The sequence below is a fragment of the Panthera uncia genome, chromosome D1 (genome assembly GCF_023721935.1).
Source record: "Panthera uncia isolate 11264 chromosome D1, Puncia_PCG_1.0, whole genome shotgun sequence".
NCBI lineage: Eukaryota > Metazoa > Chordata > Mammalia > Carnivora > Felidae > Panthera > Panthera uncia.
In genome coordinates, this window is record NC_064808.1 from 26,498,066 (window position 1) to 26,606,085 (window position 108,020).

General features: G+C 38.0%; 1 protein-coding gene across 3 annotated transcripts; it reads right to left on the minus strand.

Moving 5' to 3' along the window:
• Positions 1-11,630: 11,630 nt before the first annotated feature.
• QSER1 (glutamine and serine rich 1) lies at positions 11,631-92,696 on the minus strand. Of its 3 annotated transcripts, none has more exons than XM_049648540.1 (13): positions 92,465-92,696; positions 56,855-56,967; positions 55,394-55,555; positions 48,762-52,442; positions 35,981-36,303; positions 34,913-35,029; positions 33,685-33,818; positions 31,739-31,956; positions 23,332-23,469; positions 20,851-20,948; positions 15,332-15,484; positions 14,000-14,095; positions 11,631-13,023 (listed from the first exon to the last, which is right to left on the minus strand). In XM_049648540.1, the coding sequence occupies exons 1-13, from the start codon at positions 92,653-92,655 to the stop codon at positions 12,883-12,885; spliced, it is 5,565 nt and encodes a 1,854-aa protein (XP_049504497.1). In that variant the 5' UTR covers positions 92,656-92,696; the 3' UTR covers positions 11,631-12,882. The 3 variants fall into 3 exon arrangements, with proteins under 3 accessions (XP_049504497.1, XP_049504512.1, XP_049504505.1); XM_049648555.1 differs by lacking the exon at positions 92,465-92,696 and adding an exon at positions 90,622-92,409; XM_049648548.1 differs by lacking the exons at positions 11,631-13,023; positions 14,000-14,095 and adding an exon at positions 16,613-16,738 and having other exon boundaries at positions 15,397-15,484; positions 92,465-92,695.
• Between the last annotated feature and the right edge of the window lie 15,324 nt (positions 92,697-108,020).

Consider the following 108,020-nt stretch of genomic DNA (forward strand, 5'->3'; position numbering starts at 1 on the left):
CACACACACTCTCTCTCTCTCTTTCTCTCTCTCTCAGAAATAAATAAACATTAAACATTAAAAAAAATTTCTATTAGGGCACCTGGGTGGCTGAGTTGGTTAAGTGTCTGACTTTGGCTCAGGTCATGATCCCACGTTCGTGGGTTCAGGCCGCACGTCAGGCTCTGTGCTGACAGCTCAGAGCCTTGGAGCCTGCTTTGGATTCTGTGTTTCCCTCTCTGTCTGTCCCTCCCCCACTTGCGCTCTGTCTCTCTCAAAAATAAATAAATAAACATTAAAAAATTTTAAATTAACATTTAAAAAAATTTAAATGATCTTTGTTTATCTTTTATTTATATTTACCCTTTTTGTGGCATTTAGATACGTGTACTTTTAGCTTACATTTCTCTGGGACATTGACTGAAATATTTGATTAAGGCTCTTAGAAGTTATGGGCCAAGGGCGCCTGGCTGGCTCAGTTGGAAGATCATGTGACTCTTGATCTCAGGGTCATGAATTCAAGCCCCATGTTGGTGTAGAGTTTACTTAAAAAACAAAAGAGAGAGAGAGAGAGAGAGACAGAGAGACAGAGAGAGAGAGAGAGAGAGAGAGACAGAGAGAGAAACTGACCCTAAGGACACAAAGTGTTTTCAATTTATGAGACAAAAACTTAAAATCAGCTATTATAAATATATTTACAAAACTGAAATAAAACATGTTTAGAGACTTGAATTCTGAGAGCAATATCTCATCAAATACAGAATATGAATAAAGAGAAGTTATAAAATAAAATAAAGTTGAAAAGTATAATAACTGAAGTGAAAAATTCAGTAGAGGAGTTCAATAGCATATTGAGCTGGCAGAAGAGAGAATCAGCACAGTTCAGGATAGATTAATTGAAATTATTGGGTCTCACAAAGAGAAAGAAAAGACTGAAAGAAAATGAGCACCTCAGAGACATGTGCTACACCATCAAGTGTGTGAACATACCCATAATGAGACTGCCATGAAAAGAGTAGAGATAGAAAGGGCTAGAAAGAATATTTCAAGAACTAATGACCAAAAAAACTTCCTAAATTTGATAAAATCTGAATCAACACATTGAAAAGTTTAACAACTTCTAAGTAGGATAAAGTCAAAGAAATCCAAACATAAGCTGTCAAAAGACAAGGAGACTCTTAAAAATAGCAAGAGAAAAATGTCTCATTGCATACATGGGATGCTCAATTTGATTAACTTCTCATCAAAAATCATGAAGTGCAGAAAGAAGACATATTCTAAAGTGCTGAAAGAAAAAGACTCAACCAAGACTTCTCTATCTAGCAAAACTGTTCTTCAAAAAATAAAGGAGAAATTGAGATATTCCCAGACATTATTAAAGTGTTATGTTTATTAAGCTAATTGTTTAACACATAGTATATGCTTAAGAAATCTTTCTTCTTCCTGTTGTATTATGTATCCCCAATTTTTATTTTTTAATTAATTAATTAATTAATTAAGTAGGCTCCATATCCAGTGTGGAGCCCAATGAGGGGGCTTGAACTCATGAACCTGAGACAAGACCTAAGGTGAGGGGCACCTGGGTGGTTCAGTTGGTTGAGCATCCCACTCTTGATTTTGGCTCAAGTCACAATCTCAGGGGTTGGGATTCAGTCCTGCATCAGACTCCACACTGAGGTGGAGACTGCTTAAGATTCTCTCTCTTTCTCTCTACCCCCTTCCCTGATCACTCTCTCTCTCTAAAAATTAAAAAAAAAAAAAAAAATATATATATATATATATATATATTTAAAAAAGAACCCTGAGCTGAGATCAAGATTTGGATGCTTAACTGACTGAGCTACTCGGGTGCCCCCACTCCTAATTTTTCAAAGTGCCCAAGGGGCTCCTGGGTGGCTCAGTCGGTTAAGGGTCCAACTTTGGCTCAGGTCATGATCTTATGGTTTGTGAGTTTGAGCCTTAAGATGGGCTCTCTGCTGTCAGCATGGAGCCTGCTTCAGATCCTCAGTCCCCCTCTCTTGCTGCCCCTTCCCTGCTCATGTGCTCTCTCTCCCTCAAAAATAAATAAACATTAAACAAATATAAAAATAAATAAAAGGGCCCAGGACTGGGGTGCCTGGCTGGTTCAGTTGGTAGAGCTCACAACTCTTGAAATCAGTGTCAGTGTTGTGAGCTCCAGCCCCATGTTGGGTGTAGAGATTAAAGAAGAAAAATCCTCAAAAATAAAAAATAAAAAATAAAAGGACCCAGGATGACTGGCCCAAGTATCAAGAAGAAATAATTTGTTTTCACTACTAGTTAATAAATCTTAGCTTATCTTCATCCTAATTTTTATTGTGGTGTAAATCTCAAAAGCAGAGCACCTTGTACGGAATGCGTACTTTATAAACTAGGTAATGAATTATAAATATTGTTTTCCAGTTAGCCAAAAAATAATATTGTTTACAAAGAATGGGGCTTGGGAGCTAATGTCTTTATAGACAGTGAATTAATAGTAAATTACACCCACTAAGCTAATCATCTACTTTCTTTAACAAAATACATACACACAGAGCACTTAGGGCATGGACCATAATGGCATACTTACCAAGATAAACATTGAGGGGATGTCAGATTGTGACTTCAAAGTTCAGAACAAGCAGTCCTAAATCCAATGACAAAACTTTCTTTTATTTAAAGAACTGGATACAATGTAGTAAGTAAATCACTTTCCTATAATCTCAATATATAATAAAAACCTAATCATGCCAACATGCGTATTTGGAGTAATGTTTAATTCCCAATTGAAGGAAGTTTTGCTGCTCTCTGATGTAGAAAAAACCAGACCTTGCTCCTATTAAGGTTAATATTTATAAATGTTACATATAATAAGAAAAAGAAAAAAATGGAACATGAAAAAAAGGACTAAGGGACAACAAAAGGTAAAAGAGAAATGTATTCCCTAATATTTCATACCTATAATAATACCTTTAAAAAAACTAATCTGGGGCGCCTGTGTGGCTCAGTCAGTTAAGCATCCAACTTCGGGCTCAGGTCATGATCTCATGATTCATGAGTTCAAGCCCCGTGTCGGGCTCTGTGCTGACAGCTCAGAGCCTGGAGCCTGCTTGGAATTGTCTCCCTCTCTCTCTCTGCCCTTCCCCTGCTCACGCTCTATCTCTGTCTCACAAATAAAGAAAATAAACATTAAAAAATTTTTTTTCAAAAATTAAAAGTTTACCAAAAAACCCCTGAATTTTAAAAATTATTTTTATTGCTTAAGCTATATATATATATATATATAAATTATATATAAAATTATGTGTATATATATATATTTATAAAATTTTTAAAATATTTTATTTTTAGCAATCTCTGCACCCAACGTAGTGCTGAAACCCACAAAACTGAAATCAAGAGTTGCATGCTCAATGGATTGACACAGCTAGATGCTCCCTATTATTTTAATTACATTTAATTATTATTTTTATCACATGCAAACATGGTATAAAACTCATGGTATAGACCATTGAATTTTTTGCATAAAATCATACAGTTAAAGTTTTTAACAGCTGGAGATTGACATCTGGCATGATAGTGTGAGGAGTTCCATTGATCCATTAACCAGTAAACTGGTAAAAGTTATTTTCAAAAAACAACCAATTTGAGGTGCCTGGCTGGCTCAGTCAGTGGAGCATGCAACTCTTGATCTCGGGGTTGTAGATTTAAGCCCCATGTTGAGATTACTTAAAAATAAATTCTTAAAAAAAACATTTGGGGCGCCTGGGTGGCTCAGTTTAGCATCAGACTCTTGATTTTGGCTCAGGTCATGATCCCAGGGTTGTGGGACTGAGCCCTGAGTCTGGCTCTGCACTGAGCGTGGAGCCTTCTTGAGATTCTCTCTCTCCCTCTGCGACTCCTCCACTCATGCTCTCTCTCTCTCAAAAAAAAATAGGGTTAAAAAAAAACATTAAAAGGTCCTAGGTATAAATAAAAGGTGAAGAAACGTTTATTCAAGAAAAGGTGTGAAAATTGGGGAAGAGAGAAATTGGGAAAGGGGGGTTTATTTAGGAAGGAACTGATAGTCTGTTTTTGCCTACGTGAAGTTCAAAGTGGCAAGGCTTTGACCTCTATGCTAAGAGAGTTTCACTGTGGTCACTTCTCTATGGTAGAAGAGTTATATATGAACTATGTTCTTGCTTCTGGATAGACCAGAGATATTTTTTTTAATATAATTTTTTTAAGTTTGTTTACTTTGAGAGAGACAGAGAGTGAGCAGGGGAGGGGCAGAGAGATAGGGAGAGAGAGAATCCCAAGCAGGCTCCGCACTGTCACAGCAGAACCCAATGTGGGGCTTGAACTCACAAACTGTGAGATCATGGTTAAGTCTGATGCTTAACCAACTGAGCCACCCAGGCACCCCAGACCAGAGATAATTTTAAGCCAGTCAGTGCTGACTATTTGCAGGGCAGGCTTCAGCTTTTCTGTCATAACTGACACCTCAGTTATTGTCATGGACTGAACGTTTTTGTTCCTTGCCCCCAATTCATATGTTGAAGCCCTGACCCTCAATGTGGTGGTACTTGGAAGTGAAGCCTTTGAAAGGCAATTAGAGTTATATGAGGTCGTAAATTTGGGGTGCTCATGTTGGGGTTAGTGCCCTTAGAAGACACCAGAGAGTCTCTCTGTCATATGAGGACACAGCAAGAAAGTAGTTATCTACAAGCTAGGAAGAGAGCCCTCACCATCAACTCAACTGCTGGACCTTTATCTGGACTGACAGCATCTGGGATTGTAAGAATGTAAGTCTCTGTTGTTTAAACTACCTAAGTCTGTGGTATTTTGTGATAGCAGCCCAAGAAAGCTAATATAGTGGTGCTCAGCTACCAGTCAGTGATGACTTCTCGTGTTTCTCATTTGGATCGCACAGTATTTGCTCATGAGTGTGGGCATTCTTTAAAACGACAAATTTTTGCTTTGCAATGCTTTGTGAATGGTGCTTTAATACATAATCTTTTTGATAGTGAGTTGTTTGCAAACTCCTGTGATAACATTAATGCATTTGTAAAAAACCTTAACTTCCTGACTTCTATTTAAATCAAATAACGTTATCTTCTAATAAACTCAAAGTAGGACTGGCATTGAAAAGACTTTTACTGATTGGCCCATTAACAGTTTTTAAGTCATTGATGAAAAGAGTATGTAAACAAGGTTAATTTAAAAAATACATTAGAAAGCCAAGTTCTTTCCGCTAAGTTGCTGCTAGTGTTTTTAATTCTCTTGCTTCACTGCTTAAAGACAGCTGCTCTCTGATGATAGCTCATTCACTTCCATAGATTAAATGGAAATTAAATAGAAAAATTAAGAGAATGGACTTTGGTCTGTTGAGAAGCACAGTGATGAGAGGTTTTCTTTTAAAGATAGAGAAAGCAGGTAATGGACCACTGACATTAATGGCATTTTTAAAAAGATTTTATTATTTAAAAAATTTTTACTGTTTTATTTTTGAGACAGAGTGAGTGGGGGAGGGGCAGAGAGAGTGAGAGGGAGACAGAGGATCTGAAGCAGGCTCTGTGTTGAGAGCGGAGAGCCCAATGAGAGGCTCGAACTCATGAATCGTGAGATCATGACCTGAGCTGAAGTCGGACACTTAACCGACTGAGCCACCCAGGCTCCCCTAAGATTTTATTTTTAGGAAATCTCTACACCCAACGTGAGGCTTGAACTTACAACCCTGTGACTAAGAGTCACATGCTCCCCTGACTGAGCCAGTCAGGCACCATACTAATGGCATTCTGAGCTCCTTACAGGCCAGCTTGAAAACACTGTCCAAATGAACACTCATGTATAAATCACACATCTATTCAACACATACCTATTAAGAGCCTATTGTGTAAAATACTTCGTGCTGTTGGAGCTAGAAAGGTGAAGATGATGTAGATATGACCTTAAGTACTTCACAAGTGACTGGTGAGAGCAGATGTTTCTAATCTTATACTGTCACAAGGTAAACTAAGCGCTGCCAGGGGGGTGTGTGTATAAAATACCTGCTTAATGATTTTAATCTAAGTCTTGCAAGTTAGTGAAAGCTTGGAAATAATGTGGTAAAGTCATTCTTCCTGTTCTGCTCTCTTTGGTGCTACTGTTGAACAACTCTGCATTTCTCCCAACGTTCCAGTCTCTATAGAATCAAAGAACATTAGGGGCGCCTGGGTGGCGCAGTCGGTTAAGCATCCGACTTCAGCCAGGTCACGATCTCGCGGTCCGTGAGTTCGAGCCCCGCGTCAGGCTCTGGGCTGATGGCTCGGAGCCTGGAGCCTGTTTCCGATTCTGTGTCTCCCTCTCTCTCTGCCCCTCCCCCGTTCATGCTCTGTCTCTCTCTGTCCCAAAAAAAAAAAAAAAAAAAAAAAAAAAAAAAAAGTTGAGAATCAAAGAACATTAATAGTTTTAGAAGACTTTGTTTCTTACCTCACTTTCAGGATGAGAAAATAGACACAGACTAGGCTTCACATAACATGTCTGAGGACAGAGCTAGTTTAGTGGCAAGTAGAAACCATTTTCCTGAAAACAAAGTATTAGGCATTTTTCTTCATCCAGCTTTGTGTAAAATTTCTCCCAACCTTTGAGACTTGGCTTAATCATTACTACTTCCACGAAGCTTTGCAGGATGCTCCCCAAGTAGATAAACACTCCCTCTCGAGTATTTTGCTCACAATGAGTACTTCTAACAGAAACATTCATTCACTTTTACTGGAACTTTGTTCTCTAATTATTCCAGCTGGAGTCTCAAGCCCAAAAGAGAGGAATGTGAAATCAGGGTCCCTGGGCTGTCTCTGCAGATGAGGACACAATGTAAAAAATAATGGCCACTACATTGCACTTTTTCATAAAATACCAATATTCTATCGTACAAACTCTCGGTATTGTCGCTTTCTTCTGACGCTGCAGTTGCACATTGCTCACTAAAGTCATTAATGCCTTTATTGCAAAATGCAGTGAGTACTTTCCTGTTTTTACCTTTTAATGTTCCATGTAACTTTTCTTTCATATATCCAGTTATTCATTAAATACTTAATGAGATCAGATATTGCACCAGATGCTGGGAGTGCAATGGTGAGCAAAACACACGTAGGTCCTATCATATCACAGTAAAGAGCACCAGTCAAGTAACCATAACAAAGTGTGGTAAATGCTACATTACAGGAATCACAGGGCACATAATCTGGGCCAGAGGGTTAAAACCTAATCTGATCCAAAAGAAGTGATATTAAAGTGAAACCTGAAGAATTAAAAGATGAAGGAAGACTAGTTCAGCAGAGGGAACAAGAACTACTAGAGGCAAGAAAAAACACACATTTGAGGAATTTAAAGATGTTCCTTAAGCCTAGGCCACAAATGGGGAAAAAAAGGAGGAAACATTTCATTTCATAAAGTGCTTTTAACTTTATGAGAGTCTGGGTTAAAAGCAATGAAAAGACACAGAAACATTGTGAAGAGAGGAAGGACAAGGAAGAAAAAGATCCTTCTTGCTACAATTTAAGAAAAATTTCTACCATGTCCATTATTTTTTATTCTAGGTCTTAAATGATTTTCATTGCTGCCTTATTCTAAATATTGTAAGGAGCTAAATTAAAAGAAAATCTGTATTTGCTACAGGTGAAAACATCTCAGTGTATTACAGGTAAATTATATGTAAAACAGAAGTGATTCTTGCAAAGCAATTTCTGGACTCCTGATTAACATCACAAAATAGGTAAGGTTTAACAACAGACTACTAGGTAATTCTATCTTCCTTTTATTTGAAACCGGTCAGCTCTAAATTATTCATGCTAACTGAACAGATTATATATATATATATATATATATATATATATATATATAACCTAAAATGAACAATAATCCAGATAGTTTCTATTTCCCTTTGGAATGTGCCTTTTCATTTTCATTTAAACACAAGTATCTCTGAAATCTAAGAATTTACTTAAAGTCACACCACAGAAAAGGGCTAATCGCTAATACCTAATTTTGTGACCCATCCCAAATTGGGAATTGAAAGCATGTTCTGGGCTGATGTTAAGACTTAATATTGAGAGTGCTTTATACCTTTTTCTTTACATTTTCATGTTTTGTGACTTTTTTCCATGCAATAAGTATGTAACTTTATTATTTTTCTGGTAATAAAAACATTTCCATATGGAAAACAAGTCTCCTATTACACGTATTTCTTGAGAAAGTCAGGTTAAATAATTGATTTTAGAGAGCTCCTCTGAGATACAAAATTCATTTTAAAAAACACTAATGGGGCACCTGGATGGCTCAGTTGGTTAGTTGGTTAAGTGTCTGACTTTGGCTCAGATCGTATCTCAAAGTTCCTGAGTTCGAGTCCCACGTCAGGCTCTGTGCTGACAGCTCAGAGGCTGGAGCTTGCTTTGGATTCTGTGTCTCCCTCTCTCCCTGCCCCTCCCCTGCTCATGCTCTCTCTCTCTAAAATAAACATTAGAAAAGAAAACCTTAGGGGCGCCTAGGTGGCTCAGTCTGACTCTTGGTTTCAGCTCAGGTCATAATCTCACGGTTTTGTGGGTTAAGCCCCACATTGGGCTCTGCACTGGCAGCTGGGAGCCTGCTTGAGATTCTCTCTCTCCCTCTCTTTCTGCCCTTCCCCCATTCGCACTCTTTGTCTCTCTTAAAATAAACTTAAAAAAATTAAAAGAACATTAAAAAAATAAATAAAAAATAAAACACTAATAAAAAGAACCAGAAAGTAACAAGACATTAATAAAGCAGTGTAGAAGTGTTATCATTTAGGTTTGCAATACAATTTTAATGACTATTTTCTACGATATTTGAATAATGACTATTTCTGAAAATTAACACAATTTTAGCAACCAATGGAGAATAAAACAGGGACGTTACAAAATTTTAAAACAATTTTTGATAGAGATCATTGATTGAAGATTTGGTTTTGAACAATGTAAAATAAGTCAAGGATTGAAAAGTGCTTTTACAATCAAAATTAATTGGGGTGTCTGGCTGGCTCAGTTGGTAGAGCATGCAACTCTCGATATCAGGTCATGAGTTTGAGCCCCACGTTGGGTGTAAAGATTCTTGGAAAAAACTATTTTAAAACACAGCAAATATGCTGAGCATGTATTTACTTAAATACTTAATGTTTTAAAATAGCATATGAAGGTAAAGGCAGGATATTATTACTCTGAAAATTAATGAATCAGGATAAACTCGTTTTTACATATTCAATAGTTAATATAGATTTGTACCTAATAACTTTACAATAGGACTTTACAAAATAGGTGTTGTGTGAAGAATCTATAACATGATGATGCTTTTGGATAATAGAATACCTCAGTTTTCAATTCTTAAAAAAAACAAACAAACCCTCAAAACATTCTGATTTTGTTGTTTAAAAAATTGTTTTCATTTTAATGATCTGAGTTAGTAACAAACAAATATACAAAATTGTCTTTCACATTTCCATACATTGTGTTATGGACCACTTAAAACTCTGGGCTACAAATGCAGGTTTCTTTGTATCCTTAACTTCAATCATTGTCACTTATAAATAAAGGTGATTTTTGAAAACATGCATTTGTGAACATAGATGCCAAAAGTTGTACATGTAAGTTAATGCACAACCAATAGTGTACATTGTTCATTTGTGCAGTTACGTGTCAAATGCAATTGACATGGGTAGAAGCAATTATCCCGGGACAGTTCACTCTGTTTGAAAATCATTTTTGAGAAGCAGATGAAACTGTAGTTCAAAACAAAAACTGTATTCTACAAATACAATAAAATTCACAACTTGCACATCTGAAGCAACTTTTGGGACCCAAAGCTGATTTAATAACCCTGCTGCTACATTGGGTTTTTATCGGTGTATCTTCAAAATCATAGATTGGAAAACAGCTGTTTCAACAAAAATAAATATATATATTAAAAGGAAAGTGAGACTTTAAAAAATGTGAGGAAAGCTTTGAAACCAGTAATAATGTATGAGTCACCTATCATTTTCAAGTTTTAGAAACTTAAAGAAATTTAGAAACTTAAAGATAACCTGAACGTCTCCTGTTTTAAATTAAGATTTTTGCACCTCACCAATGTTTTCTATTTGATAGTGTAAAAGAAGAGTGGACAGTTTGTATTGTTGACTTACTATGATAAATTCACATCATCATAAGTTTGTGACTTCATTAGAGATCAAATAAGTGGAAACTGGATTATTATGAAAATGGGAACAAGGAAGCTCCTTCTACAACCACCAGTCTGAACTACAAATAAACACCAACACAAACTGATTTTTTATATTATTTCCAGATATATCTGCAGGAAGGAAAATCCAATCTTTCTTAAAAATGTTTTTCATGGGTTGTGGCAATGTGTGCTTTACCTCTTTAATTCTATCTACAACCTAAAATTATTTCTATACTACAAATTTCAAACTCCGTGGCAAGGAATGTGAATGCTAATCAGCTAGGTATTTATTCAACTTCATACAAAGAAAGGACTCATGAATGGTTATCATAATAATAGTCCCACTTTTTGCGAAGGCCCGAGTTTGAGGCCCTTGCCTATATTAATGATCAAATGAGAGAAGACAGTGCCAAACAACTGGGTCTCCTTCAGGCAGTTATCACAGACTTGGCCTCTGACATTATGAAAACACTTGTTTTACTAAAATAAATACAACTGCAAACATTTTGAGGACAACTTCAGTTGAAGAGGAAATGGGTTATTTTCTATAGGAAACATAAGATTAACTTTAAGGAAATGTACCTGTTTTCCATGGGCCTTAACAAGGAAATGTGGCGAGTGATTTCAAACATGTACTTCAAGTGTTACCTAAATGCATGATGGCATTTCAACGATCAATGATTCAGGAAAGTTAAACTGCGGGAGGAAAGACATGTACTTATGTACTTAGAACACTACATTAGGAGATGTAGTTATCTACTCTGCACTTTGGAAACGAAAGAAACCAATTCTGTCCAGAGTCAATATCAGAAAGAAATATGGCTGCTTCCTACTCTTCTCCACCTGGTGAAATTAATTTTATGATGCTCTCACTGGTAAGTCTCTCATTTGAGTTAGGCAAAATGAATCTAATAGGTTACTTTTGTTTTCAAAATCAACTGTTTAAACAGGTCTTTTTAGAAACTTTCAGAAGTGGAACATTTAACCCTTGAGAGAAACTTCTATTATTATCTCATCTAATGGCAGGTACAAGGATTGTTGGATTAAGAATTATTGCTTTTAATAAGATAACCATCAAAAATAAATATGTAAGCTTAACTCACTCATTTTCTACCCAATGCTACAATGTTTTACTCTCAAATCAAGTCACATGTTATCTTTAATTCTTTGCCAATTTAGCAAGGTTTTAAGTATAAGAAGTTGGCCTGTTAACTCAAAATCAAGACAACAGCAATGTCCACATAAGCATGTCTTATTTGGGCATTGAGCAGTAACACTGCTTTCTTGATAGGGCTTAAGGCACTAAACGGTGGTAAAACAAACAAAAAGTATGATGATTAACAACTCTTTAGAATCCTAAAAAAGGAGATCATTTAGAAGGACACTAGTAAATCTTTTTCTCAAACAAATAAGGCATCCTGTTGGCAAACACAAATAAAACAAAAGGTCATGTTGAACCTAATACATTCACTGTCTCAGCTATACTACTTGAAACACTAGCTATCAAACTAAAGAAAGCTACAACAGCATGTATAAAGGTTGGAAAGGCACCAAAGGAGAGTTCTACCACTTGCAGTTCTAAGAGTTAGGTAAGCTGTGTTTAACACTGCATGTAGCCTAATCATAAATTTCATTCTTCCAAACGTATAACGTGGTGAATTTTGATTTGACAAATCAGTTTATCAAGTACTAGTTTAGTAAGAAATTTACTTTCATGAATTAGAAAATTACTGCAGTGTCTAACACAACTCCATTTATAAAGCTAAACTAATTCTAGTACTGAATGCATATTGTGGATAACACTGAAGCAAATCTGTATAAACAAAAATGGTTACCTCAAGATAGAATTCACAATAGAAATTCCATATATAACTAAATAAGATTTACTGAAAATAATGGAAAGTGTAGTACAGATACATCAAACTTAATTATAACCACAACATTTTCCTTGTGAAAAATACAACTATTAGTGAAATAAAATGTACAATTGAAAATTTTTCCAAAGGAAAAACAGTATAAACGAAAATATTCTTCGAGATAGGGAAAATAGTATGTCATTGTTTTTCTCATTACAATATAATTTGACACAAAAAGCAGTCCTAGAATTGCACCAATTCCACATCCAGTTTCCTGAACATGTTAAGAGTAAAAGGAGTTCGTAAAGCAGAATGCAGTTTCTGAATTTCATATTTTAAATTGAGGATATTCTCATACAAAATGTCACATCACACCAGATCTGTTTACATAATGTACAATACTTTCCATTTTGTGGCCAGACATGAATATAAACATATGCTTTCTGTGCCACCTCTCTTTCATTCTGGTATTTAGTCAGAGTCAGGAAAAAATAATCAAGTTACGTAAGTGTTATTTCTCTAGCCATAAAGAAAAATTATATTTAGTGCATGCTTCATCATTTGTCAAAAAACATTTCTGAAAATAAAACTCAGTTACCCAATGGTTTACAAAATAGAAAAGTCATTCATTAGGATAAAAACGTGGTAGGGTTTTAGGTCCATTTCCAAAGGACTGACTTCCTGGGCAGCACCGCTGTCCTTCAGCAGAGGTCATGATGCAAGTTCTATGGTCAAAGCAGGTGTGCCCGCAGGAGACCACTGCCTGACATTCAATTATCTGAGGCTCTGCACCCCCTTCGACCACCCGCCTCTGCCAGTTCATTAGTGCTATAAAATAGACGGAATTTTTGTGGAAATGTTAGGAACATTTCTGCTGTACATGATTTAGAAGTTCTCCAAATTTTTCAAATAGGTCTTCTACCCATTTTACATTTTTCATACAAAGTTGAACAATTTCTTCCTGTCCTAAGTCTTCATTTCTTTTCTGCACAGAAGAAATCTAAAATAAAGAGAATTGCCACATTAGCTTATACTTATCCCTTTATTAGCTCTTAATAAGAGCTCACTGTTTCTAGATCTCGAATGAAAAGGATTTATGAATCCACCTACAAATACTGCTTTAAAAAACAAATTCCATCCATGGAGAATGATTATGTCACATAAATTCAGGTGAAGTCTAATCCTATCATTTTTAGTTCCAGGAGGGCAAGGAGGAAGCTAGAAAAAAATGGCTCAAACTTTCTCAATTGCTTCCAGTTGTGTTAAATTTAAGTGACCAATTTTGGGGTCAATTCTACATTTCAGAGCATTGTAAAAATAGTCAACATATATTGCACGACCATCTTTCCAGCACATTATCATCAAACACATCAAGTATAGCCTTGGGCCAACTTAACTCTTTATTAAAAAACTGGTAGTGCTAGTCAAAAAAGATACTACTGTCTAGAACCATTAAACCTTTGAGGAAATTGAACTTTATTATCCCACCTACAAAGTGGTAATATGGTCATATATAATTTCTGAGCAACCTCAATTATGATACTTAAAAGTTACAATTAAATTTTAACTATCATTTCTTCCTGCCAAGGCACAAAAACCCCTTTCTCTGCAATTAAGTGGGATAAGGCCATTCTAGTGATAAGGAAGACAGCCGGATGTCAAAGCAGTGACTGAAGTGAATTAAAGCAGGATCATTCTGTATTATGGGAGAAGAAAATGAAATAAAGTACCATTTATTATGGCAAGGTAAGTAAGCATAATAGCTTAAAAACATTACCACTTACAGCTTCCTTAAGAGCCTCAGATTAATATGAGCACAACACATAACAGAGATACTCAGAATAACATTATTTACAGGACAATAGAGAGACATATTTTTCAACAGTTTTCTTTAAAACATTAAAAAACCACGATAGGTATGGAATCCTTAAAAGTTCAGAAAAAATTTTCATTTTTAAATAAGTGAAAAAAATTACCTCATCTTTACATATCAGATAAACATGATATTTGTAATGATGGAGTGAATGATACAAAGAATACAGCTGTATTTTCTCTGGATCAACAGCAAACTCCTATAAAAAGAAAAGAGTTTATAGGTATATTTATTTCATGGAATGTTTGAGCTGCGAATACTTTTTCCAAGAACACTAGACCAAAAGTCTCAACGGAAATCTTAAAAATAAACCATATCTAATATGGTTAGATATACACTTAAATATGGACAAGAGGCTTATTCGATTAAGAATTTAAATTGTATTTTAAAACCTTCACTCTTTTTCCTGAATATAAACACACACTATTTCAAAAAGTTTAAACATAGAAAAAATTTAAACAGTAAACATGTAAGATGGCTTATAAAGTAAAAGAATCTATAATCTCTTGCTTTAGAGATAAACAAGGTTAACAGCATGGTATATATTCTTTCATATTTTCCCTCGATGTATACTACGTATTAATAACTCTCATTCTGTAACGGGAAGGAAATCCTACTATACATATTGTTCTGCAACTCTATTTTTTAGAACTTATTTTTTCCTAACTAAAACTTGAATATCTATTTATTACATATATCCCCCCTGCCACTATAAATGATATGAGGGCAGGGATTTTTGACCATTTTTCACTGTTATATTCCTAGTACTTAGAACTGTATTTGCAAACTGTAGGCACTCAAAATATTTTACTGAAAGAATGAATGAGTCTCTTTTTAAAAAGTACATAGTATTACATTATCTGGATGGCTCTTTGTCCAATCTCCTACTGGCAAAGCATAACTGGATTGCTCTTACAAACAACTGCACAATGAGCAAGGGCATACGTTTTTATGCATTTGTGAATGTGTTTCTACAGAATTAATTTTTGATGTGGAATTGATTGGTAAAACTGTTTTCTGAAAAGGCAATAATTTAGACTATGTTTGAAAATGAGTGAATTCCAATTTCAATAATTTTACAGATATGGAATATTGCATCTCATGGAAATGTGTATGCTCACTTATCTATATGCATTTGTATCCAATGGTAAAAAGTATATATAAAATATAAATACAGGCATCAGGTGATTCCTTGCCTATTAATCTAGTTTAAAAATCTGCGAGCACTAACTACATGCAGATACCCTGCTGAACGACGGAGAAACACAAAGAATAAGACCAAATCCCTGTTCCTTGATCTGGAGCTGCTCATGCGTATCTGAAAAGATTTCATATTTACAACAAAATTTAGTAAAATATTTGCTTGTTTCAATGTTTTAAATAGGAATTATATTAAGTGGAAAAGGTATAATTTTATCTATCAATATCTACTTACTTGTGCAGATTTGGTGGTTGTTTTAGAAGTCCTTAGAGTTTTCTTATTATAAGCTTTGCCATTCATTTTGATTTTAGAAATAGCAGAACCCCCACTTTTTGCTTTAGAGTCACGGGTAATTATTGTTAGTTCAGGAAAACTTTCCAAAGCATTCTTTAAAATAAAGCAAAAATAACTGACATCAGAAGAAAACTAAACTACTTTCAGCTATTCAAATTTTATTTTAAAAAATACAGAAAAAAATACATACATACATTTATGCTTAGTACACACATGAATATGCAGAGGGTACAGATGGCATGTGGTAAATCTATACAATACAGATATATACACGGGTATTAAACATAGCTACAAATTCTTTGTAGCTCTTCCATCAAGATGTGGAATCTATTCCCTCATCCCTTAAATTTGAGTGAGCCTTATGACCTGCTTTATGCCAACAGCACATGGCACTGTAGGGACTCCTTAATGAGGCAGGGAGTTCTAGTAATGCCTCTCTGTGGGTTTGAAGTAGGGGAAAGAGGGACATATGTTTCTCCAAAGCTCTACCAATTCAACTTGGCCAACCCCTGCTATAAAGAATTCATTGGATCACAGGTGAGGATGAGAACAGTGAAAATGAGCAGCATCATAATACTTCTCTGGCTTCACTACTCCTCTGCCTTTTTTGACTACAGTTGTGTTAAGAGAGTCTACAACAGGTCTTGATGAATTTTTTGGCCACAATGACACAGTAGTTACTCACTGACAAGTTAGTGGTCATATAGCCAAACCAATTCTAGTCCATACTTTTTTTTTTTTAATTGTTATTTATTTTTAAAGAAGAGAGAGAATCCCAAGCAGGCTCTGCGCATTCAGTGCTGAGCCTGACATGGGGCTCAATCTCAGGAACTGTGAGACGATGACCTGAGCTGAAATCAAAAGTCTGACACTTAACTGACTGAGCCACCCAAGTGTTCCTCTAATCCATTCTTTAAAAGTCACTGGCACATTTATGCCCTTACCTACTTGGTAAATCATGAAAAGCCACAAACAATAACGAATGATCTTTATAGCTAAATTTAACTAGTTTAAGTATTGTTTTAAGGTGGTGGAGTGTGTGACTCTTGATCTCAGGGTTGTGAGTTTGAGCCTATGTTGGGCATAGAGTTTACTTAAAAAAAAAAAAAAAAAAGAAAGAAAAAGTTGTTTTAAAAGATTAAATTGAGTAACCACTATCATTTACTATTTTGAATTCTGACAATATACAGGTTCAAGTGCCTCTATTCAGAATGTAATTACCATTTGACAGGCTATACTGTTTTATAAACAGTTACAACCTTTAGGGCCACCTCTTCCAAACTCTGTATGGGTTCCCAAGTACTTTCTGTGACAAGATGCTAAAGATGATTGGAAGCACATGGATTTCTGAGGAAAACAGAACATGATTTACTTCAAAAAGCTTTAGGGTTCCTAAAATTACTAAGATCATCATGAGTAATGGTGTTAATTATTTCTAAAGGACTGACAATCTTTTACAATCTACTGTTTGTATTTTGGTTTTAAAATGCAAAATGCTGTAAATGAAAATAATAAAAATTAATAACTAATTTCAAAATTAGAAATTGTTTTTTTTCTGTGAAAATAATATGAAAACTAATTTTTCAGTTGTTCATTATAAACTATCGCATACGCTTTAAATATCTACAGAGTCTATTAAATTTCAAGTGGTGGCTTTATTTTAATACAAGTTATTAGAGAACTGGTTTAACATCCCCCCCCCCCTTTTTTCCACACAAAAGCCTTCACACAAATGTTTTGAGAGAGAGACAGTGAGTGAGGAGGGGAAGACAGAGAGGAAGACACAGAATCTGAAGCAAGCTCCAGGCTCTGAGCTGCCAGCACAGAGCCCAACATAGGGCTTGAACCCACAAACTGCAAGATCATGACCTAAGGTGAAGTCAGACGCTTAGCTGATTGAGCCACCCAGGCGCCCCTCCTTTTTTTTTTTAACGTTTATTTATTTTTGAGAGAGAGAGAGAGAGAGAGAGAGAAGAAATGCAGGGGAGGGGCAGAGAAAGAGGGACACATAGAATCCAAAGCAGGGTCCAGGCTCTGAGCTGTCAGTGCAGAGCCTGACACAGGGCTCGAACCCATGATTTTGAGATCATGACCTGAGCTGAAGTTGGCCGCTTAATTGACTGAGCCACCCAGGTGCCCCAGAACGGGTTTAACATTTCTAAATGGCTAGCCAAGGGGAGCCTAGCTGGTTCAGTTTGTAAAGCGGGAGACTTGATCTCTAGGGAGGAAGTTTGAGCCCCATATTGGGTATAGAGATTACTTGAAAAAAAAAAGGGGGGGGTACCTCAAACTGCTCATTTTTAAGATTTGGTAAACTTTTAGAAAACACACATCTAAAAGCATTCCCTTCTCTGCAGAAAGCAAGGTATTTTCTAAATTTCAATTGATAATAGCAGTTAAGCAGAAAATACTGGACTGTAGTCTGCAGACCAAATTCTTAGTACTGGGCTTCTTACTACCTTTTAACTTTTTTCTCTGTAAGTGCACGTCTGTGAATGATACAGGACTATTAGTAGTTTAGTGTCATTTAACTTTTGATTTTTTTAAGTAAACTCTGCAACCAACGTAGGGCTAGATCTCATGACCCCGAGGATCACATGCTCTGTTGACTGAGCCAGCCAGGCAACTCTGGTGTCATTTAACTTTGAACTCAATCTCAGAGCCTTAATTTTTACCTAGTAAAATGAAGTCAATTTTCACTTTTATGTGGAGTCTGGATAAAATAGGAATGTGAAAAAGCTATACAAATTACCCAAATGAGCTGAAAACTTACATCCACACAAAAACCTTCACACATATGTTTATATACTAGCTTTATTGATAACTGCCAAGATTAGGAATCAATCAAATATGTCCTTCAGTAGATGAACAGATAAACTGTGGTACATTCAGACAATGGAATATTATTTAGTGGTAAAAGAAATGAGCTGCCAAGCCATAAAAAGACATGGCAGAAAAAATTCTTTTTTTTAAAACAAGTTATTTTACAGATCTTTATTTTTTTATATTTTTTCATGTTTATTTATTTTGAGAGAGAGTGTGTGTGCATATGTGTGCAAGCAGAGAAGGGGCAGAGAGAGAGAGAGAGACAGAGAGAGAGAGAGAGGAAAGAGAGAATCCCAAGCAGGCTCCACGCTGTCAGTGCAGAGCCTGTTATGGGACGGGGGCTCAATCCCACTAACTGTGAGACCATGGCCTGAGCTGAAATCAAGAATTGGATGCTTAACTGACTAAGCCACTCTGGCACCCTTTTATTTTTTAAGTAGGCTCTATACCCAATGTGGGGCTTGATCTCATGACCCCTAGATAAGAGTTGCATGCTCTACTAACTGAGTCAGCCAGGTGCCCCCAAATCTTAAATTCTTATTAGTAAGTGAAAGAAGCCAAACTGAAAAGACCACATACGGTATAGTTTTCAACTATAGGACATTCTGGAAAAGGTACAACTATAGAGAGAGTAAAAAGATCAGTGGTTGCAAGAGGTTAAGTGGGTAGGGAGGGATGAATACAGCAAAGAGGATTTTCAGGGCAGTGAAAGTACTCTGTATAACACTTTAATAGTAGATAACATGTCATTATACCTTCTCCAAACTGATAGAATGTACAACACCAAGAGAGTCCATGCAAACTGTGGACTTCAGGTTATAAAGATACGTCAATGTAGGTTCATCAATTGTGACAAATATACCACTTTGGTGGGAGATGTTGATAATGGGGCAGGTTGTTCATGTGGGGTAGATGGGAACTCTTTGTACTTCGTTCAGTTTTGCTGTGAACCTAAAACTGCTATAAAAATAAAGTCCAGGGGTGCCTGGGTAGCTCAGTCAGTTGAGCATCCAGCTTTGGCTCAGGCCATGATCTCACAGTTTGTGGGTTCAAGCCCCGTATCAGATTCTGTACTGATAGCACTGATATCAGATAGTTGATAGTCCAGAGTCTGCTTCAGATTCTCTGTCTCCCTCTTTCTCTGCCCCTCCTTCCCTCTCTCTCAAAAATAAACATTAAAGAAAAATAAAAAATAAATTCTATTTATAAAAATTAAAAGATATACAAATGTATAAAAAAACTTTTCCCAAGGTAGATATGATCAAAAGATTCTAAACGTTATATGTTATACTTAAAAAAAAATTTTTTTAATGTTTATTTTTGACAGAGAGAGACAGAGCATGAGTGGGGGAGGGGCAGAGAGAGAGGGAGACACAGAATCCGAAGCAGGCTCCAGGCTCTGAGCTGTCAGCACAGAGCCCGACGCGGGGCTCAAATTCACGAGCCGTGAGATCATGACCTGAGCCGAAGTCGGATGCTTAGCCGACTGAACCACCCAGAAGCCCCTCAGGTTTTCTTATTAAAAGTATAACATATAACATTTCGGGGCACCTGGGTGGCTCAGTTGGTTGAGCGTCCGACTTCGGCTCAGGTCATGATCTCACGGCTCGTGAATTTGAGCCCCGCGTCGGGCTCTGTGCTGACAGCTCAGAGCCTGGAGCCTGCTTCGGATTCTGTGTCTCCCTCTCTCTCTCTCTCTGTCCCTCCCCCGCTTGTGTGAGCACGCATGTGCTCTCTCTCAAAAATAAACAATAAAAAAATTAAAGAAAAAAAGGAAAAGCTGGAAAAATTTGACTAAGTAGCTTCTGTGATAAATTTTCTGTGTTTAGATTAGCTTCTTATTGTTCTATATTTCTGATGACACCAAGACCAATTTAAACTATATATATCTACCATTATGTTAAGATAACTTTTCCTCAGATATTGAGTAAATCAGACAAATAAAGGAAATTTTTATAACTATGCTAAGAAAAGGCCAATTCTAACTATAGATGAAATGTGAAAATTTTGAAAAGGTTTAAAAGAAAAATAAGACTGGAATTTGGTAGTTTAAAGGAAGTACTTTTTTTTTTTTTAATTTTTTTTTTTTAATGTTTATTTATTTCTGAGGCAGAGAGAGACAGAGCATGAGTGGGGGAGTGTCAGAGAGAGAGAGAGACACAGAATCAGAAGCAGGCTCCAGGCTCCGAGCTGGCAGCACAGAGCCCGACGTGGGGCTCGAACCCACAAACCGTGAGATCATGACCTGAGCCGAAGTTGGTTGCTCAACCAACTGAGCCACCCAGGCACCCCAAGGAAGTACTTTTGAAAATATTTGGAAATTATTATGTAGCAGGAATTCTAGATAAATATAAAAGCCTAAAAAATGAACTTAAGCAAAAAAAAAAAAAAAAAAAAAAAAAAAAAAAAAAAAAAAAAAAAAAAAAAAAAAAAAAAAAGCAGATGATTAACACTAAGAATCTGCTTAATAAAATGAAAAGACAAGCTAAACAGACTCCTAATGAATAAAAACTAAATTTTCGTTTGGCGAAAAATTTTATAAAACTGAGAGTGACTTTCATAAATTTCTTGCCTATTATTCTTAAGACTATGATAGCCAGTGAGTTTGCTAATAAATCATCTGAAGGAAATACCTTGAATGGCTGATCCAAATGAAGATTCAAAAGAAGTCTCTTTCGGTTATCATTCAGCATGCTATCTATTTTTTTCATATGAGGCAAAAGGAGCTCATCTAAAACAAGATAAAAATTTATTGTAACAGGATAAACTATCAACATAAAAACTTGTTAAAAATCCAAGTTTTCCTCAAAGTTAAGATATTAAATTCATTGGTGTATGTAAATATTACTTTAAAAATACTGGACATGTAGCTTTCTGAACAAAAGGTAACTTGAAAAAATAGGTTTGCAATAGCCAACCTGAGAAAGAAACAGCATAGTATGAGGACAGGATCAGAAGTCCTGGGTTTTAGCCCTGTCTCTGCTACCAGAATTCATTGATGACAGCTAACATGACCAGTGAGCAGACTGCCTAGTTTCTCCAGACCTCATTTATCATCTGAACAATAATCATATTACAAAATATAGATTTATCTGACATTATAAAAATCTATAAAATACCAAATATGATAGTCTTAATTTAACTGTAGTTTGGGACAAAGAAAAAGTAGGGGAAGAAAAATGATCAAAATCCAGTTTCAAAAACACAAGAGAAGAGTCAAAATAGTTATTTCAGAAAAGGAGAGAGTAAAAGTATGATAAAGATTTCTAACCAAAACTTTTTACTTTTCTTTTTCACCCCTCTAAAACTTTAAGATCTTTTTTTAAAAAAAGCACTTTCATTGGAGAATTAATTACTTTTGGTGCTGTATTAAATATTTTAGGTTAGTAGATTATTTCTCAAATTATCAGCATAATAATATATTTTATAACACTACCTTTAATGACCATTCTGAAAATGTATATGTAATCCTCAGAATCTGGCCGCTAGTTTCATAGATGAATAAAAGTATTCTTTATATTTGGAATACAAACACAAGCAGTGACCAGCAGAAGAACACTTCCTCTAATTGAAGAAAAAGTCCTTAGTGAGGAATGCATTCTGAGGTCACTCACCTTAGATACACACTGTGATAGTTTTCTTTTATCTTTCTAGTAGTGATTAAATCTGTTCAAAAACTGTAAGAATTTACATTTCACAAAACAAGGTTTAAACAGCTGTGGATATTTTAAAAATGTTACCATTAAAAAAAATAAAATATAACCATTAAAGTCTTTCCCCCTTATATCAAATAGAGAAAAATCAGAAAACAATGATAAGCAACAGAAAAAAAAAAAACAATTAAAATACAACTACCCAGGAATTGCCATTACTAAGAAATGTATGTTGTATGATGCAAGGAGTTTTGATTGAGAGAAAACATTTAATGGTGAAAACACTGATGTGGGGAATTAACTATGGGTTTTAATTGTGGTTATTCAATGATTAAGTTGTTCTATAACTATGAAATACATTTAATCTTTTTGAACCTTAGTCTACAAAATAAATGTTTTAGACTAGATAATCTCTAATGTCTCTTCCAGGTCTACATGACTCTAAAATTTTAGACTGATGAATGGATTACTGTCTCTGATACGGTCAAAAAACAATGGACCAAAAATTAGAAGACTTGAGATTGTAATCCTTTTTCTGCTACATGCAAATTGTGGGCTCTTAAGCAAGACACTTAACCTCTAGGTGCCTCACTGTCTTCATCCACAAAATGGCTGTCTGAATTGTTTTGGGAGTAAAACAGAATAATGTATATCAAAGTATGTGGAAATAACATATGTATTATTAGGCATTACTGTTGAAGTATATTGTTAGTGATTTTTGTTACTATCTTTTGATCATACATGCATACAATCATTTTGATAGGAGGGTGATGGGAACTGACTCATTAACAACCCTTTCATTCCCTCTTTTAGCTTCCTTGGTGAATGCTACAGTAGATGAGTAGTAAATATTAGCAAGCAACATTAAATATATGAGTCACCAGTTATTTCAGATATCAATCTCATCTCTATTTTACTGTAAGGAAAAGTTACTAAAGGAAGAATATAAAGGAATAATATTAATGAATATAACCTAATGCATACATTGTTTTATTATTAATTGATTAGAATATAATTATTTGGTGATGTATCTTTTATGAGACACAAATAATGTGATTTTAATCTTTATACCATTATTATCCACTTCACCTTTCCAATCATTAGAAAGCAGAATGTGTTGACCTCTGGACCTTGCGTGTAACATAGACACTTAGTGAAATGTTATAAGGATGACAAAGATTTAGAATTGAAAGAAACTAGTGGGTAGTTACATAATTTTCCCATGAGTAGGAATCAATAAAAATACATTCAATCTAAAAAAATCCCTCAATATAAATTTGTTCAAATATTGACAATTCATGAAAAGACAGGAATACTTTATAGAATCAGTATCATGAACATGTGAACTGACAATATACAGATATCTATTAGAAAACCTACATACTAAACACATAACTAACAGATAAGAATAAAGAAGATCCATGAAGCACTACCAAGAAAGTACTACTTAGCAGACTGTACCATTGCTCTTCTCTAAGGCTTGCATTGTGTCAGGGTCCAAAGCGATGCTAACAAGCAATTCCATGTAGCTCTTAAAGGTTTCCTTCATCGCTCTTGTGTTCAAAAAACGAGTGACAAAGGGAGCTGGAGGATCAAATTCTGAGAGAGTGAAAAGACGAAATATTAAATATTCTTCCTGATAAATTAAAAAAAACACTTTTATTTATAAAAAGAGCCTACAAGCAGATAAAAGGTTGTAGATAAAATTTCCTCAAATTCAAGCTTCTCACATTTGGCTTTTAAAAACACCCCAGGTTACAGATTCTCAAAGCTGGTTTGCACATCACAATCACTAGAGAGCTCGTAAAACAAAACAAAACAAAACAAATCAGCTTGCTGGACTATTAAAACAGAATCTTTTGGTGGGGGTGGGTGGGTAGGTGGTGGTAGCAGTAATGATGAGGTTTAAATATTATACTTCTAAAGGTTCCCAGGTGACTCTGAAGCCCAATACTAGCCCAGCATTGGTAAACATCAGCCCCACAGGAACCTGTTTGTTCTCCCCTTGCTGTGCTACTCCAGAACTGATGGTTTCTCTAGATTGAAGAAATTACATAAGACATCTAATGCATGAGTTAATATACAGCCATCTCTTCTTTTTTTAATTCTACACTTAAATTACTGTAAAATTCTGGTCTAGAGCCAAGGCATATACACATTTTTAAAAAATATATAAAATAGCCCATACACAAGGAAAACTTCACTCAAGTTCAATGGCAAGAACTTCAAGATTAGAAATGTCTCAATTTTTACTTTTTTGATTAAAATACATAACTTGTAAAAAAAAAAAGTTTGTTTGTTTGTTTGTTTGTTTGTTTTATACACACACAGGCCCAAAATGGTGTCACTTAGGGTAAGGCCTCAAGTCATTACCAGGACTTAATAACAGGACCAGGACATAAGCCAGGACATAATAATACCTAACCTAACTGCAGTTTCAAACCCCAGAAATGTAACCTTTACCCAGTTAACATGGGAATTTCCTGGTCAGCACTAGGAAATTTACTGATAGATCCTTTTTGTTCCACTTAGGAGGGTGACCTTGCCTAAAACAGTAGATTTTTGCTAATAATTTCCTTTTTACCACTCCCTCTCTACTTTTAAAACCTTTGCTTTTCTTTTTTTTTTTTTTTAATTTTTTTTATGTTTATTTATTTTTGAGACAGAGACAGAGCATGAACGGGGGAGGGGCAGAGAGAGAAGGAGACACAGAATCGGAAGCAGGCTCCAGGCTCTGAGCCATCAGCCCAGAGCCCGACGCGGGGCTCGAACTCACGGACCGTGAGATCGTGACCTGAGCTGAAGTCGGACGCTCAACCGACTGAGCCACCCAGGCGCCCCTAAAACCTTTGCTTTTCTATAGCCCTTTGGAGCTCCCCTCTACTTGCCAGATGGGATGCTGCCTGATCCATTAATTGAATAAAAAAGCCAATATGTTTAAAACTTACTTGGTTGAATATTTGTTATTTAACAAACTATTATCACAGCCTTTAAAGCAGTTCTTAAAGTATGGTCCAAGGATCTTTTGAGGTTTCCTCCAAGATCCTTTTCATGATGTCAAAATTGTTTTCATAAAAATATTAAATGCTATATACCTTTTTTACTCTGTTGACATTTGTAAAAATAATGATGGGTAAAAATGCTGGTGCCTTACTTAGTATGAATCAAAGCAGTGGCACCAAATTGCACTAGTAGCCATATACTTTGCCATCTCCCTGACATGCATTTAAAGGGAAAAAAAGCCAGTTTCAAATAAGAATAGTCCTTGAGGAGGAGCACCTGGGTGGCTCAGTCCGTTGAATGTCTGACTTTGGCTCAGGTCATGATCTTGTGGTTTGTGGCTTTGAGCCCCGCATCGGGTTCTGTGCTGACAGCTCAGAGCCTGAAACCTGCTTCGGATTCTGTGTCTCCCTCTCTCTCTGCCCCTCCCCTGTTCACACTCTGTCTCTCTTAAAAATAAATAAACATTAAAAAAAGTTGTTTTTTTTTTAAAGAATAGTCCTTGGGGAGCCTGGCTGGCTCTGTCGGTGCAGTGTGTGACTCTTGATGTTGGGTCCTGAGTTCAAGCCCCATTGGGTAGACATTACTTAAAAAAATGAAAAAAATAGTTTTTCATGAAGCAGTAAAAATGATTAATTGCATTACATTTTTTACTCTTGAGTAAATGTTTCAATATTCTGTGTGATAAATTAGAGGTACAAATAAAGCACTTCTGTTTTAAAGTATGATGGTTATCTCCAGGAAGAGCATCCATGCAATTGTTTGAGTTACAAGATGAACTAGACCCTTTTCTCCCCTTGGGACAACCATTTTCACTTGAAAGAGTGATTGCCAGACACACCATGCCTATTCAGACTCAGGTATCTGGCAGACATTCTCTCAAAAATTAATGAAATGAACCTGTCATTCAAAGAAAACAAATGACAGCATTTACTAACAATGACAAAATTTGAGGTTTCATTTTTTTATTTTTTTAAAAGATTTTATTTTTAAGTAATCTCTACACCCCATGTGGAGCTCAAATTCACGACTCAGATTGAGTCGCATACTCCATGACTGAGCCAGCCAGGCACTCCCAAAATTTCAGGTTTCAAATGAAAATGAGAATTCTGGAAAACACGTATCTACAACTGTGAGCTTGACAACATCCCCGTACTTAAGGAATTCACTGATGAGATCAGTGGTAATATGAGTGTTACACTGTAAAAATGTATGACCTAAATGTAAGAGCTAAAATCATGAAACTCTTAAAGGCGCCTGGGTGGCTCAGTTGGTTGAATGTCTGATTTCAGCTCAGGTCATGATTTCATGGAGCCCTGCATTGGGTTCTCTGATGTCAGCACAGAGCCCGCTTTGGATCCTCTGTCTCCCTTTCTCTGCCCCTCCCCCACTTACATGCACTCTTTTTTCTCTCAAAAATAAACCTTAGGGGCACCTGGGTGGCTCAGTTAGTTAAGCTTCTGACTTTGGCTCAGGTCATGATTTCGTGGCTTGTAAGTTGGCTTGTGAGTTCCAGCACCGTGTTGGGCTTCATGCTGACAGCTCAGAGCCTGGAGCCTGCTTCAGATTCTATGTCTCCCTCTCTCTGACCCTCCCTTGCTCACGCTTTGTCTCTCTCAGAAGTAAACAAACTTTAAAAAAATTAAAAAAAAAAAACAAACCAACATTAAAAAAAATAAAGTCATGAAACTCTTAGGAAATATAGGGGTAAATCTTCATGACCTTGTATTTGGCAATGGATTCTTAATATGAAACCAGAAGTCTAAGCAATGAAAGAAAAAATAAAGAAATTTGGCTTCGTTAGAACTTCAAACTTTTTTTTGAGAGAGAGAGCATGCAGTGAAGGGGCAGAGGGAGAAAGAATTTTGAGCAGGCTCCAAGCTCAGCGTGGAGCCTGATGCAGGGCCCAATCCCACAAACCTGGGATCATGACCTGAGCTGAAATCAAGAGTTGGATGCTCAACTGACTGGGCCACCCAGGTGCCCCAGAATTTCAAACTTTTGTGCATCAATGGACATTATCAAAAGAATAAGATAAAATATTTTAAATCCTACATCTGGTAAGGGTTTATTATCTAGAATATATAAAGAACTCCTACAACTTCAGAACAAAAGAAGAAATGACCTAATTAAAACTAGGCAACATATCAGAATAGACATTTCTTCAAAGAAGATAAGGAAATGGACAGTAAGCACTTGAAAAGATACTCAACATTAGTTGTTAAGGAACTACAAATCAAAACTTCAGTCATATACCACTTTATACCTACTAGGATGGCTACAATAAAAGATAAAACAAAACAACCCACCAGAAACAAAAAATAACAAGTGTTGGTGAGGATGTGAAAAAACTGGAACCTTACGCATTGCTGGCAGTAAAGTAAAATGGTGCAATCATTGGGGTATTTCAAAGGTTTGGTGGTTCCTCAAAAAGCTAAACATACACTTATCATATGGCCCAGCCAACTCCGCTCCTAGGTATACACCCAAAACAATCAAAAAAAGACACAAACATATTTGTATGCCAATGTTCATTGCATGCACCTTTTACAATAGCCAAAAGGTGGAAATAATCTATGTGTCCATCAAAAGATGAAAAGATAAATGAACATACAATGCATAAACTTACAATGGAATAGCTGGCCGTAAAAAGCAATTAAGTTCATATACATGCTGTAACATGGATGAACCTTGAAAACGTTATAAGTGAAATAAGACAGATACACTTATATGAGATATTTAGAGTAGGCAAATTCATGGAAACAGAAACTAGATTAGAGATTACCAACAACTGGGGGAAAGAGAGAATCGGTAGTTATTGCTTAATGGTTACAAAGTTTCTGTTTGGTGTGATGAAAATGTCTTGAAAATAGTTGTGATAGTTGCACAACAGTGTGAATATAATCAATGCTACTGAAATGTACACTTAAAAAAATGGCTATAATGGCAAATATTATGTTATATATATTTTAGCCCAAGTTTATAAAATGTGGAAAAAAAATGAAATAGAATATGTACCTCAATGAGCTAACAGATATTTTCACACGCAGAATGGATAAAATCATTCATAGATTAAAGATACATTCAAGGGGTAAGAGAAACCAATAAATTTTAATGTAATAAGCATGAGAAGTTGAAGAAGCTACTACTGATCAAGTTTATAAAATAAAAAACTTTTGAGTATCAAATAATAAAAATATCCATAATTGTCTGAAAAGGTCATTAAAAATCTATATAGGGGTGCCTGGGTGGCTTGGTCGGTTAAGCATCCGACTTCGGCTTAGGTCATGATCTCACGGTCCGTGAGTTCGAGCCCCGCGTCGGGCTCTGTGCTGACAGCTCAGAGCCTGGAGCCTGTTTCAGATTCTGTGTTTCCCTCTCTCTCTCTGCCCCTCCCCTGTTCATGCTCTGTCTCTCTCTGTCTCAAAAATAAATAAACGTTAAAAAAAAATTAAAAAAAAATCTATATAAGTCTGGGTTTTCTTTTTATACATTAGCTGAAATAATATATGTAGAAGCAAACATGAAAATGCTACTCTTCTGTTAGTTTAGGAAAATATAGTAGTTAAAAATGTTAATAAGTAATGGGTTTATTTTATTTTATTATTTTTTTACATTTAAAAAAAGTTTTTATTTTTATTTTTTTGAGAGAGAGGGAGAGGGAGACAGAGTGCGAGTGGGGGAGAGGCAGAGAGACAGGGAGACACAGAATCCGAAGCAGGCTCCAGGCTCTGAGCTGTCAGCACAGAGTCTGACGCGGGGTTTGAACTCACAACCATGAGATCAAGACCTGAGCTGAGATCAAGAGTCGGGGGCTTAACAGAATGAACCACCGAGGCACCCCTGTAATCTGTTTATTTTATATTTGAGAGAGTGGGAAAGACAGAGCTTGACCGAGGCAGGGACAGAGAGACAGAAACAGGATCTGAAGCAGGCTCTAGGCTCCAAGCTATGAGCTGTCAGTACAGAGCCCGAGGCGGAGCTTGAACTCAAGACACCGCGAGATCATGACCTCAGCCAAAGTCAGATGCTTAACCAACTGAGCCAACCTGAGTGGCCCTTGGTTTACTTTAAATAAATATTTTAAAAATTTGTTTTAGGGGCGCCTGGGTGGCTCAGTCGGTTAAGCGTCCGACTTTGGCTCAGGTCACGATCTCCCAGTTCATGAGTTCGAGCCCCGCGTCAGGCTCTGTGCTGACAGCTCAGAGCTTGGAGCCTGCTTCACATTCTGTGTCTCCCTCTCTCTCTGCCCCTTCCCTGCTCATGCTCTGTCTCTCTCTGTCTCAAAAATAAATAAACATTAAAAAAAATGAAAGAAAATAAAATTCTAAAAAAAAAATAAAAAAATAAAAAAATAAAATAAAATAAAATAAAATAAAAATTTGTTTTAGGGGCACCCTGGTGGTTCAGTTGGTTAAGCGTCTGACTTTAAGCTCAGGTCATGATCTCGTGGTGTCATGAGTCTGAGCCCCGCCTCAGGCTCTGGTGCTGACAGCTCAGAGCCTGCAGCCTGCTTCAGGTTCTCTATGTGTGTGTGGGTCTCTCTGCCCCTCCCCTGCTCATACTCTGTCTCTCAAAAATAAATAAACATTAAAAAAATTTTTTAAAATTATCTTAATAGACATTTGGTAAATATCAATACATATAGCCCACAAAAGCACAAGTATTTTGGAATCCTCAATAAATCTGAAGATTATAAAAAACTCTTAAATAATTTTAAAAACCACCAATGTATAAATCTATGTTTATTATCAATATTTGCCTTTTAAGAAATAATCAAAAACAATAAAAACGCTTACCTATTAGTGACACCTAGTGGCAACTCAAGTCACCATTAAAGAAAAACATCTTGAATGTCATTTAAGGAAGCGGTATAATTGTGTGCAAATTCAGAACCTAAACCATTCCATTCTAAACCATAGAAAGGAAAGCAAACTACAAAAATTACAAGTATTGCCTTCCATACACACTCAAAGCACTGAATATCTTTTTTTTAATCTTTAAAAGAATTAAAAATTTTTTTTCCATTTTAATTTTTGGGTGTGGGGAGGTGGGGGGTAGAGAGAGAGGGAGACAGAAAATCCCAAGCAGGCTCTGTGCTGTTAGTGCACAGCCTGACACGGGGCTCAAACCCACAAACCATGAGATCATGACCTGAGCCAAAATCAAGACTAAACACCCAGGTGGCCCAAAGCACTGCATTTCTTTATAAATTCTGATGTGCAAACTTCATGAGTAGCTTTTATTTTTTTATTTTTATTTAATTTGAGAGAGAGAGAGAGAGAGAGAGAGAACGAGAACATGACCTGGGGAAAGGGGCAGGGGGAGAGAGAATCTTTAATAGGCTCCCAAAATGGGGCTCGACCCTGAGATCATGATGTGAGGCAAAATCAAGAGTCAGACGCTCAACTACTAACCAACCGAGCCACCCAGATGCCCCACCATTCTCTTTCTGTTCAAATAAGCTTTAAGATAAGCTCCCAAGCAATGAGCTTGTAATGTCAGAATCCAACCTGGTCATCAACCTCAACAGCACCCCAACACATAATTCACCATTTACATTCAACCTGAATTTCTCATGTGTCCCCCTCTTCCATCCCTACTGCCCCAACTTCAGACTTTCAATTTATACCTGAACTATGAGGTCTTGTAATACAAATTCCAATTTTAACATGTTGCTCCCTACTCAAATCCTTCCAGGGACTCTCCTTTGCTTACAGGATCCCAGGCTTTTTAGCTTTAGCTTGGCATATCTGGCCTTCTATCATCCTTTCAACTTTTTCTGCCTACCTCCAACTTTATGCTCTAGAAGGGTCACCAACTTTTTTCTGTAAAGGGCCAAGTGGTAAATATTTGAGGCTGTAATGGTCACATATTCTTTGTAGCAATGACTCAAATCTGCCACTGTGGTAGAAAACCAACTATATGAAAATATGTAAATTAATCCGCATTCCAATTAAAACTTTATTTACAAGAATAGGCTGAAGGTCAGATTTGACCCACTGGCCAGTTTGCCAACTTTTGCTCTAGAATGAACTGCTTGGTATTTCTTACTTATATTCACAACAATTTGATGGCTAATGGAATGTGCACTAGTATATTCTTGTGTTTTACAACTATTTCAGGTTTAGTTTCTAATAAATCAATGTACTTGTATCTGTATCTAGCCAATGAAAATGCTCTTTGGTGTCTTTTAACAAGTTTAAGAGTATAAAAGGGTTTGAAGGTCAAAAAGTCTGATCTATTTCAACCTTTTCATTTTATAAAAGAGAAAAAATTAAGGCACAGAGAGGTCACCTAGATACTGGTTGGCTAGTGGCAGATATACGGCAGTATACATTATATTATATAATTAACAAATATATTCCACATATTCCATATACTTATATTCCATATAAGTATACATTATTATATACATTATTATACCCTATTAACTATAGTTTCAGAGTTGCTGCCTCCTAGGCTCATTTTACTCTTTTCTTCCAGCATAAACATAGACTCTGAAGATTAGAACTACAGAGATTACAGGATTCAGCATAAATGATCTGATCTAATCCCCATCCTACCCAAAGAGGCGAGATAACTGGCATGACTATGGCAGCAGTCTTCTTTCAGTTCACTGTTCTTTTCTACTTTATAAGGCTGCATGTATGGGCAAAGTGTACTTCAATTAGTGTTCAAGGAATGAGAATTTATGTATGTATATATGTGTTTATTTTTTAATGTATTTTTATAAAAGCCTAGGCAGAACTTAGGTAGGTAAATCCCCTGAGAAATAAAACAATTTTGAATTGTGAATATCATTGGTTCTCTCTGTTCATGTAGATAATCTAAAGTTACCAAGGTATTCACTTCATAGAGAACTTACCCTCATCATCACTACTAGTAGAATGGATCTCAGGACTGGAGTCAGATTGGGATGATGAAAACTCTTCTTTCCATTTCTTCCGCTTCTTTGGTGGTGGCTCAGCCTTTACTTTCAGCTGTTTAACTTTGGGTTTCACTGAAGGGGCTTTTGTAGTTGTAGTTTTTGGTGTCGGAGGATCAGAAGTTTTACTGCTACTACTTGGTTTAGCCTGAACAGTTCTGCAATGTTACAAACAAACTTCATTAACACACTGCAATCTTGTCAGATTAAAATAAATTAGACCAAAAATGAATAACACTAGTGAAAAAAAGTATAATTACCTCACCAACATCTCCAAAATAAAGCCCAAGTCCCATACATCTCCAATGATGATTCCCACCCTCCTCCCGACAAATTCTCTTGAAATACCCTCTAACCACTGACATTCAGTATTCAGTTATTAAGGGACTATTAATTTAATCCCTATTTCTCTCTCTTCACTCCTTCTCTCCCTTTATGAACTAATTTTCCTGAGGATGAAGCTGAACAACAGGTGATCAAAGGGCTTTGGGAAGTAATGCATGATAAACCACCAATAGCCATATGTAGTAACTCTGACCATCTGAAACTCTCAGATTCTTGTGGTAGCAAGTTTTGGTGTGGAGACCAACTACATCTGTCCTAGAGCCCTTCAAGATTTGCTGTGTTAGTTCTGGAGATTTGAGTGGATAAAATTCCATCATAAAAATAAGGTGTACTGCTTTTAATAAGTTGGAATCTTAATCAAACTAGACCTTACCAGCACTAGATTGAGAATATCTAGGGTCATACCCCCTTTTCCCATACAGATCACAGGAATGTGGCTAGGTCAGTTGTCTTCCAGATCCATGTTCCAGACAACCAAGATCACATTAATATATGATAATTCTATTGTACACTTGCCTGGTAATGTATAGGTTTTAGAGTTTTTTCTCAAAATTTATTTCATTTTAAATTTGACACTCCATTTTAATTTTCATTTTATGGATAAAAAAGAGGGCTTCAAAAAGGTTGTGTTACTCTAGGTCATAAAAAGCTGGATTCAAACCTCCTGACTCTAAATCTATTTTCCCTCCATTACATTAGGGTGACACCAAAAGGTTTCTGGGAAAGAAGAGTACCTATCCCACCACAGATGGTCATGAGCTTTACGGCTCCGGTCTCATTACTTCAAAAAGAATCACTTATTGGGGCGCCTGGGTTGCTCAGTTGGTTAAGCGTCCGACTTCAGCTCAGGTCATGATCTCACAGTCTTCAGTTCGAGCCCCACGTCGGGCTCTGTGCTGACAGCTCAGAGCCTGGAACCTGCCTTGGATTCTGTGTCTCCCTCTCTCTCTGCCCCTCCCCTGCTTATGCTCTTTTTCTGTCTCAACAATAAATTAAAATATTTTTTAAAAAAAAGAATCACTTATTATAGCAGACACTGAATTTTTAGACTTGTATATAATGAAAAAATGTTAGGCTCTTTAACTGATGTGATTCTTTGTATAAGACATTGTGGGTGTGGGCAGATGACTGGATGGCTCAGTTGGTTCAATGTCTGACTTTTGATTTTGGCTTGGGTTGTGATCCCAGGGTCATGGGATCCCACTGAGTTCGGAGCCTACCAAAGATTCTCTCTCTCTCTCTCTCTCTCTCTCTGTCTCTCTCTGTTTCTCTCTCTCCCTCTGCTTCTCTCCCCCACTTGTGCTCTCTCTCTCTCAAAAGTTAAAAACAAATTAAAAATTAAAAACAAAAATTAAAAAAAACCATTGCTGGAGCACCTGACTGGTTTGGTCAAAAGAGCATGTGACTTGGGGTCACATACTTGGGGTTCTGGGTTCAAGCCCACGCTGGGTGTAGAGACTACTAAAATAAAATTAACTTAAAATAAGAGACATTGCCAAAAATAAGCCTTTCATATATATATTACATATGAAAATAAATACCTGATAGTTTGTGAAGGCTTACTTCTTGGCTTTTTGGAACACACTCTGACATATTCCTTTTTGTTTGTGTTTTCAATGAACTTCACGTATATCTTTTTGTATTTACTCTTTGCATCTCCAAAATATCCAAGGTACTAAGGAAAGAAACACTATGAATTACATACTTATACATTCTGTACATAAAATATTTGTTGGCTTGACTATTACATTAGCATCCTTTAAGTTTTTCAAAATGCATCTCTGGCCAAGCTACTTTTCACCCTCAATAAAAATGATCTCAGTCTCATTCTTGACTGTAAGCCCTTACATAGAAGCTTACATTTGGCTAATCATTTGGCTAATCATCAGATGCTTACTTACTCAATGCTGTTAAATAACTACATAAGTATAAAAGAATCACTTTTGTAAGTCTTCTGATAAATTGGGATGTTTGATTGGCAGAATAATCAATATAGTAGCAGCCCGATTCTGTATGAACTTTTTATAGACTAATAACTAATTCATTTTTTTAAAAAAGGTTTATATATATATATATATATATATATATATTAGCATAAAGTGATTTAATTTTTAAAAACTGGTATTTACATACTGATTCTGTTTTATAATCAGACTATCAGAGTATTATATTATCAAATTTTATATCAGAAATGCTTAATATAAAATACATTTAATTTAGGGGTGCCTAGGGACGCCTGGGTGGCTCAACTGGTTAAGTGTTTGACTTTAGCTCAGGTCATCATCTCATGGTTCGTGGGTTTGAGCCCCGTGTCGCACTCTGTGCTGATGGTGCAGAGCCTGGAGCCTACTTCAGATTCTGTGCCTCTCGCTCTCTCTGTCCCTACCCCACTTGTACTCTGTCTCCCTCTCTCTCTTTCTCTCTCAAAAATAAATAAACATTAAAAAAAAATTAGGGGCATCTTGATGGCTCAGTTGGTTAAGCATCTGACTTTGGCTCAGGTCATGATCTCACAGCTCCTGAGTTGGAGCCCCGTGTCGGGCTTTGCGCTGACAGCTCAGAGGCTGGAGCCTGCTTGGATCCTGTGTCTCTGACTCTCCCTGCCCCTCCCCTGCTCTTGATCTCTCTTTATCTCTCTCTCTCTCTCAAAAATAAATATTTAAAAAAATAATAAAAATACATTTAAATTTAAGTCATCCTTTATTTTTCCCAGGATAACTGTTTTGTCAAAAAAACAGGAAGGCTAATATAACCAAGCATTTTACTTACACTATTTGTAGCAGCAAATTCTCTTTGTCCATCTCGAATTTCAGGAACAAACTTCTGTAATAAAGCTTTTTGTACTTTCCAAATAGCTGGGGGTTCTTTTCCTGTTTTTAAAGCCTCCTGTAATATGTGGAATCAGTTACATTTTTAAAAACTGGCAACATATTCTAGATTTATAGAATCTTAGAACTAAAAGAAAAATGAATGACCTATATAGCTATTATTTTTAACCTAGCTGAATTTTTGCAATAATTTTTATAAGGTGGCTATTCAATCTCTGCTAAAATTCTTCCAGAAACAGGGAGGACACCAACATGTACAGTAGCTCATTACCCTTTTGTGTAACTACTGGAAAGTTTTCCCCTAATGATATTTTGATACATTATTTGTGCAGTTTTACAAGAGTATGTACATATTCAAAAAGACCAGAAACAAATATGCTAAAATATTAACAGTAGTTAATTGTGAATGGAAGGCATATAGACAATTCGAATGTTATATTATATTCCTCATTATACTTTTTAATGCCATTCCTCTCCACCCCAATTCAAAAATAAAATCAAAAGCAAGGAAACAAAAACCCAAAAAATATATTATTTTAAGCACAGCTAAAATTGCCTGGTATGAAATTTACCATTCTACCTATGGTTCTATAATTTGAAATTATGAAAATAAGTGAATTCTGTGTTTATTTTATATTCCTATTACTTTCTTAAATAAAAAAAAATAACCATTTTCTCCAACCCCTTAACAATACAATTGAGTTGGGAGCCTTCAAAAACATTAACATTTCAAAACTGCTCTCATTACTAGCACCTAAATGCAGCATACTGACTAGTCAGAAATATGCAAAACTCAGAAATTTCTAAGTCAAAATAATTTTAAACTGCTTTTTCAAAATATCTGACATCTGCTAGTTTGATTTTATTATCTAGCAATTACAACAGAATAACTATAAAAATATAACTTTTTGCAGTTCAAGCCAGAGACATACTATTAGTCATTATGAAGGCTTAGTATAGGACATGCCCACTAAACTATGACCTTTACACCTGTGAACATTTAAATCACCTTAAAAGTCTCTATGTCTTCTATCTTTACCACAAATTCATCACGCTCTCTGTATTGGCCTTCTCCTCCACTTTCTGTGTTCTCCTCATCTGTAAAACCTTCTATGGCAACAGTGTCCTGTCCTTTTGCAAACTGGTCTGAAGGAAGCCCATCAAGTTCGCAGGGCTTTGGGGGTTCTGTAGAGTTTATATTTTCCAGGATATTTATTGCAGATGAAGTAGAGCAGGGAGGTTCTTGTTTAACTGCACCCACAGTGGTAGAGGTAGCAGTACCAGTAGTATTGGCAGTTGGGCTAGTAGTTGCCACCTGTAGGGCTTCTGAAACTAGATCAAGCAAATGCAAATCAGTAATACAAACAAATATTTACTTGTTTGGAGTAAAATCTGAACAGTGTAAAAAGAAAGGCTTGATTATTTTTACCATCAATTGTTTGAAACAATGAACACTATAGTAAGAAATTAAAATATGGCTGTAAATTTCCAAGAAACAAAGTGATAGAATTACATCTGGATGACAATCAGACTGAGGGCCTCCATCAACCTACTCTTACCCCTGAGTCCGTTAAGTAGCACAAAGCTATTTTAAGAACAGAAGGGTGCCTGGGTGGCTCAGTCGGTTAAGGGTCCGACTTTGGCTCAGGTCATGATCTTGTAGTTTGTGGGTTCAAGCCCTGCACTGGGCTCTGCGCTGACAGCTCAGAGCCTGGAGCATGCCTTGGATTCTGTGTTGCCCGCTATCTGCCCCTCCCCTGTTCATTCTCTGTCTTTCTCTCTCTAAAATAAATAAACATTAAAAATTTTTTTAGAAGAACAGAGACACAAAAGGGATGCAAGATAAGAAGGATCAGCTGACCAAAGCTGCGAAGAATTCCTAGAAGAAGAAAAGCAAATTGGATGTGGGAAGGGAAAACAACACCCCAAAATACTTTGAAAAAGCTCTAAGAACTACAGAAATAAAAAGGATTATAAAATAATAACATGAAAAATTGTATGCTAACAAGACGAAATTCCTAGAAAAATGAAAACTAAAAAGGACTCGAGAAGAAATACAATATATGAACAGACCAACAAGTAGGGAGAATAAAAAAATGTTTAAAAGCATCCCACAAAGATAAGCACAGGCCCAAATGGGTTCACAAATAGATTCTACCAATTTTAAGTTAAGTAAGAATTAATATCAATTCATCATAAGCCAAAAAAATAGAAGGAAACACTTCCCGCTTCATTCTATAGAGCCAGTATTATTCCAATACCTAAACCAGACAAAACATCACACACAAAAAACCATAGGATCAGCATCCCTCATGAATATATACACAAAAATCTTCAACATATGAGGAAATCAACCAACATATAAAAAGAATTATACATCATGACCAAATGGGTTTTAACATCTAAAGATCAATCAGTCATCATATTAACATAACAAAGGACAAAACCAAAGGATCATCTCATTAGATGCAGAAAAAGCATTTGACAAAATTCAGCACCATGAATTTAAACACTTTTGTGATAAAAATACTCAACAAGCTGAACATAGGAGGGAACTTCAACCTGATAAAGGGCATCTACAAAAACCCAAAAGCTGACATCAGACTTAATGGTAAAAAACTAGATAGATGCTTTCCCCCAAGAAAGATGTCTGAAGAAATAAATAATCTCTATTTGCAGATGACATGATCTTGTATATAGAAAATCCAAAGGAGGGGCGCCTGGGTGGCGCAGTCGGTTAAGTGTCCGACTTCAGCCAGGTCACGATCTCGCGGTCCGTGAGTTTGAGCCCCGCGTCAGGCTCTGGGCTGATGGCTCGGAGCCTGGAGCCTGTTTCCGATTCTGTGTCTCCCTCTCTCTGTGACCCTCCCCCGTTCATGCTCTGTCTCTCTCTGTCTCAAAAATAAATAAACGTTTAAAAAAAAAAAATTAAAAAAAAAAAAAAATCCAAAGGAATCTCCTAAAAAAACTATTTGAGTTAATAAGTTCAGCAAGTTTTCAGAGTATAAAATCAATATATAAAAATCAATAGTATTTTTTTAAAGTAAGCTCTACACCCAACGTGGGCCATGAACTCACAACCTCAAGATCAAGAGTCACATACTGTACCAACTGAGCCAGCCAGGCGGCCCCAAATGTATTTCTATATACTCGCAACGAACTATCCAAAAATGAATTCAGGGGGGTGCCAGGGTGGCACAGTTGGTTAAGTGTCCCACTCTTGATTTTGGCTCAAGTCATGACCTCACGGTTTGTGAGATGGAGCTCTGTATGGGGCTCTGAGCTGACAGCATGGAGCCTGCTTGGGATTCTCTCTCGCTCTCTTTCTCTCTGCCTTCCCACTGTTCACATGAGCACACTCTTTCTCTCAAAATAAATAAATAAATAAACGTTAAAAAAAAAGAATTCAGGAATACAATTCCATTTATAATAGCATCAAAAAAAAATATTTGGGAATAAATTTCAGAAAAATATAAAGCTTCCCTTCTGAAAACTATACACATTGTTCAGAGAGTTCTAGTGTTCAAAAGTCTACTATTATCCAGGAGGAGAGAAAGATATTAACAGATTTTGAGAAGCAGAAAATACATACTGTAATTCCTACTATAACCAGGAAAAGAACAGAAATATTTCATCAAAATAATGAGGGGTTGGGAATACAGGAATGAGACGAGACTGACCACGTATCAATGATTATTAAAGCTAAGTGATAGGGGTACCTATCACTGGGTGGCTCAGTTGGTTAAGTGTCCGACTTTGGCTCAGGTCATGATCTCACTGTTTGTGAGTTCAAGCCCCCCACTGGACTCGTTGCTGTCAGCACAGAGCCCACTTCTGATCATCTATACCCCCCTCTCTCTGCCCCTCCCTTGCACATGTGCATACACACTCCCTCAAAAAAATAAACACTGAAAAAAATTAAAAAAAAAAAAACTGAGTGATACATACATTGGTTTAATTATATCAATCTTTGTTTATATTTGAAAATGTCCATGGGCACCTGATTGGCTCAGTGGGTTGAGCATCTGACTCTTGATTTTGGCTCAGGTCATGATCTCATGGTTGATGGGATTGAGCCCCACTTCGGGATCTGCACTGACAGCATGGAGCCTCCTTGGGATCCTCTCTCTCCCTTTCTCTCTCTCTGCCCCTCTCCTACTTGTGCATACACATGTGCTCTCTCTCAAAATAAATAAATTTTAGGGGTGTCTGGGTGTCTCAGTTAGTTAAGTGTCCGACTCTTGATTTCGGTTCAGGTCATGATCTCACAGTTCACGAGATTAAGCCCTACGTCGGGCTCTGCAACGACAGTGCAGAGCTTGCTTGGGATCCTCTCTCTCTCCCCTCTCTGTCTGCCACTCCCCCCCACCCTGCCCGTGTGCTCTCTCTCCCTCTTTCTCAAAATAAACATATAAAAAAATAAACAAAAAAAGAAAATGTCCAGAGTAAAAAACTAAGCAAATATTTCTTTTAAAAGAATGTATAACTGGGGCACCTGGGTGGCTCAGTCAGTTAAGTGGCCGAATTTCAGCTCAGGTCATGACCTTGAGTTTCATGAGTTCAAGCCCCAAGTTGGGCTCTGTGCTGACAGGTCTGAGCCTGGAGCCTGCTTCAGAGTCTGTGTCTCCCTTTGCTCCACCCCTGCTCACACTTTGTGTGTGTCTCTCTCTCAAAAAATAAATATTAAAAAAAATTTTTTTATTTCTCTTTTATTTTTATTTCCCAGTGTATAATTATTTTTATTTTATCAATGGAGCTTTTGCATCCAGACTTTTTAAATTCTCATGTCATCAAATACATTTTCCTTTTCACTGTGAGTTTTTTTTCCTTTTAATTTTTATTTAATTTAAAAAAAAATTTACATCTAAGTTAGCATATAGTGCAACAGTGACTTCAGGAGTAGATTCCTTAATGCCCCTTACCCATTTAGCCCATCCCCCCTCCCACAACCCCTCCAGTAACCCTCTGTTTGTTCTCCATATTTAAGAGTCTCTTATGTTTTTGTCCCCCTCCCTGTTTTTGTATTATTTTTGCTTCCCTTCCATTATGTTCATCTGTTTTGTATCTTATAGTACTCATACAAATGAAGTCATATGATATTTGTCTTTCTCTGACTAATTTCGCTTAGCATAGTACCCTCTAGTTCCATCCACATAGTTGTGAATGACAAGATTTCATTCTTTTTGATTGCTGAGTAATTAAAAAAAATTTTTTAATAAAAATAAAAGAATGTATAACTTTCAAATTAGTAAAGGGAAACATCTATATATAAATACTCTACGATGCTCTTTTTATGAAGCTTTAAAACAAACCAAAGCTAAGAAGAGTGTTCAGGTGTAGTATAGCATAATATACATAAAAGGGATTAAGAGGTACATACTTCCAGTTATAAAGTAAGTAATGGAGATGAAAATAACAGAAGGAATACAGTCAATGATACTGTATTAATGTTGTATGGTGACAGATTGAGAAATGTATGAAATTGTTGAATTAATAAGCTATGCATTGGAAACTAATATAACATTGTATGTCAAATAAACTTAAAAAAACAAAGGTATAGTATTTAGGGATGCATACACAGGTGATAAAATTACAAAAGAAAAGCAAGGAAGTGATTACCACCCCCAACTAAGATAGTGGTTAGTTCTAGAGGTTATGAGTTGAGTTTAATGTATAATATTCAATTTGGGGGCACCTGGTTGAGCGTCTGACTTTGGCTCAGGTCATGATCTCACAGTTTGTGGGTTCGAGCCCTGCATCAGGTCCTGTGCTGACAGATTGGAGCCTGAAGCCTGCTTCAGATTCTGTGTCTCCCTCTCTCTCTGCCCCTCCCCAACTTGCACTCTGTCTCTGTCTCTCTCTCAAAATACTAATCATTAAAAAAATTAATATAATATTCAAATTTTGTACTTTCTTGTTCTCTAATGAGTAGCATTTAACACCATTAAATTTTATTCTTTGCTCCACACTTTTGGCACATCTCATTGGTTTTGAAATGTAATGCTCCACTGTCCTTTCTAAGTAGTTAATCATTTCAGTTTTGGTTTCTTTTGAAAGCCATGAGTTATTTAGGAGAAGTTATTTAGAAGTTTTAAAAATAAACTTTTTATTTCTTTGTCCTTTTCTTTTTTTCCTTTCAACTATTATTTATAAAATTATTGCATTATAGTCAGGGAATATGGCTTAAGTAATGTCTGCATTTTCAAATTTATAGAAATTGTATGTGTGTTATCTTACATGTCTTATATTTATTTCCATATGTGAGTTATATTTCACAAGAGAAAATATTTTGAAAGAAAACAGATATGGGAAAATATACCAAAACAGTAACAATAAAATTAGTATGGCAATATTAAAAACAGAAATGAGAAATTAAAAGAGAAAAAGATTTTATGAAAAGGAAATTTAACTTAGTACAATTTTATGTACCCGATCACATGGGTTTGAAACATATCAAGTAAACAGTATTAGAGAAACAATCAAACATAGTTGGAAACTTTAACACACCTTTTTCAGGAATCAACAGATCAAGCAATCTAAAAACAAATAAGGATAGGAAGGATTTAAAAAACTGTTTATTATTCAGAATTTCAAACATACATAAAAGTAGAAAATACAAACCCTCAAATACCATAACCCAGTTATAGTAACTACTACGAACATTTTGGTATACTTCTTTCATATTTCCATCACCCATTTTATATTTGCTGGGATAGTTCAAGGCAAATTCTAGACCTGTCATTTAGGTCCAACAAACATAAATTTTCTTATATAACCTAATGTCATGTATTACATTAAACAAAAAAAAGAGATATAAAGGATTTGAACGGCATTACCAAATATAATCTATAGCACATAGTATTCATGAATTATTTATAAAAAATGATCATTTACCAAGCCACTAGCAAACTTTTCATAAATATCCAAAAGCAGGCATTATTGAAGCACTCCTTTGACCAAAATACAGTAGGGCCATAAATTAGTAATAAATGAGTACCAACAACAAAAATAGAAACCTATTAGGAAATAGGCAAAAACACACAATTCTTAATAACTCTTAGGTTAAAAAGGAAATTAAAACTGAAATGACAAAGCATTTAGAAAGGAGTGAGAGCATTACAAATTGAAACCAAAGGCATAGATAGAGCCGGAGTGTGTTGCAATGAAGAAACCTTACACTTTAATGCCATTCATTAAAAAGCAAGGATATACATATAAAAATAAACTATTAAACTCAAGAAGCCAGAGAGAGAATATTAAATTGAACCCAGGGAAGATAGAGAAATAGAACTGAGTAAAGAAAAAGTGAGTAAGAAAATGAAAGCAGGAATAAATAAAAAGTACACTGGTTCATTGAAAAGAACTATTAAATAGGTAAACTTCACAGAATGATAAGGAAAAAGATTCAAACACATTTGGAGCAAGAAAGAGAACATATGTATAGAAACAGAGGGGATTAAATGCTATGTGCAACTTCATAACAGATTAAAAAAATCTAAATGAAAGGGATGATTTTACTAGAAAATACCATACCTTTAAAAAAATTGATCTTGATAGATTAAACTACCTCAGGAAAAAAACTGGAAAGTCCCAGATATATTCTAAGAAAGTTCTACCAAACCCCTATTATATGTGGTAGGTAAATTTTTTCAAAGCTTAGACAAATATAAAAACTCTCCCAATTCGGAGCGCCTGGGTGGCTCAGTCGGTTGAGCGTCCGACTTTGGCTCAGGTCATGATCTCACAATCTGTGGGTTCGAGCCCCACGTTGGGCTCTGTGCTGATAGCTCAGGGCCTGGAGCCTGTTTCAGATTCTGTGTCTCCCTCTTTCTCTGACCCTCCCCTGTTCATGCTCTCTCTCTGTCTCAAAAATAAATAAACGTTAAAAAAATTAAAAAAAAAAACCAAACTCTCCCAATTCAGTGTATAAGACCAGCATATTCCTGACTATAAAAGTGAATATTAAGACAAAAAACGAAAACACAAAACCAAAAATATAGCAATAAAAAGATTAAGGCAAAAAACACTATAAGCATAGGGGCGCCTGGGTGGCTTAGTCAATTAAGCATCCAACTTCAGCTCAGGTTATGATCTCACAGTTTGTGAGTTTCATGTCACAGTTTGAGGCCCTCGTTGGGCTCTATGCTGACATCGCAGAGCCTGGAACCTGCTTGGAGTTCTGTGTCTCCCTCTTTCTGCCTCTCCCCTGCTCATGCTCTGTCTCTCTCTCTCTCAAAAATAAAATAAATATTAAAAAAAAAAACTTAAAAAAAAACACTATAAGCGTTAATCTCACTTATGAATCTAAGTGTAAAAATCCTAAATAAAACACTAGCAACTTAAATCTTGCAATGGATTAAAATAATTCAGCATGACCAAGCAGAGTTTATGGTAGAATTTTCTTAAAAAGGTTCAACATTAAGAAATCAAATAAAAGGGGCACCTCAGTCGGTTGGGTGTCTGACTTCAGCTCAGGTCATGATCTCACCACTCGTGAGTTTGAGCCCTGCTTGAACTCTGTGCTGGACAGCTCAGAGCCTGGAGCCTGCTTCTAATTCTGTGTCTCCCTCTCTCTCTCTCTCTCTCTCTCTGCCCCCTCTCCCACTCACACTCTGTCTCTTTCTCTCAAAAATAAATAAATGTTAAAAAAAAAAAAAAGAAATGAAACAATATTTTTTTAAGGGGTGCCTCAGTGGCTTGCTCAGTTGGTTGAGTGTCCAACTTTTAACTTCAGCTCAGGTCATGATTGATCCCAAGGTCATGAGATTGAGCCCCATTTGGGCTCCACACTGAGCATGCATGGTGCCTGCTTGGGATTCTCTCTCTCCCTCTCTTTCTGCTCCTCTCTCACTCACTCTTTCTCTCTCTCCCAAAATAAAAAAACACTAAAAAAAAAAATAATAATTACATTAAAATGAATGGAAATATGTAAATTCTCAGCAGAGAAACAGAAACTAGAAAAAAGAACCCAAAACAAATTTTATAATTTAAAAAATATCTGAAATAAAAAATTCACTGGATGGGATCGGTAACAGAATTGAGAAGGCTGAAAAATCAATGAACTGTAAGATAGGCCAATAGAAATTATACAATGTTTAGAACAGAGAGGAAAAGAAGATTGAAAAAAATGAACAGAATGTCAGGAACAATATCAAAAGGTTTTACATTTGTGTCACTGAAGTGTCACTGGAGTCCTGTAAGGAGAGAAAAAGATTGGTACAGAAAAAGTAATGTCCCCAAACTCTCAAATTTGGTAAAAGACATACGTTTTGCAGATTTAAGAAGCTCAGTGAACTCCAAACAGGATAAACCCTACCCAGATAAACAATCACATTGCTGAAAACCAAAGAAAAAGAAAAAGTAATCTTTGGGCTAATGGGAAGCAAATGATACCAGAGGGTAACTTGGAACATCAGGAATAAAGGAACCGCAACAGAAATTATAAATATCTGAGTAAATATAATAGGCTCTCTTCCTCCTCTTAAGTTATTTAAAACGTATTTGACTATTGAAAGCAAACCCCTATTAGAGTTTTCAATATATGTAGATAGATGTAATATATATGCCAAATATGTATAACATAAGGGCAAGGGTAAAGGGACCTGTATGGTCGTTAGACTTTGACATTTTACTTGAAATCATAAAAATATTGTTTTAAAATGTTTATTTATTTATTTTGAGAGAGAGAGTGCAAGTTGGGGAGGGGCAGAGAGGAGAGAGAATCCCAAGCAGGCTCTGCGCTGTTAGGGCAAGGCCCAACGTGGGGCTTGAACCCACCAACTATGAGACCATGACCTGAGCTGAAATCAAGAGTCTGATACTCGACCAACTGAGCCATCCAGGTGTGCCAGAATCATAAAAATATTAATTCTATGTGGATGGTAATCACTAGGTCAAACACTAGAAGCATAGTACAAAAAGATACAGACAGAAAAAGCAGAGATAAATTTAAAAATGAAATACTAAAGTTGAAATATTGTTTTTATAAATTTTTTAATGTTTATTTTTTGAGAGAGAAAGAACTGAAAAAATAATATATAAATAAAAAATAAATAATTAAAGTTTGTGGGACATAGCTAAAGCAGGGCTTAGAGAGAGGTCTGTAACATTAAATGCATATAGCAGAAAAGAAGAGGGGTCTTAACAATTTAGGCTTCTACCAAAAGAAACTAGAAAAATAGGGTATAATAAACCTAAATCAAGCAGGAAAAAGGAAATGACGAGAAGAGCAAAAATCAGTGAAACTGCCAACAAAGGAGAAAAAGAATCAATAAAATTAATAAACTTCTATTCAGACCATGACAAAAAGAGAGAAGACACAAATTACTAACATGAGGAAATACTACCAACGACTCTATGCTGATAAATTTGACATCTCAATTAAAACGGAATGATTCCTTCAAAGATACAAACTACCAAAGCACAGTCAAGAAGAAACAGGCAAGGTGAACAGCTCTGTATCAAAGAAACTGAACTCATAGCAAAAAAGTTTCTGACAAAGAAAACTCCAGGTTCAAACGGTTTCACTAACAAATTCAATCAAACATTTGTGGAAGAGATAGTACTACCCAACCTCTTGCAGAAAACAGAGAAGGGAAGAATCACAAAGTCATTTATGAGGTCAGCAACAACCAGATACCAAAACCAAACAAAGGAATTACAAAAGGAAAACTACAGACCAATATCCACTGCAAACATGGATGTAAAAAAATTAGAAAATTGAATCCACTGATGTATAAAAAAGATAATATATCACAATTGCTGAGGTTTATCTTGGGAATGCAAGGCCATGAATATATTTGAAAATCAGTCAATGTTATTCACCATATTTAAAGACTTAATAAGAAAACTACATGATCATTTCAACAGATGAAGAAAAATCATTTGACAAAATTCAACTTCCATTCATTATAAAAACTTTACATTACCAAACTAGGCAATGTAAAGAATTTCTTTAATGTGATAAGACATCTACAAAAAACCTATAGTGAACATCGTACTTAATGGCAAAAGGTTGATTTTTTTTCCTTCAAAGATCAAGAACATATTCAGAATGTCTACACTCAACTCTCTCATTAAACATTGTTTTTTTTTTTTTTAATTTTTTTTTTCAACGTTTTTTATTTATTTTTGGGACAGAGAGAGACAGAGCATGAACGGGGGAGGGGCAGAGAGAGAGGGAGACACAGAATCGGAAACAGGCTCCAGGCTCCGAGCCATCAGTCCAGAGCCTGACGCGGGGCTCGAACTCACGGACCGCGAGATCGTGACCTGGCTGAAGTCGGACGCTTAACCGACTGCGCCACCCAGGCGCCCCTCTCATTAAACATTGTATAGGAATGTTTATTCCTATACATTAGGACAGGAATGAAGAAGGCATTAAGACTGGAAAAGAAAAATGAAACCATCCTTATTTGCAGATGACAATTTTCTACATAAAAAATCCTACAGAATAAAAAAAAAAAACAAACAACACAACAAACCCCTAGAATAAGTTGTGCAGATTTGTAGGATTTAAGATCAACAATATATATATATGTATATTATATACACACACATAATATATATATTATATATACATATATATTATGTATATAATATACATATATATGACAATTTTTATAATCTACCAATAAATAACTAAAATTAGAAATTTTTAAAAAGCATCATTTACAATAAATAGCACCAAAAATATTTAGGCTCTACATCCCTAAATATAGATCATGTGCAGGATCTATATGCCCAAAACTATAAAAGACTAGTGAAAAATCAACTGTGTTCATGAATTGTTAACACTCAGTACACTGTTAATAGTTCAGTTTTCCTCAAAGTGCTACAGATTCAAAGAAATCAAAATCAAAATTCCAGTGAGAATTTTTTTTGGTAGATACAGCTGATTTGTAATTTTATATGGAAAAGGAAAGGAACTAGAAAAGGCAAAACAATTTTGAAAAAGAACAAATTTGAATTCGCAACTGCTCTTTTTCAAGGTTTACTATAAAGCTACAGCAATTAAGACTGTGTTATTTTCAAAAGCATAAACACACAGATCAATGTAACAGAATTGACAGTCCAGAAATAGATTCATACAAATATGATCAACTGATTTTTTATAAAAAATGCAAAGGCAACAGAAGAAGAAAGGACTCTTTTCAACAAATGGTGCTGGAAAAGCTGGACTTGCATATTTAAAAAAATTAACTTCAACCCATACCTCACCTCCTGTAAAAATAAATCAGAAGGGTCAGACTTTGGGTACCTGAATGGCTCAGTCCATAGAGCATGCTACTCTGGATCTCAGGGTTGTGAGTTCAAGCCTCATGCTGGGCGCAGGGCTCACATTTTCAGATTTGATTTATATTCATTTTTCGTATTTGATTCATATTTTATTTTTACTTCTCTTTTTTAAATGAAAGGGCCCTCTCAGTGCTGGACCTTTCATTTTTTTTTTATTTATTTTGAGAGAGAGGGGGCGGGGGGAAAGAGAGAGAGAGAGAGAGTGTGAGCGAGCAGGGATGGGGCTGAGAGAGAGGGAGAAAGAAAATCCCAAGCAGGCTCTGCACCGACTCAGGGTTCTATCCCACAACCTTGGGATCATGAGCTGAGCTGAAATGAAGAGCCGGAAGCCTAAGCAACTGAGCTACCCAGGTGTCCCTAGATTCCTATTTTAGAACAAAAATTATAAAAGCATTGTTCTACAAATGGAAGAGGGAATATAATAACAATTGCAAAGCAACCTGAGTTGGGGGAAAAGGAGTGTAAAATCTTACTAGGATTATCCACGTACATAATGTCTTTGGCTCTAACATTGACATTCCATTATACTGATTTCCCTGTATAACAAAATGTGAATTCTTTAGAAATGAATTAGCAGATGTTTATGCTAACAGATTATTTGGAATACAGGTTGTTTCAGATCACTTCAGCAGTTAAAGGTAGTCTCAAGTCCAGAGAGAAACTAATAAGGTACATCGCAAAACAGGGTTTAACTTTCAAAGCACCACTTTATACAAAAGAGCTAGCCAGGAATAGAGGCTCTACAATCAGACAAACCTGAGTACAGACTCCAGCTCTGTCGCTTACTAGTTGTATGGACCTGCACAATTCATTCACTCTTGGTTATACCATCTGATATTGGAGAGAACAATGCAGATCTCACAACACTGCTACTAGTTCCTAGCACAGAGGTGGTGGCTACTATATTGTTATAAAGATTTTTCCTTAGCATCTTCCTTAAAATAGTTCACATGAGGCAGAGCTTCTTAAATCAGTTCCTCCAAATGTTCATTTAACTACAGAGTAAAGTGAAAGCACACCCAAAGATTTGGGTATAGTCTGAAGCCAACACAAAAAATTTTTAATTTTACCTTAATGTGCATGCTACACATAGTATAATAATATTTAACAGCAAAATGTTAGTCTTCATGTAAAATTGACATACCAAGAAAATATGCCAGTTACTACTACAACAGGGCCCCCAGTACAAATGCCTCATGTCCATAACCCACCTCAAGATGTCTCAGATTAGAGAACCCTGGATACACACTATGTAAATTATGTATCATGTGGTAAAAAGTCAAGAAAACACAGAAGTTCTCAACCTAAACCCCAAAACTTTCCTACAGGGAAGAAACATTAAAAAAAAAAAAAAGTACCTAAAATACCTACCTATGCATTTTGTCCTGAAAATTTATTTGCAGACCTGCTTCAAGAAAGCTTAAAACCCATTCTGTCACCATAAAAATAAGAGTGGAAAGCCATTATTATGAATCCAAAATTTAAAACTTTACCTGCTTTCTTCTTTTTATCAGAAGTAGCATCCAAAGTAGTTAAGGTAGTAGAGGCTCTTTTATAAATATCATGACCACATACTCCAGGATCTTCTTCATCAGAAGAAAATGAAGATAAATGTTCCAAGTTTTTAAGTTCATTATCAACTTTTTCTGATGGACTGTTACCCCCAATTTCAGACACGGAAGGTGTGGGTGTTGTCGAAGAAGTCTTTGGAAGTGGTGGGGGACAAAATGTACGAACAGTCTGGGTCCCTGGTCGTCTAGTCCTGTTAGGCATTCGTACAGCAAGAGTGGAAAACTGCTGCTTGGGCCCAGATTTCAGAAAATCTAAGAAAGAGGCAATAAATCCTGTTTTGACTTCTGGCTGTTTTTCCTCTACTTCTTTGATCTTCTGTCTCATTTTTTCTTGATGCTGATAACCATCATGGCAGCTCTCTGAGGAAGGAGGAGTATATGGCAGATACACATCTGTTCCCCTTGGATTCTGGCGTTTGCCCTGGGCAGGTCTTTTCAGCTGTTTCTGATTACTGTTGTCTTCCTCTTTGGTTTGCCCCTTTCCAGTTTTTTTCTTCTGAAGGTTAAAATGCATTAATTCTTGATTTTCTTCTTCAATCTTGACACCGATGGCCTCCCCAGGTTGGGCCATGGCCAACAGTGCAAGTGTACTTCTAGCTGGGTTCACTGACACACTGCTGTCATCAGCGGTGAGCTCACTCTCTGATGTAGCACTTTCTCCACTTATACTTCTACTAGAAACAAACTCTTGGCTTCTGTTATTATTTAATGTACTATCCATAGGAACTTCGCTATCTTCTTCAGATTCATGATTGGTAGCAGACTGTTTCTTGAATGAGCCAGAACTTTGCTCCTGGACATCATGACTTGGTCCAACCACAGGTGAAATTACTTTAGATGCTTTATTTTGACCAGTTTCAATATGCTGTTGATCAAGAGTCATTTTTGACTGGAGGGTTGGTACTGGTGACAGGTTTACAGCAACTTGATTTCCATTTAAGGAAATATCATTTATATTCTGTGGCTTTCCTACTGCGGCTGTCACAGAGTTAAAATCTGACGTCACATGCCCAACATCTAATGACTGCTGAAAATGAGATTTAGAATCACCATCTTCAACTGCCGGAATGGTTTCATTTGAAGTTGACTTGGAAAAATCAGAAGGAGTAACCCCACAAGCTGCTGCTGTAGCTGCTAAGATATCATCTACATTTGATAAAATATTTCTCTCATCACTGAGAAGCATTGCCTCTGGGAAACACATTGATCCAAGAGAAACAAAATGATTCTTTGAATCATGTTGACTTGTTTCACTAAAATGGCCCTTAGCTGTTAGATGTTGTTGTAATGGTTTTGAAGACTCAGAGAGGTCCATTTTCATAATTTCAGAAGTTTGAGGATGGAGCTGCTGCTGAGAATGATCACCATTGCTCTGAATAATATGACCATCCATTTGAAGGAAAGGATGTACTATTTGTTGAGGACTTTGAACACGCTGTACTTGTAAAGATGCCTTTACTTGTCCTAAACCTGCCTGCAGTATTGACTGCTGAAGAATTTGTAAATCACAGGCAGAATCTAAAAGGACCTGTGTGTTAGGAAGAGATGCCTGATGGCCATGCCCTAAAGCATGATTTGGAATTTGAATCTGAGATGAGGCATTAATTATTTGATCATGTTGCTCCTGGACCTTGGCTTCATGTACCTTATGTATAAGAGAATGCTGCGGGTTGAGGTCTTTAGTATTCAACCTTATTTGTGGAGTTTGCATTAAATTAGTTGCCTTCTTAATATCAAGGGTTGCTGCACTGACTTGGCCAATTTGTTGGGTAAGCTGTGTCACTGAACCAACCATGCTTTCTTCTTTTTTTGACCCTTGTAGAGCAATCCCAACAACCTGATCTTCAAGACGAGAATTACTTCTAATTACACTCTGAGAATACCTGTCATCTGCCTTTGACACCTTATAAGCCGATTCTTGAACATTAATTTCTCCATCTGACAGCCTTTGGGTTGATGACTCAAGAGACACTTGTGGCTGCAGTACCTGCAACTCTTGCATTGGAAAATCCTCTTCTTGCTTTGAAGATGTATACACAGTTGAATCAAGTTTTCTTTCAGCATAAGACTTTGGATCAGGGGAAGGTATGTTATTCTGTAATGTCTGACAGTGAGTAGAGGATGCAAAAGATGATGACTGGGCAGCAGGCAAAAACTTTTGGGACTGGGGAGATGATGACCCTTGAGTCTGAGCATTCTGGGAAGAATGCATGGAAATATAATTCTGGGTTGGGCTAGAATCTGGCAAATTCTGAGCCCGAGTGGCAGAAGAGTAAGAAAGAGAAGGGGCTGTTAATGTTAGAGACTGCCCTGAAGCATAGCTTTCTGAAGGACTAACAACTGATAACACCTGTGACTGAGATGAATAACTAACCTGTGTCTGGCTAACTGGTGGTAAACCCTGAGAATGACTAGATGAATAACTTTGAGACTGACTAACTGAAGACAGATCTCTTGTTTGGGCAGGGTAATTCTCATTTGTAACTGAAGATAATACTTCTTGTTGATTAGAAGAATAATTAAGTGTCTGATTTTCAGAAGTTATAGTCTGAGATGATCCAGAAAAAGTCAATGTTTTATATAAGGATGGCAACTTCTCAACTTTGTTGGACCTATAAACCTGTGAATGAACAATAGATGGCACATTATGTGGCTGTACTAAACCATAATTTTGGGACTGACTAACTGATAAAAGGCTTGGTAGCTGCGCTGTAGAATAAATTTGTGCTTGGCCCGATATTACAGAACTCTGGTTATGTAAAGGTTTGGAATAGCTTAATGTTTGCACAGGAGGAATTACACTTTGAGGTTTGGGGGTCTTAGTTGATGCTAGTGGTTGTTTTGTAGAACAGCTTTTTACTTTTGTAGCAGATGGAGGAAACCCTGATGATGGAATTGTAGATGAGTAAGACTGAGCAAGTTCCACTGACACCTGGGAGGTCTTCTGCTGTAATCCTCCATTGCTCACCTGAGTAGAATCTCCAACTGGGCTACAGGATAAAGATGACTGCCTACTTGTTTCCTGAAAATTAACCACACTTGCATTTGACAGATAGCTATGTAAGGAATGCTGTGAACCAGTCAGTTGTGCCTGAATAGACTGGGTACCTGAAGGCCGCTGATGGTGTTTAATAACACTACATTCTCGAAGAAGAGCTCTTTCAATGGAAGCAGTAGAACTAGTAAAGAGAGTTGAACTGTAGGCTTGAGGAGTTTGCTGGGCTCCCCCAAGTGCTGAAGGCAACAAACTAAATTGAGGTTGTAAAAGATGGGGTGCAGACTCTTGCGCTGAGCGATACGTTGAAGACTGAGGTGGTATGCTGTTACTTAACGCAGAACTGCCCAGGCGCTCAAATGCCAAAGCAGTTGGAACAGTTCCCTGGGAAGTCTTGATTTGTAGCAGAGGGTCATGAGGATTTAAAATTCCATTTGATGTAGTGTTAAAAGACGAATCCTGAAGCACCAAAGGTGAGGTGGTAGCAAAGTTTCTATTGCTGAAGGTGGTGGGATGCTGATAAGCAGAGAGGGCAGAGGGTGGAAGTGTTCCAGTAGTTGGCAAAGGTCCAGTAACAAACAGCTCAGTTGCTGCTGAGGAATGCATACCTGTGAAGAGAAAACATAAAGAACTTTAAGCAATCACAGCACACACACACACACACACACACACGCACACGTTTTTACAGTAGAGACTTATGTACCCATAACCCATTATAATCTCTGTAAGGGTGAAGGGGCGGGGGAAAAAATCTCTGTAAGACTGAAAAGCCTGATAAGCTAGTTCTACGTGTAAATTTAAAAAATTACATTTCAAGACAGCTAGCTTTCTTTTTTTTTTTTTTTTTTTTTATTTATTTTTGGGACAGAGAGAGACAGAGCATGAACAGGGGAGGGGCAGAGAGAGAGGGAGACACAGAATCGGAAGCAGGCTCCAGGCTCTGAGCCATCAACCCAGAGCCCGACGCGGGGCTCGAACTCACGGACCGCGAGATCGTGACCTGGCTGAAGTCGGACGCTTAACCGACTGCGCCACCCAGGCGCCCCAAGACAGCTAGCTTTCTTAAAAGCAAAAACAAAGTTACAAAGGTATTAGCAATTTGTATCTATAATTGTTATAGAAATGAGTTTATAGTTAGATAATGCCATCTGAAAATTAAGAAACCAGTAAAAATGTACACAATCTCTAGTGATTAATTTATCCTGAAATCTCAATGCAATAGCAACAAACTAAAATGTTCATAACATTAAAATGAAAACTAAACTCTCTACATTTAACATGATAAATAAATCTAAAAATAAACAGTGAGGTTAACCCTACAATTTCCTTTATCAAAATATATAAATTTTAAAAATCTCTTGGATTCCAAATTTTGGTTTTCCATGAACAACTTCCAATGACAATAGATGTGTGCTTATTATACAAGGCTGATCAGAAATTAATAAAGTATTATCAATAAGATTATTAACATTTCAAGAAACCATTCTAGCCACATATAGTAAAGTGAAAACATATACTCTTATGATCTAAAAATTCTACTTCTAGAAATTTATCATATAGCAATACATGGACACAATGATATCTATACAAGATACTTTCTTATAGTTATTGTCTGTAAGAAGTAGAAACAACCCGTATGTATACCAACATGGAATGATCAAATAATTATGGCATATCCTATTAATACTATTGCTACAAACCCTGAGTACATGAATATAGATGTTTTGATATACAAAGATATCAAAGAACTGTTAACTCTTCTCTACAAAAGTGGGAATGTAGTTAGGAAGTATCACTTTCCATTTCATATAACTTTTTTGTTGTTTCCATGTTTTTTGTGAGCTTCCATTAAAATTTTGTTGTTTATTTTAGAAAAATAGGGGGAAAAAAGATTCTCTGGCCCTTTCAAAAACCTTTTTCTCTCACTTCTTCCCATTAAATGTCAAAAAATATTGCTACTACAAAGACAGAAAAGTAATCTAGTTATACTTAAAAGAATAAACATTTAGTATTTGTGTTTAAAATAATATAATCATAGAAATTGGAATAGAAAGCCTAACTGATTATGTGTAATGTACAGTTATTCCAGGGAGCAAAAAAGGAAGAAGCTACTTTGTTTCTTAATATTCTCCTTTATTTCACATTAAAACATTAATTATCTCCTTGGAAGCAGAAAAAAAACTGCTAAATTGAGGAGCTCTATTAATGGAATTATATCAGAATAGTAAAGTATTATTTCCTATAGCTATTATTTAAAAATATCTCTTTGGGGCACCTGGGTGGCTCAGTTGGTTGAGTATCCGACTTTGGCTCGGGTCATGACAGGTTCCTCAGTTCCAGCCCTGCATCAGGTTCGCTGCTATCAGCCCAGAGCCTGCTTGGGATCCTCTGTCCCCCTCTCTCCCCCGCTCACACTCTCCCTCAAAAAAATATAAACATTTAAAAAATAAAACATCTCCTCAAATAATAAGATGACATGTCTTATTATTTAAAACAAAGCCTTTAAAAAAAAAAACACCTAACTTTCCTGTCACCCTGAGAAAAGTAAAAACATACACATAATTTTGGGGGAGAAATAAGTGAAAAATGGAATGTATATATAAACAGGGAAAATATAATATCAGCTTGTAATGTCCACTACAGTTTAATTAATGTCAGACTAAATTCCTCATCTGTATGAATAAAGGACTAGACAAGATAATCTAAGGCCCCTCTAATTCTATGGAATATCAGATAATTCAAATAAACTGATTTAAATAACTTACCTAGAAAATTTCAAGCTTGTACATTTTGAGAGTAATTCAGAACTTTAAATAAATAGTGATTTAATCTGTTCAATTCTGGATAACTTTACATTAAACTCTAATGATGAAATCAGTCTCAAGATTGTTTTTTACTGTATCATCTACTCAACCTGAAGTCACTAAGATAAATGAATTTAATCGTTCACCAAAAACCAAAAAAGATAAATATGTGAGGTGATAGATGTGTTAATTAATCAACTGCGGGGTAATTCTTTCACAATGTATGGTGAATCACAACGTACACTTTAAACATATTATAATTTTATGTATCAATTATACTTCAATAAAGCTGAAATGGAAAAATAAAAGAAAATTTAATTTTTGCTTTTATTAAGTAGACAAGTAGCTACATAAACTGCCAGATAGGAACTTTATACCTAGGGTTTATCTTCAATAATTATCTATCTTCTTCAATCTGTTAAGTTTTCACCAAAGTGACAAATCTGAGTTTCGTCCAACTTAAAATTGTGAAAAATTCCAGGTTTTAAATTTCACCGGAAAACCAGTAATTACTCTCAGCTACACTATATAATGACAAGGCCATAAAAATTTTTATCAGTATTTTTTCTGGACTTATAAGTTCTGAAAACAAGAGTGCCCGGATGCCTCAGCTGGTTAAGCATCTGACTCTTGATCCTGGCTTGGGCCATGATCTCATGGTTCCTTGGGAGTCTCTCTCTGCTCCTCCCCCACTCATGCTTTCTCTGAAAATAAATAAATAAACTTAAAAAAAAATTGTGAAAACAAAGAATCACCTGTCTGCCAGGATGGAGCCCTGAATTGTGGTAAAAGAGTAGTTCCTGAAGAAGCAGCCTGAGCAGTTCGGGATTCAACAGCAGAGAGAAAATTCATCACTGAAGATTCTTTAGTGTTAGTGCTGGCACTGTTCACACTAGTATCAAATATTCCAGAAAGACCTATGTTTGAAGATAAAATATGTCACAAAGTAAAATATTTAATAATACAAAAGTATATTTCTGTTCATATTTAATTAATTTACCTATTTTTTTTGAGAGACAGAGAGAGTGTACCTGGGAGCAGGGGCAGGAGGAAAGAGAGAATCCCAAGCAGGCTCCATGCTCAGTATGGAGCCCTTGGAACCTGACGCAGGGCTTGATCCCATGATTCTGGGACCATGACCTGAGCTGAAATCAAGAGTTGAATGCTCAACTGACTGAGCCACCCAGGTGCCCCCAGAGAGTCCTTTTTAAAATAAAAACGGGATGGGGCGCCTGGGTGGCGCAGTCGGTTAAGTGTCCGACTTCAGCCAGGTCACGATCTCGCGGTCCGTGAGTTCGAGCCCCGCGTCAGGCTCTGGGCTGATGGCTCGGAGCCTGGAGCCTGTTTCCGATTCTGTGTCTCCCTCTCTCTCTGCCCCTCCCCCGTTCATGCTCTGTCTCTCTCTGTCCCAAAAATAAATAAAAAACGTTGAAAAAAAAAATTAAAAAAAAAAATAAATAAAATAAAAACAGGGGGGTGCTTTGGTGGCTCAGTCGGTTAAGCGTCTGACTCTTTGATTTTGGCTCAGGTCTTGACCTTGCTCGTGAGACTGAGCCTGGCATAGGGTTCCATGCTGACAGCACAAAGCCTGTTTGGGATTCTCTCTCTCCTCTCTCTCTGCCCCTCCCCCCACTCATGCACTCTTGCACTGTCTCAAATGTTTTAAAATAAATAAATAAAAAAGAATCCCTGAAATTTAAGGCCAAAACCTCTACAACCCTAAACTGTTTTATTTTGAAATAGCAAACACACATGAATTTGATGAAGCATGGTTACAATATAAAATCTACAAAAATCAGCGTGCCTGGATGGCTCAGTTGGTTAAGCATCTAACTTCAGAAGCTCAGGTTATGATCTCACAGCTCATGAGTTATAGCCCTGCATTGGGCTCTGTGCTGACATCTCGGAACCTGGGGCCTGTTTCAGATTCTGTGTCTTCCCCTCTTTCTGCCCCTCCCCTGCTTGTGCTTTGTCTCTCAAAAAAAAAAAAAAAAAAGGTAGAAAAAAGTTAAAAAAAAATCTACAAGGATTGGGAAGATCTCCCAATTAATTATATAGATATTCCCTATCAGTAAAAGACAAAGCTTTTAATTTCATTTTCACTTTTCCCACAGCTCCATTATTTTCTGCCCACATTCATAACCCAAAATATGAAAACTGATTTTTCTTCTTATTCACTAAACGTAGCCAGATAAATTTTACAAGAGCATTTTTACCAGTTGGCTGAGGTGTGGCAGCATATCCAGGAAGCTGATGGGAGGCTGCAAAAGTCTGTCTCTGAAGGAGATCTGTTTCAGAGTGTGAGGGATGTCCTTCTTCATAGCTTAAACTAGAGGATAATAAAAATAAGTGACCAAAAACACAGCTCAAACCATATGATCAAAAAATTTCTAGGAGAGCAATTATCAAAAGTAGCAAAAGTCTCTGACTAAATTCAATAGATTTGATTAATAGATCAAATACGGTCTGACAATACTGTCAAAATGGGGAAATATATTGAAGATATACTAGGAAGAAAAATGATACACAGTATATTCCTTAATTTAACTTTACTTCCTTTTACTGGGAGAGAAATAACATAGTACAGTGGGAAGAGCAATAGCCTGGAAAACAGGGCAGCTGAATTCATTATACAACCTCTACCACCTGCTTACAGTATCATTTGAATAAAAGACTTAATGTCAGACTGAATTCTTCATCTGTATGAATACAGAATTAGAGAAGATGATCTAAGGTCCCTCTAATTCTACCATTCTATGGAGTATCAGATAATTCAAATAAACTGATAATTAAATAACTCACCTAGACAATTTCAAGCTTGTACATATTGAGAGTAATTCAGAACAAGATATTTTTTATCCCCTTGACATTTATTTTGAATATTTTAGACCCAGAAAAGAATGGAAAGTCCAATAAAAATATTATACACCTGTTGCTTAAGACTCAATAATCATGAACATTGTGTTACCTTTGTTTTATTTTTCTCTACACACACACACACACACACACACACACACACACACATACACACACACACACTTTTCTTTACATATATACACTTTTCTTTACTAAACCTTTCTTTTTTTACTAAACCACTTGAAAATAACTTGCATAAGGACACTACATCTTTAAATACTTCAGCTGTATCTCCTAGGAATTGGTCATTCTCCTATACAGCTAATTATTATTATAATTATCATTATTAGACTTGAAAAAACTTAACAATTTGAGTCAATAACAGTATGTAATACAGAGGTCATATTCTAATTTCCCAATTGTTGCCTAAATGTTTGGGATTTTAAAGCTTTTCTATGTAGGATCCAATGAAAACCTCAAGAATTACACTTGCTGGGGTGTCTGGGCAGCTTAGTGGGTTAAGCCTCTGACTCTTGATTTCGGCTCAGGTCATGATCTCATGGTTCATAAGGTTAAGCCCCATGTCAGGCTCTGTGCTAACAGCACGGAACCTGCTTGGGATTCTTCCTCTCCCTCTCTCTCTCCCCCTCACCTGCTCACACTCACATGTATGTGCACACTCTCTCTCAAAATAAACTTTTTTTTAAAAAAAGGAGAATTACACTTGACTATTTCTCTTTAAATTTAGAACAATGCCTCTACCCTGCCTCTAATCCCAGATCCCTTTTGTCTTGATTTCATGACATAGACTTGTTGAGGAAAACAAGTCAGCTGAATGTAGACTATCCCAAATTCTGACTTTAAAGGATACCTCATGAGAAGTGCATAAACGATATTTTGTACTTCATATTGCCTCATATGAGGATACACATAATGTCAGTTTGTCTCATTGTTGGTGATACTAATCTTAAAGTGGGTAAGGTACATGTCAGATCTCTCCAGGTAGTTATTTTTTCTCCTTTGAAATGCAATTGGGAAATGTTACTTAAGACTTAGTAAATACCTTATTCCCAAAAGCAAAGGTTTCAGACATCATCCATCTTTAATTAAATTACCACCTTGGAGATTGGAAATGGTAGTTTTCTAATTACATCATTCCTTTAATATTTAAAAGTATTCTTCTGTAAAATAAAAATCAGCTTCCCCCCTTTTTCTCTCATGTACATACATATTTACTTATATTTTAATAATATTTTTCAAAAATGTAAACACCTTACACTTTAAATATATCGCTGCAGACTTAAAAATTGAGGTACAGTTGACATATAATATTATATTAGTGTCAGGTGTACAGCATAGTGATTCAACAATTATATACATTATGGAATGCTAACCATGATACATGTAGTTGCCACCTATCTCCTATAACATGATTATAATATTATTGACTATACCCCTGCTATCAACATTTGTATATGTCTTTCACGGACATATGTTTTCATTTCTCTTAAGTTAAATAGCTAGGAGTGGAATTACAGGGTCATAATGTAGGGGTATGTACTACTTTACATTACCATGTAAGGTAATATATCAAATTTCCATTTTTACTTTTTTTTTAATTTTTTAATGTTTATTTTTGAGAGAGAGAGAGACAGAGCACGAGCAGGGGAGGAGCAGAGAGAGAGAGAGACACACAGAATCTGAAGCAGGCTCCAGGCTCTGAGCTGTCAGCACAGAGCCTGACGTGGGGTTTGAAGTCACAAACCGTGAGATCATGATCTGAGCCAAAGCCGAACGCTCAACCGACTGAGCCACCCAGGCGCCCATTTTTACTTTGCAACCTTTTCACCACATGATATTTTTAGTCTTCTTAATTTTAGTCATTCTAGTAGGTATAGTGGTATCTCACCACAGCATAATTTGCATTTCCTAATAACAAATGATGACGAGCATCTTTTTATATGCTAACAGGCTATTCTTTCAGCTCCTCTTGTAAAGTTCGTTCTGAATTTTTGCCTTTAAAAAAATTCAGGTTGTTAGCACTTTTCTTATATTCTGGATCTACCTTTTTTGTCAGATATATGTATTGTGAATGCTTTCTTCCAGTCTGATGGTCTCCTTTATACTTTCTAGTGTCTTTCTTTTTTTAATGTTTGTTTTTGAGAGAGAGAGAGAGAGAGAGAGAGAGAGAGAGCGCGAGCATGTGCATGAGCGGAGGAGGGGCAGAGAGAGCAGGGGCAGAGGATCTGAAGAGGGCTCCGCACTGACAGCAGTAAGCCTGATGCTGGGCTGGATCTCATGAACCGTTGAGATCACAACCCGGGTTGAAGTTGGATGCTCAACCAACAGAGCCACCCAGGTGCCCTCTAGTGTCTTTCAGTAAAAGGTTTTCATCAGTTTTGTGGTAAAAGCACTTAACAACAGATCTACCCACTTAGCCAAGTGTGAAATACAGTAGTATTAACTATGTTGTACAGCAGAGCTCTAGAGCTTATTCATCTTGAATAACTGAAACTCTATATTCTTTGAACAACTCCCCAATTCTCCCTTCCTCTAGTCTCTGGCAACCACATTCCTATTCTCTGCTTCTGAGTTTGACTAACAAGGTTTTAATATTTGATCAACCTGAATTATATTTTTTTCTATAAAGTCAGTGCTTTCAGTATCCTGTCACTAATATATTCACCCATATTTTCTTTAAGTTTTAAAGTGTTAGCTTTTTTTTTTAAGTATTAGCTTTTATATTTAGGTGTATCAAATCATTTTGAGATAAATTTTGTAAGGTAAGGGTAAAGGTTCATTTTCTAAATTTCTTCAAAAATTAAGGCATAATTTGCATACAATAAAATTCACCCTTTCTAGTGTACAGGTCAGTGAGTTTGAAAAAATATGTAAATACTGCAAAAACTAAGGGAGAGCACAGTCCCAGCATTATAAAAGATTCCCCCATGCCCAACTATGGTTAGATCCTCCCACCATTTCCCTAGGATCTATTCTCTGTTCTTATAGTTTTCCCTTGCCCAAAATGTCAAATGAATAGAGTAATTTAACATGTTGTGTAGCCTTTTGTGTCTGGCTACTTTCAGTTAGCTTAATGCCTCTGAGATTCATCCATGTTTTTATTTATACCAGTAATTCATTACATTTTATAGCTGAGCAGCATTCCATTATGTGGATGCATCAGAGGTTAGTGCTTGTTTTACATCCATTTATCACTTTAAGGACCTTCGGGTTCCTTCCTGTTTTTGGCAGTTATGAATAAAGTTGTCACACACCTGTGTATGTTTCTGTGTGAACACAAGTTTTCATTTCACTTGACTAAACATATAGGAGGGGGATGGCTGGTATGGTAGTAAGGTAATGTTGAACTTTAGAGAAACTGCTTGTTTTCCAAAGTAGCTATCCTTTTTCTCATATCCCTAGTACTGTATGTCTGGTCTATGGCTCTGCATCCTCACTGGCACTAAGTATTACCAATTTGTAAGTTGCTTCTTTTCTTTTTAAAAATTTTAGCCATTCTAGGGGCGCCTGGGTGGCTCAGTCAGTTAGGCGTCTGACTCTTGGTTTCAGCTCGGGTCATGAGCTCATGTGATTCATGAATTCAAGTCCCACGTCAGGCTCTGTGCTGACAGCATGGAGCCTGCTTGGGATCCTCTGTCTCCCTCTCTCTCTGCCCCTACCCTGTTCTCTCTCTCGCTCAAAAGTAAATAAACTTAAAATTTTTTTTAAATATAAAAACAAAGTTTAGCCATTCTAATTGGTGTGCAATAGTACCTCACTGTGATTTTAATTTGCATTTCCTTACTAACAATGTTTAGCATCATTTGCTCATCTAACATGCAGAAATCTTTGGTAAAATATCTACTCAAATCTTTTGCCTGATATCATCAAATCCTTGGTGAGATATACGTTTTGAAAATAATTTCTCCCACTCTGTGGCTTTCATCCATCCTCATAATAATGTAGTTAGAAGAAGAGAACCATTTTTAAATGAATTTTTTTAGGATTTTATTTTTAAGTAATCTCTACACCCAGCGTGGGGCTCAAACTCACAACACTGAGATCAAAAGTCACATGCTCCACTGACTGAGTCAGCCATATGCCCCTATGAATTGTATTTTTGCTATTGTTGCTAAGAGATCTTTGCCTAATCCACTATCTCAAAGATTTTCTCCTTTTTCCTCTTGAAGGAAGGTTTGTTTCCTTCTGAAGTTTTATGGTATTACTTTTTCCATTTAAGTCTGATTCATTTGGAGTTAATTTTTTGTACATGGTGTGAGGTTAAGGCTTGAGATTCATTTTTTTAAAAATTTGGATATGCAATTATCCCAGTACTATATATTGAAAAAAATTATTCTTTACCCATTGAATTGCTTTGGCATCTCTTCTTTAAAAAAACTAGCCATATATTTGTGGTTCTATTCTTATCTATTCTGTTACATCAATGTGTCTGTTCTTAGGCCAATAAAACACAGCCTGGTAAATGATTCATTCAGGTTGGACAAATCTTCCAATTTTGTTCTTTTTCACAACTATTTTGGGTATGCCAGGTATTCCCATATAAATTTTTGAGTCAGCTTGTCAACTTCTACAAAAAACATTGTACTGAATCTATATATGACTTTCAGAAAAACTACCACCTTAGAAATACTGAGGACTCTAATCCAGGAGTATATCTATTTATTTAGGTCTTTAATTTCTCTCTGCAGTCTTCTGTAGTGTTTAGTGCATAATTCTTGTAAGTATTTTGTTAAATTTTTTACAAGTTTCTTTTTTAAGTGTATTTATTTTGAGAGAAAGAGCATGCGCACATGAGTGTGATAGGAGCAGAAAGAGAGGGAGCGAGAATTCCAAGCAGGCTCTGGGCTGTCAGTGCAGAGCCCAACATGGGGGTTGAACTAACGAACCAGGAGATCGTGACCTGAGCCGAAGTCAAGAACTGGATGCTTAACCGACTGAGCCACTCAGGCACCCCAGTATTTTGTTAAATTTATCCCTAAGTATCTCATTTTTGTTATGTTGTTCTAGATGTTTTTTAATTATAGCTTTATTGATATGTAATTCACATACCATAAAGGTCATCCTTTTAAAGTGTACAAACCAGTGCTTTTTAAGAATATTCAGAGTTGTGCAACCAGAACCATAATCTAACTTTAGAATATTTTCACTGCCTCAAAAATAAACCTGTACCCATTATCATTCCACATATCCCCTGGCACCCAGCCCCAGGCGATCACTGATCTACTTTTGTCTCTATGGATTTGCCCTACTCAAAGTATTTCACAAAAATGGAATCATACTATACCTGGCCTTTTGCAACTAGCTTCTTTCACTTAACACAATGTTTCCACGGTTCATCCCATGTTACAACATCTATATATCAGTACTTCACTTCATTTATGGCTGCATAATATCTCATTTTATAGATACACATTTTATTTAGCCACCTAACAGTTGATGGACATTTAGGGTGTTTCCACTGTTTGGCTATTATGAATCATGCTCCTAGGAACATTCATGTACAAGTTTTTGTGTGGATGTATGTTCTTCTCTTGGGTGTATACCTAAGAGTTGAATTTTTGAGTCATATTGCAACTCAAATATGTTCAACATTTTGAAGAATGGCCAACCAAAATAGTGGTACCATTTTACATTCCCACCAGCAATGGTTAAGGGTTACAATTTCTCAACATCTTTGCTGACACTTCTTACAGCCTGTGTTTTTATTATAATAGCTATCCTAGTAGGTATAAAATAGTATCTCATTGTGGTTTTGATTTGCATTTACCTAATGATGTTGAACATCTTTATGCTTCCTGACCATCTGTATTTCTTCTTTGAACAAATGTCTATTCCAATCCTTTGCCCACTTTAAAATTGGGTTGTTGTTGTTTTTTAAATCAAGGTGTAAGAAGAATTCCTTGTACACTCTGGATACAAGTACCTGACAAATACATGATATTTAAATATTGTTTCCCATTCTGTAAGTTATCTTTTCACTTTCTTGATGGTGTAATCTGCAGCCTGAAAGTTTTTTTGTTTTTTTTTAATTTTTATTTTTTATTTTATTTTATTTTTTAGATTTTTTAAAGTAATCTCCACACCTAACATGGGGTCAAACTTACAACTTCAAGATCAAGAGTCGTATGCTCCACCGACTAAGTCAGCCAGGTGCCCTTGAAGCCCAAAAGTTTTAAAGTTTGAGTTTGTTGTTTTGTTTTGTTTTGTTTTTTCCTACACCAACATCCACTTCTCCAACTCTCTGGACACCAACTGGGTGACCATCCAACAATTCAGTTCAACCTTGTGTTTTTTTTTAATGCTTTATTTATTTTTGAGAGAGAGGGCACAAGCAGGGGAGGGGGAAAGAGAGTGACAGAAGATATGAAGCAGGCTCTGCACTGACAGCAGCAAGCTGGACGACGCAGGGCTCAAACCCACAAAATGCAAGATCATGACCTAAGCCTAAGTTGGATGCTTAACCAACTGAGCCACCCAGGTGCCCCTTAAAATTTAAGTTTAAAATTAGATGCAGGTAAGAGCACCTGGGTGGTTCAGTCGGTTAAGCATCCAATTTTGGCTGGGGTCATGATCTCACAGTTCTTGGGTTCGAGCCATATGTTGGGTTCTGTGCTGACAGCTCGGAGTCCGGAGCCTGCTTTGGATTCTGTGTCTCCCTCTCTCTCTCTGACCCTCTCCCGCTTCTGCTCTGTCTCTCTCTCAAAATTAAATAAACATTAAAAAAGTTAAAAATAATTAAATAAATAAAATTAGATGCAGTTCAATAGATTTTTTTGTCACTTGTGTTTTTGATGGCATATCTGAGAAACCATTACTTAACCAAGGTCCTAAAGATTTATTCCTATGTTTCCTCTAAGAGTTTTACAGTTTTAATTTTTCCATTTAGGTCTACAGTGCATTTTGAATTAATATTTGTACATACTATAAGGTAGGAGTCCAATTTTATTCTTTTGCTACTCATTTTGAATATAATTTGAAATTCTTTAATAATAAAAAACATGAATGAGCATTCATTGGCCAAAGTTGAAAGATTTTAACCCTGACAATAATCTGATAGTCACTGGTTTGTTGACATCACTTATTTTTTTAAATCTGTGTTTAAGTTTTTTTAGTAATCTCTACACCCAATGTGGGGCTCGAACTCATGATTCCAAGATTAAGAGTCACATGCTCTACTGACTGAGCCAGCGAGGAGCCCCAACAAAAGCCAGATTAAAAAAAATTATCTTGGTAAAAAAATATGTCTCAAAACATGGTCAACAAATTCCCATATTTGAACCAATAAAAGATTTCCTTTGAATAAATATACATTTATTTAATATCGGACTTACCCTGGTATTGTCCTCCTAGCCCCCCAGGTCTGGATGGGTGGTATGGATAAAGACAGAGAATTTATACTATCCCCATATATAATCGAAAAATTACAGGAGCTAAGGCCTAGAGAAGAGGAAGGAGCCAAGAGATAAGAGATGCAGTTGTTTTAATCTTTATATTCCCAGCCTAGCATAAACTTCAATCTTCTATCCCTTCTCCACACACTCAAAGTAGGGTAGACTCATTGTGGAAGATAAGAAGGATCAGAATTTTGCAAGGGAAGTATCATCTTCCTTCAGCTGTTGTCACTTTAAATGCCAAATTTTAAAAAAATGACATTTTCCTAAAAATTAAAATGAGCCAAAAGATTATTCAGTTACCACTCTCTACCTTAGGTCTGAACATTCTTTCCCTAAACTTAATTTTAATCTGTTTAACAAAGAAAATTAAGTTTTTTATTTATTTTTACTTTTACTTTGAGAGAGAGAGAGAGAGAGAGAGAGAGAGAGAGAGAGGGAGGGAGCGAGCGGGTGAGGGACAGAGGCAGAGGGAGAGAATTCCAAGCAGGCTCCACACTCAGCATGGAGCCCAGGGTGACCCTGGGAACCCAGGCACCCCAGGATCTCATATTTTACCTTCAAGGGAATCAAAAGCCTCTAAAGAATTTTAATCAGAGTTAAACAATTAAATTTGTATTTTAAAAGAGTGGTTTTTAACCAGGGGTGCCCATTAGCATCATCTGGTAGTTGTTGTTGTTCTTGTTGTTTTTCCTCCAAAATATACCTTTCCAGTTCTCACTTCCAGAAGTTATTTATTAATAGTTCTGAGACAGGACTCTGTAAGTCACTTTGAAAAATCTTAAAGCAATTCTGCCATGTACTAGCAGTAAGAATCACCGTGTTAGAAAGACGATCTGATAAGCAGTGTGAAGAACAGAGGAAGCCTGTGGGGCACGTGGATGGCTCAGTCAGTTAAGTGTCCAATTCTTGGATGCTCAAGTGATGATCTCACAGTTTGTGAGATTGAGCCCAGTGTGGGCACTGTCAGTGAAGAGCCTGCTTGGGATTCTCTCTCTCCCTCTTACTGCCCCTCTCCAGCATATGCTCTCTCTCAAAATAAACAAGCAAACAAACAAACAAAAAGGACAGAGAAAGCCTGAAAGCAGGAAAGTCAAGATTCTACTGCAGAAATCCAAGTAAAAGGCTGTAATGACAGAACAGTGGCCACAGATAGACATTTGAGAACTCTTAAAAACAAACAGAACTGACAAGGTTTGGCCAAAAAAGATTTGTGGGAAAAGTCAGAGGAATCATGAATGATAGTGAACCACCCATAAGGCTGAACAAATCCAACTGGAAGAGTTCAATTCTGGATGCATTAAGTTTGAGGTGAGGTGTTCTTGAGATAGAATGAGGAATAATCAAAAGTGGACTAATGAGGGGTGCCTGGATAGCTCAGTGGTTTAGCACCAACTTCAGCTCAGGTCATGATCCCATGGTTCGTTGAGTTCAAGCCCCATGTTGGGCTCTGTGCTGACAGCTCAGAGGCCAGGGCTTGCTTTGGATCCTGTGTCTTCCTATCTCTCTGCCCCTCCCCCACTTGTGCTCTGTCCCTCTCAAACATAAAATAAACATTAAAAAAAATTTTTTTTAAAGCAGACTAATGAACATTCCCATTTAAGACCCAGGAAAGAAGTCCAAGATGAAAATAAAAAATTGGGAATCATTACCAGTTGGGTATTTTTGAAGTTATAAAAGTGGGTGAAAATGCCCAAGAGTGTCTTACATGAGAAACAGGCTGAGGACAGAAGCTATGGGGATACTGCTTTTGGAGGATATAGTGATCAGGCAAAGTCTCCACAATATTAAACTATTCCTGTGCCAAACCAGAGGAAGAGAAGAGAAAAGTTATGCAAAGGCCTCAAGTAGGTAAGAGTTTGCTATTATAGAGAAGCTGAAAGAAGACTAACATGCTTTGAGTGTACTGAGGGAAGGGGACTGTAGCAGGAGCCTTATTTACCTGGAGGATTAACAGGCGGCCATGTAAAAGCCTTGTGGGCATAGTAAAGTTTGGATTTTATTCCAAGTGCAATGGTATGAGAGTGCCTAAATACATTTTTACAAGGTAACACTGGCTGCTGCTTCAAAACTCCCTCAGTTCTCAAACTAAAATTGAAAGCAAAGGGAATCCTAAAATCAAATACACCTTTCAGTGTCAACTCCTACCCTCATATACACATTATTTCCCAAATAGCTCCAAGTTTCACTAAAAGTTGCTTTAAAAATTAATGTTAAGGGATGAAGAGTTTAATGAATTTGGCTATGAACTGCTGAATAATTCCATTGTAATGTCCTTTAGTTGTAAAAAACAATGAAAATAACAGAGTTGTTGATGAGAAAACATAATCCTTTCCTTTGTACTCAACTTTGTAGAAAATCATAGAAGAGACAAATCTATGGGTTAAAAATGATGAACTTTCCAGGGTATCATTGGTTATAATTAAAAGGATAATCACAAATATTGACAAGAATGTGGAGAAACAGACCCCTATACATTGCTGGTGGGAATGTAAAATTGTATAGCCACTTTAGAAAACAATTTAGCAGTTTTTCAGAATGTTCAACACAGAATATCCAGAAGACCCAATAATTCCACTCCTAGGTGGAAAACAAAACATATGTTCAAATACTTTCATGCAAATGTTCACAGCAGCATTATTCACAAGAGCCAAAAAGTGAAAACAACCCATATATACAACAACTACTGAACGGATAAAATGAGCTATGTCTATGCAATGGAATACTACTCTGCTGTAAGTACTTATAGTACTGATTGATATATGCTACAACATGGATGAATCTCTAAAACAGTATGCTTAGTCAAAAAATCCAGAAACAAAGGAACATGCATTTTATTATTCCATTTATATGAAATGCCCAGAAAAGGCAAATCTAAAGAGACAGAAAATGGTATTAATGGTTACCAAGGGCTAGATAGGGGTGAAAATGGGAAGTGATTACAAATGTGCACAAGGTTTCTTTTTGGGGTAATGAAAAGGTTTGAAGATTAGATTGTTATGACACTGTAGTGATGTAAATATACTAAAAATCACTGTACACTTAATATAGGAGAAATTCATGGTGAGTAAATTAAATCTCAATAAAGCTGTTAATTTAAAAAAAGGGGGGGCTAGGGCATCTGGGCGGCTCAGTCCATTTAGTGTCTGACTCATGATTTTAGCTCAGATCATGATCTCGTGGTTTGTGGGTTCGAGCCCCACATGAGGCTCCATGCTGATAGTGCAGAGCCTGCTTGGAATTCTCTCTCTGCCCCTTCCCTACTCATGCTTTCTCTCAAAATAAACTAAGAAAAACTTTTTTTAAAAAAGGGCTGGAAGAGTCAAATGGCTTAGATTCACTATTTCTAAGGGGACCTTGAGCAATGTATTTACAGCTTCTCCGAGCCTTCATTTGCTCATTAAAAAAATTTTTTTTAAGTTTATTTATTTATTTTTGAGAGAGAGAGAGAGACAGAGGCAGAGGGGGAGACAGAGAGAATCCCAAGCAGGCTCTGCACCATCAGCGTGGGAGAGCCCAATGTGGGGCTTGAACCCACAAGCTGCGAGCTCATGAGTTGAAATCAAGAGTTGTATGCTTAACTGACCGAGCCACCCAGGCACCCCTCATTTGCTCATTTTTAAGACTACCTCAGAGCACAAGTAACTTCTATTCATTGCATCACCTTGGTTCATTCGGGGCCATTAGAAATATGTTCTGTAGAACATCAGAAGGCAGATGAAAGGAGTCTGAGTATTATTTTTGTTTTAATTTTAAGTTTATTTATTTATTTTGAGAGAGACAGACACAGTACAAGTGGGGGAGGGGCAGAAAGAGAGGAAGAGAGAGAATCCCAAGCAAGCTCCATGTGTCAGTGCAGAGCCCAACACAGGGCTCAAACTCAAGAACCATGAGATCATGACCTGAGCTGAAACAGAGTCAGATGCTTAACCTACTGAGCCACCCAGGCGCCCCAGAAGTCTGAGCATTATTTGTTCATTCCCTCCATCACAACCATGGTTCCAGCCAAGCTGCATCCCTCTACAACTACAGCTAAGTCTGGACTCCCAATAACTTGTTGCCCTGCCCCTTCATGGGCCTAAAAGTGGCTTCACACTGCTGCAACTCATTCAAAATCTCATTATCCTTATTTTGGTTCCTTAACCCTGCCCCCCAACTATAAACTGGGCCTCATTAATATGAGGCCTCAGATGAATGAAAGGAACAAAATTATGTTTTAGGCAGGGCCCTTTAACTGATAATTGGTGTAAAGGAAGTGCAATTGGTACTTTGTACCAAGTTATTGTCAAATCAACTATGATTTCTTGAAATAAGTAAATTTGTTTTCACTGTTATATACATCTTTAATGATCTTTACCAAAACAATCCTGCTTCATTTTATACAAACGATAATACTAAATAAAGTTGGCTAAAAGGTGTTTTTGTTTTCACTAAGAAGGTGAAAGGTATGGTATTTCCTGCCTAGGTGGAGTGGTAGAGCATATTCACTAATCAGTCTATCAGTTCCAAACATTATTCACACAGAGAGACAGATTTTGGCATTTGTAACAGATGCCCAAGAAAAACGATGCCAAAGTCAAGGCTATGAAGAGTTTCCGTCTGTTGTTCTGTCAGGAAATAAATGAAATGTGATGGTGATGTGGCATATGCTTGGCTATATTCATAACAAGAGGCACCAAGGCCTGGATTGGACACAATTCCAAAATTCCATTTCATCATCTTCCTTTTTTATCTCTGTCATCACCTGCATTACTGACCTTTCCTTTCAACAAAGACAAAATTTTCAGATCCAACTTTTCCCACCTCCAGTATTTTTCTAGAGCACTTTTCTTTTAGAAGAAATACATCTGTACAGCTACATGCAAAAGAATGAAACTGGACCACTTTCTTAGGCCGTACATAAAAATAAACTCAAAATAGATTAAATAACTAAATATTAAGATCTGAATCCATAAAACTGAAAGAAAACAAAGACAGTAAACTTTTCGACATCAGCCTCAGCAATATTTTTCTGGATCTGTCTCCTTAAACAAGAAAACAAAAGCAAAAAAAAGCAACTGGGACTATATCAAACCAATAAGCTTTTGCGCAGCAAAGGAAACCATCAACAAAATGAAAAGGCAACCTACTGACTGGAAGAAGATATTTGCAAATGATATATCCAATCATTTGGATATATGGGGTTATATCATTTGGGGTTAATACCCAAAATGTATAAAGAACTCATACAACCTAACACCAAAAAAACAAACAATCCAATCAGAAAATGAACAGAGGATCTTAACATTTTCCCAAAGAAGACATATAAACAGACAACAGACACATGAAAAGATGCTCAACATCACTAATCATCAGGGAAATGCATACCAAAATCACAATGAGATTATCACCTCATACGAGTCAGAATGGCTAGAATTAAAAAGACAAGAAATAACTAATGGTGAGGATGTGGAGAAAGGGAACACTCATGTGCGACTGGTAGGAATGAAAACTGGTGCAGCCACATGGAGGAGGTTCTTCAAGAAATTTAAAATATCATACAATCTAGTATGACAATTACTAGTCTAGTCTAGTAATGACAATCTATGACAAGAAATGTCATACAATCTAGTAATTCCACTTCCAGGTATTTACCCAAAGAAAACTAAAACACTAATTAGAAAAGATATATGCACCCCTATGTTTGCTGCAGTATTATTTACAACAGCCAAGATATGGAAGTAACCTAAGTGTCCATCCACAGATGAATGGAAAAAGATGTGGTATTCAGCCATAAAAAAGAATATCTTCCCATTTGCAACAACATGGATACTAAGTGAAAGAAGTCAGACAGATACTATATTTTACTTATATGTGGCATCTAAAAACAAAACAAACACAAAACAGAAACAGGTTCATAAACACAGAGAATTGGTAGTTGCCAAAGGGGAAGGGGTGAAATAGGTGAGGAGGATTAAATAGGTACAAACTTCCAGTTATAAATAAATACGCCACAGTGATGACCAAAATAGCATACGGAATACACTACATAATACTACAATAACTTTGTATAGGGACAGATGTCCCTTACACTTAGCATGGTGAACATTTCGTAATGTACGTAATTGTCAAATCACTATGTTGTACACCTGAAACTCATATAATAATATAGGTCAACTATACTTAAATTTTTTTTAAATTTAAAAAAACCCAAGGGAAAAAACCCAAATACATTTGTCAAAGCCAATTAATTTGTAATTCAAATTGTTGCAATGTATTAACTACCTGTAATTTCCAGACATTAACATACTCATTTAAGAAGTAGACAAAAATGGTCGTGTGGGTTTTCATGATTATCTTTCATTTCAGGCTCTAAAGAAATTATTAAAAATGAACTACTATATAGTTGATTATTTCTCACAACACATAACAGAGTTCAAATTTCCATAATTCAATTGTATAGGTGCTATGAAATGTTTTTTTTATTTTAGCTTCTTCATTGTATCTTGTGGCCCAGTTCCCTTACCAAATTAAACTTCTTCCTTTTATGAGAAACTAGTACAGCTGAATTTTTACTGTGTCACAATTTTGTTCACTATTATTCATGTGATCTAGGATTTCTGGCATTAGGTAAGTCAAGTCTGTCTAATATACATTCATCACGACAATTCACATTTATACACTAGATTTCTAGACATTTATACACCTTTGGTTTAATATAAGAACCTAATAACGCTTTGGAGCAGAAAAAAAAGATTCCCAGGTGAGTCAAAATCCAAAGTTATTCACCTTGATACTCAGTATGCTGTTTTTTTGTTCTCTAGAAATTTTAATATAAATTAATCAGAAATCATCTATAAGCTCACTACTTCTGCTTTCTTAAGGAAACTTCCAGAAATTTATAACCCCACTGACCAAATAGACTGCCTTAAAATATCCTATATAGTGAAGTTATGTTAAAAAATTTTTTTAAACCTTTATCTTTCAGAGACACACTATGGTTGAAAGAGATACATACATGTCCTGAAATTTACTTTGAAAAAATACAAAACAAATACAAAGCAGGGAGAGAAAGTAGTTGGAGGTATATATGAAACAAAATTAACCATGTAGGGGGGCACCTGGGTGGCCCAGTCATTTAAGCCTTTGACTCTTGGTTTCGGCTCAGGTCACGATCTCTCAATTCGTAGCTTTGAGCCTTGTACCATGTCGAGCTCCACGATATTAACTTGGGATCCTCTCTCTCTCTCTCTCTCTCTCTCTCTCAAAATAAATAAATAGGGGCGCCTGGGTGGCTCAGTCAGTTGAGCATCGGACTTCGGCTCAGGTCATGAGCTCAGGTCATTGAGCATCGGACTTCAGCTCAGGTCTCAAGGCTTGTGAGTTCGAGTCCCGTCGGGCTCTGCGCTGACAGCTCAGAGCCTAGAGCCTGCTTTGGATTCTGTGTCCCTCTCGCTCTGCTCCTCCCCTGCTCATGCTCTGTCTCTCTCTCTCTAAGAATAAATAAGTCATTAAAAAAAAGTTTTTAATGAATAAACGTAAAAAAAAGATTAACCATGTATTAAAGTTTTTAAAGCTGGCTATGAATATGTAGGGTTTGTTGTACCATTCTCTCTATATGTGTTTGGTTGGAAATTTTCCTTAATAAAAATGTTATTGTCTGTAGTAGAAAAATAAACTTCCAAGTAGCTAATTTATGTTCTGGATTTCTGGTTCACAACAATGATTAATGCAAAGTAAGAAATTATAATGAACATTAAAGAAAAGGTATATACCCTATTTTTAAACAACAGGTAAAAACAATTTCTTAATTTACAAACCTACTATCTTAAAGTTTCTGATAAACATATCTGTTAAGTGTGAATAACATTCATACTCACCCAAAGTATACTTTATGAAGATGATGCTAAGCTGACCATAATAAGGTACACAATAGATCAAGATTAACTAGCTGATATACTAGACTAGCTCTTATTTAATTTTTTTAAGTTTATTTATTTATTTTGAAAGAGCACAAGCAGGGGAGGGGCAGAGAGATTTGCTTTTGTTTAAAAAGAAAGTAATACAAAGATATTAACCAATGAATGACTAAATGCACCATTCTATTTAAATCCTCTATCCTTCCAAATCATTCACACTTTTATTTTGACATTATTCCACTAGACCCTTAGTGGCTCTGGGCAAATCAACTTAGTCTAATGTCTGTTTAACTGAGGAGAGTACCAGCTGCTTTACCAGAGAAATACTCATTTTGCAGTCTGCTCAGTATGAGAAATGTTTGAAAATGTTAAGCCATCTAATTTAAGCAGATCCAAGCAAAAGTATTTTAGCTTATCCACATTTTTGTGTTTGTCATGCTTCACTGGGTCAGACAAATCTGGTCTCAAGTTATTTAAATAGGATCAGTGATCACACAGTAATGAGAATGAAGTCATATGTAAATTTCATTATTTTATGTTTAGCTACACCCCATAAATGCTGACAGGTTTACCAACATAGGCAAGCTATGTGGTCATAGATTGCTAAAGAATCTTAAACTTATGGATGTCAAATTTCAACTCTGAATATGAGATAACAAGTCAAAGCCGAATATATGCCAACATTAAATATATTCTTTAGTAAATCAATATTTATTGAAGTTATTATATGACAGATACATGGCAAAAAAAAAAAAAAAAAAACTGCTCAAGGTAGACGGTCAAGAAACCACCAAGTTAATGAAGATGGACCAACAAGAAGACCAGAGAAATATTTAACATCAAGGATTGATGAGTGCTATGTAGAAACTTCAAGTAAGGTACTAGGCTATACAGTGATGGGGGTGGGGGTACACCCTTCCATTGAGGGTACTAGAAAAGCAGGCCTCTAGCAATGTGATGTTTTGAGCTGAATAAATTGAAGGAGAAAGCCATGCAGATTATCAGAGGGAAGACTGGTCTTAGCCGAGAAACAGCCCAAAGACCCCATGGTAAGGGCATACCTACTACTGTTTAAGAAACAATGAAAAATATGTTTCATTCAAAGATAAAACAAGAGGGGAAGGGAGAATCTGAGGTCATGTTCTACAAAAAATGAAAGGTAAACAAGCCCGTGTCCTCCCATTTACCTCTTCATATTATGCAATATGTACACACATATTAGCATACAGCTAGCACACTGGTTAACAAATGCTTACTGTTGACCAAAATGAAAAGAGAATTGATTGCAACTGCAAAGGCCTCTGCTGGTCTGAGTGAAAATAAGGAAACTGATCAGAGCAGCCCTGTAACAAGAAGTCATCTAGCATGTTGCTAAAAATGAAAACAGCAGTCAGTAGCAGCAACCAAGGATAAACACATAACAAAGAAATGATTTTTTTTGTAAGCAAGCTTAGCAAAGGAGTAGGTAATTAAAAAAAAAAAAAAACCCACAGAAACATGTAGTCATATTTGAATTAGTGCACAAAAAAGAAAACAAAACCAAAACACCCTTTTTGATGTACTATTCTCAATGTAAAATATTTCTTCTCTTTTCAAAAGATTACCATGTTCAAGTCCTTGTTCAAATATCACTATTTCAATTAGCCTGCCCAGTCCAAACTATTTAATCCACACTGCCTCACAACCCACCTTCCATTCCTCCTTACCCCATGTTTTCTTGTTCTTGTATCACCTCCAAACATACTAAATAATTTAGTTATGTTTATTATTTATCATCTGTCTCACTCCACATACTCCAGTGTAAATTAAATTCCAGGTCAGGCATCCTGGTTTTGTTCACTGATATATCCCAAACTCCCCAGTATTTAATATATGAGAGGTGCTTGGTAAAATCTCTGAAATTCCCATACCTTATGGCAACCATTCAATCTGATATAAACTCACGTATCCAAGTTATCTTCAAGAACTTTTCGTGAAAGTATGTTGTGGAAAAATTATTCTAATTTTTAAAATAACTGAGAAAGCATAACCTTCCAGCATACATGTTAACTTCCAAGAGATTCAATATTCTTGTTAAGTCTCCCATCACTAATGGCTCTGACTTCTTTTCATTTGCCAATTTGACTTCGTCCTAAACCCCCACCCCTCTCAAAAGTTTTCCCCAAGGGATGAACACCCTGTGATTAACAGCACACTGAAGTCACACTTCATGGGTTTAAATCCTTTCTCTGCCACTGACCAGCAATGTGAATTTGAACAAGTTAACAGTTCTTTGCTTTAGTTCCCTTGTCTGTAAAATGGGCTAATAGGACCTATTGCACAGACTTGTGAAAATTTAATGAGGTAACAGAAATATCAGAACAGTGCCTAGCACAGGGTAGGTATTCAACAAATGCTACTTATCGCCAACAGCTTACGTTCAGTTCTCAGCCATCTACTCTTCATTCTCAGAAATATTAATCTCTAAGATTCTACTGTTGTCTTCTACACAAATGTCTATTCAGACTCCTATATTAACTTTTCTGGTCTTGTTGGCTGAGGACAAATACTTTATTTTTAAGCAGAGACAATGCCAAGAAGCCAAGGATGATAAGATGACAAACAACATTAGCATCACATAGAAATGAAAATTATTAGGCTTCACCCCAGACCTACTGATTCAGAAATTCTAGGTCTAGGCCCAGCAACCTGTGTTTCAACAAGCCCTCTGGGTGATCTGAAGGACTCGTAAATTGGAAAACCACTGATCTAGGGTAAGATCATGTCAGGGAGGGGAATTATCAGACTTGTTTCTGTCATCAGACATTTGCACGAGCCCTTTCGTCAAATCTTGGGGAAATACTAATTCCTCGGGTAGGACATTTTCTTGTTTATTTGCTTGTCTGATCTCCCACCCCAAGAATATTAACTCCACAAGACTTTATATTTGTCTGTCTTAATTGTCCGTCTTAATTGCCTAGAACTCCCAATAAGCCTAGAAGAGGTGTATGGTGTATTCGCTGACCAAAATGAATGAACATCTCTACTTGTTTTTATTGCACCATTCTTCTTCCAGTCACCAGAAAAAGGTCAGTACTTCCTTTTGCTTACCTTTTAACACATACCCTTTCAACAATCTCAGGCAATTTTATCTTGAATGTCTCTTATACCCATCTCTTCCTTTCTACACCCTCTGTGATGGTCAATTTTATGTGTCAGCTAGACTGGCCATAGAGAGCCCAAATTAAACATTATTTCTGGGTGTGTCTGTAAGACTGTTTTCTGGGTGAGGGGCACCTGGGTGGCTCAGTTGGTTGAGCGTCTGACTTCAGCTCAGGTCATGATCTCCTGGTTCGTGAGTTCAAGCCCACTGGCTCACTGCTGTCAGCCTGTCAGTGCGGAGCCTACTTCAGATCCTCTGTTCCCCTCTCTCTGCCCCTCCCCCACTGGGGCTCTCTCAAAAAATAAATATATAAAAAAAAAGTGTTTCTGGGTAAGATTAGCATTTGAATCCATGGAGTCAGTAGAGGAGATAGCCCCTCTCAATATAGGTGGGAATCATCCAAACCACTGAGAGCCTAAATACAACAAAAGGTAGAGGAAGGAGGAATTTGTATCTTTTTTCCTGCTTGAGCTGGGACATCTTGTCTCATTTCCTCCTGCCCTCGAACTGGGATTTATACCATGGGCTCCCCTGGTTCTCAGGCCTTACAACTGACTGAATTATACTATCAGCTCTCCTGGGTCTCCAGACTGCAAACAGCAGATCATGAGACTTCTCAGCCTCCATAATTGCATGAGCCAATTCCTCATGATAAATTTGCATTATATATATAAATCTCCATTTATATATACTTGTGTGTGTGTATTCGTTCTAGTGGTTCTCTTTCTCTGGAAAACATCTGACCAATACAGATTTTGGTACCAAGACTGGTTACAGAGGAAGAGAATTTTAAGGATGAGTTTTCTGAAATGGTCCTAGGGTTTCCGCAATTGGCTCTCTAATCTGATTAAAGTTTCCAGTTGTAAAGAGCAATGATAGTCCATGGCATGAACTCTATTTTATAGAGATATGCAAAATATCTGCACTGGATATTCCTCATCATCCCCTTATAAGCATCAAGGAGCTAAATGACTCTGTATGTGATACTTTGAAACCTTTTTGGAAAACTAATGAATATGACATTGGCTGGTTGCTCCTAATGTCACTGGACAAAGTGGTGAAAAGAGAGGATGAGCTCAGTGATTCAAATTCCCAGCTCTAGTGCAGTAAATGACCTAAGAGCTTCTAGGTGTTCCTGAAGGAGATCCTTACCTCCTGTAGCCACTGGGCTGAAATGGCTGAAAGTCCATGTAGAACCTCATCCTGTGGTAGAATTACAACACGAGTTGAACTCTCAGCGTCACAGGGCGGCTACTGTTAAAGTAAGGGCACTGACTGGGAAAGAAGAATGAGATCCTGCAAGTTGGGATGGCAAGATGTGGGAAGATCTGATGAAGCTGGAGACACTGGGCCTCTAAATTCTTACCAGTCTTCTTTACTGGTGGAAGAGGTTTCCCCACCCGCAGTAGAAGCATCCTCTCCATCTGATGGGATTAATTCTGCACTGCCTGATGAATCTGTAATGGTTTCCCCTGAGGCACTTGCTATGTAAGACAATGCTGATTCTCCTCAGGACCCATCCCTACCACCTCTCTGTGTTTCTAGACCCATAACTAGACTGAAGTCCCAACTGGCCCCTAAAGGTGAGGCACAATGTGTCAGGTCCAGGATGAAGTATGTTACAGTCTAAAAGAAATACTTTGATTTCTAACTTATATAGACAAAAATCTGAGGACCATGTATGGGAATGGGCATGTGTGTGGATCTAACGGTAGAAGAAACATGGTTTGATCAGGCCAAATTTATTGACATGGGCTCACTAAGCAGAGATTCTGCATTTAATGCCACAGCTTAGGGAGCTGGAAAAGGCTCTAGCATTTTGGCTGGTTAGCTGAAGAATGGACTAAAAGGCAGCCAGCCACCAGGAGCAAACTGGAAATGCCCACATGCCTTGGTTTAATGTAGAAGAAGTGATTCAAAGGCTTATGGAGATTAGAATGTTCCAGTAGGTTTGTCAAGACCTACTTCCCCACATTGGGAAGGTCCAGAAGACATACTTTTCACCAATACTGTGAGGACTAAATTTGTGAAGGGAATCCTGACATCTGTGGAGTGCTCTGTGACCACCCATCTCTGTGGGCCAAACCTCACTGTAGAAACTGTAGTCAATTAACCTAAATACAATGAGTATAATTAGACTCCAGGGTAGCAGGGGCCAAGAGTCAATCAACTACAAAAGGCAAGGTGGACATGGTTACTGTAATGGACAGCAGACTCAAAGCAGCAATCTGAATAGTCTGAATCACTTAGACCTTTGATGTTGATTATGGTGTTCCTTGAAAGTAAAACAGACAGGAAGCCAACCAAATTCTTAATCTACATAAGCACAAAATTTCTAGGTCAAGTGAACAAAAGCCTAATTCAAATAATAAAAAAGCCCTTAAGTCAATTCCCAGACTTGAACCAGACTGCAGACTCAGAAATTTTTTTTAAGTTTTTTAAAGTTTTATTTATTTTGAGAGACAAAACGTGTGCGTGAGTTGGGGAGGGGCAGAGAGAATACCAAGCAGGCTCAGCACTGCCAACACAGGGCCCCACGTGGTGCTTGATCTCATAAACTGTGAGATCATGATCTGAACTGAAACCAAGAGTCAGACACTTTAACCAACTGAGCCACCCAGGGGCCCCAGACTCAGAAGTCTTTGAATAAAGAGGCCAAGTCCCCATGAGGGAGGACCGCAGTACATTACTGAAAATGTATACTGTTAATCTTTCTCTCAGCCTTCTCCAAAGGGACCTATGTATGTATTGCCTTTTACCAGGGTAACTGTATACTGGAAAAAAGGAAATAACGTCAGACCTTTCAGGAACTACTGGATGTGGGCTATAACCTGACGCTAATTCCAGGAGACCCAAAACATCACTGTAGCCCAGTAGTCAAGAGTAGGGGCTTGGGGCGCCTGGAGGCTCAGTCGGTTAAGCATCCAACTTCAGCTCAGGCCATGATCTCACAGTTCGTGGGTTCGAGCCCCATGTCGGGCTCTGTGCAGACAGCTCAGAGCCTACAGCCTGCTCCTGATTCTGTGTCTGCCTCTCTCTGTACCTCCGCCACTCACACTGTCTCTCTCTCTCACAAAAAAATAAACGTGAAAAAAAAAAATTTTTTTTTTAAAAAGAGTAGGGGCTTATGGAGGTCAGGTTCAAGTTCATCTCACATGGGTCTAGTGGGTCCTTGAACTCATTCTATGGTTATTTTCCCAGGTTGAGAATGCATCATTGGAATGACATACTTAGCAGCTCACAGAATCCCCACACTGATTCCCTGACCTGTGGTGTGAGGGTTATTATGGAGGATAAGGCCTCGTGGACACCATTAGAATTGCTTCTACCTCAAAAAAAATTAAACCAAAAGCAATACTAAATCCTCAGAGGGGCTGCAGGGATTGGTGCTACCAAGGCAAAGATTTGAATGATGCAGGGGTGGTAATTTCCACCGTATCTCCATTCATATGTATTTGGCCTATACAGAAGGTTGATGGGTCTTGGAAAATGACAGCAGATTGCTATGTTTAACCAGGTGGCAAATCCAACTGTAGCTTCTGTACCAGATGTGGTTTCATTGCTCGAGCAAATTATTACACATTCCCTAGTGCCTGGTATGCAGCTATGGATCTGGCAAATTCCTTTTTCTCCATACCTGTCCATAAGCAGTTTGCTTTCAGCTGGCAATGCCAGCAATACACTTTTACTGTCTTACCTCAGGGCTATATTGATTCGGTAGCTCTAGGTCATAATTTACTCTGCACAGATCTTGATCACCTTGCATTGATAATATTATGGTGATTAGACAAACTGAACAAGATGTAGCAAATACTCTAGACTTACTGGTAGGACATTTATATATCACAGTGGGTGGAAAATACAAAATTCAGGGGTGTTCTACTTCAGTGAAATTCTAGTAGCCCAGTGGTATGGGATATGTTGAAATATCCTTACTGAGGTGATGGATAGGTTTTTTGTCTCTGGGCTTCATACAACTAAGAAGGATGCATGAGATGTACCTAGTGGGACTTGGAGGCAACATATTCCTTACTAGGGTGTGTGTTATTCTGGCCCATTTACTGGGTGACCCAAAAAACTGCTAGTTTTGAGTGACAAGAAAGGATGTGTAACAGGCCCAGGCCGCTGTGCAAGCTATTCTGCCACTTGGGCCATATAAGCCAACAGATCCATTGGTTCTTGAAGTGTCAGTAACAGATAGGGCTGCTATTTAGAGCTTTTGGCAGGCCCTTTTTGGTGAATTACAGCCATAGATCTTTAGGATTTGGAGCAAGGCCCTGCCATCATCTACAGATAACTACTCTCTTTTTTGAAAAACTGCTCTTGACCTGCTCCTGGTCCTCAACAGAAACTGAACATTTAACCATGGGCCCCCAAGTTACCACGGGACCCAAGATACCTATCATAAACTGGGTGTTATCTGATCTACCAAGCCATAAAGATGGATATGCACAGCAATACTCTATCATCAAATGGACATAGTACATAACCTATCAGGCCCAAGCAGGCCCCAAAGGGAAAAGTTACATTAAAAAGTGGTGCAAGGGAGGGGCGCCTGGGTGGCTTAGTCGGTTGGGCGTTCAACTCCAGCTAGGGTCATGATCTTGTGGTTCGTGAGTTCGAGCCCTGCATGGGCCTCTGTGCTGACAGCTTGGAGCCTGGAGCCTGCTTTGGATTCTGTATCTCCCTCTCTCTCTGCCCCTCTTCCACTTGCACTCTCTCTTTCAAAAATAAACAAAAACAGGGGCGCCTGGGTGGCTCAGTCGGTTAAGTGGCCGACCTCAGCTCAGGTCATGATCTCGCGATCAGTGAGTTCAAGCCCTGTGCCAAGCTCTGTGCTGACAGCTCAGAGCCTGGAGCCTGTTTCAGATTCTGTGTCTCCCTCTCTCTGACCTTCCCCCGTTCATGCTCTGTCTCTCTCTCTCTCAAAAATAAATAAACATTAAAAAAAAATTTAAAAAAAATAGTAAATTAAAAAAAAATAAACAAAAATAAACAAAAACATTAAAAAAAAAAAAAAAAAAAAAGAAGTGGTCCAAGGGGGCACTTGGGTGGCTCAGTCAGTTAAGCATCCAACTTCAGCTCAGGTCATGATCTCACGGTCTGTGACTTCGAGCCCTGTGTCAGGCTCTGTGCTGACAGCTCAGAGCCTGGAGCCTGCTTCGGAGTCTGTCTCCCTCTCTCTCTCTGCCCCTCACGCACTTGTGCACGTGCTCTCTCTCAAAAATAAGTATTACAAAAAAAAAAAACAAAAAAAAAAAAAAAAAAAAAAAAAGTGGCCGAAATCCCCATGGTCCCCATTCCTGTTACTCTGCCTTCTCTCTCCCAGCCTATACCCTTACAATCCATTGAAAGAGGAAGAAAAGACTTAGGCCTGGTTTACCTATCTGTAAGATATGTAAGCACTAGCTAAAGGAGACAGCTGCTGCACTACAGTCCCTTTCTGGGATATCACTGAAGAACAGTGGTAAAGGGAAATCTTCCTGGTAGGCAGAACATCAAGCAGAGTACCCGGATGTCCATTTTCCTTGAAAAGAGAAATGGCCAGAAGAGCAATTATATATTGATTCAGGTGCTGCAGCCAATGGTTTGGCTGGATGGCCTGGGACTTGAAAGGAACATAACTGGAAAACTGCTGACAAAGAAAGTATATGGATACACACCTGAATGGGCAAAAAAATCAAAGATTTGTTTTCTGTGTGAATGTTTACCAAAAGGTGACCTTAACAGAGGAGGATTTTAATCATTAAGTGGATAGAATGACCTGGTCTGTGGATATCAGAGAACATTCTTCACCAGCCACTCTGGGCTAATGAACAAAATGGCCATGGTGGCAGGGATGGATGTTATGCATGGGGTCAGCAACATGCACTTCCACATGTTGAGACTGACGTGGTTATGGCCACTGCTGAGTGCCCAATCTGCCAGCAACAGATAACAACACTGAGCCCTTGATATGGTACCATTCCGCAGGGTGATCAGCTACTGGTGACAGGTTGATTACACTGAACAGCTTCCATTATGGAAGGGGCAACACTTTGTTGTTTCTTGAATAGATACTTACTCTGGATGTGGATTTCTGCCACAACTATCATCTGTGGACTTATGGAACGCCAATGCCTGATCCACCATTATGGTATTCCAACACAGAATTCCTTCTGATGAAGGAATTCACTTCACAGCAAAAGGAGTGCAACAATGGGCCCATTCTTATGGAATTCACTGGTTTTACCATGTATCCCATCATCCTGAAGCAGCTGGCTTGATGGAATGGTAGAATGGCCTCTTGAAGACTATTTAAGCACCAACTAGGACTGGGGCACCTTGAGGACTGGGGCAAGGTTCTCTAGAACTCTGTATATGTTCTGAATCATCATCCTGTTGCCTACTATTGTTTTCATGGGCCTAGGAATCAAGGGAGAAATTAGAGTGTCACCACTCATTAACATCCTTAGTGAACCACTAAGTGAAACTCCCAGTTTCAGTGACTTTATGCTCTGCTGGCCTGGAGGTCTAAGATCCAGCAGGAAAAATGCTTCATTAGGAGACTCAACAATGATTCTACTGGACTGGAAGTTAAGACTGCCACTCGGCCACTTTGGGCTTCTTCTCATGCCTCTGAATCAACAGACAAAAAAAGGAATTCCTACTCTACCAAGGGGAAATTGAAATACTCTGCAATGCAAGCAATGATGAGTATGTGTGGAATACAGGAAGTCCCTTAAGGTGATGCTCAAGTATTACCATGCCCTGTAATTAAAGTCAACGGAAAACTAAAACAACTAAGTCCAAACAGGACCATAATGGTACAGGCCCTTTAGAAATGAAGGTTGGGTCACCCGACCAGGTAAAGAACCACAGGCAGCTGAGATACTTGCTGAAGGCAAACAGAATGGGTAGTGGAAGAGGTAGTTACAATACTAGCTATGAGTATATAACCAGCTAAAGAAACAGGACTATAATTGTCATGAGTATTTCCTCCTTATTTTGCTTATGTTTTTGTGTCCATGTATATTTGTTTTCTTTCCTCTTATTTCCTTATCATGTGACATAAGATGTACTGATTTTCTATCACAGTACTTAAGTATTATTAATTTTACATCACAGTATTTAAGTTATAGGATATCAAGGAGAAGAATAAACATCACTCAAGGACTTAATCTGCTCTCCTGGGGAAGGGACTGGCAGGTTTTCAGTTGTACACAGGATAGTTGTATCCTGCTAGAAAAAATTATGATCTTACTGTTATCTTTATTTGGAGATTAAGTACAGATTAAATAGATGCCTACAGGTGTAAAGATGACAAGGTCACCTTCACTGGCCACTGGGTACCCAGATTAAGCATGTTTCTGCCTCCTTTTCCCCAGAAATAAACTGCCCCCCGTTTCCTGCCTCACTGTGTGAGTTGGGACATCTCATTTTCTCCAGCCCTCACACTGGGATTTATGTCATGGGCTCCCCTCGTTCTCAAGCCTTAGGACTCAGACTGAATTACACAACAGGCCTTCTTTGTCTCCAGACTGCAAAGAATAGAGCATGGAGCTCTTCAGCCTCCATAATCGTGTGAGACTATTCCTCATAATAAATCATACATGGATAGATACCACAATTATCATATATACATACATATACTCCATCCACATCCATTACAAATCATATATTTCTCTGAGAACCTTGAATATTCTCTGAGAACCTCAGAGAATATTTCTCTGAGAATCAAGGTTCTCTGAGAACCTTGACTAATACAACCTCCCTCCTGTCTGGACTGATGAATTGCCTCTCATTTGGTATCTGTGTTATACCTATGCCAATTTTTAAAAAATTATTTTAGAGAGAGAGCAAGTGAGTTGGGGAGAGGGCAGAGGGAAAGAGAGAGAGAATCCCAAGTAGGCTCCATGCTCGGCACGGAGCCCAACACGGGGCTCCATCCCACAACCCTGGACCTGAGCTGATATCAAGAGTTGGATGTGCAACTGACTGAGTCAGCCAGGTGTCCCTACCTCTGCCAATTCTAATGCATTATGTACTTAACTGAGAAAATAATATTACAACACTTATTTGCTCATATCATCATCATCCTTCTCAAAAACCTTTCAAGGCTTCCTATTGAGATGTACAGACTATACTCCGTAGTCTGTCATCAAAGCTGTCCAAGTCTAGCACTAATACACTGTGGTAGAGTGTTACTCTGTTGACCTCCCCAATGAAACACACCTTTGTATAGTCTTTCTCCCATAACTCTACACTGGGCCCAGAACTGCTTTGACCGTAAGTGATGCTGTCAGTTTAAGGATCAGCCCTTAACTGGTCTGATTCCATTTCCTCCTTTTTAAAATTTTTTTTCTTTAATGTTTATGTTTATATTTGAGAGAGGTGGGGGGGAGAGAATGAGCAGGGAAGGGGCAGAGAGTGAGGGAGACACAGAATCTGAAGCAGGCTTCAGGCTTGATGCTATCAGCACAGAGCCTGACGCGGGGCTCAAACCTATGAGCAGTGAGATCATTACCTGAGCTGAAGTCAGACACTTAACTGACTGAGCCACCCAGGCACCCCCACTTCATGCTCATCCCTTATTCTATTCATGCAACATTAACAATAATTCAGGTCAGATGTATGTAATATACCTGACAAGGCTTCCATGATCCCCTTGAACTTTATTTAATTTTTCCTTCTAAGTCCCCAAAGCATTTTGGTAACACTTAAAAAGAAACAAATATTCTGCTTAGTACTACAGGGCTTCAATTCATTTGCTGAATGTTTAGCAGACACTTATAATGTGCCTGCCAGACATTGTCCTAAGTGCTGACAATAAAGCTAATATTCTAGGGGTGCCTGGGTGGCTCAGTCGGTTAAGCGTCCGACTTCAACTCAGGTCATGATCTCTGTTTCACATTCTCTGTCTCCCTCTCTCTCTGCCCCTTCCTAACTCGCGCTCTGTCTCTCTCTCAAAAATAAACATTAAAAAAAATTTTTTTAAAAAAGCTAATATTCTATATAGTTCAGAATGTGGATGCCATTCTAAACACTTTTCTGAGTTATTTGATTTAATTTTCAAGAACTCTGGAAAGTATGCTCATTTTGGGGTACCTGGGTGGTTCAGTTGGTTAAGCATCTGACTTCGGCTCAGATCATGATCTTGTAGTTTGTGGGTTTGAGCCTCGTGCCGGTGTCTGTGCTGACAGCTCAGAGCCTGGAGCCTGCCACATTCTGTGTCTCCCTCTTTCTCTGCCCCTCCCCTGCTCATGTTCACTCACGCTCTCTCTCTCTCGCAAAAAGAAATAAACATAAAAAATTTTTTCAAAAATGCTCATTTTATACAAGGAACTCAGGCACAGAGAGATTAAGAAACTTATTTAAGATCATAGTGCAAGTGGAGTCAAAATAGAATCCCAAAAATTCTGACTTCAGAGTTTATGCTATCAACCACTACTCCAAGCTGCCTTCTACAGAGGTGAACAAGACAGACAAGATCTCTGTCCTCATGGAATATACATTCTATTAGTGGTAGTTAGTGGGATGAGGAAAGGTTAGTAACAATACACATAATTCTACAAAACTACTTCAGACAGTGATAATGCTATGAAGAAAACAAAACTCTATGATATGATGCAATGATGAGAGGTTACTTTAGATAGTGCAGAGGCGGCCTTTATGAGGCCTGGGTGAAGACCTGGGTGTCCAGAAGAAGCAACAAAGCGGAAGACCTGTGAAAAGAATACCAGATAAAGAGAACAGCCAGCACAAAATTCCTAGGGCACAAATAATCTTAACATGTTTCAGGAACAGACATAAAGCCAGCATGGCTGAAGGATGGTAGGGGGAGTAGAATAATGAGGTTGGAGAATTAGCTGAGGCTCAGATCACACAGGGCCTTGTAGGCCATGATAAAGACGTTGGATTTTCCTCTGAGTAACAATGGAAGGTTTTAAGCAGGGTCACAACATTACCTGATTTGTATTTTGCAATGTTAACTGGCTGTTGCATATTTAATAAACTCTAGAAGGCTAAAGTGGAAACAAGGAAAGCAATAGGAGGGACTGCGCAGTCCTGTGGGAAATTATGGATATGGAGATCAAACCAACAGGATTTACCGAGGGGATGAATATGGGCGGAAAGAAATGAATCACAGGTGGCTCCAATCTTTTGGGCCAGCACTACTAAGCAAGTGATCTTATTCTCAACGTTTTTTTTTTTTTTTTTTTTTTTTTGGGGACAGAGAGACAGAGAGTATGAGGGGGGGAGGGGCAGAGAGAGAGGGAGACACAGAATCGGAAACAGGCTCCAGGCTCCGAGCCATCAGCCCAGAGCCTGACGCGGGGCTCGAACTCACGGACCGCGAGATCGTGACCTGGCTGAAGTCGGACGCTTAACCGACTGCGCCACCCAGGCGCCCCGCAAGTGATCTTATTTACTGAGGTTGGGAAGCTTAAAGGAGGACCAGGTTAGGGCTTAGGGTGATAACCATGTTTTGGATATAGTATGTTTGAAATACCTACTCAATACCCAAGTGGAGATGATGCGGAGGCCCCGTTGTAACTAGATATGAATATACAAATATAAATTTGAAAGTTAAATGATGTGTATGGCAACTTCACCCAGGATAAGTGAGGAGAGAAGGAAAAAGTCTGGAACTCCAAGCCCCTGGGCACTTCAACATTTAGAAACCAAGCAGAGAGGCAGCAAGTGATATTATCCTGTTTCCTCTTTGGATCACAAGTTCTTTGAAAGGCAAAGCAGTGTCTTTTTCATTTTTTTTTTTTTTTTTTGGTAGCCTATAGAACTTAGCTCAGTAACAGAAACTCAAAGATGCTCAATACATTTTAATGAATGCACAAATGAATGATTTCTCAAGTTTTCACTGAAGAAATATATAATACCTGGGATAAAGCAATAGTGTCTCGCGTACTTTGGGCACTCAAATATTTGTTTAATGAATGGAAAAAAAACTTGGACTAAGTTTTGCTAGATACAGTTTAGTATTCATTGTTCCAGAGAGCATAGCAAGGAAATGTAGAAAACAAGCAGCAGCCCACATCCTCACTTCTAACCAATGATAATCACAAATGTCCTAAGCCCTTTGTCTTGGTTCCTACTACAGGGTCAAGGAGTAGAAGCTGCAGCAGGAAGGAAAGGGCTTTCAATTACCAAACTAACTCAAGAGTTCAGGCTTTTGTGTCATAAATATGTATTAAGCACCATCTATATGCCAGACACTAGAGTAAGTACTAGATATATAGCAGTACACAAAACTGTCCCTCAAAGAACTTCCATTCTAAAGAGGAAGGTATCTATTACATAAATAGCATATAAGTATATGATATTTCTAAGAATTATATTAAAGTACACTAAAATACAGTGTGAAAACATATATACCATTGCACAAAACAACATGGGACAGAGGTTGGAAGGCAGTGAGTCTCTGACATAAAAACCTTAAGAAGTCAGGTAAAAAGGGAGGGAAAGAGTGAGTTGTCTAAGTGGAGGTAACAGCATGTATGAAAGTTTTAAGGTAGGAAGGAATTTAGAATGGCCCAAGGAATTTAAAATGGACCAGTAAATGCAGGGCCATATACATTGTTTTTATAAATTTTAAAAACTTGATCCTAAGATGCAGGAGTAACCATGGAAAGGTTTTATAAAGCAAAGGGGCAACATAATCAAACTAGCAAATTTATGTTTAAAAAAAAAAATCAGTCTGAATTCTCTAAGAGTTAACTGAAGGAAGAAAAGGTTAAAGATTGTTTAGTTTGGAGGAGACTGCAGTTATTGTGAAAAATAATGGTGGCTTGGATCAGGGTGGAGCAGAAGGGAAAGGAGTAGAAAGAAGTAGACAATTTCAAGATATATTTAAGAGATTAAAAAAAAAAGCAGGAGGGATTGGTGACTAAGCACACACAACTCCCAGGTTGACCTGGGTAACTATATGGACAAAAGTGTGACTTCCTGAGACAGGCCTTATTAGAGAAGCAGAGGTGAAATAGGTGGGGAGAGCAGGAGTTCATCACTAAATGGTCCTTATATACCCAAGTAAAAGCTCAGAGAGGTAGCTGTTTATGTGATTAGGTGATCAGAACAGGTTTGTGCCTTAGACATATACATAGGCATCTCCAGAGATGGTATTTAAAATCATAGGCATGGAGCACCTGGGTGGCTAAGTCAGTCAAGCACCTGACTCTTGGTTTTAGCTCAGGTCAAGATCTCACGGTTTGTGGGGTTGAGCCCCACATCGGGCTCTGCACTGACAGTGTGGGCCTGCTTTGGATTCTCTCTAACCCTCCCCAGCTCATTCTCTCTCTCTCTCAAAAATAAATAAATAAACTTAAAAAAACAAAAGTCATAGCATGGATGTAATTATCCTCAGGAGAAAGCACAAGAAATTGTATCAGTTAAAAGTCCTGAGCAAGCGACACGTAGAGATCAGAAGAGGAAGAATTAATGAAGAACAGGGAAAAGCAGTGGGTTAGAAAGGTAAGAGGAAAACCAGCAAAGTACAGTGCTATGAAAGTAAAAGAAAGCATGTTTCAGGGCTCCTGGGTGGCTCAGTCAGATGGGCGACTGACTGCGGCTCAGGTCATGATCTCACGGTCCATAGGTTCAAGATCCGCATTGCTTTGTACTGACAGCTCAGAGCCTGGAGCCTGCTTCAGATTCTGTGTCTCCTTCTCTCTCTCTGCCCCTTCCTTGCTCACACTCTGTCTCTCTCAAAAATAAACATTTAGAAGAATTAAAAAAAAAAAAAAGCACATTTCCCTTGGGAAAAAAAGGTCAACAGTGACATGATACTAATGATGGTAGGTTTCTAGGCCAGCTATAAAAGCTCATTTAACTCATAATATAGGCAGATTACACTGTTAGACTATCTTACCATGAAGTAGTCCAATATAGTAATTAAACATGCAGGCTCCAGATCCACAATGCCCAGGTTTAAATCCCAGCTCCCCTATTTACTAGGTGGCTATAAATATATTACACTTAATTATACTTTGACTTTGTTATACTTAATGCCTCTATGCCTTAGTTTCCTCATTCATAAAAGGTAAAAATAATACCTATCTCAGAGGATTAAGATTAAGCATGTTTGTGTGTGTGTTTTGTGTATGCATGCACATATGCATCACTTAAAACAGTAACTAGCACAAATTAGCTCGGTAAATATATCTATTATTATTTACAACATGGTCTCTATGAGAAAATACTTTGTGAATAACAAAAGTTTGTTTGAAATAACCCTTCACTAATTTGGGATTGTCTCTACTCATAAATTGTGATTTTACAAGGTCTTTTCCCAAAAGCCTTGAGAGAAACTCTAGATTTAAAACTTACCCAAAAAGTCCTCAAGATAGCTGACCAGTTTTAGAGAAGTTAATTATTTTTCTGGTTTTTGGAGGGGTACTTATCCCTACTCATTACACATTCTATACGATCAGAAAGAACTTATGTATCAGGAAATTTTAAAAACTGGTGGCAAAAAAATAGACTGTTTCAAGTGACAAAATTACAAAAACAGATATAAACCTACTTTAAACAAAGCATTTTTATTTAGTCACTTTCTGGTACATATTCAAATACAAACATATCTATCATCACTATGATGGAAACAGCCTCTTGATATTCTGTACATGATATAAATAACAGGTAGAGAAAAAGGCAGCAGGTATGCAGCTTCCTGATGATCATCTTATTTCCAAAAGGTATACAAAGGTATCTAAGACAGCCCCACAAAAGTATTTCCAAATGCATGGTGATAGGCAAAGATATAGTCATTCAGTCCCTAAAACTAACGAAGAACACACCAAAAAAAAATGGAGATTTATAGGACCAATTTTTATCCCTGAATTTCCCATTTATTTAGCAAGTATTTCAGATATATTCAGAAATATTCAGAAAACCCTCTATACGCCCTAAGATAAACGGTTGGAGTTTCCCATTAGCTCTTTATTTTTTAATTGTAAAACAAGAGAAATACCTCGTATCTGATGGAGCTGTTATACCAAAAAAGTATTATTTCAAAGTAATGAAAAATTGTTTACCACGTTCTTTCCCATCAACTGATGAAAATGTTCCATCTCAGGACCAAGCAAAGACACAAGTAGGATGTTAGATCCCATGTCAGTAACAACTGAATGTCATTACCATCTGTTCACTTCTGAATAGGTTACTGGAAACAAGGTGACAGACTAATTCTTTATGGATAAGTATCCATATATCATTACACTAGTACTCATTTGCACCTTCAAGAAGAAACTGCCGCAAAGGGGAACAAAAACATTCAACTGATATATGAATTATGAAAAAGCTTTTAAAAATGTTATAAAAATATGAATAGGCTTCTAAAAATGCAGAATAGCTAAAGACTTACAAGCCATATTTCAGATTCAGTATTTTCTATATAACTGAAATGAAAGAGGACATTGCACAATTTGAAGAATAAAATGAGGTACAATTAAGAAGTGTGCGTAGCCCTGTACAGATGGCCTGATCCTAACACAAGATGTTAACAAAGCAAGTTGGTGGGGGAGGGGGAAAACCTGCATGTTCTATGCTAAAATTTAGTTGACTCCACCCCCAAAATACATATTTTTAAAGGGGGGGGCTTAGCATTTAAGAATCAATAACTTCCAAAAAACAGAAAATAAATCTCTTTTAGATTACGTGTCCCAAATGAATCTACTTACTGTTTTCAAATGTGTTTGGGAAGTCATTCTTTGTTACTGTGATAAATAACATTTGGAAAATATGACAAGTAGATTTTAGTTTCTTGCCTCAGAAGTATTCTGCTAAAAGAAATAACAGAAATAACTAGGTAGAAATTGTTCCATTTACCTAATACTTTTAATTTAAAACATAAAAAATGATACACAAATACCTATCATTACTGTTTACTGAAGAGAAAGTAATTTTAATTTGTAAATTATCGTACTCAATGCAAAAGCCACTTGAAAAACGAATAGTAAAATTAGCATCAAAAAAAAAAATCAATGGGAAAAGTGCCAAACATTTTTCATAAAACTCCTTGAAATGTCTTAATTGTATATAATACAAAGTTATGACTATTTCTGAAAAGTTTCAATTATTTAGCTCCAAATTGGCACATCACATTATTATTTTTTAAATCCCAGCTCTTTTAAACAAAGGACCTAAAATTTTCTAAGAAAGCTTATTTCCCTTTTCTTGAACCAAATTTTTCTCATTCTCTCAGAATCATCCCGAGGTAGTATTTAAGACAAAAGACCAGCTACTCTTCACACATTATTTTCCAAATCACGAACGTGGAACTTTGATAAAAACAAAGAAGATAATCTAGAACAGTGTAATATATAAAGTAAAAAAAAGTTCACTTCTGTTGTGACAATAGTGAAGAAATCTGATGAGATCATAAAGCCACGAAGCTTCCTGTTGGTAGCTGAGGATGAAGTCATTAGCAACCCAGGATTCCCTGGTCCTTGTAATCAGAAGCTGCACCTACCAGATTCTGCATTGTTCGGCAGAGGTGGCTTTAAAACACCCCGCTCCCGAATCGTCCAAAGCAGACCACGCCTTCCAGTTATCATTCAAATGGACCATTTCAAAGTGTGGCACTACTACACATTTCCCGCGAGCTTAAATATCTAGTAAGAGTCAACATTTTAGATTCTCTTGGTCATGATGGAGCAAAGATGAACTCTCGAACCGAACCCCGCTCTACATAATGAACCGGGGTTTCAGAAGCCGAGATGGAGAAGCATGCTTCTGTTCTTCAACCTTTATGGCCTTCGCTGACCCCCCGCTCCAATTTCTTCCCAACTCCTAGTCTCCCCAAGATACAGAAGGCAAAAAAGCTCCCTTACTTCCTGCTGTTGTTAAAAGGGGAGGAAACCCAACAGTAACTTTGAACGCGTGGAAGAGAAATAGCTTAGTCTTGGCCACCACCGCAAACATATGTCACCCAGCCCCTTCGCAGCTTTCGCGCCCCTCCAGGCCCTCTCCCGGGCCCCCACGCCCCAGGGGTTCTCCCGCAATCCAGCCCTCCCGGGTCTCCCAATGTCAGAGACACAGCTCGACGCCTCTTCCTCTCGCGCCTCCCCCACCCTCACATTGCCGGGGTCCCCAACCACATTGTCCATTCCAATACAATGGAATGTCACTGCCCGGAACTCCTCAGAGCCCCCCTCGGCCCCCCGGAGCCAGTCCCGGGTCTCCCTGATCGCCGAGTTCAGGCACGAACCCAAACTTCACCATGTGAGAGAGCCCAAGACCCGCGAGGTGACGGAGACCCACGACTCCCGCCCAGCCCTCCCTTTTACTCATAGTCCCCGAGCAGCCCCGGGCGCGAATCCTGCACTGGGCGCCCCCACCCACCCCAAGACCACCTCATAGGAGTCATCAGCAGCCTCTCCCGACGCGGGCATGGGCTAGGAGAAGAGTGGAAGGCTCTCCGCCCGGCCCGGACCCCTGGGCGGCGCTGCACAGGAGCGAAGGCCCCAAACGCATCCCCGGCCTTTCCTGGCCCACGACGACCCCGCCGCCCACCCTCCCTACCTGGCCTTGAGGCTGGGGCTGCTGCCGCTGCTGCAGCTGCTGCTGGCGGCGGCGGCCGCCGCGGCTCGGGGTTCGTAGGCCCAGGCGGGGGCGGGGGGTGGTGCGGCGGCGCTGGCGGTGGCGGGGGCGGCGGGGGGCGCGGGCGGCGGCGGCGGGTCCGCGAAGCCGGAGGTCGCGTAGTTCCTGTCCATCGTGGGGGTTGCGTAGGGAGGGCGGGCAGCAGTGGGGGCTCCTCTAGGGCCCAGTGTGAGGGGGGCGGGAGGGGAGGGAGGGGGCGGGGGGAGGAAGAGGAGGAGGAGGCGGCGGCGGAGGGAGCTGCCCCCTCACATGGCCCCGGCGGGAGGACGGGCGGAGGGCGCGCTGGCCGGTCTCTGCCGGGGGAACCCAGGCCGCGGCGCGCCGCGAGGCCCCAGCTGGGCGTCAGGGAAGCAGCGGCATCCGCGGCCGGGACTCACGGCGGCGGCAGTGGCCGCTTCGCCCCATGTTGGTGGATTTCCCAGGATGCACCTCCCGCCCCCCTCCGCCCCACGGCCTCGCCCCGCCTCCCCTCGGCGCCCCGCGCTCGCCGCTCGCGGGCCAGACGGGCGGCCCGCGAGGCCTCTGCCGCCACCGGCCGCCTCTCTCAGGCCAGCCGGGGCGGAGAAGGCTCGAGGCCTGCCGGCCCAGCCGGCTTCGGGGACCCGGAGGGCTGCCCGCCAGCCGTAGCCAACGGGCCGCGGACTTCCCGCCCTCGGCTGCTCCAAGGGGAGCTGTCCACGCTCGCCGCGTCCCGCGTGGGAAGGGGCCGCGCCTGCAGTTGTCCTAGCGCGAGGGAGGGGAAATTGAGCGGAAACCCAGCGTAGGTGCTACAAAGGGGGAGGCTTGTCAACGCTTTGCCTGGAGTTCGTTATTTGACCCTTCGAGTTATTTTGAGTGTCTCAAATACTCAGTTCCCACATCGCGATTTCTTTCTCTGCTCCCAGTCCCAAACCAGAAACAGCTGAGCGGGCTGTTTTACAGTTCCGTTTACTCCCTTCCTGCACAAAGCTTGCTGGGCTAGAGGACCCTTTTCCTGCTGTTAGGGGAGATTTATATTCAAAGAGATTCAAATTCAAACGTATTATTTTCCAATCCTCGTTGAAAAGACCTTTCCCAGGGGCTCCTATTAACTGTCCCCACCCCCACCTTAGGGATTTTCTCATTCTGGATTTCAGAATCTTCTATCCCAAGGTAAATACTGCCTCTTCATTGATTAATCCAACTACCATCTGGATGACTTTAATTACAATATATTTAAACTCACTGTTCACACTTTGTGTTGGAGTTTTTTGTTTGAGTCTTGGGACTTCAGCAAGACTCTACCCAAACATTTCCTATCTGACCACGCTGTTTGGCAGGGGTTAATTTAATTATTATTTGAAGATCTTCTGTGTTTATATCAGAGCTGTGTTTCTTCTATAACTCACGAGTAGTGAACTTTAGGGATCATAGAAATCATCGTTTGGTCCTTAAGGCATAAAGTAAAAGTTAAACAGTAAAGTTTATATTTATTGACCATCACCCTTAAAAAAGTCAATATTAGTTTAATAACTATTACGTGCTTAGCACCGAAATCTGCCCCTCAAGATAAGCTTAAAAGTTTAAACAGACAGGCATAATAGAAGACCTAGTTAATAAAACTGTTCACCATTTTAAGAGCCAGTTTAAATTTCGGTAATGCCTGATACTGACTCTGCTATTCCTTCTGAGATTATTTTTGTTCTGGGAGATTCTGTTTTCCTCCTGGCGCCAACATCCTTTTGTTCCTATTCCTTCCTTTTTCTAAGTCTTTCGGCACCTGTAATGCTTGGGAGTCTGGTCCCCGGGTGGGGAAGCAAGGAAGTGAGCAGTCGTTATTTACAAATGAATTCCAACGCCTAGACACAAGTGATCTTGCCAATTTTATGTTAATTCCAGTATGCATTTACTGAGGGTTTCTTTGAAAAGTAGTTTTCCTTGGGGAAGGAATTTGCCAGATAATCTGAGATCCTGCCGAGAAGTAACATAAATCTTCCTTACAACATTTATTTTTCTTGCTACAGACTGAAGATCTGTAATCTAAATAAAAGAAGAAAGTTCTCACTACTAACTATTACATTTATAAGTATTTTTGTGAGCACTCAAGTTTTGTCTTCACCGAAAGTGTAGGAAGTGGGGTGGCATGCTGTAAATGTTTTATGGCACTTAGTTTGAGATACCCACAACTGGTACTCAGATATGCAGGCAATACCAAACAAGTGGTAATAAAACCTTTATAGTCCCTCACACCTTTATGTAGTTTATTTATGTCATATAAATCAGAAAAGAAATTAAGGGAACTTTTTGGTGAATATTTTAAAAATAATATTCCTCTGTCATCATATATGATGTTCCTTTGCCTGCTATTTCTATCGCAATTCTAAAATTGGGGGCAAGTTTTGAAAATCAATGCAATCAAAGACAGTTTGGTGGCAAGAGGAATTGAAATCTTACACTTCAGAAGGAGTCTTTCCTCTTCCTCACCTCCATCTTCACTTCCTTCTGAGTTTATTGTCTAGGAGTTATTAATGCCTCAGAATATATCATGAACGGTGTCCTCACATTTCCAGCTTTCCTCCCTCCCATTAGAAAAATCACAAAGTATTTCAACTTGTAGGGAGATTGGAGTTAGACTGGGTAGTTCATCACCCTTATTTTGTTGTTGAGGAAACAGAGGCGCAGCGTTCAGCCACTTGCTTTAAGGTGATGGAGGCAATCAGATGGAGGAGAGAACAGTGGAACATCCTCTCCCTTGTTACTTCTCTGTTCCCTTTGTCCCAAAGCCCTAGATATGGTAGTGGGAAAGGAAGCTAGTTCCGAGTGGTCTACACTTCACCTAATTATCATGCACGATTTTTTTTCAATGTTTATTTTATTTTTGAGCGAGAGAGAACCAGAGCATGAGCAAGGGAAGGGCAGAGAGAGAGGGAGACAGAATCCAAAGCAAGCTCCAGGCTCTGAGCCATCAGCCCAGAGCCCAACGTGGGGGCTCGAACTCATGAACTGTGAGATCATGACCTGAGCCGAAGTCGGACACTTAACCAACTGAGCCACCCAGCACCCCTTTCATGCAAGTTAATGTTAGTATATACTTACTAACTACTAGCATCTCATTACTTGGTAACAGATTCAATTTTGTCATATGGAATTTCTCAGTTACTTAAGATTAGATACGGTAGGCTCACATACCTTGTGGAAGTCCAAAACTTCTCCCAAATACCTGCAAATTCTGGGGAAACTTATACCCTCTTGCTCAATGTGTCTTCAAGTTTTTTCTGCTTCTATGGAGTGATGGCTCTGTTCAAGGTAGAAAATGAAACTCAGTCTCTTCATAGTTATGCACGTGTGCATGCACACACACAAATCCACTCATGGAGAACATTTATGAAAGTAGCAAGGTAAGCGCTGGACTATTCATTATACCAATTTTATTATATTTGTGTGTATGTGCTCATTTTTATGCTGCTCATGTAATGTGACTGCTTTCTCACAAGTTTAAAAACTCAGAGGAAGCATTGCTCATGACATGTTATAGCAGGCCCCTCTGGTGCCCACATCACATCCCCTGGCTCACCTCTGAGACAGTTCTGACTTACCTCATGCTCACAGCATTCTATCTCAAGACACTGCATGTGTCTTTCTGTATTCCACTTTTTGTGACACCACTGGAGCTTGCTGGAGTGTAGAGGAGTTTGCATCTCTCCCATCATAGAGAACAGAAGTCAGTGAATAAGTCAGCCTCCCGGGTTCCAGATGGGTTGCTATGGGAGGCATTTTGCACCCTTCTCAGTGGTCCTAGTGGAAGGGAGCCATTGTTGCTAACAGCAACAACTTTGATAATATACCCTTTAGTTTGTCCTCTTGCCCAGTTCCACTCCCTGCTCAGTCATTCTTGCCGCCTCCCAATTAACTACCTGCATTCAAATCATTGTTTCGGGTTCTGCTTTCGGGGAAACAGGTCTTATACTATTATTTGATATAACTACTTAATTTTAGCACTTTAAATTTTTATGTATGTTTTTATAAGTGGCTGTTCCCAAGGCAACGTTGTTATTGAATCTTCCCTTTTCAGGTGTGGACTGACATAGGGAACAAGGTAGAGTAAAGGAGTATTGTTAAAAGTGCTAAAAGCTACATTCTAAAGGCATGTTCAAGAGGTTAGAACTGGGGCAGACAATCCCAAAGATGTTATCCATATAAAGCGTGAAACAAGTGAGCTTGGGTCTTTTTTTAAAACACACTGTAGTTCTTCCCAATGAAAGCTTACATGCCCCCTTAGTATATAATACTGATAAAAGTGGAATCCTGAGTCTTGCTGGCCCTCTCCTTTGCTCCTCACACGCAATTACCAACACACCTTATAAAACTCTGAGGCCTCTATGAAGTTGGTTTTAAAAGTACAGGGCTAGAAAAGTAGCTAGAGCTCAGGCAGAAAGCAAAAACAGGGTCCCAAAAATAAGAGCTGCTGGTATTCAGGAAATGGAACGGTGGCTGGTTAATTCTTAGTGCTAAAATTTTATCTATAATAGTTTTATTTTGTTAAAATGCTGATAGCTACATCATAGTCCTACTATAGTGACATAATTCAACTAACTTTTCAACTGTTGTTGGACATTCATTTCTAATTTTTTTTTAAGTTTTATTTATTTCAAGAGAAGGAGAGAGGGCATGAGCAGGGAGGCAGAGAGAGAATCCAAAGCAGGCTCCACGCGTCAGCAAAGAGCCCGATGTGGGGCTCAAACTCACGAACTGTGAGATCATGACCTGAGCTGAAACCAAGAGCCAAATGCTCAACTGACTGAGCCACCCAGGCTCCCCTCATTTCTAATTTTTTACTTTATACACTGCAATGAGCAACTTTCTGAAAATATGTAATCCTTTGATTCTTTAAGCTATATTCCTAGAAGTGGACTTTCTTTGTCATGGAGCACAAATGCTCCTCAATGCTCCTTAATGACTGCTCCTTCATGTCCTTGATCCATATTGTCAAATTATTTTCCAGAAAGAGTGTATCAATTTCTCTTCCACTGACAGTCCATGAGAGCACTATGTTGAGTGTATCATGTCAGCATGAATGCATGGATCCATTTAGACTTACCTTGTTGAAATTAAGGTCACAGCAGCCACACTTGTGCTAGCTTTATAGTACTGATGAGCTTAGAATCACAACTGGTCCCTTTTCTCTTTACAGTTAGTTTCAGACATAAGTCCCTCTGCCCCAAGCACTATACAAGGTATCCTTGTGACCTGAGCATCCTCACCTTCTGTGCCATCTTGATTTGAGTGACAACTCTCTACCACTTTTTTTCAGACACTTATCTACTAACGTCAATAAAGTTCAGTGGTTCTTCTCCAGCTGCCACAATTAATAATAAATAAACAAAACAAAAACCTGAGATTAAGAGGAATTCCAGTTGAGAAACATAACCTAATGGAAACTAAATAAATTAGAGGGGCTGACCTACTATGAATGTCCTTGTGAATAAAATACAAACTAAAGATGCACTCTTTGGAGAGACAGAATAGCACAATGGATAAAGAGCATAGACTCTGGAACCAGGCTGCTTTGATTCAAATACTGCTTCTGCTGCTTACTGTGTGACCTTGGGTAAGCTACTCAACCTTTCTGGGTCTCCGTTTCCACTGCTTCACCAAAGTGTTGAGAGAATTAAATAATTTCATATACACTTAGAACTGTGCTTGGCACAGGGACACTTGGGTGGCTCAGTCAGTTGGGCGTCCGACTTTGGCTCAGGTTGGTTTGTGAGTTCACCCCGCGTCAGGCTCTGTGCTGACAGTCAGAGCCTGGAGACTGAGTCAAATTCTGTGTCTCCCTCTCTCTCTCCCCCACTCCCTTACTCACGCCCCTCCCCTGCTCACGCTCTGTCTCTGTCTCTCTCAAAAATAAATAAACATTTTTTAAAAATTAAAAAAAAAAAAAAAAGAACTGTGCTTGGCACACACATAGTTTTTGGTTTTTGATTTTAAACTTTTTATTTGACATAAAGAAAGTTAAAGAATAGTACAAAAAATACCTTTAAATCATTCATTAACATTTCATAAATGTTAACATTTGCCACATTTTCTTCCAATATCTCCTTCTTTCATACACCATTTTGTAGGGTTAGTCAGTGCAATTAGAGGAAATATAAATAAAAAAGTAAAACTCTCTTTGTGAATGTCATGATTATGCTATTGAAAATCCTAAGGAATTTATTGAAAAAAGTAGAACTGATAATTGAATTTCACAAGATCACAGGATACAAAGTCAATAAATAAAAAACATCATATTTGTATATAGTAGCAATAAACAATTGGAGAATGAGATTTTTAAAGATTGAGACATAATTCACAAAACATAAAATTCACCATTTTAGAGTATACAATTCAGTGGATTTGAGTATATTCATAAGATTGTGCAGCCATCACCACTATCTTATTCTAGAACATTTACATCACCACCACCACCACCCCAAATTCCCTCATAGCCATCATCAAACATTCCCTATCCCCTCTTTCTTCTAACCTCTGATAACTGCTAATCTACTTTCTATCTCGGTGGATTTGCCTAATCTGGACATTTCACATAAATGGAATGATATGCTATGAATGGCCTTTTTGTGTCTGACTTCTTTCACTTAGCATAATGTTTTCAAGGTTCATCATGTTGCAGCATATATCAGCACTTCATTCCTTTTTACCACTGAATAATATTCCATTGAATGGATATGCCACATTTGTGTATTCATTCATAGGTTGGTGGACATTTGAGTATTTCCACATTTTGGTCATTATGATTAATGCTGCTATGACTATTTGTACACAAATTTTTGTGTGAATGCATGTTTTTAATACTCTTGGGTATACACCCAGGAGTTAGAAATCAAATTTTTAAAATACCACTTGAAATAGTGTAAAAATACATGAACTACTTAAAGATGAACTTAACAAAATATATGCAACACTTCTACACTGAAACCTATGAACATTGATGAAAGAAATTTAAAAGGCCTCAATATCCTGAAAAATGTATTATGGAATGGAGGACTCAATTGTTAAGAAGTTGATTCTTCTTAAAAAAAAAAGAGAGAGTGGGGCGCCTAGGTGGCTCAGTCAGTTGGGCATTTGACTCTATTTCGGCTCAGGTCATGGTCTTATGGTTCGTGAGTTCAAGCCCCGCATCGGGGCTCTGAGCTATCAGCTCTTAAAAAAGAGGTTGATTCTCCTTAAATTTTTCTTTTTTTTTTAAAGTTTATTTATTTATTTTGAGAGAGAGAAAGGGCAATTGTGGGAGGGGCAGACAGAGGGAGAGAGAGAATCCTAAGTAGGCTCCACACTGTCAGCATGGAGCCCAATGTGGAGCTTGAACACACAAACTGCGAGATCATGACCTGAGCTGAAGTCAGACTCTTAACCGACTGAGCCACCCAGGCACCCCAAAGTTTTCTTTTTTTTAAATGTTTATTTTTGAGAGAGAGAGAGAGAGAGAGAGAGAGAATATGAGTGGAGCAGGGGCAGAGAGAGAGGAGGACAGAGGATCTGAAGCAGGCTCTGCAATGACAGCAGAGAGCCTGAGGTGGGGCTTAAATTCACAGAATTTTGAGGTCATGAGCTAAGCTGAAATTGGACGTTTAACCGACTGAACCACCCAGGCACCCCCTCCTTAAATTTTTCTATAAATTAAACTCAATCTTAGTAAAATTCTCCAAAGTATTTTGGTTTAGAAGTTGACAAGCTGATTCTAAAATATATATGGAAATGCAGAATACTTTCAATAGCCAAAGTAATTCGGGAAAAGAATAAAGTTGGAAGACTTATGCTATTTATTTTCAAGATTCAACTACAAAGCTGCAGTGAGCAAAACAGTATGATATTGGCATAAGGATAGGGACCAATGGAACAGAGAACCCCAAATGTATCTTCAATTGATTTCTGACAAAGGCTCAAAGATAATTTAGATAATTTGGTGGGGAAAAGATAGCCTTGTAAATACATCCTGCTAACACAACTACATAGTTCGAGGGGGGGATGGGGAATGAACCTTGACCCTAACTCCATATACACATAAAAATTAGACTTCCATGTAAAAGCTGAAACTACACAATGTCCAGGAGAAAACATAAGGAAATCTTCACAACTATGGGGCAGACAATAATTTCTTGGCAGGACACACAAAAAGACAATGAACATTACAAGAAAAGCTGATAAATTGGACTCTTCTGCTCTTTGAAAGACACTGTTAAGAAGATGAAAAGGCAAGCCACGACCTAGGAGAAAATATCTGCCAAACACATACATGACGAGAGACTTATCTCCAGAACATATACAGAACTCTTTAAAACTCAAAAGTTAAGAAGATAAACAAGGCAATTTAAAAAATGGCCACAGAGGGGCGCCTGGGTGGCACAGTTGGTTGAGCATCCAACTTCTGATTTCTGCTCAGGTCATGATCCCAGGGTCATGGGATGAAACCCTGTGTTGGGCTCTGCGCCGAGCATGGAGCCTGCTTAAGATTCTCTCTCTCTCCCTCCCCCTCTGGCCCTCTCCCCATGCTTGCCTGCTCCCCGCACCCAAATAAATAAATAAATAAATAAATAAATCAAGTTCACAGATTTTAATAAACACTTGATAAAAGAAGTTATATGAATGGTTAACAAGCATATAAAAAGGTATATTCTATCATCACTCATCAGGAAAATGCAAATTAAAACTACAATGAGATACCACTACATACCCACCAGAGTGCGTAAAATTAAGACTGATAACAGCAAGACTTGGTAAGGATATGGAGCCATTGGGAGTGTAAAATAGTTCTACATTCCTTTTGGGAGTGTAAAATAGTTCTACCACTTTGAGAAACAACTTGGTAGTTTCTTATAAAGTTAAGCATACACTCACCTATTACTAGCTGTTCTACTCCTATGTATTTACCCGAAAGAACTGAAAGCATGTATCTACACAAAGACTCATAAATGAATGTTCATAGTAGCTTTATTCATAAGTGCTTATCAGCAGATGAATGGATAAATATCAATACAATGAAAATCTATTCACCAATAAATAGAAATAAACTACAAATATGTTCAACAGTATTCTGCTGAATGAAAGAAACCAGACACTGAAGAATACATGTCATGTGATTCGATTTATGTAAAATTCTAACATAGGCAAACTAATCTATAATGCTATAAAGTAGATCAGTGGTAGCCTGAGGCTAGAGACTCAGGAAAGGGACAAATGGGAACTTTCTGCACTTGGGATGATTATTACATTGGTGTCTATTTTTGTTAAAATTCATGGAACTGCTCACTGAAGATGGCTTCATTTTATAGTATGTAAATTATACACAAGTAAAGTTGTTATAAACGTCAGAAACAATTCATAGAATACAAACAATGCTTTTGGAAATTGAAGACATGACGATCTCAAAAAGTTAAAATTCAGGGTGCCTGGCTGGCTCAGTGGTAGAGCTTGCAACTCTTGATCTCATGGTTGTGAGTTCAAGCCCCACATTGGGGGTAGAGGTTATATAGAAAAATAAAATCTTAAAAAAGTTAAAATTTGATAGAGTTGGAAGTTAAAGTATAAGAACTTATGCAGAAAGTAGGATAAATGGAGAAAGAAATGGAAAATAGTAGATCAATTCAGGAAGTCCAATATTCAACCATTAGGAATCACACAAAAAGTGGAAGAAACAAAGAAGAAGAAAAAATTATACATGAAGCCAAAAATTATAGATGAAAATTTCCTAGATTTGGGGGTGTGGAGGTGGGACACAGATCTCTATATTGAAAGGAGATATTAGATACCATGAACAATAAATCAAAACCTATACCAAGACTCAGAATAATGAATTGGAGATCGCCAGGGATAGAAAGATTTGGAAAGGTTCCAGAGGATGGAAACTGGACTTTAGGAGACAAGAACAAAAACAGGAGACCATTGTTATGGGATGAACTGAAGTTGAAGCCTTAACCTTCAGTATCTAAGAATATGACTAGATTTGGGGCACCTGGGTGGCTCAGTCGGATAGGCGTCCGACTTCTGTTCAGGTCATGATCTCACAGTCCGTGAGTTTGAGCCCCCTGTGCTGACAGCTTAGAGCCTGGAGCCTGCTTCGGATTCTGTGCCTCCCTCTCTCTCTGAACCAGGCCCCCACTCCCCACCCCTGCCAGGCTCAGGCTCTGTCTCTGTCTCTCTCAAAAATAAATAAACATTAAAAAAAAAAAAAGAATATGATTAGATTTGACAATAGGATATTTAAAGGGTTGGTTAAGTAAACATGATGGCTTTAGGGTAGGCCCTAATCCAATATGGCTGATGTCCTTCTTCTTTTCTTTTTTTTTAAGTTTATTGATTTATTCTGAGAGAGAAAGAGAGCAGGGCGGGGGGTAGAGAGAAATGGAGAGAAAGAATCCCAAGTAGGCTCTGCACTGTAAGTGCAGAGTCTGACATGGGGTTCAAACCCACCAACCAAGAGATCATGACCTGATCCGAAATCAACAGTCAGATGCTCAACTGACTGAGCCACCCAGGCACTCCTGATGGGTGTCCTTCTAAGAAGAGATCAGGACTGAGACATATATCAAGGGAAGGCCATTTAGAACATGGAGAGAGGATGGCTATCTACAAACCAAGTACAGAGGCCTCCAAAGAAATCAGCTTTGCTGATGTTGATCTCAAGACTTCTAGCCTTCAGAATTGTAAGAAAATAAATTTTCATGGTTTAAGGGGAAAAAAAGGTTCTATTGGAAATAAAAGGTCATATGTAAAGGAATTGAATGAGAATGCTATTAGAAATTTTTAGATTTTATTTTTAAGTAATCTCTATACCCAGTGTGGGGCTCAAACTCACAACCCCAAGATCAAGAGCCACATGCTCCTCTAAGTCAGCCACGTACCCCAAGAATGCTATTAGAATTCTTAATGGCAATTAGATGGTAAAAGATATTAGAGCAGGGGTGCCTGGGTGGCTCAGTTAGTTAAGCGTCTGACTTTGGCTCAGGTCATGATCTCACAGTTCGTGAGTTCAAGCCCTGCATCAAGCTTTGTGCTGGCAGTTTAGAGCCTGGAGCCCGTTTCAGATTCTGTGTCTCCCTCTCTCTCTGCTCCTCCCCTGCTCATGCTCTCTCTCTCTCTCTCCTTCAAAAATAAATAAAAACATAAAAAAAAAAGATATTAGAGCAATATCTACAACATGCCAAGGAGAATGATTTTTAACCTGGAACATTACACACAACAAATTGTAAATCAAATGTGAGAGTAAATGGGGTGCCTGGGTGGCTCAGTTGGTTAAGCATCAGACTTCGGCTCAGGTCATGATCTCACAGTCTGTGGGTTCGAGCCCCGCATCGGGCTCTGTGCTGACAGCTCGGAGCCTGGAGCCTGTTTCAGATTTTGTGTCTCCCTCTTTCTCTGACCCTCCCCTGTTCATGCTCTCTCTCTCTCTGTCTCAAAAATAAATAAATGTTTAAAAAAAAATGTGAGAGTAAAGAAGACATTCAGAGGCATTCAAGGATTAGGGTCTGACCCACTCTTTTTTAGTTCCTTTTCCTTTGGGTGTGCCTTGGCTAACTGAGGAATAGGACAAATTTCCCCAAATTGTTCTCAATATTATTGTCTTTTAGGGGTGCCTGGTGGCTCAGTTGGTTAAGCATCTGACTTTGGCTCAGGTCATGATTTCACGGCTCTCCTGAATTCAAGCTGTGCTGACAGCTCAGAGCCTAGAGCCTGCTTTGGATTCTGTTCCTCCCTCTCTGCCTCTCCCTCGCTTGTGCTCTGTGTGTCTCTCTATCAAAAATAAACATTAAAAAAACTTTAAAAAATATTGTCTTTTATATAAACACTTTAACCTACTCAAGACTGTTTAATGCTAACAATTGTAGGAAAATGAACAAGATGAATGAAAATGGTAAATACTGAGACATTACAAAGTCTTCAAGAAACAATAATAGTATTAGGTGTTTACTCACATTTCTATAACACTTTATAACTGAAAGACTTTTTAACATACTCATATGAACTGAGAGATAATAGAGAAACTATTTGGCCTAGAAACTGGCACATGATAGATGCTTATGGTATATAGACCGTAAGGTGATCCCCAATGATTCCTCAGGTCTGTATTCATACCTTTGTAACTCTCCTCTCCTCAAGTGCAGGTTAGAACTTGTGACTTTGTTCTAACCAATAGAAAGTAGCAAAGGTAATGGGATATCACTGCTGGGATTATGTTACATGACATAAGGCTTCCTTTTCTAGCAGACACACTCCAAAGATCTCTCAGCTGGGTTGATAAAGTGCCCATGTTGATAAATCCTATGTGGAGGGAACTGCAAACAGCTTCTAGAAAATGCAAGTAACCTCTGCAGCTGAGGTCGGCCTTTAGCTTCCAGCCTATAAGGGCTTTCAGTCCTACAGATCAAGGAATTGAATTCTGCCATCAAACTGAGTGAGCACGAAAGTGGGTTCTTCCACATTGAAGCCTGCAGATGAGAACACAGCTTGGCCAGCACCTGGATTGCAGCCTTGTTAGACACGGAGGAGAGGACCTTGTAAGCTGCGCCTGGACTCTTGACTCAGGAACTGTGGGATAATAAATGTGTATTGTTTGAAGGCATTAAATTTGTTATACAGCAAAAGAAAACGACTACAGTCCTCAACAAATGTAATCGGTTTGAAATGCAAATGAGGTTAGGGCTACTGTCTAATAGCCTTTTTCTTTTTTTTAAAGAATTTTTTAAATGTTTACTTATTTTTGAGAGAGAGAGAGAGAGAGAGAGAGAGAGAGAGAATGAGCAGGGGAGGGGCAGAGAGAGAGGGACACACAGAATCCAAAGCAGGCTCCAGGCTCTGAGCTGTTAGCACAGAGCTTGACAGACAGTACAGAGCCTGATGTGGGGCTCAAACTCACAAATCATGAGTTCATGACCTGAGTTGAAGTTGGACGCTTACTCGATTGAGTCACCCAGGTACCCCTAATAGCCTTCTTTCTGACTGTCCTGTTGTTTCTGGACTGTTTAGTCCCTGCCCCACCTCATCTGGTTTGGTACAAGAGATCCTAACTGGTCTCGCCACCTGTCTTAGAATGATTTTTTTTTTAAGACTTTATTTTTAAGTCATTTCTATAGCCAACGTGGAAATCAAACTCACAACCCCGAGATCAAGAGTTGCATGCTCTACTGTGCTCTACCAGTTGAACTAGCCAAGCTCCCCAAGGATGGTTTTTGATCTGATGAGAGCTTCTGGTTTTTCTGCTCAACACCCTTTTGCCCCTGATTTAGTAATAGCATCCACTTCTTTCAGGGAACTGTCTCTCCCCAACTTCCAATCAAAATATGCTGCCCTCTGGATACAAGAGGCCTTGTATGAACCAGGCCTGCTCGCAAATATGACCCATGCCTGGCCAATTAGAATCTTGGTGTTTTTCCTTTTTTAGAATCTTTTTTTATTAAAAAAAATTATTATTATTTTAAGTAGACTCCATGCTCAACGTGGGGTTGGAACTCACGACCCTGAGATCAAGAGTCCTATGTTCTTCTGACTAAGCCAGCCAGGTGGCCCAAGCTTTTGTGACTTTCAACTAGAGTTCTGACTTCTATCTTTTAGACCTGTCTCCTAACCAATTTACAAGTGACTGCATCATTTCTTCCAATCTTTGAGTGAGGAAAAATGTGCTTAGAATCAGCAATGGATTCTAGACAATATTGCATTAACTTTGTAAGGGTATCTCTAATCATCCCCACCTCCTAAATCTTTATGGTTGTAATCCCCAAGTTCTTCTTCTCCATATTAGTGTTTCTTTTATTTTTTTAATGTTTATTCTTGAGAGAGGGCGCTAGAGCATGAGTGGAGCCATCTAGGTGCCCTGTAAATTAGTGTTTCTGTTGGAAGCATATTCACTAAACTGTTAGGACAGGTTCCTCCTTAGATGATGTGGCTATGCCATGTAGTTTTTAAAAATTTGTATCTGTGTTTCTTTCACAATCTCATCACAGTAATCAAAATCTAGGATATATTTTTGACTCCCTTGAAATTTCACTTATAGGCTTTGTCTAGTTAAATATACACAAAAATAATTACTAAGCCAATTCATTTCCCCCCTAATCTTTAATAGCATATAAAGAAGTATTTAAAAAAAAAAACCTTTCAATTGGCCCTGGGAAAATTTTGTCTTAAAAATTTGTTTTTATTAATAAACTTTACTTTTTAGAGCAGGTTTAGGGTCAAAGCAAAATTGATTGGAAAGTACAGAGAATTCCCAATACCCTCTGTCCTCCTCCCACAAACAACATCCCCCACTATCAACATCCCACACCACAGTGGTACATTTGTTTTAATCAATGAACTTATGTTGACACATCATTATCACCCAAAGTCCATAGTTTACATTGCAGTTCACTCTTGCTGTTGTGCAATTTGTGGATTTGGACAAACATGTAATGACATGTATTTACCATTAAAATATCATACAGAGTAGTTTCACTGCCTTAAAAATCCTCTCTGCTCCACCTATCACCCCTAATCCCTTACAACCACTGGTCTTTCTACTATTCCCATAGTTTCACCTTTCCAGGCGAAATTGGAATCATACAGGATATAGACTTTTCAGATTGGCTTTTTTCACTTAGTAACATGCATTTACATTTCCATCATGTGTTTTCATGGCTTGATAGCTAATTTCTTTTTAGCATTGAATAATATTCCATTATCTCAAAAAACGTTTTTTTAATGTATACTTTTGATAGAGAGAGAGAGAGAGAATGAGCAGGGGAGGGACAGAGAGAGAGGGAGACATAGAATCTGAAGCAGGATCCAGGCTCTGAGCTGTCAGCACAGAGCCTGATGTGGGCTCGAACTCATGAACCGTGAGATCATGACCTGAATCAAAGTTGGATGCTTAACCAACTGAGCCCCCCAGATGCCTCTATTCCATTATCTTTTAATGTTTGTTTATTTTTGAGAAAGAGAGAGAGACCGACAGACAGAGGGTGAGTGGGGGAAGGGCAGAAAGAGAGGGAGACACAGAATCCAAAGCAGGCTCCAGGCTCCAAGCTGTCAGCACAGAGCCCAACCCCACAATCAAGGGAATGAGAAGAAAAGCTAGTTACTAGGAGAAAATAATTGCAAAAGATTCATCTGATAAAGGAGTTACAAAGACCCCATAAACCGTGAGATCATGACCTGAGCCGAAGTGGGAGCCTTAATCAACTGAGCCACTCAGGCTCACCACCCCCCCATTCCATTACCTTAAAGTAGCATGGTTTATTTGCCTACTGAAGGGCATCTTGGTTGCTTCCAAGTTTTGGCAATTGTAAGTAAAACTGTTATAAACACTGATGTGAGGGTTTTTGTGTGGATGTACATTTTCAACTCATTTGGGTAAATAACAAGGAGCATGATTGCTGGATCAAACGGTAAGCATAATTAGTTATGTAAGAAGCTGCCAAACTGTCCTCGAAAGTGACTGTACCATTTTGTACTTCAACCAGCAATAAATGAGGGTTCTTGTTGCTCTACA

Bases quoted from the DNA above. Each gene is read 5' to 3' on its own strand.
- QSER1 (XM_049648540.1), bottom strand. From the start codon at position 92,655: ATGGACAGGAACTACGCGACCTCCGGCTTCGCGGACCCGCCGCCGCCG. The intron at 20,949-23,331 runs GTACAGTCTGCT...ATCTTGTTTTAG, and splicing joins AGCCTTAGAGAAGAGCAATG to ATGAGCTCCTTTTGCCTCAT. The intron at 14,096-15,331 runs GTAAGTAGATAT...TTCTTTTTATAG, and splicing joins CAACCACCAAATCTGCACAA to GAGTTTGCTGTTGATCCAGA.